This window comes from Rattus rattus, chromosome 2 (assembly GCF_011064425.1).
Source record: "Rattus rattus isolate New Zealand chromosome 2, Rrattus_CSIRO_v1, whole genome shotgun sequence".
Taxonomy (NCBI): Eukaryota; Metazoa; Chordata; class Mammalia; order Rodentia; family Muridae; genus Rattus; species Rattus rattus.
This window is the reverse complement of record NC_046155.1, coordinates 70,394,047-70,536,992: the sequence shown is the minus strand read 5'-3', so window position 1 is coordinate 70,536,992 and position 142,946 is coordinate 70,394,047. Positions and strand designations below refer to the sequence as shown.

The 142,946-nt window shown below is 42.3% G+C and overlaps 7 protein-coding genes and 1 non-coding gene across 10 annotated transcripts; 4 read left to right on the top strand and 4 right to left on the bottom strand.

Annotated features, from left to right (window-relative positions):
• Positions 1-833: 833 nt before the first annotated feature.
• Positions 834-962, top strand: LOC116895026. The gene has a single exon (XR_004387212.1). It is a non-coding gene; the product is annotated as a small nucleolar RNA SNORA17 (small nucleolar RNA).
• Positions 963-4,014: 3,052 nt separating this feature from the next.
• On the bottom strand, positions 4,015-16,850 carry Cuzd1 (CUB and zona pellucida like domains 1). Its single transcript, XM_032892435.1, has 9 exons — positions 16,515-16,850; positions 14,738-14,888; positions 12,606-12,820; positions 11,245-11,395; positions 10,717-10,934; positions 9,456-9,628; positions 6,751-7,142; positions 4,963-5,231; positions 4,015-4,373 (listed from the first exon to the last, which is right to left on the bottom strand). The coding sequence occupies exons 1-9, from the start codon at positions 16,594-16,596 to the stop codon at positions 4,201-4,203; spliced, it is 1,824 nt and encodes a 607-aa protein (XP_032748326.1). The 5' UTR covers positions 16,597-16,850; the 3' UTR covers positions 4,015-4,200.
• Positions 16,851-23,552: 6,702 nt separating this feature from the next.
• LOC116891409 (protein FAM24A-like) lies at positions 23,553-24,899 on the bottom strand. The gene is made up of 2 exons (XM_032892436.1): positions 24,661-24,899; positions 23,553-23,846 (listed from the first exon to the last, which is right to left on the bottom strand). Exons 1-2 carry the CDS (start codon positions 24,792-24,794, stop codon positions 23,621-23,623), a joined length of 360 nt encoding a protein of 119 aa, XP_032748327.1. The 5' UTR covers positions 24,795-24,899; the 3' UTR covers positions 23,553-23,620.
• Positions 24,900-25,635: 736 nt separating this feature from the next.
• LOC116891410 (protein FAM24A) lies at positions 25,636-34,765 on the top strand. Its single transcript, XM_032892437.1, has 5 exons — positions 25,636-25,865; positions 26,998-27,073; positions 30,817-30,975; positions 32,520-32,644; positions 33,455-34,765. Exons 4-5 carry the CDS (start codon positions 32,529-32,531, stop codon positions 33,633-33,635), a joined length of 297 nt encoding a protein of 98 aa, XP_032748328.1. The 5' UTR covers positions 25,636-25,865; positions 26,998-27,073; positions 30,817-30,975; positions 32,520-32,528; the 3' UTR covers positions 33,636-34,765.
• A 7,614-nt stretch (positions 34,766-42,379) lies between these two features.
• On the bottom strand, positions 42,380-60,264 carry C2H10orf88 (chromosome 2 C10orf88 homolog). 2 transcript variants are annotated; one of them, XM_032892433.1, is made up of 7 exons: positions 60,050-60,264; positions 59,263-59,466; positions 58,488-58,560; positions 55,683-55,889; positions 50,503-50,954; positions 47,187-47,327; positions 42,380-44,293 (listed from the first exon to the last, which is right to left on the bottom strand). In XM_032892433.1, exons 1-7 carry the CDS (start codon positions 60,211-60,213, stop codon positions 44,059-44,061), a joined length of 1,476 nt encoding a protein of 491 aa, XP_032748324.1. In that variant the 5' UTR covers positions 60,214-60,264; the 3' UTR covers positions 42,380-44,058. The 2 variants fall into 2 exon arrangements, with proteins under 2 accessions (XP_032748324.1, XP_032748325.1); XM_032892434.1 differs by lacking the exon at positions 47,187-47,327.
• An 8,066-nt stretch (positions 60,265-68,330) lies between these two features.
• On the top strand, positions 68,331-78,794 carry Pstk (phosphoseryl-tRNA kinase). Its single transcript, XM_032892432.1, has 6 exons — positions 68,331-68,595; positions 70,750-71,044; positions 71,279-71,477; positions 74,928-75,003; positions 75,495-75,588; positions 78,573-78,794. The coding sequence occupies exons 1-6, from the start codon at positions 68,380-68,382 to the stop codon at positions 78,770-78,772; spliced, it is 1,080 nt and encodes a 359-aa protein (XP_032748323.1). The 5' UTR covers positions 68,331-68,379; the 3' UTR covers positions 78,773-78,794.
• Positions 78,795-79,564: 770 nt separating this feature from the next.
• Ikzf5 (IKAROS family zinc finger 5) lies at positions 79,565-99,310 on the bottom strand. 2 transcript variants are annotated; one of them, XM_032892430.1, is made up of 4 exons: positions 99,203-99,310; positions 86,869-87,048; positions 84,821-85,003; positions 79,565-83,485 (listed from the first exon to the last, which is right to left on the bottom strand). In XM_032892430.1, exons 2-4 carry the CDS (start codon positions 86,999-87,001, stop codon positions 82,542-82,544), a joined length of 1,260 nt encoding a protein of 419 aa, XP_032748321.1. In that variant the 5' UTR covers positions 87,002-87,048; positions 99,203-99,310; the 3' UTR covers positions 79,565-82,541. The 2 variants fall into 2 exon arrangements, with proteins under 2 accessions (XP_032748321.1, XP_032748322.1); XM_032892431.1 differs by lacking the exon at positions 99,203-99,310 and having other exon boundaries at positions 86,873-86,981.
• A 127-nt stretch (positions 99,311-99,437) lies between these two features.
• Acadsb (acyl-CoA dehydrogenase short/branched chain) lies at positions 99,438-139,558 on the top strand. Its single transcript, XM_032892429.1, has 11 exons — positions 99,438-99,584; positions 116,953-117,112; positions 118,326-118,426; positions 120,813-121,019; positions 122,346-122,516; positions 124,055-124,180; positions 126,602-126,694; positions 129,607-129,696; positions 133,869-134,006; positions 136,293-136,392; positions 137,055-139,558. Exons 1-11 carry the CDS (start codon positions 99,543-99,545, stop codon positions 137,123-137,125), a joined length of 1,299 nt encoding a protein of 432 aa, XP_032748320.1. The 5' UTR covers positions 99,438-99,542; the 3' UTR covers positions 137,126-139,558.
• Positions 139,559-142,946: the final 3,388 nt, after the last annotated feature.

Below are 142,946 nucleotides of genomic sequence, written 5' to 3'. Positions count from 1 at the left end.
CATTTGAACAGGCCTTTTCCAAAGATGAATTTTCATGGTGAAGCATGGACAGGGTGCCCTGGTTGCTAAGAAATTCTCTCTTCATCTTTATTATATTCCCCCAAAGATACAAACTCCTATCAACCATTTTTTTAAGTTGTAGACACAGAGAATCAAATTAACCCAGACAGTACATCTAAACAAGAAAAAGGTAAGGACCAGCACCCAGCCCACTGACTCCCAGCCTAGGACTTTTGATCACATTACTATAACAATTATGACTACACTCTCTACTGAGTCACGATACTTGACAATTTTCTTAGAGTGATATATTCATGCCTGGAGTGTCTCTGAGTATTTATCATGGTGGCCAGAGCAGAACATATAATCAATTCCTGATACTGAGATGGCTGAAAGGCAGGGGCCAGACTAGACAGTTCTGCTGTCTTACGAGCTTAGCGTGAGGCTGGAGTCATGAGTGAGCAGTATAGAGCATCCACTGCTCTTGCGAAGGACCCAGGTTCAACTGCCAGCCCCCACCTGGCAGCTGACAACTCCAGCTCTAGTTCCAGGAGATCCAACGTCCTCTTCTCAGCCTCCTCAGACGCCAGCACACATGTGGTGCACATATGTAGAGGCAGGGAAAACACTCATACACAAGAAGTAAAAATACATCTAAACAATGATCTGCCTATGGCTAGTGGAACTTTTTGGTCTTTTTATGTTATATTAAAAGGAGTTTAGAGTAGTGAGATCTAGGTTGTAAGGATGGACAGAAAGAAGAATCACTACATGAATATTTGGGAAGCCTCTAAAAGATCTGCTGCACTAAGATGTTGAAAAGTAAGCATGGTCCTGTCCCTAGAGGCACTTCAGGTGTGGCTGCTGTCACATGTGCATCAATAGGTGGCAGAGAGAAGAGAGGCTATGTCTACCCTTGTGTTCTGACCTGTGAACATCTGAATGGTCAGTAGCCTAACACTCCTGGTAGAAAGCTGTCCTGAGATGGTCACCAGTCTGGTGCAATGCAGGCCCTGACAGCTCCCAGGATCACGAGCAAGACGAAGACTAGAAGAACTGTGCTTTAAGCTCAAGATAGAAGACCCTTGCACGGGGCCACTCAGGCAGGCCAGGTAAGGAACAAGTCCAAGATGACCGAAGTGCCACAGGACCCAGACAGGAAGCTAGCCTGAGGCGACCACAAGTCTGGTGCCTTGAAGGCCCGGGAGGACTCCTGAGATGACTCCAGACGTGCAGAGACCCAGGTGCTGTGAAAAGGAGTAAGTGATGGAGAAGTGGAAGCAAAGGATGTGGGCACAAGGAAGAGAGGCAGAACTGGAAACTCGAGGGTAGCAAGGATCAGCCTGATGTGAGTAGCTGATAAGGACACCTGGGACCATGGCGGGTCCCATCCTGTGCTGCCACTGGGGGCCACATCTGGGTCTGTGACTCTTCAGCAGCAGGGGTCTTCTATCATCAAAAACTAAGTGGACAGTCTTGGTGTGGGCTGCTGTTTATGGACATGTGGATGTGTGCAGAACTGGCCCCACCCCTCACCTGGACATCACGGGAAAACTGGCCCTGAGGGCATGATAGCAGGAGAGCCGACCCCACCCCTTGCCAGCTGCAATACTCGGGAGTAGCCCCCACATATTCCAGGAGCTTCAGGAAGCCATCACCTGAAAATATGAATGTGGGAGATCTGGGCCTACCATATTTTCTTCCCCACTGGCCCCTGCCCACCTGTGGCAGACAGGAGACCTGGCCCCTGGGTTGTGAGAACAGGAGAGCAGGCCCTGCACCTTGCCTGGCAGCACAGTAGAGCTAGCCTGCACGGAGCCATATTGGATTTGGGCCTAGCCGCTTTTTGACTGCATGGTTCAAGGTGACTCTGGGCTGTTTGGCCACAGAGACTCACCCGTAAGATGACTGCCATAAGTCTTAAGATTGTTGGATAAAGCCTCTCCCATGAATTTACGGCACAGGAGTATAACATTCAAGGGATGCCTCAGCTCGAGCAGATACCAGTTATCTCCTCAGTCTACACCCAGTGTCTCCACCACCTGACCTCATCGCCTGACCTCTTTACCTCCAGCTATTACTGCCTATACCCTCATCTCCCCCCCTCCTTCATATTTCACAAAGGTCACTCCCCCTACCTGAAAGCCTTAAAAGCTGTAACGTTCATCCCAATAAACGAGACCTTGACAACAGAATCTTGCTTGGTCTCCTTCTTCTCTTCACCCCCATTTTGGCCCACAGGTAGAAAGCCTCTTCGGGACCCTGAATAACTGGGTCCCCGCTGGCGGGGACACTAGCCCTTTATGGTGAGGGCGCAGGTGAGCCAGCCCTGAGGGCATGAATATGGGAGAACTGTCCCTGCATCGTGCCTGCCATGCAGTGACACAGATAAGGGAGTGATGACCCCCACCACCATCCCTTGTCAACTATGGCATGCAGGAGAGCTGGTCCCAAGGTCATCAGAGCAAGAGAGCTGGCCCTGTCCCTCACCTGCTGCAGCACAGAAGAGCAAACCCTGAACCTCTCCTGGGCAGCATAATGGAGCTGGCCCTGGACGTGGGAGTTGAGGGTGAGCCAGTCCTGAGGGTGTGAGTGTGGGAAAGCTGCTTTTAGTCTGCTGGACGGTGGTGCAGATGAGGGAGAGAGCCCTCCTCTCCTCCCTCATCCCTCCATATCTATGACAAACAGGAGAGCTGGCCATGTCCCCCACTGACTGCAACACTTGAGAGGGCAGGCTGGCACCTTGCCTGGTCAACAGGGTAGAGCTGTCCTGGTAGCAGGGTTTTGGGCAAGCCAGCCCTGAGGGTATGAGAACAGGAGAGCTGGTGGGCTGACCAGCTCAGATACCTCTCAGGCCCAGATCCAGGACTTTGAACTGACCTACCCTCACATTTACCCCATTGATGAACTGTTGGAGAGCGTGAAGGGGCTGGTCCTGCAGGATCTCCGTGACACAGGGCAACAACAGGGTATCCCAGAGGAGTCCCTGGGAGCTTCCAGTATTGGTAGAGTAGCAGAAGCCAGAGGCTTTGTACCAGACCAACAAGTCACTGCAGTGAACATTTTGAAATCAAAGTGTGGGCAAAAGGGTATACTGTGGGACACACTGTGACACACTACAACAAACCAAGAAAGAAAAATCGTGTTTGTGGGGGATGTTGCAAGAGTGGGGGTGGGGAGTAGGTAGAAGAGGAGGAGGAGAAATTCACAAAGAACCAGGAAAAGGTATTTTAAAAATATATTCAAAGCTTTAAAAACAGTAAATGAGGAATGTCTGCTTTGATTTAGGGCTGGAAATTAGCAAGCCTGTAAGGACTGGGGTGGTGTCTTTTATATCCGTTGTATATCATTGGATTTCCTGAAATGTCTGCTGTGCATGATACACATTTGTAGAAGAAAAATATAACAAAAAAAAATAAAAGAAGCAAATGCCTTTGACAGTCTGAGATCCCTGTTTAGATTTATTTGGATCATGAAAGCATGTGTTGGTTAAGTGGCAAGATGGGATTGTATTTTCTTTTTTCTTTTTGTTTAAAATGATTAGCTTTGGCATGTACAGAGCAGTTTACCTTAGAGTCTTCAATAACATCTGCTCATTCTCGTGGGAAATAGAAGAGGAGTGTTTTTATCTCATAGCTCGGAAACTATTCTGACGGCTCACTTTCCTGTCAGAATCTTCTCAGCAGAACTCCTTTGCGAGCCCCACAGGAGAGAGACTGTGGTCAGCAGGTGCTTCAGTGGCCCGAAGAGCCCACTCCTTCGCTCCAGTTCCAAATTACAACTTTTATCTTTCAGAGGGTGGAATACTTGCCTGTGTTCTTTAGATTTTAGAGGTGGCACACATTTTATTTAGCGCCTAAAAAGGAAGCGGAGATGGATGCGGTGACTCACAGTGGTGTCCCAGCACTGGGGACGCAGACGTAGGATCTCCGTGAATTCAAGGCTGGCCTGTGCTACATAGCAAGTTTCAGGCCGGTCAGAGTTAGAGAGTTACAGAGACTGTCCAAAGCAAAGTGACCAGACATACTATTTATTCATTTCAGCTATCCCATAATGAAACACACTGAGACTGTGATACGAGCATGACGGTACACACACTGCTTTCAGGCCTTTCTGGTATAGTCCTAACCCTCGTAGGCACAGAGAACTGTTTCATCGGCTACCCAGGAGAGGACAAGAGGCCTTTTTTGGGGTCCACAGCTAGTAGACCTGCAGCTTCTGGTATCCGTGATCCTTCCATCGATTTAGAAAATGCCTCACTGTGGCTGTGACCACAATCACCACATTCAGAGCAAGAACCATGAAGGAAAACAGGTGCAGACGGCTGAGAGGCTGCTTCGAAATCTCTGCTTCGTGTGTTTGAGGCAGAAGTCCTGGAATTGGAAATAGTTTCAAGTGTTAGCATTACAAATCTGTGGAAGTCTTCATAATGTCAAGTTATAGCCTATTAATAATACATACTGTGATACTAAGTAAATTAATATGTACTTTCAACTCAATATAGACAGACAATTCTCAAATCTAAATTCATTATGTATTATACAGTGTTTGAAATATTGGGCCATTTAACACTGGACTGCCTTTGAGTTTGTCCTATGCAGCCTCTCAGGTTTCAATGTGCCCAGAAGTAACATAATATTCTCTATTTTGAAAAGATAACTTTTTTCCCAAATTGTCTCTGATGTGGGCACTGGTCGACTTTGTTCCTCATTTAGAAATTAAAATAGATTATTTCTAATTTAATTATCTGCTCAAATACACACACACACACACACACACACACGCACACACATATATGTATATATATATATATGTACACATATATGTATATACACATCTCATGTACATTTTTCTAGGACTTCTGTGTTGAATGCTAAACTGTGCATCTCAGGAACAACAGATTTGAGCCACATTTCACAAGCCATGGCTGTCCGTATTAGGTCATGAATACTACGCTCTTGCCTGAATCTCCATTTGCAAGTCGGTCCCTCTTCAGGCGAATTGGTCCTATAACAGAATCAGTCTTCCATTTGTATGAAGGAATGTCTCGTTTCCTTCTTGAGACACAGCCTTGATTGCAGCGAGATGTGTGGTCACTGGTATCACAGATCAAAATCTTACACTTGAGATACACAGAGCTCAGATGTCTCAAGAATTTAAAGGCATTGAACTGGAATCTCCCGTAGTGCCCAAATATGGGGTACACCTTACAGGTCTCATCTCGACTACACCTGGAACAGAATGTTGGGACAGAACAGAATTTAGCACGGCAGCTCTTCCATATTTAAATGAGGTGACACAAACATGTCCAATGTGTGACTGACTCTAGAGACCTCTCTAGAAAGATGTCAGTGGGTTAGAGTGTTGTGGGGTCGAGCCATGGGGCTGGCTCTGAGAATCATAATAAGGTTCCCGCCCTCAAATCCCTGGTCCTGTGAGCTACCAGAACATAAGCTCCAATGCACTGGGGCTCAAACGCCTCTCCCAGGATGCTCTACATCGATACACAAGTACTGCTGATTGCCCGTCAACTTTAGAGGAAAAAGACCATGGTGCTTTTTTCTTAAAAACAAAAACAAAAACAAAAAAACAAAAAAACCCAAAAACTAAAGCTGCATCTGTTTTCTTGAGAAAATCATGTGCTAAGGGTAGCACACATTCAGGAACTTTCCATGTATTTGCTGAAAATAGCCAAAGTATACAAAAATTGAAACACAAACAGGCCCTTCTACACAAATTATAAGTGGCTTCTCCCCCATTACCATCAAGTATTTTATAGTCACATTTAAAACCTAAGGAATAGGGAAAGTCTATCTAAAAAATTTAACATGGATTATCTGCAGCTAGTACATATATATATATATATATATATATATATATATATATATATATATAGAGAGAGAGAGAGAGAGAGAGAGAGAGAGAGAGAGGAGTGTTTATAAATACGGAACTTGTTTTTATTAAAGTCAGTACCACTGTGGGCTGGAGAGTGTTCAGTCAATACTTGGCACACTATCATGGGAGCCTGAGGTCAGTCCCTAACACTCACATACAAGCACACAAGACTAGCATTCTTGCAGTCCAGGTGTTGTGGAGGCAGAGCCAGGACAACGCCTGATTTTTTTCTGGCTTCCAGCCTACCTGAATCCTCAAGTTCCAGGTTCAGTGAAAGACCCTACCTCAAAAGGTAATGAGAGGATTAGCGGCTGGACCAGTGATTAGAGCACCTCTCATGCAAGTTGAGGACCAGGACTTGGATCCTGTTCAGAACCTACATATAAGGGTACGTGTGGTGGTCCACGTGTAATTTCAGCGTGCAGAAGGTGGAGACAGGGAAAATCCCCAAAGCAAGCTGGCCTTGCTTTGGGAGAACAGCCTTCTAGCAAGTTCTATGTTCAGCTGAGACACAGCCTCAATGAATAAGATGTAGAGTGGAACTCCCAGCATCAACCTCAGGCCTCCACAGATGCTCGCACCCATGCATGCGAATACTCACATATGCCAACATGCAAGTGCACATGTACACATGCACATACACATAAGAAAAAAGAATTAACAGATAAGTCAGAGAGTCTTTGAGGAAGACAACTAATGACAGTCTCTAGCCTTCACATGTGCACATTCACCCCACTCCCTCCCACACACACACACACACACACACACACACACACACACACACACACACACACACACACACCAGGAAAAGGAAAAAATGCTGGTGAATGCAAAGACCCACGCATGAGTGCATACCCGCTGCTGATTAAGTCATAGGTTGGAGGTGCAAAGTCGGATGTAGGAGAGGCTCTGCAAGTGTCCAGAAACACCACCAGGCTTGGATCTGAGGTGTGCAAAGTGGCTTGGACAAAAAGGGTTTGGTTCAAATCTACATAATACGGTGACTCCTGTATAAGGTTTTCAAAGGAGCCGGACTCATAAAGAGCCATGCTGGTGTTGTATTTGCCCAGGACACTTTGATTTTGTATGATGTCGTCTTCGGTTATGTACAGAATCTCCACAGTTGAATTATACTCCATCTCACACGTCACCACAATCTGGAGGTGCTTCCTTCGGGTGATCACGGCAGAAGCTGGAGACTGGGTGAAGGTGATTATGTTCGTATAACTGATAGTGTGGTCCTCTATCTGCAGAATGGGAGAGAATTCAGTTTTTTATGCTTTAATCCATCAATATTGCAGAGTACAGAGAAGGATAAGACTTGTTGGTAGCAACTTAATTTCCTTAAGGCATGAGATAACAGCTTTCATGTCAATATACTCTCGACCTTAAATGTGTTTTACCACAGGGACTGACCAGCAGAAGGAAGTGAAATACAGCTTGTATTAGAAAGACTGAAAGATAGAATTGGGTAGAATTTTCTTTCAATTACATTAATATTATTATGGAAGACAACTTTCCAGCCCTTTTATGACTTTAAACTCACCAGATCCGGCCTGTTGGCACAGGCTCCTAGGCAGGCTAAAGCAGAAAGATCACAAGTTCAAAGCTCACCTGAGCTACTGCTGGGTCTGACATGACCTTAATAAGGACTGAATGACATGGTCCCGTCCCTGGGACAGGGCCAGCAAGCGTGGGCCTCCACAAGTGTCGGCGGCTGCTGTGGGCATAAGGCTTGTTTGTATAAAAATGTCGTCCCTGTTAACTTTAATGGTTCAATGATAATCAGAGATAGCACAAGTCTGGAGGTAAAGGTGTGGCTAACGTCTCAGCAAAATGGTAAACACTGGGACCTTCAGGCCAGCCCTTAAGGCCATAGGAAAAAAAACACAAGTTCAAACATACATAATTTCTCAAAAAATAAGGATGTAGTATGACTTATATGAGGGGCTTCACGAATTTAAAAAAAAAAAAAAAACAAAAGCAACTGTGCTGTGAGCCAACCTGTCAGAAAGATACAAAGGAGATAAAGAGATTTAGGGAGTAGTGATCTCAGGGGACCCCACCCAGCTAAGTTTTTTTGTTTATGCTTTCAAAAGCAGGCAGATTCCTGAGTTCAGGGTCAGCCTGGGACAGAACAGGGTTAGACCCAGGTGTGGTAGAAATGGTAATTTCATGATGGGGTCCTACCCAGTTAGTTTATCCTTTGTGTTTAACAGAGGCAGGCAGATCTCTGAATTTTTTTCATTGTTAAAAGATGTGTTCTGTGCTTGCTGTCTCTTAAGAATTAAGAGAATAGAGTCACAAGATACTGATTCATAGGGTAATCAAAACAGAACCTGGAGTAAATGACTGGATTAATAGGTAAAATAAAAGACCGGGCTTATCATCTGCAAGAGATGAGCTATCTATAAGTTTTGGGTTTGTTTTTTTTTTTTTTTTAGGAAAGAGAGAGAGAGAGAGAGAGAGAGAGAGAGAGAGAGAGAGAGAGAGAGAGAGAGAGAGCGCTGTCTGTAGCCCTCCAGAGAAAGCAGAATATAATCTGAGAATCTGTCTCAACATAGGTTATCAGCTTGGACCCATGATTTGACTTCAAGTCCTTTGTTTTGCTGCATCCAAACAACCCTTCCTTGGAACCCCTCTTCAGGCCAAGACTGGTCCTAGGCAAGCTACACAGTCCAAGGTCAGCCTAGACAACTCAGTGAGATCCTGTTTTGAAATAAAAGGTAAAAAGGAGACTACTGCTCAGTGGCAGAGGGCTTGCCTGGCCTGTGTGAGGCCCTGGGGTTGATAAATAGAAGACTGAACTCCACAACATGGTCCCTCCACAAAGAGGCCTAAGTTAGTGTTGTCTAACCAGGCAGGTCCCCAAATGTATGTAGGTGGAAGCTTGACCTTGGTGGGCCATAGACATCTGAAATAATAAAGCTTTTTTGGAAGAAATAAATGAACAGAAGAAAATGTTTACTTTTTGTCAACTCCTCTGGTCTAGCCTCCATTCTAAATCACAAAGTCGTTTAAGTTTACAGTATGTATATTAAGGCGCTTAAGAGTGTTGACAGTGTTTAAGATCTTAAACGGTATTTCTAAAGCACGCAGACCAAATCATGGACTTACAACTCCTAATATTTAAAACATGCTTTTACTTTATGTCTTTTCAAGGATAACGCGATCTTAAATCCAGCCCAATTTTATCAGATATGGAATGGTGACGTTCTGTACAACTTTTCCCAGTAGGTTTAAGAAACCCTGACCAACCACCAAAGATGTTCCACGTCTCTTTAGTGAGGTTTCGGAGCTCTCTGCCTTCTGTGAAAAGCAGCCATTCTCCAGTTCCCTTGCACATAAAGAAGACAAGGGTGCCTCTGTGTGTGAGTGAATGCGTGCACGGCTATGTTCATGCCTTTGTGTATGAGTGAATTGTGCACAGCTATGAGCGTGCCTCCTCAGTCCAACCATGTGTGCCCGCTGTGGTTCGTGAGAGAAGCGGCACATTTCATACCTGGGCGTCACCGCACCTGTGAGCATTTGACAGACCCCAGCTGTGAGTTTTACGGTACCTTTTTGATTGTACCGCATTCATGCAGAGGGATAGAGAACTCTATGACGTTTGATACCCTCGGTCTGCAAGTCGGGTCGTTTAGCTGCAAATTGCCCTCATTGTAGTTAAGTGACTGTAGGTATGACTTGCTGATGATGACTCTCATCTTGTCGGAAGCACAACTTAAAGATGCTATCAAGAAAGAGGGGGAAAGAATGATCACATCTGGGCCAGCTGGGAACTTTGCATTTTTAAAACTTCCATGTGCGGACTATTATTCTCTGAAAATTTAACCTGCTGGAATCGTTGCCAGACACCTTTAATTCTAGCAGCTAGGAGGTAAAGGTACCTGGATCTCTGTGAATCCTAGGTCTACATAGTGAGTTCCAGGGTAGCCGAGGCTACATAGTATCAAAAAAGGAAACAACGATAACAGCAGCAGACAACCTGAACCCTCTGTGCTGAGAAGACAGCTGTCAGTGAGAGAAATTTCTGCTCAAGCGTGAGGGCCTGAGTTAGAATCCCAGCACACCCATAAAAAGCCAAATATGGCTGTATATGTGCCTGTAACCCAAGCGCTGTTGGGAACTGAGGCAGGAGGATCACTAGGGTTTGCTGGCTTCCAGATTAAGACCCTGTTTCGGGAACAAGGCAGAAAGAGCAAGAGCAGGAGCAGGACATTCAATGTCCTCTGACCTCTATACACACACACACACACACACACACACCAATGCATGCCCACTCTCATACACAATAACTAAATATCCAAACTCACAGTACCTTGAATGGAAGTATTAGGTGGAAGACTGACACAGCCTCGTAATTGGGTGAGCTTTTCACAATGCTCACTGCTACCTTGTTTAGCGCTATAATCTATACATCTGATGTTAGATCCATTACCTTCCCCCTTCATCCCTAAGCCCCTCCCAAGTACCCCCTCCCACTCTTCCCATGTCTCCACTTCTAAATTCATAGCCTCTTCTTACCCAATCATTACTGTTACTTTTCTTTAAAATTATGTCATTACCGAAGACGTTAAACCAACCAGATCTTGGGTTCTACAGAAATCATTTTCAGATTAATGGAGTCATTCACTTCCTCCTGCGGTAAGCAAGGCACAGGGCGGATTCTCAAGCCTCCAGGTTAGCTATATTCCCAAGTATATGTGACAGGTTGGCAAACAAGGCTAGCCACACTCAGGCTAAGAATTAAGGAGGAGGCTCTGTGTAAGTAATAACCGGAAAGCTCAAAAGAGCTGAGGGTTGTGAAAGGTGACCTACTAGTGTTGACCTCTTGTATGTAGGTTGAAGCGTAGGAAGCAGAGAAGCCTCTGTAGGAATTGGCATAATCTGTAGACAGCACAACAGTCATGGCATCAGAGGAAGACTCAAAGGTAGGTGTCCCACGGCCGCAGACCTGTTTGAGCAAGCCCGATGTGGTGGAGGGGCCATCGTAGACTGCGATGAAGTCAAATCTGCAGTATTCATCCATTTCTAGGCTAAGAAAGACAGCCTCTGGTGTAAAAGCCTTTCAAACGGATCCATTGTTTTTAATCATTCCTTCTAAAGTCATGAAGGATTTTTCCTTACAATGACATCTCAGATTTATCAGGACAAACCTGGAACTTCATCAGTCCCTTCGTGGTACCTCAGAATGACCAGAAAAATAGTCAACAGCACTGTTAAGTGTGTTTCTTTCTACAGTGGTTCTCGGAAAAGTACCTACATGTATGAGCATGGTTTTTTGTTTTCTCCCCAGGTTGGCCCCCCAATTGCCAAGGGGTCACTACAGTAGACCACAATACTTACAAGAGCTCTGTAAAATTCAAGTTTATCTTATAGCCTTTCTCCACTTGTATGTGCCACACACAGTATGCCAACTCAGGGTGCGGCCTTGGATAATTGGGGCTGCTGAAGGATCCTTCCAATGTTTGCAGGTAACCGCCGCAGTTTGGAATAGCTGGAGAGACACAAAGACAGTTGGATTTTTCTGTGATGTATGGAGTTTAACATGTCCTCCCTGAGTGTCACACCACCCCTGTCTTCTCTATGGGTCACATTGGAGGTCTTCTTCTCTTAGCATCAGACCTTTTGCCCTTGGGACACCTGAGAGCACAGCTCTGCCCTGCTGTCAAATCATAATAAAGTGACTGAACTGGCTAGAGAGGCCCTCCACCACCGGGACTGAGCTGCAGAAAGTAGCCACGCTCTTAGGGCTGGTGCTAAAGGATCCTTACCTACCATCACTGTCCAAGATCACTGGCTATCACCAGAGGAGCTGTTGTTCTACACTGCCCTTTCTTAACATGTCTGCTAGGGCTTCAGTATAGAGTCCTCCACTACTCTCTCCTCAGGCTAATATTCAAAGTTCACCTCAGATGCAACCTTTCTCTATCCTTCCCTGCTATTGTACATACTGTAGAGGGCAACATGACAGAGAAAACAGAGAAGCAAACTGAAGAAACCTATGGGTATAAAATAGTTTAGGTTGGCTGGCACACAGGACCCATGTTAAGTAGGGTCTCCATGTCAGGTGTGAGGAGGTAGCCTGGATCCAGCTCTGGAAGAGCTTGATGTCTCTACTTTGTTGATTTTGTAGCACAAGATATCAGTGTTAAGATCAGCTCTTCTAGAAAACCAGAGTGAAGTTCTCCTTATGAACCTGCTGGCTCAAGTCCACGGCATTCTAGCTGAGAGGAAACTGGGATTGGGGGCCAACTACATAGAATTGTGTAGCACCTGACTGCCCCCCAAACTGGCTCAGTCTCACCCACATTTGCCTGGTTGTCAGAATCACCCCCCCACCCCCCAGAACTTGATAAGCACAAAGGCTCAAGAGCCTCAACCCACATCTAATGAAGGCAGCAGGTTACAAAACAGGCTAAACAGAGTCCTTTGGGCTCAGACACAGTGCTTGTCAACCTGTGGCTGTGTGGTGAGCTTTGGGACTGGTTAGAGGAGGAAGAGCATCAGGAGCTTCCCCAGAACCAAAGAATCAGATTTCAAAGGTGACTGAACCCGTGACTCTTCTGTGCACGGCCCTGGAGAATAGCCTTTTCACCAGCTAATGCTGTAAGGGAACAGACTCGAGAACACCATGTCCCCATCAGGAGCTGGTGTAACCAGTGCTCACAGAGGGCAGGGGAAAGGGTTTGTCGTGGACAACTTACTGATACCAGAGGAAAAGAAATAGTAGAAGATAAAGACACTCCTTTGGACCATTGTCCAGTCAGTGACTATCTGAAACGTCAGTGAATTGGCTGATGACTCAAACACAGGCACGAAGTCATTTCTGCTGCAGGCCTCCCCTAGCAGAGGCCCACTGGTGGAGTGTCCATCAAACACCTTAATGCTTTCATTTTCACACCGGCTGTCTGGATCCAACCTGGGAACAGAACACACCTGTGATTGGAGAAGAGCCACCAGCGAAGTGGCTTTTAAAAGGCGTTGTTCCCTGTTCATATTAGCACAGCAGTTTATTAAGTGGGAGCAATCTGGTTCATTTAAATCAGTCGTGAGCTCCATCCCTCTTCAAGATCAATCAAACCACAACCTTAATGGGCTCAGTGAACTAACTCGCAGCACTTGATACTTAGTAAATGAACAGAAATAGGCCTAGAATCCAAAGCTATATTCCTCCCCCTCCTCCTCTTCTTCCTCCTCCTCTTCCTCCTCCTCTCCCTCCTCTTCCCCCCATCGCCCCTGTTCCCTGAGACTGCATGGTGACTAATTAGTATAGATCTTTCTAATTTAGAATCCAGCCTCACTGATATTTGGTATCCAAGCTTGCTGATAAAGCAACTCCTCCTCCATGGCCACCCTCCCATGGACATCCCCCAGCTGCCTCTTCCTCCCCACCATATGCTCATTCTGGAGGACGGTCCAATGCCCTGCACTGAACAGGGCAGCCCGGGATTTCTATTTTCTGTGCACACCGTCAGACTCTTTCGAAATGTCCGTAGAGGATCTGTGTCCAAGATGGCTTTGAGAACCTGAACTCCCTTCCACCTTAAGCAGTTCCCTGACATTTAGCTTTGGACCAGGGACTTAGCCGTGCTTGACCTCAGGTCCCTCTTCTGTACAAGGTTTTGAATTTGGCCATCTTAGTGTGATGCACCTTTCATGGGCTTCATACACAAGATGTCACCCCAACAAATAAATGACTTCTTTCTACAGAGTTTTGCTCTTACTACAATCCTGCGCTCGCTCGCTCGCTCTCTCTCCCTCCACATATATGTGTGTGTGTGTGTGTGTGTGTGTGTGTGTGTGTGTATATATGTGTATATATGTGTGTGTGTATATATGTGTGTGTATATATATATGTGTATATGTATATGTGTATATATGTATATATATATGGAAGGGAATGTAGGTTTCTAGTGTTCCAGGAAGTCAGTGAGTTGCTGTCTTTGCCTTTCACTGAAGGTCAGTCAATTCCAGCTTCTGCATTATAGAGCCCTGGTTCTCCAAGTTCTTGGCAGCTGGAACACTGGCAAGATCAGAGTCACTTGAGAGTGTTTCTTATGCAGATTTCAGGCTCCACTATCTTATTTAAATTAGTATAGACCCCGACTGGGCCAGCAAGTGCACTTTGGTGAACCCACTAGGTAAATCGGGCAGCGACTGAGAACCACAGATTTAAAGAACGGGAGTCCTGGAGCAAGCATGCTGTGATCCCATTGCCTTCTTTAATCTATTACTAGTGGCCTCCGTCCAGAAAGTGGCTTCTCTGAACTTTCTTATCTACTGAATTAGGTCGCGCCTGAGGCAGCTAGGGCAGATCTTATGAAGTCCCGAAGCTTTGTAGTACAGAGTCTCAGATCTTAGCGTGGCATGGTTAAGACATCATAAATACATGTATAAATGTATGCAGTTTTTAAAATAAAACTTCAAAAACTGTCAAGGCTAGGCCCCATCCTCCAAGACTCCAATCTAACTGCCTAGGAAACTTCCATGATGGCTCTAATATAGACCAGAATTTGGAGTCAGAGTTTAAGATTTTAAGACCTATAGTCTAGTAATCAATAGCTGGGTACCAACCTTGATCGGTGTGAACACTTCTTGATGAACCTCCATAAGCTATCAAACTTCCTTTGTCTGTAGCTCTAACAATGGCCTGTGTGACCCAGATTTTTGCATGCCAGACTTTGGTGATGACCAGTGGCCATAACTGTTTTATCATTATGGGGATCGCATCAGCCTACGGAAGCAGCTGAGTTCCCTCTGCAGAGAGCTCTTCTCCTACCCCAACATGGCAAGAGTCAGCTAGCTCCCTCCTGGAGAAACTGAAGCCTCTACTTACTGGATGTGGGAGAAGATGATTCTGATGCTCCTGTTTTCAGGTCTCTCTATGGTCCAAGTGCAGTTCTCATCAGCATTGAGATTTAGGATCAGAGCCTTGTGGGTCTCTCCCAGATTGGACCCTCCCAGACTGGCCGTGCATCTTGGTCTGCCTGGTAGATAGCATAGTTGGCACTGAGGAAAGGAGCAGTCCCTGACTCCCAGCAGGCACTAGGACTCAACCTCCCACAGGAAGGGGAAGTAATTGACCAACATATAATGGACTCCACAATTTTTTGTGTGCTTTTATGTGATTATAGCTTTCTCTCCCTTAGGGTGTTGATGTATTTTGTTTTCTAGGTTTTTAGGACTTCATTGTTGTATTGGGCTTGGGGGTTGTTGTGAGAAAGAACTTAAAGTGGGGTGGATAGGGAGGAGAAGAGGTTCTGGGAGGACTTGGAGGAAGGGAAGAATATGATCAAAATAGGTCAGCTGGGCAGTGGCGGCACTCACCTTTGATTCCAGCACTCAGGAGGCAGAGGCAGGCAGATCTTTGTGAGCTCCAGGCCAGCCTGGTCTACAGAGGAGTTACAGGACAACCAGGGCTACACATGGAAACTATGACTCAAAAAAAGATGTTTTAAGTAATAAAAAAAAAAGCATTGGACAAAAAGGATGGGCCCAGCGAGATGGCTCAGTGGGTAAAGGTATTCGTCGCCAAGGCTGACGACCCATATCCAGTCCACAGAACCCACCCGGGAGGAGGAGAAAGCCAACTACAGGAAGTGATCCTTGACCTTCATGAGTACTGTAATATGTGAGTACACGCGTGCTTGAGAACACACAATAAATAAATGTAAAAAGAAAAAATTAAAGACCTGGAACCCAATAAAAAATGGGGAAAGGAAGATGTGGAGACATACATTAGTGAGTGCAGCATTTGGAAGGCTGAGGGAGGAGGCTCCTGTACAGAAAGGCCAGCCAAAGATTTGTAGAAAGACCCTGATTCTCTTCTCTCCTCTCCTCTCTTTCTCTCTCCCTCCCTTTCTCCCCCTCGCTGTCTGTCTGTCTGTCTGTCTGTCTGTCTGTCTGTCTGTCTCTGTCTTTGTCCAGCAAGGACAAGAACAGACACATTTTCCAAAATAGACCAATAAAACCCCTGTGTACTTAGAAACAAGCCTTCATAAGTTCTCTTTCACCCATGACTGATGAAGGAACTGTCTATCTATCTTTACCTAACAATAACTAGGTCTGTATTCATCAGGAAAAGAAAGCAAAGAGAACAGAAGAGGTGGCACAGTCCCAGGGACATCTTTATTAAAACCTTCTGCAAATTCAACTGTCTTTTCCTTTTCTCCTCTCTTTTTTATTTTAAAGAAGTTCTGTGCATAGTTCTAGACATAAACACTATCATATTTTAAAACCTTAGGCATTTTCCTTCTTAACAGAGACCCATTTCTTGTAGATGTAATCTTTTATAGCTTAACAGATTATTTCTCTGCCATTGATTTGCCCTTTTAAAAAAAAATCAGCAACTGAAACTTACTTTTAAAAAAATTAGGCCAGTTTCTAGTCATGTAGGTATATAGCTTTAGGATTATTTTCCTAAGATATGCATTAAAAGCAAAATTGTGTGTCCCCCTTTTTAATTTCAGTGACCATGGCCATATGGACCTTAATGAAATGACTATTAATTAAGTCCAGAGAGCACAAGGGTGAGTTATTCTCTGTGTTAAGAGCAGTGGCGGACATGGAAGCCTTTTTTGTTTGAGTCAAAGAATCTGGTTCAATTTTCTTACCTTCAGCTGCTGTAGAATTGAGCTGTGCCCTACAGGAGACAGCTAAAATGGCCCAAATGAACAGCCTTCCAGTGACCTCCATCTCGGCAGGGTGCCTCAGAGCCCTCAGGCTTTTTATAGTTTTCTGAGTTTTGTCGGCTTCCTGGTGTCTAGGGAAACGTGTCGGTTTGGCCACACACAAGGGTGGTGCTGGTGAGAGCTCCACAGCTGTGGAGCTGTATCCTGGCCAGCAGTTCCTGGTACAGCACTCACCCTTCCAGGTCGCTCCTCAAAGGGCTATGGGCCAGCCAGCCCAATTCTGCACAGAGCTCAGCAGCTACATAGAGCTCCTATCACCTTGAAACTGCTCTAAACTTGAGCCTTGACCCTGTCTGTGCAGATTCTGAATGAAGGAGCACTGCTCCAGGATTCGAAGCTCAGGAAGCCAAGGGGTAGCAAATCTTGGACCCATCTGGGCCCTCAGATGCCTACAGGAGGCTGACCCAAGGGGTAGGGGAAAGACAAGCGATGTGGAAGAAAAGACAATGTAGATCAGGCCTCCCTGCAACCCTGCGAGGATTCTCGACCCCTGTCTCTCTGAAGAGGCAAACATGGATGGAATTGATTCCCTCAGAGATAGTAGTCCTGGTGTCCAACATGAGGCTAAGGAGAAGAGTGTGCATGTGAAAGGGACTGCCCATTCATTCATTCTTTCACTTATTTACTCATTAAATAAAGTTAGTTGTCATTGCTCACTGTCCTAGGATGCTGGAATACAGAGTACAAGACTCATAGACTGAACTCTTATGAAACCTTCGATCTAAGTGAGGGAAAACAGATAATGAATTAATCACAATTCATATAGGGGCAAGGGTGCTGAGTGTGCTACAGGAAGATTAGATAGAATATGGCAGCCTTGGGTGGGAAAGGATGCAAATTAGGACAAAGGAAAGGCATCTCGAGAAAATGAAATGGAAGCAAATACAAAAAGAGGGAAACAATTGTGTATCTTATTTGAGGAACTTTGTTTAAGATAAAAGTGTGTGTGTGTGTGTGTGTGTGTGTGTATGTGTGTGTGTGTGTGTGTAAAGGCCCTTGGTACAGGAACTTCTATAAACTGACTATGTGTGAAGGAGAGGGAAGGGGAAAGGGAGACCAACTGTTCAGGCAACAGTTGATGGAGACAGACCTGTGTGGCAGACAGAAACTCAGTCTTGTTCTAATTTCATGGAACTTTTCAGTGATTGGCCAGTTCTAGGTATAGTGGTTACAATGAGAATGGTTCCATAGACTCATGTAATTGAATTCTCGGTCCCCAGCTGATAGGACTGTTTAGGAAGGATTATGAGATGTGGCCTTGTTAGAGGAAGTGTGCTTTCTGCCCCATGCTTGTGGATCAGATGTAAACAGCTATGGCTTCATTGCCTTGCCTGGCTGCCTGCTGGCAGCCATGTTCCCCACCATGATGGTCACTGACTCATCCTCTAAAATGGTAAGCCCCAAGCTTCTGTAGGTTACCTTGGTCATGGTGTCATACCTAGCAGCAGAAAAGTAACCAAGACACTAGGAATCACCCAGAAGTTCTTTGAAGGTCAAGATGAGGCAAGATCACCTAGAATGGTAACCACTCTTCCATGTTGATCCCAATTCTCTGAAACCCAGGCTTCCTCATTCATCCCTGGACTATGACTTGGGAAGGGTATCCTCAACTGTGCCCCTAGGGTATCCATTCCTGTTGAGCCTTGGATCAGGGGTTAGTCCCACTCCCTAGGTTGCAGCAACAATGTGACCCCAATGGTACTGGAGTGGTTTTCACTAGGAGCTTGGAAACCCTCCAGATCCTACACAACTCTCCTGGATTCCTATCTACACAAGGACCCGCAGATGAAGCAGGGACATAGTATTGATGTTGAGTAGTGGGTGGGATACTTGTGTGTGGATCCTTCAAATTACTAAGAAGTATTCAAAATCAGCTACGTTTGTAGATGATGGTTTTGGGCCTTACCTCAATCACTCCTCCTTCCCAGGACTAGCATCTCCTCACTCCCCTGTCCCTGGTCATGTGACAGCTTTGTAGTCACCCTGGGAAGGGGCATGGTAGACACGAAGAATACCTGGGGCCCAGGTAGGTGAGAAGCCTGCTTTGTGACATTGCCATGAGTCATGGTTTCTTTGGGGTCGGGAGGACCTTCTCTCACTGAGCCATCTGGTCCCTACACAAGTATCACTCTGAATAAAAGTAACTGATGGCTGGGAGAGGTCATGGGGTTTCCCAAAGTGAAGTTGAAATGCAATCTGGATCAAAGGTTCTAAAAGCCCTATGCATGCTCTGACCTACTGCCTAACATGAAAGTCCTCAAAATACCTTGTCCCACCTGCCTCATGTCCCTTCTAATACCCAAACTAGACCTAGTTCCTTGGGTAAGGACATGCTGCCACAGGCCTCTCCATATCAGCTGGAGATTCTTTTACCTTGAGAATCCTGGGACAGTGCCCACTGGGGAACCCAGCATGGAGGTGGACTGAGTGTTAGCATATGAGAGCAGGCATGCAAGATGGTTTCTGAAGAGCAACAGGGTCCCCAGCTGTAGCCCCCCAACATGTTGTCCACCTCTAGGAAGCAGCTGCTCCCTGCATTTGTTTTTCCACTTTAATTCCCTTTAGTAGGCAACAGTCTGTCACTAGATAATGGCTCTTTATATTAACTATATCTGTGGGGGTCACAGGTCTAGCTAAGGAGAGGAAATTCGTGGCCATTAAGGGAGAGACATCTGTCCTATGAAAGGGCTACAGATGCCTCAGTACAAAGAAGAGAAAGAAGAGAAAGGTGTGTCCTGTGGCCTGGGGGGTAACAAAGGGAACCTGGGCTTTGGTCTTAGGTTACAGATTTTTGGTATAGTTGATTTTATCTGCCGAATCGGCGCTGGTCAGTATAAGTGATCTGCTTCTGACCAGATGTGCAATCTGAGTGGTTGGCAGTGGGGAAATCTGCTAACACACATTAATATATATATATATGTTATTTATATATGTTATTTATATATGTATATATTATATTATTGGCTAAAACTCACTGTGTAGTTGCTAATGACCCGGAGCGTGGGATCCTCCCCCCCCAGCTCCCAGGTTGGATTATAGGTAGGCCGGCCTCCTTATGCTCCATGTTCCCTTTCTTTAGAAGCCACCAAGGTCTGTCCAATCTTAAATGTCAGCCAGTGTAAACCAAGAGATAGGCCACCAGGATGCACCCACTCTCTCCCAGTGAGTGACAAGCTGGATTGAGGAGGAACAAGCTCTCAAAAGAACCACTGCCATTACTCCAGCTTCCCACACTTAACTGCTGCTCCAGTTGGAAGTGCCCTGAAGTTGACTTACCTTTTCCATCTGGGACTGGAAGAGTGCAGGGATCTTATATTTTGTACTCTTTTTCCTACTTTTACTAAAATCATATTACGTGCCTGCTTGCCTAAATCTCATAGTAGGAAATATGTCAGGTGTGGCATGTTTGCAAATGCAGTTGCATGACAACAGTTTCAGCTGTGGGAGCACTGTCAACCCGAATAATGCATCTCTGACATTCCAGCGTACAGATGGTGCTGCTTTTCCTTGTATGCATGTCTGTTTTGCTTTTTCTATACCATATTTGTCCTGAAATACAACTTCGGTAAAAAATACATATATCTGAGAAAGGGATGGAGGGCAGAGAAGGAAATGGCTCTGATGTCTATAGCAATAAACTACTCTGGTCCTGGCCATTCAAGCAGCCAACCCAGGCATAACGGGACAATGGGTTCTGGATGCGGAGGCTGACTGCCTTAATTGTTCTTTGAGAAATCTTAGCCAACTCATGATGATTAAGTTGTACCAGGAAATATTCGAAGCAGGAAATTTTTGAAGCAGAAATACATTTGAGAAACCTGAAGTTTTAGTAGTTAAGAAAATTGAAGACCCCAAGAAACAAGAAAACTAGGCCTGGGTCACTAAACACAGGGATGTCCATAAAAAATACAAGGGACAAGAAAGAGGAATAAATAGCTGGGTCTACTGAACTAATGAGCAGTGGTGAGAACCCCCACGAGGGGAGATCTCTAATAATAGAGAATTTGATTCAGAAATATTATTGGGGAAAATAGGAAGATATATGTATAATAAAAAAGATAAAAGGCCCGGGATAGTGAAAACTATCCTCAACAATAAAAGAACTTCTGGGGGAAATCACCATCCCTGACCTCAAGCAGTATTACAGAGCAATAGTGATAAACAGTGTACGGTATTGGTACAGAGACAGGCAGGTAGATAAATGGAATAGGATTGCAGACCCAGAAATGAACCCACACACTTATGGTCACTTGATCTTTGACAAAGGAGCTAAAACCATCCAATAAAAAAAAGATAGCATTTTCAACAAATGGTGCTGATTCAACTGGAGGTCAACATGTAGAAGAATGCAAATGGATTCATTTTATTGCCTTGTACAAAGCTTAAGTCCAAGTGGAACAAGGACTTCCACCTCAAACCAGATACATTCAAACTAATAGAAGAAAAAGTGGGGAAGAGTCTCGAACACATGGGCACTGGGAAATTTTTCCTGAAGAAAACACCAATGGCTTATGCTCTAAGATCAAGAATCGACAAACAGGACATCATAAAACTGCTAAGTTTCTGCAAGGCAAAAGATACTGTCATTAGGACAAAATAGCAACCAACAGATTGGGAAAAGATCTTTACCAATCCTACATCTGAGAGAGGGTTATTACCCAAAATATACAAAGAACTCAAGAAGTTAGACTCCAGAGAGTCAAATAACCCTATTAAAAAATGGGGTACAGAGCTAAACAAAGAATTCTCAGCTGAGGAATATCGAATGGCTGAGAAGTACCTAAAGAAATGCTCAACATCCTTAGTCATCAGGGAAATGCAAATCAAAACAACCCTGAGATTCCACCTCACAACAATCAAAATGGCTAAGATCAAAAACTCAGGTGACAGCAGGTGCTGGCGAGGATGTGGAGAAAGAGGAACATTCCTCCATTGTTGATGGGATTGCAAACTGGTACAACCACTCTGGAAATCAGTCTAGAGGTTCCTCAGAAAATTGGACATTCCACTACCTGGGGACCCAGTTATACTTCTCCTGGGCATATATCCAAAAGATGCTCCAACATACAACAAAGACACATGCTCCACTATGTTCATAGCAGCCTTATTTATAATAGCCAGAAGCTGGAAAGAACCCAGATGGCCTTCAACAGAAGAATGGATACAGAAAATGTGTTACATCTACACAATGGAGTACTACTCAGCTATCAAAAACAATGACTTCATGAAATTCATAGGCAAACCTAGATCTAGAAAATATCATCCTGAGTGAGGTAACTCAGTCACAGAAAAACACACATGGTATGCACTCCCTGATAAGTGGATATTAGCCCAAAAGCTTGAATTACCCAAGATACAATCCACAGACCAAAAGAAGCTCAAGAAGGATGAGCAAAATGCGGATGCTGCAATCTTTCTTAAAAGAGGGAACAAAAATATTCATAGGAGGGGATATGGAGACAAAGTTTGGAGCAGAGACTGAAGGAATGGCCATTCAGAGCCTGCCCCATGTGGGTATACAGCATATATATATATTTACAGCTAAGAAGTGCATGCTGACAGGAGCCGGATATAAATGTCTCCTGAGGCACAACCAGAGCATGTCAAATACAGAGGCAAATGCTAGGAGCAAACCATTGAACTAAGAATAGGACTCCCATTGGAAGAATTAGAGAAAGGATTGAAAGAGCTGAAGGGGCTTGCAATCCCATAAGAGCAACAATGCCAACCAACCAGGGCTCCCAGGGACTAAACCACTACCCAAAGACTATACATGGACTGACCTGTAGCTCCAGCTGCATACGTAGCAGGAGATGGCCTTGTTGGGCACCAATGGAAGGAGAATTCCTTGGTCCTGTCAAGGCTGAACCCTCCAGTGTAGGGTAATGTTGGGGTGGGCAGGAAGGGGAGGTGGATGGGGAGGGGAACACCCTTATAAAAGAAGGGGAGCAGGATGGGATAGGAAGCTTATGTCCGGGAAACCAGGAAAGGGAATAACATTTGAAATGTAAATTTTAAAATCCAATAAAAGAAAAAAAGATAAAAGGTTGAATTTGGACCCCAGGAGAGGGCACTGGGTTAGTGAATTGACCTTCCTGGAAAGACTGGAACGTTACTGATTTGACGCCCTGGCATTGTCTGCCTAAGGAAAACTAGGGTACAAGTTCTAACAGATAGAATTCAGGCTTGTGAAGGAACCCTGAGGGAAGCTGCAAGAGGAACTAATATTACAAATGGAAAAGAGCTTGAAAAGCATTGTACAAATAGATATTTGGATGAGCTTAATAAAGAGATTCTGCAAATTGAGGCAAGTTAAAAACATTAACACTACCCTACCTGTTCAGCATCTTTCTGTTCTTAGGCTGATGCTGAACTGCATGTCTACGCCCAGATGACTTATGATTTGGAAGCTTTCCTGAGAGTTAAAAGTTAATGTATAACTTGCTTTAGCAGACACTGAACTGTGACTTTGTATGTGTATTGTGATTTCTGGTGACATACTTTTTTCAGGAAACATAATGGGCTTGAGGAAAATAATGAAAGGGCTTTTGATTATAAATTATTGTATAACAAGGAAGTGTGCAACCAATAAAAGATGGAGGTGAACTGAGACAGGAAAAAGAAAGAGAAAAACCTGAGAGAAAAAGAAAAATCTGAAGGAGAGAAATGCTGCAAGCTGTCTGAGCATAGCTTCAGAACTGCAGTGGTGGTCTGTCAGCTTGCACCTGCAGTTTTGCCCAAGACTGACTTGGTGCCCATGCAACCCTCCCATTCTCGAGAACTTGAGTGACTGAGTTTGGTCCTTGGCTGGAATACACGTAGTAGTATAATAAATATAATTAAGAAACACAAGAGAGGCAGAGATTGTTTTCATTATTGTACATTTATACAAAAGTACATAAATACCATGTTAGATAGTACACGACATTTATAACACAATAGAAATTGTGTAAGTTGAGTAAGAAAATATTGTACTAAGAAATTGAAATACTGATGGTGAAGATTTCCTTTTATCCGCCAGTGTCGTGTCAGAGTCCTTCCTTTGTGTTACAAAGGCAAGGTGTCAGGGAGTTAGCGCCTTCATACGTGCCACATGCACTGAAACACTGGAGGGGCTGGCAGTTCTCAAGACCAATTGTGCTGCCGTGGAAGGGACGGCAAGTGTCAGCATTGAGGCTGTTGACCCGGATGATCTGATCCTGGGTGGTCTTGCACGGATCAGAACAGAGTTGATCGTCTAACTCCTTTCCAGTTCTTAAGAAAAGACACGCAAAACAAGTTTAGAGTTTTCCTTCCCACTGAGCTTCTTACAACGATGAGGGCTATGTGAGAAAGTCCAGGGTGGGAGCCCATCATACATGTGACACCAGCCTTGGGTTAAAGCTCTCTGCTCCTTTCCCATTTTTTTCTCTCCTACAGTTGCTATGCATGTGAGACCAGGACACCATTATAAGTGAAGGAGAATGAATTGTACCCCAGTGGCTGCTACAGGCCCAGGAGGTGTGGAGATGATGGAGAAGGCCCAGCAGTTGGCTGGGCTCAGCTCTGGCCCCTACAATCTAAGTCCCTAGTAAGGGACACCATCTCTTGTCTGACCTACATCCCTGTCAGCCGTCCTCCATGGACTCTATTCTCATGGCCCACTTCACTCTTCCCAGTGAGTGTGGGAACAGGTGAGCTTCCCAGTGAGCAGAGAAGAGCTCACTCTGGCCAAGCTCTGTGTGAGTAGGAGACAGCCCATTCCCAAGGCATCCTCTGGCTTCTCCAGTCTACGTATAGTACTGAGTACAGAAAGGATGTCCGGCATCCTGATAAGTAACTGAAGGTTCACTCCCGTGTCTAAGTGACAGAAAAGTGATGCTGGCACCCATGCTGTCCAGGCTGAGAGCAGTTGACTTAGGGGCTCACAACCCCAAGCTAGGAGAACCCTCAAACTTCTGTGTCCACTTGCCCTCACTCTCAAACCTGACAGTGGCTCTTGACTTTCCCCTACAAAGGCAGTAAGAAGTGACCCAGCTCCAGCAGAGGGCCCCAGTGCCCCATGAGAGGGGTTATTGTTCATTCTTACCCACATGGATTCAGAGCCCTGGCTATTTTGGAGTAAAGACAGAGCACAACTCCTGTCAGTAGAAACATGGCTGCCAGGATCCCACTACCAATGATGATCATGATTATCGTCCGGAGGTCAAAAGAACTAAACATACCTGGGCGGAGAAGCAGAGAAGCAGTGAATGTGGCGTCCCTCCCACACACCCATAGCAGCCTCCACGTACTCCCCTCAGTAAGAGGGAGACGAACCTCAAACACAGACACCTGCAAACCAGACGGACTCTTTCTGGGGAGGTCTTACCTGGCCCAAGGTAGGTTAGAAGGGAAATTTTCAAATGTATAATTCACAGGCAATGAAAGCTAAAGGGCAGTCTGAAGACAGAAGGAGAGGCAGTGGAGGAGACACACGGGCAGGAGTTAAGAGACGCTCGGTAATAGATGGGCCTACCCTGGAACTAGCAGTTGCTTCCTGCACACTCACCTGGGCCTCCTGAATTCTGCTCATATTCAGAGTCACCCGTCTCTGCCCCCTGAGCGTGAGCTTCAAAGGCCTCATTAAAGAATGACCACTTCTAAGCCAGAACTCCAGTCTGAGAAGCTGGAAGAGCCATTGTGTAATTGCAGTGTGTTCTGGGCAGCAGGGTTGGGGGTGGAAATTCGAGTATTGAAAACCGTCCCTTTTTTTCTTTTCTTTTAAGACCCGAATCTTCAACATTTCTCATTTGGAATAATTAACTTCCTCAAACTTACCTCTGACACTCTCAGAGGGAAAGTGAGTGGGGGGTGACGGAGATGTTCTGGCCACCAAAGCCCACTTACTGCTTTCTGATTCTTCACTGCTGGGTGGAAGCCAATACTAATACAATTAGACAGCAATTAGATGAACAAAATAAACCTTAAGAAACAATGCCAATCATGGATTAACTCCCTAGGAGTTACTGGTCAGGGAGGCCCCAGAAACACCAAAAAAAAAAAAACAAAAACCCAAGGAATTCTAATGTTCTTTGCTGTCCATCGTAACTAGATGATAAGACCTTCTTGCTGAAGACACCATACTTTGGTGGCAAAACAGAGAAATCGATGTCGCAGTGATCAGGAAAGTTTCTCCTGATGATTAGCTTTCATAGGGACACAACGTGTTGTACAAACTCATAGGGGAAACGAGAGATCAGAGGTCTTCCTCAGTGCTGGACCCTGTGTGCTACAACACTAACCTGCCCAGCAGTATGTACCTTGGGTAGTATGTATGAGGCAATAGTAGCATTACTGTTTGGGGCGTAGGGTGGGGGTAACCCATTACTTTCTGACTGAATCTGAGGCTTGCTCCACAAGAGGGAATCCATGTCTGATAATATAATCCTGGTTTAAAAAAAAACTTGACTGAGGAAGTCTATCTAGGCTTTAGGAGGGAACCCATACTCTTACTTTGCTAAATGGTTATGTTAAGCTGCCTTTTAATATTCATATTTATACCCATAGGTCAATGCTGGCCTCCACTCCGGCCAGAGTAGGTTCTTTCTGCAGTGGGCAATAGTTAATGGCTACACTCATAACTGTTTAGAGTGCTAAGAATAAGTGACTTGAGTGGTAAGGCATAGATGGGACAAATATTATCAACTTTAGATCCTAAGGCTCAGGAAACATTGTGGAAAGGAAGCGGAAAGAAAATAAGAGTCAGAGGATGTGGCACGAAGACCACTGTGTGATGCTGTCTTGTGGCCATGGTTTCATGGCAGCTGTGATAATCTACATAAGACGGAGCCAATTAAAATCTCAGCATTTACAGGGTAGGGCCTCCTGAGGCCCGTACCTGGAGAACAGCTATTGGGGGTTTCTGGGAAAAGAGACACACTTGTCTTTGGGACATGACCACTACAAGCTTGCCCAAGCCATGGTGGATGGCTCCACACCTATGTGCACATAGGTGTCGCTTATTGAACTCAGTAGATTATAAAAGAAAAGACGACAAGAAGGTAGGAAAGAGATGTGAGGGGGATTTCTGGGTATGGGAGATGAAAGGCAGAGGGGTAGAATATGATCAAGATACGTAGTATTCATATGTAACATATGTGACATTTTAAAAGGATTTAAAATGTTACTCAAGACAGAAAGAAAATTGAAATTATTGAGGTCTAAGTTTGAAGAGCTTACTTTCAGAAGGGCGGCCTGCTGGAATGGACAGCCATTGTTAGCTCTTACATCTCGCCTAGTCTGGGACACATGCTGTGTGACATCAACTCTCTAGATACCAGCTTTCTTTCACAGAGTTCTGAATTCCGTTCCATGCTCAAACAAGCCTCATCACAACTTGCCCAAACATATCTGAATATGTGTAACTCCTAATTTCCCTTTTTAGACTCTATTTCTCCCAGAGAAACTTAGAATTTGACTGCTAATCAAAAGTAAAATTGGACTTTAAAAAAAGACGTAAGGTGAGAAAGCCAATGTCTTAGAATGTTCATTTATCTAAAAAGCCAATAATAGAAAACTGACTAGACTTTGTATTTTAGCTACCCAAATATGGGGTCATGCAAGAGAACTCAATCATAAACCCATTGGCGTCATATCATCCTTTATGGTTAAGATAAAAAGATCCCAAAGAACTGACACACGTAAGACACATGCTTTAATCATATTTCTCTGTCCTCAAGGTATTCCAATCCAGAGAAGCCAATGCAACAGGTTAGTCCTTGCTGCTCTGGGAAAAACCTGAGGCCAAGAATAGCAGTGACTATGTCAACCTTTTCAGGCCTAAAAAACTCCACATTCACAAGAGTCAGGAAGTGGGATCAGCTTAGATGTTCGTCCACTGATGATGGAATAATGAAAATACAGTACACATGCAGTAGTTCTCAGCTGCAAAGGAAGATGAAATAAAATGTGCAAGAGAATAGATGGAATTGGAAAAGCACTGGTGATATAGCCGAGGCCCAGAAAGATCAACTGCATTTCTCTCTCATATCTGGATCCTAGCTTGATATATTAAGATCTGTGTGTTTCATTTCAAGTACATATGTCCCGGTAGTCAGAAAGGGCCCAGGAGAGAGGAGAGAAGCATCTGAATGGAGGGGAGTAATGGTAGAACACATGATATTAAAATAGGGGGAAGGATATTGAGAGTTAAAGGCAGGGATTGGGGGGGGCAGGTGAATGAGGGAGAACAGAGGATGAGGGGTTGGTTAATGAAAACTAAGGCCACATCAAAGTTCTTGTAGAAACCCACTATGTCGTTAATTTTTAAAATGTAATTTTAGAGGAGCTAGGGAGTTAAGAGCACTTGTTGCTCTTGTGTTTGCAGAGGACCCAGGTTCTACTCCCAGCACCCACACGGCAGCTCACAACCATCTATATCTCCAGTCCCAGAGAAACCTATGCCCTCCTCAAACCTACATGGGCATCAGGAATACATACATACATGCAGGCGAAACACTAACACAAAATAACTCTAAAATATTAAATATGTAACATTTTAAGGAAGTACAAAGTTGAAACATATGTAGCACGGGTAGACAGTGCTACTCCCAGAAAACATAGCTTATTAAATGAAAAGTCTTAATGCCATGCATGGAATACTCAAAGAGAAACACTGTTGGTTGGGCACCATAATTGGATTGTAAGCCTCTATAGCTAAAGATACCACAGGCTTTACTTTCAGAACATAGAGAAACCAAGTTGGAACTGACAGGAAAACTTTTTTTCCCCTAATGGCTACCTTGCAAGGGCCTGAAGGTGCTTTGTAGGCCTCATGGGTAGAAAAGAGATCAATGAACCCTGAATACTATAATACTAACCTGCCAGGCCCCATGTAGCCACTTGAGCAATAGTGGCATGACCATTATGGGGAGAGGACAGAGGTAACCAACTGCTTTCTGATTGGAGTTGAGGTGTACTCCACAAGAAGAAATCTGTGCCTGGAACTGTAAGCCTGAGGAAAACAAAAACCTTGCCTGCTGTCCTAGTTTTCTCTTCTTTTGTTGTGACAAAACACTGACCAAAAGCAACTTAAGAGAGAAAAATATTTACTTAGCTTACAGGTTTGTAACCTATTACCAAAGGATACTGAGGAAGGAACTTAAGACAGAAACATGGAGGCAGGAACCGAAGCAGAGACCATGGAAGAACACTGCTTACTGGCTTACTCCCCATGGATCACTCCACTTTTTATAAAACTCAGACCACCTGCCCAGAGGTGGCAGAGTCCACAGTGGGATGGGACCTCCCATATCAATCATCTATCAAGTAAGCGCCCTCCCCACGCTTGTCTACAGGCCAATCTGATAAAGGCATTTTCTCAACTGGATGTTCCCTCTTCTCAGATGACTCCAGCTTGTTGACAAAAATAAGACTGAAGGGAAAGTTGAGTGACAATTATTCCTAGTGTATAAGCTGATGCCCTGATCACTCCATGGTGTGATTCAGGGGAAGAAGGTTTTTATTGTAAATAAGAGAGAAAACAAGCAGAGGCATCTGGAAGGGGGGAGTTGAGGATAGGGGAGGAGGTGAGAAGAGCTAGGATGCTAGCGTGAACTTCAAAGTATGTAACAGGTACTTGTGACAATGAGGGGTTCTTGAGGCCAGGATGTGCTTAGGTATGGTAACAGGCCCCATAGATAGTCATCTGACCCTTCTGCCTTTTGAAATTTGGAGGGAAAGGAGTTCCCTTTGAACCTGACACCTTGATTCCCAAATGCTATGGCTTTCGGATAACTGACATATTCCTGGGAGTCTAAAGGCCATGCATATGTATAAAGTCGTGTGCCTAAGTAGGGTTATAAACACTCCTAGAAAAGTGTGAGCTAGCCCTAAGCTACTGGAGGATGTTGGAGGCCCTTCCTTTGGAAGAAGGGGCTGAGACATGGTTCTCTGCTGCAGGCATGACCCAAAGGTACACTGAGCCTCTCAGCAAAGACTGGGAGATTTTGTTGTTGTTCCAAGAATTTAAGAAAACCTTTGTCTAACTATTAACCACCTCTGGGCAAATCAGTGTCCACATACAACAAAGGACACAGCTGTTAGAGAATCAGCTGGGCAAGTCACTAAAGAAACTACATAATCCAACAGCAGCAACGGCAGTCCTGGGAACACAGAAGATGCCATGTTGTACCACTTAAAATATCTGCTTTTCAGGCTGGGAGGTGGTGGCACATGCTTTTAATCCCAGTGCTCAGGAGGCAGAGGCAGTTCGAGGCCAGCCTCAAACTGGTCTATGGAGTGAGTTCCAGAGTGAATTCCAGGACAGCTAGGGCTACACAGAGAAATCTTGTCTTGAAAAATCAAAAAGAAGTAAACAAACAAATAATCTAGTTTTCAAAACTGACTATAAATCTTTGAAAAGTAGAATCCAAAAAAAAAAAAAAAAAAAGAACTATCAATCAAGATGTTATTTGAAAAGAACAAGTAAGACTTTGGCCCTACTTTGAAAAAGATTTAATTTGGCCATTTAAAAATTATGTTCAAAGAAAGCCACATCTAAAGAACTACGAGAAAATATGTATCATAAAGAATACTTATAAAAAGAGAACTATAATGAAAAGCCAGGTAGAAGTTATGGAGTTGGGACCTATCATAACACTAAGCAGAACTTGATAGTCAATTTGAGCATGCAGGAGAAAGAATCCGCTAACTGGAAGATGGGCCAACTGCAGGTATCCAGACAAAGGGTAGAAGTAAGTCCAGGGCTTTCTGTTTGTTCCAATTGTGGGAAGAGCTTGGGCCATTCCCATGCTCACATCAAGAATCTGAATGAACTGAGAATCAGCAACTCTACAGAAGACAGCTATAGACTACAGTCAGGGCCAACAGCCCTTCCCTAACGCGCACGGACAGCTGAGTTTACCAGCAGCAGAAACCCTCCAAGAGCCGGCAACATGTAAGAGTTCCAGAGAGACATTATCATATTTTCTGGGGCTAGGTGATGGTTAGCTAAAGCGTTTGAACTCCTGGATGTCCAGTCTGAAAGTGGGAAAGATGTATACTCTTCGCCATTGTATGTCAGAAGTACATAACTTTAACTTCACAGGGCTGACAGTAAAAAGATTGCCTCAAGTCTTGATACTGTTTTAGTTATTTTATGTTATATGCATGATATAGATAGATAGATAGATATAGATAGATAGATATAGATATATGGAGAGAGAATTTCCTTAAATGCATTTTCTTAATCTTTTCCTTTCAGCTGAGATGTGTAATTGGGTGTCTATTGCTAGGTGACAAGTGTAACATCAGGCTCAAAACTTGTCTCAGGTAACTTGATCCCTCTGGAAACTGAACCTTCTCACCAAAGAAATAACTTCTGTTCCTGGGAAGAAATCTGCATCTGAACAAAGCCGAGAAGGTAAGTAGCCTAGTAGGGGGTGTGGAGCTTTTTCTGAGGTCACCTTAGGTTAAAATTAGTAAATAAATAAATAAATAAATAAGGCTGGAGAGATGGCTCGGCAGGTTAAGAGCACTGGCCGTTCTTCCAGAGGTTGTGAGTTCAAATCCCAACAACCACATGGTGGCTCACAACCATCTGTAATGAGATCTGATGCCCTCTTCTGGCCTGCAGGCATACATGCAGGGAGAACATTGCATACATAATAAATAAATAAATCCTTTAAAAATAAATAAATAGTTCCTGGAAAAGAAGTCAAGGGGAAAAAATCATACAGCACAAATCTGTCTAAAATAGGTGTCCTCTCTAACTGTCATTTGTTCAACCATGTAGGGTGAGACTCTGCCAGTGTCACTGAAAGTGGGCTTGAATCTTGGTAGTGAAGAGATTTACATTGTTTCACTGTACAGCTGAAACACTGCCAATCATGTAAGGATGTTCAAACACCGCGATCCACCATTGTCTTTGGAAATAATTGAAAGTTAACCAGTTTTTGATCAACAGACTCTCAAATGGTGGACTTTAAGTGGTCCAAAATAGTATTTGTATTTCTTGGAACACAAATGTCCAAATGGAATTTGGAATTCTGAGGAGGTGGGGCTGTGGGTTGATGTCACACAGGCTGGCTTGGTGCTAGCATCCCTGGTAGACCTCAGACCTCCAACAGTGAGGCCCATCGGCCCATATCTTAACTGATCTAACAGGTGTGTTTATTGGGATCCTTCTTTCTCAAATCACAGGGGTGTGTGTGTGTATGTGTGTGTGTGTGTGTGTGTTTAAATAATTATCCTTAATTTAATGCTGGACAGATGACTTGGTTTTGTAGTCATATTGTTTTCTGTCCTCTCTGGGCTTGCTGTTTCCTGGCTTCAGATGCTAGACTAAGCCTATTGCTTAGTCCAGAAGAGGATTCTGTGGGAGGATTAAGGTTTAGCAGGGAGGCACATAGCCTGCTAGAAGACAGACTGAGCCATAAGAGACTCCTGAGAACACTGGTTCATGGTCTGTGCAAGCCTCTGTCGCAGCCTTGGCAAGGGGTTGGCTAGAAGCGTTCAAATCTTTTAAATACTGAGAGCAAAACTTAGTTTGTCTGTTTTCCGCCCCCCCCCCCCAAAAGCACCACTTTCAAAATAGAGTTGTGGACCTTCTAAGCAGTTTTGGGCAATAACATTTTGAAGAGCCATTCCCTGAATCCATAAAGGTCTAACCCAACGTACTTGATTCTCTGTGCGCACACTTCATAAGGCTTGTGGAGAGGCCCCAGAGCAGGTTTGTTTGTTCTTCAAGGGCCTCTCACTGCCTGATAAATGGATTTTACAATCAAGTCCCTTTTCAACCACAAACACACCCTCCTACTTACCTGAGGTCAGCTCGGGCCACCCTGAAGAATTCCATAAATCTATACGTTAGGTCCTTTCTTTTTCACTGAAGAAATTTGGGGGAGGGGATGGCCAAGTGGCTCTTTGGGAGTGAAGCCACTTGAACTGTTTGAACTTCTTTGCCAGATGTGAGAGATGTTCGACTTGAGGACGAAAGTTATGATTGGTATCGCTAGCACTTTGCTGATAGCTGCAATTGTACTGATAACTGTCGTCTTCTGTCTTTACCTGAAAATATCCAAGGCCCTGAAGTGAGTAGTGGGGGTCTGAGGGGACAACACTGGGGCCCTCTGCTGGAGCTGGGTCACTTCTTACTGCCTTGGTAGGGGAAAGTCAAGAGCCACTGTCAGGTTTGAGAGTGAGGGCAAGTGGACACAGAAGTTTGGGGGTTCTCCTAGCTTGGGGTTGTGAGCCCCTAAGTCAACTGCTCTCAGCCTGGACAGCATAGGTGCCAGCATCACTTTTCTGTCACTTAGACACGGGAGTGAACCTTCAGTTACTTATCAGGATGCCGGACATCCTTTCTGTACTCAGTACTATACGTAGACTGGAGAAGCCAGAGGATGCCTTGGGAATGGGCTGTCTCCTACTCACACAGAGCTTGGCCAGAGTGAGCTCTTCTCTGCTCACTGGGAAGCTCACCTGTTCCCACACTCACTGGGAAGAGTGAAGTGGGCCAAGAGAATAGAGTCCATGGAGGACGGCTGACAGGGATGTAGGTCAGACAAGAGATGGTGTCCCTTACTAGGGACTTAGATTGTAGGGGCTAGAGCTGAGCCCAGCCAACTGCTGGGCCTTCTCCATCATCTCCACACCTCCTGGGCCTGTAGCAGCCACTGGGGTACAATTCACTCTCCTTCACTTGTAATGGTGTCCTGGTCTCACACGCATAGCAACTGTAGGAGAGGAAAAGATGGGAAAGGAGCAGAGAGCTTTAACCCAAGGCTGGTGTCACATGTATGATGGGCTCCCACCCTGGACTTTCTCACATAGCCCTCATCGTTGTAAGAAGCTCAGTGGGAAGGAAAACTGTAAGCTTGTTTTGTGTGTCTTTTCTTAAGATGCGCAAGGGAAATTGAAAGCTGTATGGATCCAACCAAGGCGGCCTCTGAGAAGATGATCCGGGGCAAGCCCATCATTGCTGATCCTTGTCGTCCCCTCCAGTGTTGTGACAACTGTAGCCTCTTTAAGGATGTTGGCGCCATGCCACCTTGCTTTTGTGGCACAAATGAGGGACTCTGACATGGCAATGGTGGACACAAAAATCTTCACAATCAGTATTCCCTTCTTAGTAGAATGCTTTATTTTTCAAGTCAATTTCTGAAATGTTTATATTCTTAATTACTCTCTAATATGGTCTTTATGTACTTTAAGCACACAATAATCAAAATGCTCCTGTACCTTTAATTGGTGATGGCAATGGTTATGAATGTCCTTTATTGTAAATTTTTTTCTCACTTGGAGACTTGAGGCAACTAGCCTGTCACCGGATGCCACACTCACTCCAGTGGAGTCTGTGTGACCTGAAGCTCTTGTGTTTCGTTTCTATCCAGAACAGAGGCAGGTGCCTGGAATGGCTTGGCCTCCTGGAGGTCCTGGCCGTCTCCCTACAGAAAGATGATGACTAGGGTCTATGCTTGCGGTGGAGGTACCTTCTGTGTTCTAGCCTTGGTGATCTTAGCAACTTTAAGCCTGTCAACAATATCTGATTTTAAGAATATAGCAGTGTGGGAAGGTCATGTACCTTTAGATGTCTCAGGAACTGAAAGTTCAGAGACGGAAACGTCTTACACCATCATGATCCTGATGAACTCAACGGCTGCGATGAATTCAACTTCTGCACCCATTAGTTCCCAGCAAATAGGAGAGAAATTAATTGCAGCTGTTAAGAACATGACTGTTCCAGAAAAGCCTTTTCCCCCTTTTGGGAAAGTTTTGTTTAGCATGATTCAGAATAATAGTGACTCTTTTGGAAAGATCATGGATAAGTTCCAACAAGTTGAAAAAACTTATCAGGAGTTAACTAGAAGGAAAAGAAAAATTAATATCGAACAAGAAATGAAAGAAATTATAGAATGGTTACAAAAGTTTCCATATTATTCTGAGGGCCATAAATATAAAGTTTAAACTTTATTAAAACAAAGGTAAATGTTGAATGCATACCTGGTGCCCACAAGTCTGGCAGTATAACTGCAGTTTTCTAAACTATTGTTTGCAGTTGAGAATTGTTTCCTAGACTATATGTTCTGCTTTCCTCCTTACAAGGGACATTGGTGGGGTGATGAATAAGAGCTGGATGACTGCCAATTATGATGTACCTGTTCTAACTGCTTAAATCTATGCCAAGAAGTAAAGCTTTTCACAGCAGCACACACCTCGAGTTTGTGTCTGTCTGTCGCGACGAATCCGTTCTCTACCTGAAATCCAAGCCTTGGTCACTCTGCTGACACACTCCCCTGGGTGGTCTGCGGCAACCGGACTATGCTGCAGTGTAAGCAAAGGGGACATGTAAGCAGTTTTAAAGACAGGACGTTATTTTGCTAAATGTCTAAAATAATTTTAAAAGTTAGGTTCAAGACTGAAACTTCCTGTGCCCAAAGAGACAACAACGCCTCTAAGTGAGATGACTTTTTCCAAGCTAAATTCTTTCTGAATTCTGTTCCATGCTGCTCCTGGGTTTTTTGTTTGTTTGTTTGTTTTCATTCTTTTTTGCTTCCTTCCTTTTTCTTTTTCATTTTTACTGTATAGTACTTAAATTTAACTGAAGATTTTTTTTCCATACAATAAATTCTGATTTTAGCCCCATTTCCCCCAACTCCTCCCAGAGCCTCCCCACCTCTCCACACACCCAAGTCCATATCCTTTCTTGCTTTCCTACATTAGAAAACAAAGGGGTATCTAAAGAGGAAAAAAAATAACAGACAAACCTGAATAGGACAAACCGAGCAAATGAACAGAGAAACAGAGTAAAAGAAAACACACACACAAGAAACACAGACACAGAGAAAACACATTAGAAAACGTGGAAGTCCCCTAAATACTACATTAGAAAGCATAATGTATAAGCAAAGACCTGTAGTGTAAGAAAAAGAAAAAAGAGAGATCCCAGACAAAGCATTGTGAGAGCTAACAAAAAGCCCTCCAAAAATACCACCGAGTTCAGTTTGTGTTGGCCATCTACTTTTGGGCATGGGACCGGGTCTTAAGAGTGGTTTGTACATACAGCGAGACACTTTCGAGAAAACAAATTTTTCACTTGCAAATTAAGTGGTTATCAACTGGAGACAGCTTCTCAGTCAGGAATGTGGGCTGTGTTCACTTGCATTTAAATGCTGAGACCCCAAACCTATGCAGGCCCTTTGCCTGCCGCCAGTCTCTGAGTTCCTGTGTGCATCGACTCTGCTGTGTATAGAAGGTATCGTTTACTCAGTGTCCTCCACCTCTCTGGCTCTTAGAATATTCCTGCCCCTTTCTGTAGGTTTCCCTGAGCCACATATGAGGGGAAGGAATAGCTTGATCCTACTCAGGATCAAGAAGTCCAGGGTTTCTCCATCTCTGGGAAGTGCTCACAGAGGCCGGAAGAGGATGGTGGATCTCTTAAAGCTGGAGTTACAGTTGGGAGCTACCTGGCATGGGTACTGGAAACCAAACTTCTGTAATCTAGAAGTGTAGCAAGCACTCGTAACTACTGAGCCATGGTTCCATTTATTAAATATTAAAAGTAGCACCATTAAAAAAATTCTTACCAGAAAGTATATAGTAACAGGAACTAAAACACTCGAGGGTTTGGTGAGTCTGATTTCCAAGGATCAGGTTGACTAATCTGTTGCCAAGTTGCCAAATTCAAGTCCATTCTGGTAACTTTTCTCAGTGCTGAAACCAATTCCTGATAGTAATACAGGGAAGGAAGGTTTGTTCTGCCTTCACAGTTTCAGGATAGTGTTCTGGGATGATTCAGTGGCAGGAGCATGAGGCAGCTGGTGACACAACAATGTCCTTAGTCAGGAAGCCAGAGAGAGGGATGCTGGTCCCCAGCTTGCTTTCCCCTTTGTATTCAGGCTAGGACCAATGGCAGCCACACACATGTAGGGTTGGTGTTCCCACCTTGACCCAGGTAATTCCCTCCCAGGTACATCCAAAGGTTTGACTCCTAGATGATTCTAGATCCTGTTGACAACCAGTATTAATCATCACAGGGTGTTAAGAATTATAGGAAGATCCATTGCTCGGGGCTGCACAGGTCCTAACAAACCAGACTAAACAAGAATGGAGTGAGTGTATTAGTAAGAGGTCTCTAGAGGAATAGAACCTATAGAATGAATATGGTCCAACTAGTCTAACAATGGCTATCTACCAATGGAAGGTCCAAGAATCCAGTAATTGCTCAGTCCATGAGGCTGGATGTCGTCAGTATATACCAGAATCCCAAAGAAGCAGGCTCTAACGCCAGTGAAGGAATGGACTTGCCAGTGAGAGAGAGAGCAAGCAGGCGACGAGCAAACATCCTTTATGTCTGCTGCTCCCAGATAGTGTGGCTCGGATTAAAAGTGGGTCTTCCCACTTTAAACGACTTAAGAAAAAATTCCCAGAAGCTGTAGCCAGCTGCTTAAGTTTAAGTCAATTTCAAGTGAAGTCAAGATGACAACCGAGAACATTCATCACGAGTTCCCTCCTCCTCAACTTAACACACAATTACATCTCCTTATGCCGTCCTTAAATCCCAAATGAAAACAATAACCAGGCCATAACTGTACCTTACCTGACATAACCACCCCAGGTACAGTCACAAATGCCTTATCTATTTAGCCAGTTCGTGATTACGCTTGGCATGGTATAACTATCCCTCATGCAACTGTGAACACGTAAGCTTGAGACTAGGTGGCACGGTCCACTGAGGTACTGGAACTTAAAGAATTACAACCACTGATATCCCCTTAATTGATGTTACATTACATGATAAACACATTGAAGAAAGAAAACAAATATTTGTACAAACATGCATAACAATGTATGACAGAAACTCATGCCAATTATAAGTCACTTGTGCAACTGATCATGCAGCCGTGGCTAGTTTTTCTAAGTATCTTCCTCTACTGCTCCATCTGCCTTTCCTCCACCTTTAAGCAAATACCTTATCAGGTCTTGACGCTTTTTCTTAGAATGACCCAACCTTCATTCCTGAAGGGTCTGTGTCCTTTGTCATCCTACCTGCATTAGGCTGTTGTGGTTTCCCACTAACTTTAACCACAGGGCATGGTAGTAACCAAGAGAAACCCTCAAGGACCTCTTGTGCTCCAAACATAATCTTCTTTATCTCAATTGTGAAGAAGCAATTTGAATCAATCACCCCTCCTAGAAAAGTTATTCCTTTCTTAGCCTGTTGTCTTAAGGGCATCAGAGGCCCAAGGAGAAGTCTGAGGTTCCAGTTCAATGGAATGTTTATTGTGGCTCCTGGCAGGAGTGCTACCTGATCTGAGACCAAAACTTCCAGCCAGCAAAACTAAAGGTAGTCACAGGAAAAGGAGGCAAAATGTTTCCTAGTGGATTACTAGGAGTGACAGTGAATGGAACTATTGCCTTTCTCGCCCCTTAATTCCTGAACCTGGCTGTGGGAGAAACTGTTCCTTACATTGAATGCTGATTCAAAGCATATACTGCTTTCTAGAGAACCCTGCCCTAGTCCCCCATGCTGCTGCCACCTAATTAGTGCTGTAACTGTGTCTTCAAAAAGCCATTCTATCTATCAGGGCAGCTGCTTCAGGATGGTGGGGAATGTGGTAAGACCAGTGGACTCCTTGATTATGGGCCCACTGTCACACTTCTCTGGCTGTGAAGTGAATCCCTTGGTCAGAAGCAATATTGTGCAAATACGGTGGGTAAGGTATCCTGTAAGTCCATGGAATGGTAGTTTGGGCAGAAGCATTACGTGCAGGAAAGGCAACTTCATAAACAGAACAAATAACAGTAAGGAGGAAGTGGTCCAGTGTAGTCAACCTGCCAGACAGCTGCTTAGCTATCCCAGGGAATAGTGCCACATCTAGGACTCAGTGTTAGTCTCTGCTCTTGGCAGATCCGGCACCCAGCAGCAGCAGCAGCCGTTGCCAAGGTTAGCCTTGGTGAGTGGAAATCCACGTTGTCGAGCCCATACATAACCTCCATCTCTGCCATCATGGTCACTCTGTCCACGTGCCCACTGGGCAATAACAGAGATAGGTGGGTCAAAAGAGGTTGACTGTCACAGAGCAGGTCATCTTATTTGATTACTGAACTCCTCCTCTGCCGAAGTCACCCTGTGATGAACATTTACACAGGACACAGTATCATTGTATCCTTCGTCCATTTGGATAGATATATCCACATACTTCTTCCCCAGATGTCTTACAAAATTTCCAGTCATGCTCTTTCTAAGTCTCTGACCATCATATAAAATAAATTTATACATACATATAATATATACATATATATATATACTATAATTTATACATATATATAATAAAATAAAAATTATATAAAAATAAAATATAAATAAATATATAAATATATTATATATAAAATGACATATATAACTTATTAGAACAGCTTACAGGCTGAAGTCCAGCTAGTCCACAATGGCTGTCTATCAGTGGAAGGTCCAGGAATCCAGTAGTTGTTCAGTTTACAAGGCTAGATGATTCAGCTGGTCTTCAGTATGTACCAGAATCCCAAAGTAGTAGACTGTAATGACAGTGACAGAATGGACTTGCCATTCACTGAGAGTGAGAACAAACAGGCAAGAGAGCAAGCTTCCTTCTTCCATGTCCTTCATACAGGCTGCCACTAGAAAGTGTGCCCCAGATTAAAGGTAGATCCTCTCACCTCAAAAGATTAGGATTAAATGTGTACCTTCCCACCCCAAACGATTCAAATTAAAAGTGGGTTTTTTCCTCTTCCAAGGATTTAATTAAGAAAAAACCCTCACAGGTGTACCCACCTACTTGGTTTTTAGCTAATTCCAGATGAAGTCAAAGTTGACAACCAAGAACAGCCACCATGGTGACAGACTATGTGCTACACGATAAGCCTGGACTTAGAAACCAACCAGTTTTCCAAAACACTGGGCGTGCACAGCATCCAGTCCCCACGGCTACTATTCACCTGAGCGACAAAGAGCAGCGAGTTCTGTTTTAGTTCCATATGAACTCGCTTTGAGATAGCCTATCTAGTTTTTATTCCTTAATTGTGCTTTTATTGACCTTGTGATGGAAAAGTTCTGCTCATCAGTGACTCTCGCTCCCAGACTGCTAATAAAAACATCAATTCCATCTTGAAACGAAATTTGCTATGATTTTGTTTTGTGACTGGAGATCATTCCTTAGGATACCTCATAGGTTCTAGGCCTTCTGCTCTCAGCGCAGAGAAGTCATAGTTACTGTCCTCAAGGTCAACAAAAGAAGCAAGCAAGCCTTGGCCAGGCATTACGGTACAAGTCTGTAATCCTAGCACTCAGGAGGCAGCGGAGACCATAGGATCAGAAGTTCAAGGCCAGCCGTGACTACATAAAACAATATATAAAATAAACCCTTGAGAACAACCTCCATGTAGTGGTGCAAGTGCTGGAGGAGACACAGCTCTGGCGCCTGCAGCAGCGCCTCCCCGCTTGGGTAAAGCCGTTCAGATAAAGGCGAATTCTGGCTTTGCAGCTGAAAAGAATTTCAGGTTAAGCCAGTATAAAGTAGAGTTGTAGTTTATCAGAGACAGTGTAAGAATAGGGCTAATAGAGAGGAGCTCAGATCTCAGCCAAAATGTGACTGTGGGATTCTTACAGGAGAAGTATCCCTCATGTCTTTCTGAAAGCCATATATAGAATTTTGTTGACTTCCAAGGCTATTATCTTGAAAGGGTTGTTAAATGTAAATGCAGTCACCAAATACTCCTGGGGTATGCTGGACAGGATTACAACTGTAGCACACTAGATGGGATAGCTTCACTGTGAACAAAAGTAGGGAGTTCCCTGAAAATACCCAAGAGAATATTAAGGACATAAGGTCATGTATGCTATCTTAACCTTTTTTTTTTTTTTTTTTTTTTTTTTTTTGATGGTGGAGCATTGATAAAGGGTCTCACTGGGTATTCAGGACTGATTGGCCTAGAATTTGCTATGTAGATCAGGCTAGCCTCCAACTCAACTGATAGCCTTGCAGGATTAAAAGTGGGCACCACCATGTCCAACTTGTTTGTTTTGTTTTTCGAGGTAGAGTTTCTCTGTGTAGCCCTGGCTGTCCTGGAACTGACTCTGTAGACCAGGCTGTCCTCAAATTCAGAGATCCACCTGCCTCTGCCTAAAAGGAGATTAAAAGTGTGCTACCACTTACAGCTAAACTTATTTATGTGTCTTTTTAAATGTAAAAGTGCTCCGTCTGCATGTATACCTATATGCCTGAAGAGAGCATCAGATCCCTTTATAGGTGGCCATGAGCCACCATGTGGCTGCTGGGAATTGAATTCAAAACCTCTGGAAGAGTAGCCAGTGTTCTTAGCTGCTGAACCATCACACCCAGCTTTTTAGCATTCTTTTTTGGAAATATTTCTATATAAAAGAAAGGATTGCCTGTATGTAAGCAACCTTCAGAACAAATGTTAGTAAACATTCTTGATTTTCAGGTGGAAAGACACCACAACCACACTTTAAAGGTTCCACTCACTCTGCATAATCTTCTCTTGTTATTTTATCTGCAATCATGCATACCACTGAGGTAGCTCCAGACATGGTAGGAGCAGGCCATGTGTTCTACATCTCAGGCCAAGTATAGCAGGGGTGAGACTGAGAAACACCCACAAACTACAGTACTTTTAGTGAAGTAAAACACAAGTGCCTGAGGAAAACACCCAGGGTTGACCTCTGGCTTACACACACACACACATACACTCACACACTCACATACACACACACACACACACACACACACACACTCACACACACACACACACACACACACACACACACACACTCACACACACACACACACACACACTCGCACACACATACACACACACACACACTCCACACACACACACACACACACACTCTTTACACACACACACACTCACACACACACACACTCACACACACTCACACACACACCTTCACACACATTCACTCACACACACAGACACCACACAGAGACACTCACACACACACACACTACACACACACACACACACTCACACACACACACACTCACACACACACACATACTCACACACACACACACACACACACACACACACACACACACACACACCCTGAAATGCAGACAAACATCCAATTCATCTCATAGTGCATTTCCTTGAGCACCTCTTGTTCTACAATACTCTTGCTCTACAAGAGATTCATGTCCAGAGGATTGGTTCAGGAAAGAAAGTTATGGCTGGAAAACACCAAGCTAAGTAAGATTCAGGCTTCAAAGAGGCATAAGCAAGACATGGAGGAGGGGAAAGATCCTTACTGTGAGCAGAGAGTAGCTGGGAGCAAGAGAAGCATCCTTCCTGTGAAGACATTTAAACGTCTTCCAGGTCATCAGAGATAGATGGGGAGAACAGAGGCAGTGAGGAGCTGCTGGTGGCCAAGTCCAGGGAGGTCTGAGAAGCCCTGAGAGCTCTAACCAGTGTAAACATTCTTTGCAGCACCAGAGGAAGAAGTCAGATGAGAAAGAAAGGGAGGTTTTCTTACAGACAGAAGTAGATGCGACAGGGAGTGGACACTGCTCCAGCCCTTATGCCCAGGCTCTTCTTGGTGGTCCTATTTTGAATTATTTTTGACTAGGGCCACTTGACAAGGAATATTTCCTTTCTTCGTTACATCAGGGCGCACAGCACAAGGTCAAGCCTGGTGTCCACAATTAAAAGGTTTTCAACACAAAGCTGACGTTTACAGACCCCATATCAAGCTGCTGTCTGAGTCTGGAGACTCTGCTTCCGGCCACTTTAAAAAAAACCAAGATGCAGACAAAGGAAATGGGTTTGTTTATCGTCTTTGTCAGAATTGGGGAGTGTGGGGGTGGGGAGGTGTTCCGTTCTCCCCCTTTTCCTATAGCAGTGATACAATCTACACAAAAGATAAAACAAGCTGGGAGACAAGCATAGGTGTGTGCATAGACTTAACTGTGAAGCAGCTTGTCAGACTGTGAGCCATCTTTCCCGGCAGGAGGCTGTCCTTCAGGCTATTCCCACCCTGACACAGGATTTCCCAGAGGGGCCATGTTACTCTATGAGAGACACTGTATGGTTTATCAACTGTGTTTCCATTTTTTACACTTCTTGCTTTTCTGTAAGTTCTTCCCATTGGCCCCATTCTGCTCCCTGCTCAGTCCCCATGTCACAAGGATCAGAGATGAGAACACAGAGATTGGCTGTGGAGGTGAGGCTGGAAAGGTGTGTCAGGCAGAAATAAATACAGTTTCGAGGCCTTCACTTAGGGGTACGATCCCATCCTGCAGATCTAGGGAGCCCCATTTGATGATTTATGAAGCCAGAGGGCAGTACTGAGTCAAGGAGGGCATTCTGTAAGTTAGGGAGGAACCACAACTACCAAAAGCTGCACCACCAAGGACTGGAGCCATGCGTGAGTGGATCTCTCCTCATTGCAGGAAATGACATCTTACATCTGCATGTGGTTTAACTATCCTAACCTTGGCCCACCAAAGATAGCCAAAGTGTAGTGTGTCCTATATGCTGTGTCACCTTGAATATGTGATCAAAATCAACAGTTTGTCAAAACAATGGACAAGTATAAATTATCCCCCTTTTAAAAAAAAGAAACAACTTAATCAACTTAGCTGAAGAGTTCTATTCACTTACAGGTGGTCTTCAGAGCAATCCCTTTAGGCACAGCTGTATCACCAACACGCATGTAACAGGGAAGTTCTGAAGACAGTCTGCTGGGGACTGCAGTCCCCTGGGTTCATATATCTTAACGCTCATTTTAGATTCCCAGAATGTCACACATTATAAATGCTAGAAAGGCCTCTGCAAGAAGAACCTGTCAGTTCCAAAAGAGAATCTCCTTCCATTTTACCTACAGCACCAAGCCTGACATGCTAAGACTGAGAATGAACACTCTCCAGCTGCAGGGCAAGGAACGAGCAGCACTAACCCCGCCGTGTGTAGCTGAGCGTAAACTGTCTCGACAGCCTGAGCGCGGCACACTTCCATCTCAGACCAACAACAGGAAATGTAAACTGGTAATCTGAAAGAAAGAGTCTAAATATACAACTTTCCAAAAATAATTAGAAAAAAATTGAATATCTTAGCATTACTTTTCATACTCCTGAGACTATATTTTACAGGTATCTGAATAAATAAAAAATTCACTTCAAACACACGTAATATACAATACAAACTAACAAACTGTTAGAAGTCCTTAAACATCTGAAACAGTTGAGCAACAAGTACACATTTTTGTAAGAGTGAGAAATCTTGCAAGCAGAGTAACTAGAGACCAGGTCAGGACAGCTGCTGGCACAGACCTCAATCTACAGGAACAAGCGCAATGCAAACGAGCACTGAGGTCACTTCCTGGAAGACAACGGCCTTCAAAGGACACTGAAGACGATTTTCATAACCTTTTTGGATTCTGGCTTTGTAATAAATATGTAATAAATATCTGTAATAAGTGTATGTGCACAGCTTATCTCTCTCCGTTGGAAAGTCTCTCTCTGGAGTCATAGTGTCTTAGAGGCATGCCTGGGGACGGAGAGTTGGGGCTTCGCAGCAGGTCCACTAACAAAGCCATTTTAGCGTCTATGTGTTCCTGGAGCTGATAGATCCTCTCATCAATGTGGTTCATAAGCTTCTTTTCCATGAGTTCCATGTTTTTAGAAAGAATCTTTTCCAAGTAGGAGCAAACAGGCTGTTCTTCCAACCTAAAAATAAAATTGAAAGTGTATCAGTTTTCTTATGTGATGACAGAAACCATGAGGCAGCCAGATGGCAGCCAAGATAACCATTGACTTGGTCTCTACAGCTCTACCCATCTCCTCAGGGCCACTTCCCGCTCTAAAGCCTACACCAGTGGCCACCATCCTGAATGCACAACACGCTCCTTAACTGCTTTTGTCTAGCTGGACAACTGAAAACCATGTAAAGCAAGACAACTCCTCCACAAGCAGGCTGAAGGGTGGCCCTGTGGCTGCAGTGGTTTCTAGTGTGCAAGAAGCCTTCTATTTGGTCCCTAGCACTGCAAAAGACCAGGCTTAGGGGCAGAGGAGACAGCTCTGTCACTAAATTATGTGCCTTGCAAGCATGAAGACCCAAGTAGAGTCTCATAATCTACATTAAAACTAAAAGCTGGGGTTAGGGAGACGGCTCAGTTGAGAAAGCCATTGCCATACAAGTCTGAGGACCTGGCACTCCATGAAAAACCTGATGCCACAGCTTGTATCTGTGACCCCTGGGATGAGGAGGCAAAGAGATGAAGCCTGACACTGGCTGGCTTAACCTGGCCAAGTTAGGGCTCCAGGCTCAGTAGGAAGCCCTGTCTCTTACAGCCAAGGTGGGACATGACTGAAGAAGTCACCCGAAAGTCACCTCTCCGGAGCTCCACCCACATGTGCACACCTCATGCACACACAAACACACACCTCATAAATTCATGGAGACATCCCAGGTGTGGTAGTGTGAACTTAAAATGCCAGCGTTGGGTAGGTACAGACAAGAGACAAGAGGATCTCAGAGGCTCGCTAGCCAGCCAGTCAGGTTTGATCAGAGGGCTCTGGGCCAGTGAAAGACCCTATCTCAAAAGGCAATGATGATGAATTCTGAAAAACACCACCTGAGGCTGTCCTTTGGCTTCCTTCCGAATACTGACCATGCTTCACATGTAAGCACACACAAACACAAGGTATGGCACACATCTAATCCCAGCACTTGGGAAAAGAACCAAAAAGATCAAAAGTTCATGGTCAATTGCATAGATGACTGAAGGCTTGCCTGGGTGTGGCAGTTTGAATGAGAATGGACCCCCCTCATAGAGTCACACTTTGATCCCCAGCGTTTGGGAAGAATTAGAAGGTGTGGCCTTGTTGGAGGAGGTGTGTCACTGGGGTGGGCTTTGAAGTTTCAAAAGTCCATGCCATTCCCAGTTAGCTCACTCTCTGTTCAGTGCGTATAGATCAATTGTAAGATCTCAGCTAGCCTGCCTGCCTGCTGCCATGCTCCCACCGTGATGTCATAGTTATAACCTCTGGAACCATGAGTTCCCAAATTAAATGGCTTTTTGTTGTTGTATTTTATAAATTGACTGGGCTATGGTGTTTTATCATGGCAATAAAAAGTAACTAAGACACTGGACTACGTGAGAATATCTCAAAAACAAACAAACAAAACCCCCAAAGCTTTTAGGAAAGAGCTGTTAAATTCAGTGAACACCAGGACAGTGAGCCTCACAGTGGGGCCTACAAGCCTGGCATCTCTCCAGTAGGGACTCAATGAGGTCCACGGTATTTTTATATGGTATCTGACTCGTTCATCCTTATGCTCTTGCGGACACACAGTGGCATTTTTCCACCTGTACATGAAGTGCAATGCCACTGCTTGCATTCACTACTGTAATAAGTCACAGAACTAGCACTGACTCTCCCTCCCTAGAACGCCCTAAGGTAGCAGACTCAGTGAATGAATGTGCACTTCCGACACTACCTCTGTCTGCTCTCGGTGTTCTTACAGTTTAAGGAACACAGAGAAAATTGTAGCCAAAAGCTACACACACACACACACACACACACACACACACGTACATGGATTAAAACATAATTTTCACTTAAGTTTTTGCTTATTTTCATACTTATGTTAATATATGATAGTTTCATTTCCTAACTATGAAATAACACCAAAGCTCATATTACCAAATATATAGAGAACCCTGTGCCATTTTATTATGTATTTATCCTTGCAAAACACCAGTCAAGATGTCAGCCTCCCTCTTCTAACTCTTATTACTATGCTCTCTCCCATCTGTTATGTGGCTGCATGAGTCTGTGTCTCACTGTAACTCAGCCATCTGGGTGGTTGTTTTTTACAATTGCTAATTACCACTCCCCAGTGTGGACCAACAGTTCTTGAATCATCCCTTACAAAATAGAACAATTATAATAAAGCTTCTATGAAATGAACAATTATACACTGCATTTCATATGGCCATAAAATTTCTTTCTCTAGGATAAATGCCTAGCGGTATGTGTGCCAGGTCATATGATAATGTGCATCTAAGTAGTTCAACTTGCCAAAATATTTTGGGTGACTGTACCTATGATTTGAGCAGCAAACTGTGAGAGATCTAGTTCTCCATGTCCTTGTGAGCATCTTTAAATTCTAGTCATTCCAAGAAACACACGATGTCCCTCTGTGGTTTTAATAAGCATTTCCCTGGCAACACTGAGGCCAGTGCTGGCCACCTTAGTGTTCATCTGCTTCTGTTATAGCCTCCTCCTGGTGAAAGGATTCCTTGTCTACCGGGTTTACTTAGTATTGTTTTAAATGCTACATTGTGCCATTTCTTCATGTTAGGAACAAGCCATTTCTTAGATCTGTGACGTATAAATATCTTCTTCCAGGTTATATTAAGATCATCTTCCAAGTCGGGCATTTTGTTGGAGTCCACACATAGCTTTTTGTTTTGTTGATCATGTTTTTGACAGTTTTTCCTAAGTCCCCGGATGTTTCTCTTATATAATTAGAACGTTTCTGTTTACTTTTGGGAGCATGGCCATCTGTGTATTTTCATAGAAGTGTGAGGTTTAGGTCATGGTTTATTTTTACCTGTGGAGAACACACTGGCTCAGCACCACCTTACAAGTCTTCCTCAGCTGAGCTGCCAAGCCTCCTCTGTGCTTCTGGCCATCCACCTGTGGGTCCCACTCCCTGCTAGTACCACAACTGACGCTACCACTGTGCCATGTCCTAAAAGGGAGAAACGATTTCTCTTGCTTTATTCTTTTCAACTTGTTTTTATAGTTATCTTTCTACTTTATAGAGCTTTCTAAGTTTTAAAATCATCTCCGTATTTATTAAAAAAGTCTTGATGGCTCTCAATAGAAGTACATCAAGCACATATATCAATCAGGGGAGGACTGCTGCTTTTACTAAGTAACAACATAACATGTCTCACCATTATTTTAGACTTTTCTAAAAATTCTCCTATTAATATTTTATAATTTTCAGTTCATAGATCCCATATTTTGTCAGATATGTATGATTATTTTATAGATATTTGAAGCCATTTAGAATCTAGTTGGGGACCAAGGGTAACAAACAGCAGCTTCATAAAATGAGAAGTCTTTTTCCACTTTGATTTTCTGGACTGTGTAGAAAATGGTGTTCTCTAAATGTCTGGCAGAATTCTGCAGTGGAACTATCTAGACCAGGTCTTTTCTTTGCATGCACATTCTTACTTGGCTTTCCATCACTGTGATGATATCTGAGGTTAAATTTCCGCTTTACTTGACTCCTGGTTCAGAGTTTTCAGTCCACATTCTGCTGTGGACCTGAGGTTAGGCAGAACATACATGGGAGAGGCCAGGGCAAAGTGGTTCACCTCATGGTGACCAGATAATAGAGAAGAAGAAACAGGGAAGGGCCTGAGATGGGACGTTGTCCAAACCATGCCCCAGTGACCTATTTCCTCCACCTCGGCCCCTTCATATCATCTCTAAAAACTGGTGGTAAAGTACAACTCCATCAGTCTGAGTGCCTTCCTGATCCAATTACCACAGAATGACTAGATCCACTAAGCCAGCAGTTCTCACACATTATATACTCACATATCAGATTTAATACTATGATTCATCATAGTAGTAAAATTAGTTATAAAGTAGCAACAAAATAACTTTATGGTTGGGGTTCACCATAACATGAAGTATTAAAGGGTTGCAGCATTAGGAAAGTTGAGAACCACTGCACTAAGAGGAAATTAAACCTTCAACATGGGGGACAACACATCCAAACTGCAACACCCTCCCATTACAAATTGAGCATTTGTAGTGCTATAAGGTCATTCCATTATGTACTTCCAGTCGTGTTCTGTAGCTTGTGTTTTTGAAAAGTCAATCCACTTCCTCGAAGTTATTAAATGTGTAGGCATGCACTTACTCACAGCCCCTTACTGGCTAAAGATGCCCAAGGCTGAGCAGTGATATTCCCCACTGAAAATCACACTGGTGCGTTAATTTTCTCCCTTATTTGCTAATTTTAATAGAAGCTTACCAACTCTAATGACACTGCCAAAGAATCATCTTTTTATTTCATTTCTTTATTATTTTCCTATTCATATGAACCTCTTCCTCTGACTTCCCGGATGTTTCTTTATTATTTTCCTATTCATATGAACCTCTTCCTCTGACTTCCCAGATGCTGGCACTGCAGGTTTGTGCCACGACTGGGCTTTTAAGTCAGTCTTTAATGTGTTAGGACTACTTGGAGCATCTATTCATGTTTAAATTAAATTTTCTTTTTAGTATTGTATGAGTATTTTGAATGTAAACGTATGTTCCATGTGTGTGCCTGGTGCCTACAGAGGTCATGAGAGGGCACTGAACTACTGGGATGAGAGTTCCAGGCTAGTTAGAGTTATAAGTTATGTGGGTGCTGGGAATTAAACCAACACATGTTCTTTCCTACTGAGTCATCTCTCCAGCTCATATGTCATTCTTTTGGGGTAGTAGTTTTGTGTCACTGTCCTCATAGCTATTTTCACTAAAACAACAGATGATTCTAGAGACCCTTGTCATCGCTTCTTTAACTACAACCCACAAACTCTCGTCTCTGAATTGTCACTCAGCTATATGTATTTACAATACCTCTGTTGAGACCTCTCTTGTGTCTGATGTGCATGCTGTATGCATGTGCACATGCCCATGTGGATGCACACCTGTATGTACACATGAGCTATAGAACAGGAGGCTGACATCCAGTGTCTACCTCTATCACTCTATCATATTTATTGAGACAGAATCTTTCATAGAACTGAGAGCTCATTGATTTAGTGTGATTTGCTGGCCAGTAATCCCCACGGGTACTCCTACCTGTGTCTCCTCAGGACCAGGGTTATAGGTACACACCACCAAACTCAGACTGTATGGTTTTAAAAAAACAAAAAAAACCCAAAAAACCATGGGTGCTATGGTTTGAAACTCAGGTCCTTATCCTTGCACAGCAAGCACTTTACCAACTGAGCATCCCTCCAACTCCTAGACTTCTTGAAACAGATAAACCGGTGCTTAATCATCAAGTATTTAGAAATTTTCTTATTGTCTTTCCTTGGCTGTTAAGTGATTTCTTATCTATCTTTATGGTTAGAGAAAATACCTTTTATGATTTCAGTCCTCAAATTTGGTGAGGCTGCTTTATGACTTGAGATACAATATATTTCTGTGAATCTTCCACAGACGTGAAAAAGCTATTCTGCTACTGTCGACAGAACCTCGTATAAGTGCTGATGTAATCATGTTGGTTGGTGATGTTTACTTCTAAACTGATAAAAGTGCCATTTTCAGATGTAAACTTTAAACTAAGAGACTAGACAGCAGAGTAAAATGGTTAATGTGAACTATGACCAGAGGCCTGTATTTTGACTAAACACTATTTTACAAACTACATCTGTGAAAAGGATTAGGAATATGCTATTCGGCAACATCTTAATCAAACAGATGCTGCAAAGATAATGCATTGAGACCAGAAGATAGGCGGTTCTGCATTATAAATAATTCCCATCCCACGAGATTTTTACTGTAAAAATAACCTGGAACAACACTAGCTATAAAGGCAATCTCTTACAGTGACATGCAAAACAAACCTAATTAAAATTATACATTCTCATGGTTCCTCCAAATTCATGCACACAGCTTTCTACTGCAACCATTAGCTGATCGCTAACGACTGAAACCATTCAACACCAACTCCAGACACTTCTTTCAAAGCAGTCCATTCTTTCTATTCCTAGTAAGTAAAGTCAACAATGAGCTGTAAATGCTGAAAACAGCTCACCCAGGCAGTGCACCTGAGGCAAATCTACTTCCCTTCATCTGACTCTCCCATCTACCAAATCTCAACTATATTTGATTTAAAATAGAATACTTACGGAACACCGACCGTGCCCTCTCGGGGCTTGGAGACGTTTTCTTGCCACCTGGCATTATGTCCCACACGGAGGTGGTTGACCTGACTACATAAATTCTGGAGAAAAGGCAGCAACTCAGAGTTGGGCACACTTGAGCTGCCACTTGCCTTCTTTGGTAAGAAAGAAGACACTGCGTTTTTAAGATCACTTTCAAGGGAATGGTTTTGTGGCATAAGGTGACACTCATTGTGGTTTGTGGTATTTCCTTCTCCGGACAGTTGTGTGCTTTTATCAATAAGAGCCTTTAAATTTTCAGTGATGGCTGAAGGTGTCAATCCAGTTCTAAAAGGAAAAGGTGTAGAGGATGCCTTGTCTACGACTCCTGAAGACGGTGAAGACTGCAGCGCCATCAGATGCTTGTGTCCTGCAGTTCCCAACACCGACTGAAGCTGATCCCCGATGGGAAGACAATTCTGAACAAGGAAAATAAGAAAATGTCAAAGAATGAAGGCTAACCTCTGCAACGGTTGCTACAAGTCAGGCACGGGGCGTTTCCACAAAGAGGCCTGTTACTGCTCAGTGCCACTGAGAGGATACCAAGGGAAAGGTTTCTGCCCAAGGAAACCAGCCAGTTAGTGGCACGGTTCGAACATACACCTGAACTTTTTTAAAACAATTACTTATTTATGTATTTTATCTGCATGAGTACTCTGTCTGTCTGTCTGTCTACAGGTGAAAAGAGGATATCAGATCCCATTATAGTAATGGTCGTGAACTGCCATGTGGTTGCTGGGAATAGAACTCAGGACAGCTAGTGCTCCTAACATCTGAGCCATCTCTCCAGTCCAACCTAAACTTCTTTTAATCATTTCACTATAGCTTTTCTAAGGAACAAACTAAAATATACACTACTATGATGGTAAAATACACTAGCAGACTGCAATGTTTTCACTGCTAAAGGCTTTCTTATGGCAGTATAACATTAATTAGTTACAACAGTTGATCACTTTCTTTTAGATTTATTTAATTTTCATTTTTATGTATATGTGTCTATGCCTGGGCATATGTGTATGCACCAGGTACGTGCAGGTGTCCACAAGGGCAAGGAAAGGGTATCATCCTCTGGAACTGGAGTTATTACCACTTGAGAACCACCTGATGTTAATGCTGGAAATAGGACTTGCTACAAGAGCACCAAGTACTCTTAACTGCTGAGCCATCTCTCTAGCCCCAGTTAATCTTCCCAAAATTCAGCCTATAATTTTAAAATATATAATAAACTATTTTATATATAATAAACCATTATATATACATATATACACACTATATATTTTAATATAAACTATTCAATTTACCTTGTCATATCTTTTGCGGTGAGTTTTCACGTCGGTTACATAGTGGACAGTTACAGTATAGAGTAGGAGTTCTACAGGTACATTTGTGACATTTCTGATGAGTGAAATGACCTTGGCTGGTTTGCTTTAATCGTTTTTAGGATAATGATTACATTCTAGAGTCACAGCTAAACTTACTGTAAGAGGATGTTGGCTTATCCTAAGGAGACGCCTGCACTACCTCCCTATTACGCCTTTCAGTTTTTCCAATAAGAAAAATAAAACACCTCTAGTCCAATAAACACTACCAGACAAATGGTTTAATTTTAACTTCAAAACATAGCTTCCAACAATTGGCTTTTTTTTTTAAAACCAAGGACTATTATCTCCCACATGGCTGGTCAACAGCTTTTGGGAAAACGGTCCAAAAAGTAACGAAGATTAGCTGTAAAAACTATGTTCATATGTTCATCTAAATGTTCTGCGTATTATCTCAAGCCTAGGCCAGAGCTGCAAGCCATTCATCCCCTCTGTGCTATGTTCCATTTCAAGTGTAAGAAATATGTCATTGAGCAAACCAAATTACATTCCCTGACCTCATGGAGCCTACATGATACACAAGCAAGGTGAGACCCGAGGGAGGGAGGGAATAAATCACAGGATGAAGGCGATGGTAAATATGTTGGGGGAAACCAATGAGGAAAGGAGGACAATGGCCAGGGAAGTAGAGGTTGGCTGAGGTGTCTGTACTGGACAGACGCCACCTAACTACTGAATTTCACTTTTCAAAAAAGCTCCTTCTAGAGAAATATCACCGTTGTTAATTGATCCTGTTCTACTGAACGTCAGTTTTGAATAAACCTGAACAACTCACTCCTGGAAGCACTGAAAGAAGTATCCATATGATAAAACCAAACCAGCATATATGCACACATACACAAGGGCCATATACACACACACACACAGGGCCATACGCACACACACATACACACAGGGCCACGCACACATACACACAGGGAAAGGGCCATAACGCACACATACACAAGGGTCATATACGCACACATACACACGGGGCCATATACGCACACATACACACGGGGCCATATACGTACACATACACACAGGGCCACAAGGAAACATAAGACAACTCTCTGCTTGCCACTTTACTCCCACTTTAGTGAAAGAAACAGTAACTGACAAATATATAACTAAGTGACCAGAAGGGTGCAAATAAAACTATGATAAAGATTAGGAGGGATGTATACTATTAACCGAGTGACAGAAAAGGTCTCATTAAGGATATAACGATAAAGGTGAAATTAGAGTAGTAAGAACACTAAGAAAATAGATACAGTGGACAGTGGTGGGACCTGCCTTTAATCCCAGCACTCAGGCAGAAGCAGATAGATCTGAGTTCAAGGCCAGCCTGGTCTACAGAGTGAGTACCCAGTATAGTCAAGGCTATAGAGAAACCCTGTCTGGGGGGTTGGGGGGAAGAGACCAAAAACAAATAACAAAATCCCTCCCACACACACACAACAACAACAAAAAACCAAACAAAGAGAACAGACACAGTAATATCACAAGAGGGGAGTTCCAGTCAAAGAAAATAACTGAATACAAAGGCCCTGAGGTAGCAACCTGTTTGCTTTAGTATGTGAGGACTAGAAACTTCCAAATGTCAACAAGGGACCCCAGGCTCTGTGGCCAAGTAGAGGAAGGAAGGAAGGAAGGAAGGAAGGAAGGAAGGAAGGAAGGAAGGAAGGAAGGAAGGAAGGAAGGAAGGAAGGAAGGGAGAGAGGGAGGGAGGGAGGGAGGAAGGACAAGATACATAAATATCTACATGCAAACTGAATGAGAAGACAAGTAGTCAGGGCTTTACACATGACGCTTAGCTTCCTTTGGAGCTCATTCTGCATGGATGTAAAGGTGCGCTATGGTTGAGCAGGAGGACCAAGCAGGAGCCTAAGTTACCTAAGTGAGACAACGCTGGACAGGAAGTAAACCAGAGACTGCCATTTGTTTTAAAATGCTTTTGCGGATTCCAAAATCTTCAGTTTTTCTGGTTGTCTTACTTCTGCCCATACTCCAAGACTGCCCTGACCCCAGCAGTGAAACCATACAGTGCTTACAGGTTTTTTCAGTACTTAGCTTAAATTTCCACATCAACTGTGGTCTTTATTTTACAGTGGTGTCACGTAAACTTTGTGAAGAGACCTTCATTATAAATATTGGATGACTTTAGTCTCACTTCAGTGAAGCCGAAGGAGGCAGAACTACTGAGTAACAAGACTCACCTGGCATCAAAACCTCCCTCTGATGGCACCTGTCAGTTGGTCACACTGGTGCCTTGTTCTTCTGCCCACTTCCTCTCCCCACAGTGTGTCAGATGCAGGTACTTCCCAAGGGTCTTTCTCTCTAGCTCCAGCTCTGTTCAGTTCCTACTGTGGGTACACCTCCCCCGAGACTCCCTTCTAGCCAGCTAGCTCCTTCCCTCCTGATCCTACCTGCAAATGCTCTAATGTCCTAAATCTTATAGTCCCTAAATTAGACTCCCTTTACCAAGTGTCCTCATCCCTTTGGTTCCATTTATATGTCTGGTAACGTCATCCTCAAAACCTCAATTTCTCCTGTGACTTACTCTCTCCTTCAATAGCAGTATCAACTGTCTAGTCCCAATGGCTCTGTGCTTCCTGGCTTATTAATCTCAGAGCCCAGTGTCCTGTTACAGCACCTAGTGTAAACAATATCACCTCTCATGGGTGAAGGAAATCAGACAGCTGGTCTCTCTGTCGTGGTCTCTATAAAATAGGCCAAAAGCATTTACATACTTAAAACAGCATAAAAGCTCTCTACGATCTAGTACAAATCTTTAAATCTCTCCTGTCTGTTCGAATCCTTTCGTTCTTAGCTAGATCCTACTCCTTCTGGCAGAGGATTGTACCCATAACTTGAATTTCTCTAAAATAACCTCCCTCTCGATGGGCGTGACTGATGTACCTTTCTCTTTCATAACCCAAATGAAATGCAACTTATGTCAGTACACCCTTTTTTTTTTCTTGGTAGTTCTCTGGGTAGCCCTGGCTGTCCTGGAACTTGCTCTGTAGATGAGGCTGGCCTCAAACTCGACCTGCCTCTGCTTCCTGAGTGCTGAGATTAAAGTCTTTGGCCAATATACCTTTCTTAATTTCATCATTTGCCACATATAATGCTGAAATATAGGCTACATAATAACTGGTCACCTTTATGCCCTCAAAAGGGAGCAGGCCAGAGTCTTGTTCACTGCTAAATGAATGCCTAAAGTGAACTGAGGAAGAACTGAAGATATGCAGTCAGAACATTTTGTAAAAGGGCAAGTCTACAAAATGCAACTTTTATAAAAATAAGAATAAATGACAGTTAAGTCAGTGGTAGAAATTAATAAAAAACCATACATGTATGTATACTATATTGCTGTATTAAAGGCCAGCATTAGAAAAAAATTTTTTGTTCTTTTGGTTTTTTTGAGGATGGGTGCAAACATGTACATGTGTACACAGGCATGCATGTGTGTGTGTGTGTGTGTGTGTGTGTGTGTGTGTGTGTGTGTGTGTGTGTGTGTGTGTGTGTGTGTGTGTTTGGGATCAAGGGAGAGCTGAAGTCAGAGAATTACCTCAAGTTCTCACCTTCCCCCTCTTTGGGACAAGGTATATACCCTACCAACTGGGTTGTGAACTTCAAGGGATTCTCATGCCTTTACCTCCCATCTTTTTGTAGGAAAACTGGGATTACAGACATGTTTAATAATACTTCCTGCTTTTGCATAGGCTCTGGGAATCCGAACTCAGGTTTACCCAAAATTGCATTTTAGAATTTATCTCCACTTGCCTGCTGCTGGAACCTAATCATATCCATCAGCTGCTGAGCTCCAGGGGACAACTTGGACCCCATGGACTCCATTATGGTTTGGATATTGTCGAGGTCTATCCGTGATCCCAGAGCAGGAGAGCTTGGTGAAGGCTTTGCAGACCTTGGTCTCAAGTGCACCACAACTTTACTGATGAGCACACACTGCTCTTCACCGAAGGACAACAACTGTCATGAAACAAAAACATTCCAAGAAATGACAATGGTATTACAAACAACTATCACTTAGGAAGACTTCTTAGTATTACCAAAGCAACACAGGGCATTCAAGAGTCTATAAACTAACTTCAAATGCATTTAAAGTTTTCTTTATAGTAGTCAAAGTTAGAAAATAAACTCCAATGTATCATAAGGCAAACACCAACTATTTAAATAAAGAAATCCTTTCCAAGTCATAAGACATAAAAAAAAATATCAAAGTTTTGTTTACTTGGTTTAAAGAATTAAAAGTAACCACACCTGGCTGGGGGCATAGCTCAGTGGTAGAGCACTTGACTAGCATGTTCGAGGCCCCAGGTTTGCAACCTCCATATGACCAGGGGAGAAGAAGAAACCTAAGAACCCTAGATCCTAGCGTACCTCAGGTGGCTTTAATATTATTTAATATAAAATACAACTGCCTATACAAGGTTTATCTCAATCCTAACCATAATCCAGTCTTCTATAGGTCAGAAAGGAAGGGTTGTGATGCCAGAACTGCTTAATATGTAATAGCTGGTGGTTTACATAAAAATCGGAGGTCAGGGTGACTTTCTAACTGCTGAAGGACACTCAGTGGTGTAAGGCTCTCCTGGCTTTTTTCACCACAGATTTCCCATTTTTGCCCATTTTTATTTGTTGTGTCTTTCCATTATCTTTGAGGAACTGAGAGAACGGTGACTCACACATGCTGCTCAGTGCTCACCACTAAGCCACATCCCATTGCTCTGGCAGTTAGGCTACACATGTGCCTGGACCCAGACATTTCACACGTGGTATAAAGGGAATAGTTTTAAACCAGACACACATAAATTTAAATTTGAGTTCTGCCATTTTGTAACCTGTGCAATCCTGGGCAAATACTAACATTGACCCCGAGGACAGCAAGATGACTTTGAATAGAGATTTGTGTGCCAAAAGAGCCACTGTGTATCACTAAGTAATGCTGTAAATTCTCGATTAGGAACATTTACACAAGCTTTCCTATATGGGAGAGGGGCTCCCTGGCTGAAAGCTCCTTTCATACTTCCAAAGAATAGTTACAAAAATTATTTACTTTGAAAGACACATAGACTCCAGTCACAAAGACACAGGTCAGAAAAACTCGGCCTCTATAAACTCAAGAGTGGTACCAAAAAAATTGTGACAGTCCTCACCGGTTAAGGAAACACTCATTAAGTTTACATTCTAAACTTGTTTTTAACCTCCCTTCTTTTATCTATGTATTTTCACTTTTTAGTGTCTTCAGGCAGAATCTTGATAGGTAGCTATGGCTGCCCAGAGTTTACTACGTAGAGCAGGCCTCAAACGTTCCTGAGTGCTGAGGTATGTGTGTTACTGTACTGGGTCCTGCTGTCCCCTTTATATTTTACAGTTCCAGGACCCTTTTTCATCATTGACTACAGCATCTTTTTGTTGCTTTTTTGAAACAGGGTCTCTATGTAGCCCTACTTGTTTTAGAACTCACTACACAATCAGGCTAGCTTTGAACTGATAGAGAGAGACCCACCTGCCTCTGCCTTTGCCTCCTGACTACTGGAATTAAAGGTTTGTGCCAGGGTGATCAGAGACTACAGTATATATTCTATATTATATGTAAGCAGTAGATCTGATTGTCACCTGTCTTATCCCACTGAGACAGATGCAACACACGGGCTGCCACTTCAGTTATCAACAGGTACTAAAACATATGCTAGACGAACTAAGTCACTGTATTTAAATACCTTTACAAGCTATTTGTTTACTCCGCTTCAACAGACATCCACATAACCAGTTTTGTGAACTGAGCTCTTCAATAAAAATCATTTTTTTTTCTTATTTTAAAAGTAAGTCTTGGGCTGGAGAGATGGCTCAGCCGTTAAAGGCTAGGCTCACAACCAAATATATAAAAGTAAGTCTTACTGTCCTCTGTGGTAATAAACACATGATTCTAGATATTAAAAAACAAACAAGAATTTGGTTTCGAAGGTCCATTGATTTTCCTCATGAATTAGGTCCAGTTAAGCAAGCTGGCACTGGCAAAAGCAGGACTTGGCAACAGAACTTAATTAGTACTTATAACATCCGTCCCTTGAGTATTCCAACTCGGAGCCTACTCCTCAACTCTGACCACATCACCAATACCTATTTCAAGAGCATCCTTCTGGCTAAAGACAACAGTCTGGATTCCTCAGGAATTTCTGCTCTTCGTTTGACCTTTTCCTCCATTCTTTAGACACAGGGCCGATTTCTCGTCTGCCTTTTGGGGTCCTATAGTTTTATAGAAAGACTTTTAAAATGTCCATAGCTGAGCTTTACAAGGCTTCAAAAAATAGTACTGCTATATTAGCAAAACGTTTCCTGTAACTAATATAAATTACCACACTTTAAAGAAAATTTCAGTATTTAAGGGATTGATGAGTTTTTAGAAAATTATACCTTTACAAGCTAACTAAGCATTTCTGCACTAAAAACCTAGGGACCAAGTTGGACTAATTGTACTGCCAAACCAAGAGAAAATAAATGTGCATAGAACAAAAACAAAAATAAACTGATTAACTTTAAATCTTCTATTTAGTGATGACTTACCTTTATTTTACAGGCATGTGTGGGAGACTCCAATTTTAGGTATTTTTTGTACAATAAGATCTTTTCATGTTCACTAAAATAAAAGAATTCATTTTTAACAGCCATTGATTATAAGCATTAACATACACTTAGGAAGGAATGACTCAGGGATTCCCTTTTCCTGACCAGGCACAGGGAGTAAGAGGTTCCTGACTGTGCTGCACGGGTTGGAGGAGCAGTATCTACCGTGTGGGAAAACTGAACAGGGCAGCACATGGCATACGTTAAAGCTCTGTAAACACCACTGTTATTTCCAACATGTGTAGGACATAGAGTCTGCATTAGATTAAAGATAGATCTGGGCAGAACCCTGTAAGAGACTAGGGGGAAAAAATCACAAATGGTCCATCTTGTAATAGGTTGATTAATAGGCTGGTGTGACAGTCTTAGTTTGATATACCATTAGGAGCTTTCTAGAAGGGAATAGATTCAGTTTCAGAATGTCTAATGGTCATAAAACAGATCCTGCTGAGTTACGTGAGAGAAACAAGAATACTCAACCTGGACTTCATTCAAATAAAACTCTTCCACTATTTACCACTTCCAGCTAATTAGCCCTAAATTTCCATATTTATAAGCTTGCTCATCTACCCTGTCGTTTGAGGACTTCATGGTCTAACTCTGACTGCTGGCATGTTTTAACTTCTCTCCCCTAACGACTCCTGTCAATGTTAGAAAATCCACAAACATCAGACACTGATTCATTTGAACACTTTCACCTAGACAAGTCACAAACCTGTTATCCTGGACAGTGCAGACATTCTTGCCTCGACTGGTTCCACAATACTCCTCTCCTAAGTATACTTCCATGTTTCTTGCTGAACTCAGAATGCCAACTGAAAGGATTTCTTCACCCCCATTAGGCCCACACTTCAGGTAAATGAAGCAGGGGTTTTCATCTCGGGGACTCAAGCTGCTTTTCAGACTCACCAGATCCGGGCTGAGAAGGAAAAAAAAAAAAAATCACACAGAGAACTTTTCTGAGTAGAACCATAACCCATTGATCCCTTAAATTCACTTCTACTTGCCATGAGGATCAAGAACCTTCCGCAACACCCACAGATACTTCCCATAGAATTCATAAGGAACAGAGAGAGGCTGGAGGCACAGGGCATTCATTCCCTTCCACCTTTCCAAGACCGTGGGCAGTCTATTCAAATCTCTAATTCATTCGCAGTCAATTAAAAGCATTTACTGAATGTAAAATTAACGATGTATCTTTATCAAAGGGAACAAGATGCCGTGGTTCTTGTTCCCTTCCTGTCCCCGCAAACAGAAGACTGGGGGGGGGGGCGAGGAGAATTGTAACAGGAGCCTGTTGGAGGGGTCCCGCCTGACTCTGGGATCCTAAATACGATTTTCCCTGCCTCTCTGTCCCAGCGCACACCACTGACCCGCAGCCTCGCCCACCTCCAAGCACCGCCGCCCTCCGCCCACCCCCGCGGCTCCCTCGCCGGTCTCGGCTCCCGTCCTGCTCCCAGCCGTCAGCAGCGTGACTGTCACCCGGCCCCGGCCCGGCGTACCCCTGAGCTGGCGGCGCCAGCAGCTGCTCGAAGTCCAAGTCTTGGGCACGTGGCCCAGTCCGGGTAAGAAATAGACTTTGGGTCAGCGTCCCGCACGCCGCATCCCAGGACGAGGTTAGCGTCGGTCCGCGGTCCAGTCCCGCATCTTCGATCGCGGTCTCCATTCTGTCTCCTCCAGCCCAGGCGGTGTAGGAACTTCTCTCCCGGAGCTTGCGTTTCCTTCAGTGCCCAGTGGAGGTGAAGGTTCAGCACAACTTCCGGTTCTTTTTTTTTCTTTCCTTTCCCGGGGACCAACCACCACATATGCGCATGCGTATTCGTCTCACTTCCAGAAGTTTGTTCAAAATCTTCGCGGGAGAAGATCCAGGACTTGACTTGTGCGCTGAATTCCTCCGCTCCTGGAGCAGGTGCCGTGCGCATGCGTGGCACTGTGCGCGCGGAAACGAAGAGTTTTCTTTACACGTTGGCAAATTAGCGACGCTTTGGGGTCGGACTGGGCGGTTTGGGGGACTCTGAAGGTAGTCTCAAAGCAGATCTCAAAGCAGTGGTCTCCTTGGTTCAAGCACTTGTAAGACCAGCTCCCAATCTGAGGACCTCGGAAGACGACTACAGGGGCTCTTCCTGCGCCAGCCTGTGGAGTAAAGGCCGCACGGGCTGCCTTTGAAGCTGTGTGACCACGGCTGATCGTGTTTGTTGTTCCACTCTTCAGGCCACCTCCGTGGGCTGTGGAGTGGAGTGCGGCTTTTAGCACTGCAGAATACTGCTGAGTTGCAGAACCCACTAAGACTCGGCTTCTGGGCCTCAGGAACGTGGAGCGTGCTTGCACGTCCTAAATTGCAGAGTTCTCAGGGTTAAAAATGTCCGGGGGGGGGGGGGCTCAAAGCCTAAAGTTTAAGGTTTTTCACTCATAACTCTGACAAGAACTGGAAATGGGCCTCGGTCTTTGCAGAAGTAGATTGTACCATCAAGCTTTCTGTGGTGACAAGTGGGACTTGAAACTTTATACTCATAGGAAAGAAAGCTAGGTATCAGCTGCCCCCAGTTATCTTCCTAAAGTGGGTTGTGTAGATAATTTAAGCATATTTTGAGATGAGGGAAGAAATATGCTTATAGAAATGTGGAGTACCTGAAATTCAAATCTGTGCCTTACATATAATCTCGGAGTTTTGTTCACCCATAACCTAGTTTTGTCCCAGAATTTTTCATCACCAGAAAAAAGTTTTGCTTTAATTTTCATTTTAGTCTGTATGTGTACCCTTGTTCAAAAATGTGTTTATGTCAACTGACAAGAAAAAGATGAACGTATTCTATATAAACAGCGTATAGTGAGTTTATCAACTTTGAAAGAGAAATCAGAGACTCAATATAAACAAAATCAAGAAACAGTAACCTTTAATTTTTAAAGATATATATATAAATATATATATAGAGTGCATAGCCAATTGAGTCTTTATTCCAGGTATAGCCTCTTGAGTGTCCAGAACATGGGATTTTAAGAGACCTTAAGGGTTGAGGCATCTCACTTGGCTGCTGCATCGGACGGAGCATTGCAGAGTAAGCAGTTGTTAGCCAGCCGCCATAAAGGGTTCTGGACAAACAGGCAGCTAAAGAGAGCAGCTGGAGGAGGTTCCACACAAACCAGCAGTTTCAACAAAGGCTAAGATAAGTTATCTAGGACATCCTGACCTTTGGTACCTAAAGCAGAGTTGAGTAATTAATTTTCCATGAGATTCTCCATATAGGTGTCAGCTATATATCAGGTAGACCTGAAACCGGCCTTGGCAAGAATGCAAGATGGAGGAACCTTTGCACTGTCTTGCCTTGTTACTTTGTATTTTGAGCTCCTCTGGTTATGAATTAGGTTAATAGGTGTAGACAGACCAAAGGGAAGTTCACTAACTTGCAGTTTTATGTGCAAGAGTAACAGTACCCCATAGGTTTTTATTTCCTTAAATAAGGCTGATGACTCAGAAAACAAAGGCACCTACCATAAAAGACTCCAGCCAATAAAGCACCATTCTCCATCCTCTCAAAAGCTCTTCTCTTCATCTCTGTGCGTCATGTGTTGAGGCGTTAGCTTCATCTAAACTGTTCTGGGAGTTTCTCTACCAAGACCGTAAACCTGTTCTCATCACCACCATGTCCCGGCTCTGCTTCTCTCCCTTCTAGTGGCTGATGCTGATGACTGAACCAACATGACCTTTACACCTTAGCATTCCAAAGCTTGGTTCACTCTGATCCTACCTTCCCTCCACTCTCCTCTCCGTAGAATACTATTTCTTTTCAATAGTTCTGGAGGAAAATAAAAAACTACCATTCACAACGAAGCTCACATCCGTGCTATAGAATGATACTGATTCCTCTGCTACAATGTACTTTTTGAAGCGTTATAATTCCCTTGTCATCCCAGGCCTAGCCAGTTTCCATAGTTGTTTTCCCTACCGGCTGCATGCTTGCCGGCATAGGAATCATTCTGCACTTGTGAAGAACAGTTCTATTGTGTGAATTAATAAGTTGGTGAGAGGTGTCAGCTATATCATAAAAAGATTTACAGCAAAGCAAAAATCATGAGCATTAAGGTTCTTTCCAAAGCCTGCATGGCTATAGTTCAAAGCTGACCTCAATCTCAACATGCAAGGAATTGCAAAGGATTTCTTTTTGTTGTTTTTTGTTTTGTTTTGTTTTGAAATAGTTAAGAATATTTGTTAGTTACACGCCTTTAGTCCTAGCACTTGGAGGCAGGCAGATCTCCGTGAGTTTGAAGCCAGCCTAGCCTATATAGTTTTAATACAGCCAGAGCTACATGGTAAAACCCTGTCTGAAGAAAGAAAAAGGAAAAGAAAAGAAAGAAAAATATGTTAGAAACCTCTCATCAACAACTAATAAGAACTCGGTATGCTATCTAGGAGAAGACCTCACATCTGTTCTGAGTGGGATATATGCCTGCAGCCCAGCTATTTAAGACACAGGTGGAAGGATCACAAGTCCACAAATTAGTGACTAAACTGAGCAACAGACTTGGGAAGAAAGAAAAGATTATCCATTTTTAGAATATGAATCAACACATATTAAAGGTATGCTTTAGAAGAGGGATTTTAATTTTTTTTCTTGAGCCCTTTAATTTGGTAACGCAACTACTGTCTTAATTTAAGTAGTGACTTCTTAGTGGATAAATACATCTACATATTACCCAGGAATATACTTCCCAGCAAGGAGGTTTTAGGAAATTGATTTCCCTCTGGGCTAGGACCAGGTAACTGTACCTCCCCTCCTTCCTTCCCTCGATGCTCACAAGTTCAGTTGGTTACCTACAGGGATTGGTATAATGGGGTGTAAATGGGGTGGAGAGAATGGGAAATCAAATGATGTTTTGTCAATCCCTCTATAAAAACCAGCAAAAATGGGGAAGCAATTCAGATATCTGAATTCAGCATCTTCACCATGTATAGGAGAGACAAACTCAACAACCCAAGCTGGAACTTTCTTCAGGCAATACATATTATATTAATCTATCATGTTAAATGTTCACTTTGGAAAAAAATCACTATTTCAGTCTTTGGAGGGACAAAAGGAAATCTCTAAGTATACCACCCACAATGTTAAAAATACAAGGAGCTTGCCATTTAAATAAGTAGAAAAATGGGACCCCTCAAGACAATAAAGGCTCCGGAAATGGCTCAGCTGTTAAGAGCACTCCCTACTCTGGAAAAGGTGCAAAGGGGTAGAGGTGGGCAGCTCACAACAGCCTGTAACTCCAGCTTCAGGGGACTGCTGTGAGAAAGGTAAGTACAATAAGAAAAAGCACAAAGCGAAAGAAACCAGACAAAATGCAGCAGGCATTTCACAAAAAAGAGTCTATGTAGCCAAGAAAAACCCTGAAAAATACAGTACGTGTCAGTAGTGCTTAGAGAAATGCAAAGAAAGCCCTGCACTGGAGGATAGTATTTGATGGTACTATACAGATAAAGTATCAAGACAACATGTCTTGCATTTCTCTGAAATAGTAACAGTAGTTAAGGGTCATATAATTGTTTTGAAAAATTTTTCTTTAGAAGATTAACATTACATATATATATAGTTATATAGATAAACGCACACACACACACACACACACACACACACATTAAGATGCTTTTGATAGTGGCTGCTGCATACACACAAGTGGGAGCATGTGCTTACTGCAGTATCTTTCATGATAACCCCCCCAATACAATGGATAAAGTGTGCTCGATGAAACAGTAGTCAAATTGAGTGAATTGTATCAGTGTGCCATTGGAGGGATAATCCCTTGTGTAACATATAGACACATCACCTGTCAATAAAAGCTGATGTCCTGTTAGCAAAAGGCAGGAAATAGAAGGTGCGAGTTCCCATAGAGAGGTTGGAACCTGGAATGAGTCAGAGGTGGGCAGATTAGCCATCCAGACTCGGAGGACGTTGGATGTATGAAGCTGAGGAGAGGTAACCAGCCATGTGGCAGACATAGGATAGTTTGAACAGGTTACATAAGTTACAAGCCCTACTTTAAGGTCATACACATTGTATATTAATAAGCCTCTGAGTTATTATTCAGGAGCTGGGGCACGGATGGGAAAGCCAGCAGTTACATATTATTCTATGGGAGTCCTAGTTAGGATTATTGCTGCTGTGATGAAACACCATTACCAAAGCAACTTTGGGAAGGAAAATGATTTATTTGGCTTACTATTGATTGGAGGTGATAATAGGTGTTTCAGTAGAGAGAGAAACTCATCATGCTACTAAACCGTTCTTTTCCAAAGGAACAGCGGGGTTCAGCCTTCTCGGAAAAGACCAATGGGCGGCTAGCTAACTAGGGTCATTTTATTTAAACACACAAGGTCACCTGGAGCGAGGAAAGGTTCCAACTATCTAAGTTGTCCTCAATTTAGGTGAGAGCTGACGACCCACACACATCTCAGTCCTTTTTGATAATCAAAAGTGAGATCTCCCAAGTTTGCCAAGAGTGTCTTAAGAGCAAGGTCTGTGCAGCTGCAAGCTCCCACAGGGCACCACGTGCAGACTCTTTGAGAGACACCATTTCTTCAAGGTTCAAACATTCTCTCAGCCTCTACTGTTTAACCCAAACATAGCAAAGGCTTGGCTGAAACATTTCACTCAAAGCCAGGCACAAAGGCTTTAACATACATTTTACTTAAAACCACACACCGAGGCTTTACAAATCACTACATCTCCACCCTTTCTGTTTCTATGCAGATTTGTTAGGGATTACAATTAGGTTGGAGATTATGAAGTGGTGCGGTAAATATGGCCTTTTCTCTAGTTGTCTAACAGTTTTATGCAAATAAAATCAGAATACATTTCAAATACCACAACAGCTTACCCTTCAAAATTTCTTGAAGGAAGTTGGGACAGGAACTCAAACAGGGCAAGAACCTGGAGACAGGAGCTAATGCAGAGACCTTGGGGGAGTGCTGCTTCTTAAAGAACCAAGGCCTTCATCCATCACTAATCAGGAAGATGCCCCATACAGCTGCCTATGGCCAGATTTTATGGCGGCATTTTCTTCACTGAAGTTTGCTCCTCTCAAATGGCTGGTTTACATAAAGCTATACAGCACAATGGGTGGCTGACACTTGCAAGCTAATATAAAGTTATGTTCCTAAAGCTTCCAGATAGCATAATGCTTCTTGGCTTTGTAAACTTGAAGAATTTCAGGAGTGTAGCTCCAAGAGTGGGATGAGTGTGGGGTGGAGAGGATGCTCCCTGCTCTGGAAGAATAGCCATGGTGATGCTAGTGCATGTGCTGTTATCCTGGACACCCAGATGTGTCCAGACCGAGACACATTTCAAACTTTAGAGGATATCTGGGGCAGTAGTTTCATTTACAGTATTAGGAACCATTAGAGCCCAGGAATGAAAGATGGCTGTGACTGTTAATATTGCCAACCTAGAATGATCCAGTACCACTGATGTGATGTGTGTCTGCGCATGTCTGTAAGTTTCTTTTTGCTTGTTTATGTGAGGAACTTTCTAAATTGGGATGACTAAGGTGAGAAGACTCCAAATGTGAGAAACCTGTGGATTGGGGTCCCGGACTGAATTGAAAGCAGGGAGCAATTGGAACACCAGCATTCTTCTTTCTCTGCTTCCGGTGGATACAATGTGGCAATCTGCATGGTATTTCCGCTGACATGACTTTCCTGCTATATTTCACTGTACCCTTGAACACCAAGGCAAAAGAAATGCTTAAATTGCTTTTGGTGGGTAATGAGAAACATAACTAATATGGTGGCTGACAATGGAAATATATCTTGAAGAGAAAATGGATAGAGCTGGCAAATTGAGGGTAAAGAAGAGACAAAAACCAAGGGAAACAGGTTAACTGGGTAGACAGTGCTTTTTTTTTTTTTTTAATTACTTTAATGGAAAAGAGGAGAGCAAACTACATGGGTTTTTTTTTTTTTGAAGTAATGAAATAGATCTGGGATCAATAAATGTTTAAATCTGTAATAGTTGCAAGTAGACTGATCCTGAGTAATTTCTAGACATTACTGCTAGTTGATGGAATTACTGAGCACATGTAAAGCCTTGGGTTTTGCTATCACTTCAGAATAAATCTACAGGGTATGCAACCGGAAAGGGAACCTCACTGTGAACTGAAAGCTGTGTGGGGAAACACAGTGCATGTTTATGGTTCAAGCACTTGACAGGCGTGTCCAGCTGCACAAGTGCATACAGAGTGCAAAGGAAGACCTTCCCTGTCTATTGCCTTGAGATGGGGTTTCACACAGCACCAACTCTCAGAGTTCGCCCGTCTCCATCCTAAAATGTTGGGTTACAGGCACAAGCATCTCTGCCATTCACACCTTCGGACATAGTGCTGGGTGAGGGTGTTAGAGGAAGAAAATGGCAGGGATAAGTAAATTCATATTGCATTGTATCAGGATTTTTAAAGAATTAGTTGCATATATATATATAAAATCTCCTCCCCCAAATAGCCATGATTTTGTTGCCTGAGAAAACAAGGAAATTTGTGTGGGTATAGAGAAGGATGAAGGAGGGGTTGGGGATTTAGTTCAGTGGTAGAGCGCTTGCCTAGCAAGTGCAAGGCCCTGGGTTCGGTCCCCAGCTCCGAAAAAAAAAAAAAAAAAAAAGGGAAGGATGAAGGATAAAAGCAAATGGTTTAGGATATGACCTTGGGCCAAATGGCAAAAATGTGAAAGAAAGTGCTTTTCCTCCTCAACCAAAAGACAGAGAACGTGTGTGCACTTTATACTCATACATTAAACCAGACCTAGCTTCCAGTTACCATTTGGGTTTTGCTTGTTTACTTTTCTTGTTTTGGCTTCGGCTTTTGAGAAAAGGTCTCACTTACACTGTAGCTCTGATTGGTCTGGTATTCTCTTTGTAGACCAAGCTGGCCTTGAACTTACCATGACTCTCCCAACTGTACCTCCAGAGGCGTGCACCACCCTGCTTATATCAGTTGTAGTTCACTTCAGCACACATTGACTCTGCTCTTGAGTGTTGACCAGTTTGAACACCTCTCTTACGAATAAAAAGTACCATTAAAGGTAGTCAAAGAATCCAAGCTTATTTTTCGTATAGCACACGCATCCACAAATGTTTGTTTGGTAATTCTCCGAGGTCTATTTGTTCGTTTGCTTATTTGTTTTTTAGGAAGGGTAAGGAGTTTGAGACAGGCTTGCCTTAAACTCTTGCTCCTCCTGTGAACCTGGTGTGTGCAGCTCCTTCCTAGTGCTGGGACTATACCCCAACTCCCAGCTCGCGGATACTTTTTTTTTTTTTTAATCTATTTATAGTCCGACTTTTCTGCCGGCATGCATTGGGGATAAGGATGTGCATTTTCTGTCCTTATTTCTTCCCACTAGCTGCCGCCTGGCGGCACCGAGACTCAGTAAGGAATATTCAACCCCTGCATCCTTCAAGCCCAGAAATAGAGAGAAATATGCTGCCCTCGTTTCGCCTCCTGCTGTTTGATTTCCCGCATTTTACTTTTCAAAGCCTTTCTTAAGTAATTTCTAAGGTGGGGTAGGGAAGATGATTATATCTGGAGTAAATCAAACTCTGGAGCCCTTAAAGAGTGTTCAGAAAGTACAAAGAGAAGCGCCAAGGACACCTGGCCTAGGGTACTAGGGTCCGGGACAGCTGACACTAGTCATTCACAAGGTCCAAAAGGCCACCTGAGTAGCAGCCTGGACCAAGGCATTTTCCCTGGACTCACATCCTCGTTTGTCCTCTGCAGTGTCGCCAGAGGGCGCGGCACGGTGCTGGGGTACTGCGCCTGCGCACCGGGCGCAAAGGTTCCTGGAGACCGCATCAAGGGCATGAGAACCGCAGCAGGTTATGGGGCTACTCACAGCGACGGGCGGCCTAAGCTGGGACTGTGCGTCCTCTGCGGCTTGCCGGCGGCCGGAAAGTCGACTTTTGCTCGTGCTCTGGCTCTGCGGCTGCAGCGGGAGCGGGGTTGGGCCGTAGCCGTCGTCTCCTATGACGATGTGCTGCCTCTTGCGCTCCCGGACGGCGCGGGTACACAGCCTCGGGTCAGCATCGGGTGGGGGCGGACGTGTTTGCAGGCTCTGCACAGGCAGTGGGGTTGTGGGTGGTTGATAGCGAGCCATTCTGGATCCTGGCCAAGCAGTGCCTGTGTGGGAGGGGGAGCCTCACAGAAGCCGGAAGCCGGGAGAATTGGTTAGCTTCTCTCTGTAGACCTGTGTTTCGGAATAATATGGTGCTGAGGTCAGGGCCATTGCTTTGTAGAGGTGTTTATGCCAAGTTTGTTACGTTCACATATTACATACTTTATGCAGTGGAGCTTTAAGATAAGGCCTAGCTATGTTGCCTGAGTTAGTCTCAATCTCCAGGGCTCAATGCTCACCCTGACCTCTCCCCCTACAAGAGCCCAATGGCAGAGTAAAATTTTAAGGTGTACATGGTGAACATCCTAGGCAGATACCTCCTGGTAATAATCCCTTCTCCATAGAGTCTAGGTCCTAGACAAAGGGAGGGATCTTAAAAAAATAAAAAAAAGGTTAAAACCGGATTTTGTAGGACTGGTGCTCTACCATTTTGGAACTCCCCATGAGAATAAAAAGTACAAGTGATAAATAGCAAAATTGCTAGGTCCCTCCAGGAAAGTTTTACCAAATGAAGGCCTGGTCTGCCACTAGTATTGGAAAACGTGATTCTTTCTTGTTTGACAGCCAGATGGAGTAATAACTTTGAATTGTATGTGCCAAGTCTATATTTCTTAATCCCTTCATTAACACCCGGTGAGGTGCACCCATTACAGAAGTACATGGAAGCCGGCCACATGGCAATAGAGTCCAGCCTCCAGTTGCATACTTATTCTAAAGCTAATGTCTTCTGAAACCTTAAATCGTTACATTTGATGGTTAGTGCTTGGGTGTAGAAAAGTTACATGAGTTAAAAGGTAAATCGGATGACTACATTTTCTAAGTATAGAAGAAGTGCAGATACACAAAGATAACTATAAACAAAGACTCAATGTGCTTGGCATGTGGGAGACTTGTATTTTTCTTCACCAGAATATACCGCTTCAGTTTTGGTTATGAGAACAAATAAAGCAGTATTGTAATTGGGGGTTACCCGTATGGTAGTATTCTCATCACTTTGGAGAAAGATGAAGGTGATTGATGCGGACTGTTTTCCCACGCCCTTTTATTACTGTACGGTGTATTTATTTCCCCACTCTACCCCCTCAGGTCTTATTTGGTCAGTGTGATTAGAAAATCTCCGCCCTTTAGGAGGTGGCACACATTTCCTTCTCTGGGTTCACCTGGTGTAGTTTTTTGGAGACAGGGCAGGAGCAGGGCTCCTCGCCTGTTCTGTATCTCCTCCAGCCTCGACCGCAGAACCACTCTCCTGTCCATCATCTTAGTTCCTTCCTCCTGTCTCTGCCATCGTCCCCAATCTCACAATCCAGTTGTTGGTCTGAGGTCTTGTAATCTTGACCAAAGGACCTTAAAGTGGACTTTCCTTATTACTGGTATCCCTTTTCATTTCAAGGACAAACCAACATTGTCTTAGCTTAGGCTGTAATCCAGCAGGATAGTGATTGTGGTTCCTTTGGTCTCCTATATAGTAAAGGGTTTTCATTCTCATCTATTCACGCATTCATTCATGCATCCATTGTTCATTTATTCATTTAAAATACATTTCTAGAACACCTGTAAGGTGTCAGTCAGCCTCTCTGCTGGAGGCACGTGGTCTGGCAGGGAGAACATGAAGGTGCACAGAAGTACCTGCCGGATACAGCCCTGCTAGAGTGTGGGCAATGGACAGATCAGAGTGGATTGCTTCTGACCCAGCTTCACACAGCTCTGGGGGCTTGGGGAATATTCCAGAGAGAAAGGGTGCAGGAACTATAAAGACAGGAAGGTATGAGAGACAAGGTGTGGGATGAGAACTGCACATGCTTCAGTTTTGTGACCTGAAATTTTAAATAGGAAGAGGATGGCAGTAAAACAAGACGATCAGCCTACTGGCTAAAATTCTGGCTGGGTGTCGCATCCTAACACTTGTAAGGCAGGGGCAGGTGGATCTCTGTGAGTTCAAGGCCAGCCTGGTCTACAAAGTGAGTTCAGAACAGCTAGGGCTTTTACACAGAGAAACCCTGTCTGAAAAAAAAAAAAAAAAGCCTAATATAAATTGCAATTCTTTTTTGTTTTTTGTAGCCATCCCAGTGGAAAATGTTCCGACAAGAACTGTTAAAGCACCTGGAATGCTTCTTGGTAGCGGTCATCACTGGGGCTCAGATGTCTGCCCCATCCAACAGGACTGAGGCCGTGTGGGAAGATTTTATAACCTGCTTAAAAAGGCAGGATTTGATGATCTTTTCTGAAGCGCTAGAGGCCCAGCCTTGCCATCTCTTGGCAAAACCTGCTGTTTCTAGACCTTTGTTTTTGGTGTTAGATGACAACTTTTATTACCAAAGTATGAGATATGAAGTCTACCAACTGGCTCGGAAATGTAATTAGAACATTTTTTCTTACATGTGGAAGCATCGATTCACGCATACCAAAAATCACAGCTGCCTTTAGTGAGATTTTAAATTGGATTAGGCTTATATGGATTTAGTTTTTAAAGTGGGTATTCAGTATTGCAAGTGGGAGTTTCTCCTGAATCATCTGGGACTAGTGTGTATTTATTTCACATTTCTGGAGAGACAGACTGGTAATTTGGTAACTTTAAAACTGTTTTCAGATTCACTAGGCTTTTGCCAGATCTTTTTAGATTGTCCCATGGAAACATGTTTGAAGAAGAATCGTGAGAGACCCCAGCCACTGCCAGATGAGACCATTCAGCTCATGGAGAGAAAGATAGAAAAACCCAACCCTGAGAAAAATGCCTGGGAACACAACAGCCTCGTAATTCAGAGTTCAGCCTGTTCTTCGGAAGCCAGGTATTCTGCTCCAAGCCCTTTCGATGCTCTCCTGTTAGGTACTCTGGGAAACATATGCTTAACTGTTTGGGGTTCACTGCTCTCCCACAGGCTTGGGGAATCGTGTGGTGGAGCAAACTAAACCAAGGAAGTTGTTTGTCCAGGGTCACCAAACTTTTAGCGGCTAAGATTTGAATCCAAGTTTCTTTATAAATGTCTTCTTTTAACTGTTCAAACTATAACGTCTCAGGCTGGGGAGATAACTCAGTGGGTAAAGGGCTTGCTGCACTGGACCTGAAGCTCAGATATGTGAAGTTGGTCATAGCTACTCACATCTACAATTCCAGCACTGGGTGGATGTGGTGCCTGCCCATGACAGTTGTCTACTGAGAGACCCTGACTTTTGGTATTCTTGTTAAAGATGCTACTAAATGAGATGTGGCGTGTTTTTATACAGATCTATGAGCTCAGTGGTCAAGCACCTGTGTAACTTGTGCAAAGCCACAGCATGAAACCCAACACTCTTCCAAAGTCTTAAATTGTAATTGAACTAATATTGGGTTCTGATTTGTTCTAGAGCTCTCTATAGTCATCCTGCCCGTGTGTGTGTGTGTGTGTGTGTGTGTGTGTGTGTGTGTGTGTGAAACTTTCCATTGGGGATAGATCTGTAGAATTTTGGAGCAGTACATTTTTGTTAGAAATTTCATGAATGATGAAAATGTTCTCTGTCCTGTCCAGTATGGGAGCAGCTAGTCCTGAGTGTTGGTGAACACTTAAATGTATCTAATGCAAGAGATAGGTGAGCTGATAGTTAATTTAATATGGCCTCATATGGCTACAGACCGTGCTGTTAAACATTGTAGATCTTAGATACATTGTGCACATTTCTTTAGTTTAATTTTTAAGCTTGATTTGTCTTTTATATAATCATATCATTTCCTCACTTCTCTTTACCTCCTCTTATTCCCCCCCACACACATTCCTTTCCAAATCCATGGCTTCTTTATTATCGTCTTATACATACTTACATATAATGCATTTATGTACATATAGTATATGACTTACTGAGTCTGTTGAACATTGCTTGTGTATATGTGATTTCAGGGCTCACAACTTAGAATTGGATAAGCAATCAGGGGCCTCCCAAGGGAAGACTAATTCTCTCCTTCTCAGTAGTCATTAGTTGCCTATAGTTCTTTGTCTAGGGAGGGGTCCCCTGAGAATTCCCCTTCTAGTCAGCCTGTCTGTTGGTGCTGTCACAGTTCACGTCTTATTTAGACAGCCAGATTGTTAGTAATCGTGACTACGGCTTCTATGTCATTGCTAGGAGACAGGATCTCACAGCACATTTTCTGGCTTACTGGCTCCTACGATTCTGTCTTCTGCAATGTTCTCTGAACCTCGAGTACAGGAATTGTGTTACAGATGTAACCACTAGGCTGGGCATCCCATGGTCACTTGTTTTCTGCATTTTGGCCACGTGCAATGGTCTCAATTGGCTGCAAAGAGAAATGGCTTTGAGGAGAGGTGAGCGCTGCTCTTCCCTATGGGTATAAGTATTTAGAATGCTGTTGGGAAGTAGTGCTGATTTACTGTCGTGGTAGTAGTGGGCTCTCTTCTATGGCCCATGGCCTCACTAACCCCAGATAGTCAGAAAGTTTTCCAGTACCTGGCCTGTTTTCTTTCAGTTAAGTGGGCCTTAAGTCCAAATAGACAGCTGTTGGTTACTGCCAAGAAATGGTTGCCGGCAACTATTGTTACTTTAGAGATATTGTGTCATGCTGGTTTTAAGCTTATTTTAAAAAATTCATTCTTTGGAAGTCTCTAGACAGATTTCTCAGTACAGATTCTATATAGTTTATAGATTTCACATACCCACAATAAAATGGAATTAGCACTTAAGTTGCTATTGTCTATACAATTCATAAAATAAGTCACTGGTGAGGTTTCCAGTTTTCCAAAAGAGAGTCTTAGTATGTAGCCCACCCAGGGCCTCCAAATCTATGTTTCTTTTTCAGTTTCCCAAATACTATGATTGATTGTAGATAGATGAGTGCCATCAGGCCCAAATAAGGTGTCTAGTTTTGTCATAAAATCTTGAAACTGAACGGGTACATCACCAATGGATGGCTGTTCTTTCTGGAGCTCATATAAATCCCTCTCCCCCATTAGGCAGTAAGTGGCCAATTGAGGTACTTTTAAAATGGTGTCAGTTGATCTGAAGACACCAGTGAGATGTGGGGTAGCAGACTGTGGGTTTCTGTCATCACTGACAGCCCTTACTGTAATCTACAGTCCCAGGTCTTACAAACGTAGTCAAGTGACTTGGACATATGCAGATAGTCACAGGGCAACCAAATTGAGGTAGTGCCAAGACTGGAGTCCTGTAATGCAAACCGAGAGGTAAATCTGCAACTATAACTTTTAGCACATGACATATTGGCCGTGTTTCTGGACACAATGCCATTCGGTCCTTACCACTCTCTAAGGGTAAAAATTGCATGAAACTTCCATTGTATGCTGGGATAGCTGAGGCGTAGGTAAATCAAGTAACATGCCTAGGATGTAAATGGCAGAACCAAGGGACCTGGTGCCATCATATTCTAGAGCCTGGCCGTCTCCACATAAGAAAGATCAAGGTGGAGGTGTTACATTGTAGAGTCATTAACTTGTAACTTCTGCTCTGATCCGTCTACTCTAAGTAAAGCCCAGAGTCTGCTCCTGATTTGCATATTCTAATAACCACCCTGCCGTCATCCATCCCAAATGAGCCTCCCATGCTGTGTGAGCACCAGGGTCTTGCTTCCAGGCCTGGTGTCTGATGTCGTTCCCCTTACCTGGCTCAGCCATCTAAGGTGGATGGATGGCAGAATCTGGCTACCCAGTCTCAGAGCCATCTCTCTATTGTCTCCATTCAGCCACTTACCAGTGTCCAGGCTTACGTTCTTGCTCAGTGGCCTTCCTGTTGCACTGCATTCCATTTTCAGGACTGGGGTGGAGGGCACCTTGTTATCCCCCAGATTGGCAGTTTCAGTTTCAGCTTTACAGTGTCTACATGAGATGCTGAGTGTGCACATTTACTGAATGAACGAATTCTGCCCAAACTCTCTAGGGACCCTGGGCTGGTGAAGGAATTTGTTAATCCTTATCTGGTAAATAAAAAGCAGCCAGAAGTAAACACGCTCTTTCTTTAGGGACTACAATAGAGTTTGAAAAGCCTGCAGTGCAGGGGAAGAAACTGCTTATTGGTACATCTTAGGAAGTTAGCCTCTTACGATGGCTTGTAATTGGTTTTGAGCTTCACTTAACATTTTACAAATGGAAGATGGCTTCCAGCTCACTCACTTTATCACCCTTCAATAGGGACCTTGGAGGACAGCAGTTTTGCTATCTGGAGTTCAACCTAGTATTATTATTGCAGGTTCTTGAAAAATGAAAGGTTTCTTATTCTTTATCTCACTTTCTCTGTAGCCTGGAGGTGACTGATTTGTTGCTTACTGCTTTGGAAAATCCCATAAAATGTGTTGAGGATAATACGGAACAAAAGGTAAATATTCCAGTTAGACTTGGCTTCCAAATGAAAAGGAGTAACCTTCTTGCAGGGAGACTTTTTGAGCTGATGATAGCAAGAGAAGAGGGGAAAATGGTCCATTAGCGGAATAGCACTGCAGCAGCCTTCGGTTTCTGACACACCGGCAGGGAGCTGCCAAGGGCCTGTGCTGCCTGGCGGAAGCCCCGTGGTCAGTGTTCAGAAACGTTGAAGCCTTATGTTCGGGACTTCAGATGGACCAAGGTAGAAGTGCTTATACCATTCAAGCACAGAAACAACTACATATAGGCTGGAGGAAGTTTTAATTCCTAGCAAGCCAGCTTTTGCAGTCACCAGCACACACTTTACAACTGGACCTGACCCATTTGGATCTTCTGTGAGATAAAACAGAAAACCACCATTGCTTTTCTTTTGGTCCCTTCAAATGTGTCTGCACTTTGGTCGTTCCTTTATAAACTGTTCCTAGTAACACTGTCTATGTTACACAGGAAACTGACAGAATAATCTGTTCTACTAACATCCTTCATAAAGCTGATGAGACCCTCCGAAGAATCATCTCTCAGACGATGAGGGAAGCCAAAGGTACGCTGACTTGGTTCTGGGCTGTTTAGCGTCTGGGGTGCTCTCTCTCTTGATGCTGCCATTTCCCTGACACCAGGAAGATTTATTCTATCAGCGTTTGTATCATATTTCAGTTTCACATTTGCTGTTTGGCTACATAGCTAGACCATCCTCTAAAACTGCGTCCCTTTTACTCGTTCTTACCCAGTGGCCTCTTTCCTTCACGAGACCTTTTCTTAGGTGCCAAGGAATGAATAGGACGCAGAACATTCTAGTGTAGAGACAGACAAAAGGCTAATTATATGAATACATGTCAGTCCCTTGAAGTCAGAGTGCTAGGCTTATTTCTTGAGAGGGTCCTGAAGAGGTTATTTAATGGTTAAGGGCAGTCCAGGGTCAGGGGTCAGACTAGTATGGGATCAGAACAGTCACTGTATTATAAATATGAATAATACTTAAAAGTAAGGAATCATATTACTTATTACATATTAGATATGTGACTAACTATAGTTTTTTCAATACTTTCTTTAGGTCTTGAACATTTAACTCCTTGCTATGTTTAAAATTTGTTTTAAAAAGACAGCAGCACATTAACTCCTTTGATGTACTAAATGTTTCATACTCACTTTTTACAGTCATGTACAGCGGGTGTAATTTATAAATAGGAAATGGATTCACAGTGAATCAAGTAACTTTGCCAAGGCTGAACAGCTACTAAATTTGGGGGTAACCTGGGGTGAAGGTGATTCTGATCCAGTCTGTTGCTGTGCCCCTCTACCTTTATTGTCACCTTCATAAAAGCTGGAGACACTGAAAACCAGTGTTAACCATACCGTGTTTCTCAGATTCTCTGTATCCATGAGCATAGGCCGTGAACTGTGTGTAATGTACTGGATAAATTCGGGCACATGTGGAAACAAGCCTCAGAAACACATCCCCGTATTCAATGGAATGTTTCATTTTCTCATTTTAGAAAAATGCCCATCGCCACCCATTAATGAATTACAGTCCAAAATTCCTAAGAGGGTCAGAACAGAAATGGCACTGTAATTAGAACAAAGAAGAAATTATTCTAGTTTTTTCTCAGCCACGTCTCTCGTCATTCTGTCTTGTGCCCAAATCATTCACCGCCCACCTATTGGGAAAATAGAGGCTTTTCTGGAGGGACTGATACTGGGTTCTAAATGTGTGCTTGAGTAAAACAGAAACATTCAGTTTCTTTGCCGTCAAGAAAGTGAGGTGGCGGCCCACAGAAGGTATACAACATTTGCAAATGTCTCATGAACATACATACATTTACTGAGATCTTTACCACTCAGTAACACAGGTAACCCAATTTAATGGATAAATTTCCAAATAGACATTTTCCCCCAAGGGAGATAGAGAGATGGCCAGTATTCAAATGAAAACATGTTTAAAATTTAATGAACAGCAAAATACGAATCAAAACCATGGGAGATATTGCTTCCCAGCCATTAGAATGAGCAGAATGAGGGGTCCAAGTCTTGTTGAGGGTGTGGCACCCTTTACTGGTGGAAACATGAAATGATGCGTGCGCTCTGGAAAGTCGGGTGGTTCTTCAAGTGGACTTACTGTGTGACCCTGCTGCTCTGCTCCATGGTGACAGAACCGAGAAGAAAGTATAATGTTGATACAGAGCTGTTTATAACAGGACTATTCATAATAGCCAAAAGGTGGAAACAACCCAACTGTCCATCACCTGAGAGATAAATGGGTAAATACGATAAAATGAAAGGTTTTTGAAGTAGCTATAAGTAAGACTAGAACACTCACACAGGATAGAACATGGGGAACCGTGCAAACATCTAAACTGAAAGAGCATATGAACATCCTGAACTGGGAAATCAGGGCAGGGCAGGACAGGGGTGGTGGGTTGGGGTAGGGAAGTGGGGTTGAGAAGGATGACTGTTGGGGGATCCAGGTTTTGATTTTAAGTTATGAAAAACGTTCTAAAATTGACTGTGGTGATGACTGCACATATGTGAATAATCTAAAAACATACATTTTTTTCTTGAGACGGGGTGTAAGTAGCTCTGGCTATCTTAGAACTCTTGTAGACCAGACTGGCACGAACTCACAAAGCCACCTGCCTCTGCCTTCCCAGTGCTGGGGTTAAAAGCATGTGCCATCATGCGAGCTAAACCATTGTATTGTTAATGGATACATTTATGGTGAGTTATATCTCAATAAAGCTAATTTCAGATGCCCAGTAACACTGTCCATATGGCCATGCCTGGTAGAACACTTCTGTCATCATAGAAAGTTGCTTGGGACAACTGTTCAAATGTATTATTTATCAGCTTCAAAAAAAAAAAAAAAAACAAGTTGTCAGTTTATTTTTCAAAGCAGAAGATAGTAAATTAGGTACCTTGGCTCAAAAAATAACCTCCTGTGGCAGGCCTTTAATCCTGGCACTTGAGAGGCAGAAGCATGCCATCTATGTGAGTTTACGGTCAGCTTGGCCTACATAGTGAATTTTAGGCCAGACAGTGCTACATAATGAGAATATGTAAAAACATCCTTCTAGGGATATGGAGAGACGGGTCAGTAGTTAAGAGCACTTGCTATTCTTGCAGAAGACCTATGTTCAAGTCCCAGCACTGACATAGTGGCTCACAACCATCTCTAGCTCCAGTAATGGGGGATCTTATGCCTTCTTCTGGCCCCTTTAAGCAGTAGGTGCTCAGACACATACAGGAAAAGTATTCAAATACATGATATAAAAATAAAATCTTTAAGATACATATTCTTCCAGGTTTATCTTTTTCTACTCAAACACTTCAGAGAAATTCTAATCCTAACTCCCTATGGCTATTATTTTAGATGACTCTTCTGATGACAACAGTGTGACTTCTTACCTATACACTTTATAAATGCCTCCTGATTGTTTATTGGAGAAACTGGCCTGTTTGATGGGATCAAATGCCTGATGGCAGCAGGCAGTCCAGACTGACTTACAGGAATGTTAATGTGTTTTATTTTAGATGAACAAATACCTCCTACTAACCTGAAGCGTCTAGCAGAAGAACTTAACAAGCTCAAAGCAGATGTGTTAGAAGATCTAAGACAAGGAGACAGAAAATACCTGTGCTTTCAGCAAACCACCGACTTACCAGATGTTATTTCTTCTTTTTGTAAGGAGAGAGATACCATTGTGCAGAAGTATTTTTCAAAGCAACATTAAACTTTCTGAATTTCTAGTAAAATGTCTGATTTGGGTAAACTTTTACAAATAATTTTGTATGGCTAGGTATTTTCTAGACCAATACTGTGACACACACACAAAGACCACACACACACACACACACACACACACACACACACACACACACACACACACACACACACACACACACACACACCAATCCAAAATGTCTATTCTAAAAGTCCTTTTTTCATGCCAGAATTTACTTCAGTGAGCTACTTGTCGATTGACATAGATAACTGAGTATCGAGGCAGCCTTCCTTGTTGATGTGCCATACCAGGATACTGCAGCCTAAACTGATTTGAACAATCACTTGAAGAATCACCTGAATAATTTGAAGGAATGTATTAGTTCTCAGCATACAAGAATGCCAAAATACCTGACAGAAAACTACTGAGAGAAGGAGGGATTTATTTGGGCTCACGGTTTCAGGAGGTGTGCATGGGGTAGAGAAGGCATGGCCACTGGGCATGGCTTTGTACAGAGTGGAAGAATCTTGTGGTTGATGTTTCTCCAAATGTGGATAATGAAGCAGAGAGCTCTAGACCAGAATCAGAGGCAGATAAAATCTTCAAGGACGCCAAAGAGGCAGCACATTCCCAAGGTTCCACAACCTTCTGAAACAACGGTGCCAATTGTTCCAGTGCTCAAACTGAAAAGCCTCTGGCGCACATCTGTCATTCAGACCATAGCAATTAGAAGTGAGTCTTAGATCTACAGAGCTCTTTTGTTTTAAACTTACAATAACTCTACAAGGGATTCTTAAATTCGAACTAGCCAACCATAAAATCTTTTATTGATATCTTTACTGTAAATTACATAAAAATCAATTTGATTCTAGTTTTAAAAAACAAAAAACAGAAGTCATTAGAAAGTGTTATTTTTATTCATACATTACAAAAGCAAAGCATTATTCACAATAGGAACTACATACTATAGTTACTTCAGCACTGGATTGCTTTCTTGATCCCTAAACAATATAATGTATCTTACAACTGTAATGCAAGACTTACACCTCGCATAGGTGTAAAACATGTTCCCTACATCCAGGTATCAACAGAAACAAGTTCTAGAAAGCAAATACCTACCCCCTAAGACTAACAAAAATGTCTTTAGCAGGGAACTTAATTTTTTTTTCTAACAATTCTTCATTTGGTAAGGTTTTTTTTTTTTTTTCTTTTTCAGTAACATTCCCTTTGTCAAACATCTGCAGATGAACAGCAAACCCATTTCTAAAATGAAACCACTGAAACTACCCGATGGGAAAAAAATCTCAAAACACAAGTCTCGTCTTCACTTGAATGTCAAGAATTGTAGCTACACACAACATTAGTAAAATCTGAAATAAAATTATTCTGTTAATCTCTTCACAGTTTAAAAAAATAGTAGTGGAGATAAATTACCAACTTTAAAAATCTAAACTCATGTTCACTGAACAAAAATAAATTTAGTTTCAGAACATTGCCTGTTAATGGCAAAGTACTATAAATAGTGCATGTTAAACTTTTCTCAACTCATTTCTATAAAACATTTGGTTAAAAATAAAATGAGGAACATATTTAGTATTTAAGGAAAGAATCCAACATCTTTCCTAGTACAGAATTTAACTCAGAATATTTAAGCAAAATCCTAAATCTTTAAAAGTACAATTTCAAAAGTTCCTAAGGTAGATTTGCTTCAAAATTTTAGTGCATTCCGAAGTACTTGTAGCTTCACGCATCGACACCTTTGGAAGACCAACTGTGCTCTTATGTTATTGGAAAATTAGGATTTCTTTCCTTCTAGTCTGTAACTATGAAAAGTCTTTTCCATAGTTAAAATGAAATTTACCTTCAAAACATTCATCCTTAGTTGTTAGGAAAAACAAAATGCACGTGTCACTGTTTGGCCCAGAATGTAGGTGATACAACTGGCTGGAAGGAGAGCCCTTTCAGGGTCTGTGGCCTTTGAGACACGTCTTGCACTCTTCCTGCCTCTGTTTCCCAAGCAGCTGGGACTAGAGGTGTGCAGCAGTGCTCTGGGCTTCTTCCTGTCTCAGGAAGCTTTCACTGTCTATTTGGGAGTATTGCTTTTAGTTGAATCAAAGTTTGAAAACAGCAAAGTTTCCAAACACCCACCTGTTTCTTTCTGGCAGCTGATAAGCACAACAGTCAAGTTATGTATTTGGAAAGTGTTGTGCTAAAACGAATCTTGTGAATGATTTAAGCATCAGACCAAAATCACTAGAAAGTTAGGATCAGAAGAGAAAGTGTCTTTGGGGCTGCGCTTTAACAGTGCAGTCAGGATGAGCCAAGACTGGCTATGTAAGCACAGGCACCCTCTGAATGGCTTTCTAGCATAGGGAGGGAAGGAGGGCACAGATCCATTAACAGGGCACTTGGGACTTAATGGGTAGACACTCTCAGTATTTCCCTCTTAATTACTGTAAGAGGTGATTTTTGGTTAATAATGATTGACAGGGTATTTCTTTAAGAAGCCAATTGGGAAAGTTTTCAAGATATTAACCAAATAAAAATGAAAAATTTGCAAAGTACACAGAAACCAATAGTAACTGACAATGTTTTATTGTTTTGCCAGGCTCTCTTCAAAGTAAGCTACTTATTACACGATACAAAAATAGTGGCTTCCTATATAAAATGAACCACTCTAATTATAGGTAAATTAAATGTCACATTTCAATGTGCTTCATAATAACTTTCACTCTTTATCCTTTCCCACGGTGGTGATTATCCCACCGTCTCTGTCATGAAGACTCACAGGGGGACTTCTGTGGCCTGCTCTGCTCTGGGCATGCTCTCGTTACTGTACTGTTTCTTCACTAGTACATTTTTCTGGGTCTCTACATCGCCCCTTCTTGGAAATTATGGGCGATAAATGTACAGAAGGCAGACAAGGAAACCTTGGAGACTGTTTTGAAGCATCTTACTAAGATGGATGCGTTCTCCTTCCTCTTTGGTCATCGAAGACTAGGAAGAATAAAGTAATCAGTGTGGCTGTCAATCTTACCTGACACCAGTGAGTGCAGAATTTGAATGAAGGATTCAGATGGAAAAAGGCATCTAGCACTCTAGTATATTTACCTGTGGCTTTAAAAGAATACTCAAAATACATAAATATATATAAATGAAACACAAACATGTTTACACATAAAATGAACAGATATCTCAAATACTGAACACAATTTTCAACTTAGCCCAAATTTCAAGTTCCAAGACTTGCATTTTTATAATTTAAATTTGAAAAGAATTGTTTTATACTTGCCCTTGAAGAGATTTATTACACTGAAATAACTACTGGTTTTGGTTATAATAAAACTAACTCAAGTTAAGTTATGTGAATTAAAAGCAAACTTAAAGGCAGTTTGTCTATAAACACTGAAATGTTACAAAAGATTGCATGAGAAGTTTATTGTGCCATTTTGAACTATGGCAGGAAGAATGTTTCGCTGTAATGTACACACTAAAGCATCAAGAGTCAGGATTACCCTGGAGTCCTCAGGACAAGTGTAGGAAGTCTCAGAAGGCTAAAGGAAAAGACAACAATGCACCTAACTATCTAATGCATAAATAACCCTGAACAGACTTTTATGAAAAGTTAACAAAACCTTTTCTCACTATCAAACTTCTATTTTATGAATAAAATGTATAAATTTTAAATTAGCATATACCTTATTAGGGATGATCAAACTAAAGACCAAACTACAAACTCCCCAAAGGCCAAACCAAGTGAGATCAATGCTGACTATGTTCAGTGCTGGTTATGCTGCCCTCTTGCAAAATGACAGGCAAAATCATACTTGTTTTTACATTTGCATCCACATATATTACACTGAAAGGGGTTCTCATACCCATGGCATCCCATGTGAATAGTGTAAAGGATATTGTCTGCAAAGTACATATCACAGTGCTGGCAGTGGTGCAGAAGCTGAGGATCCTGGACTGGCAGGGTTGGAGCTGGAGTGCTTGGCTGGCTGTTTCCTATGCTGGGGGTACTGGTGTGGGCACTTGGTTCACTGCTGGGCCCTGCCACTGGACTGTAGTTCCTCTGGCTGTGCGACGGCCGAGGGTCTGGACTTGTGGGGGAGGAGCTCTGAGGAATACTTGCTGACACAGCAGAGACTACTGCTTGGGCAGAGGGCTGCTGGATCATGAAAGGCTTTTCATCAGGGCAGGGATCTACATCAGGGGAGGCAGGGTTTTGGTTTTCTGGTGGCAAGCTGGACAACTGTCCTGCTAAAGTAGAGAGCTGATTCAAAGGGTTGTCAACCATGAGTTCTTGGGGGTCCCTTGGCAGGCCACCAGTTGGTGTGGTTTTTGCCATGGTTTCGTAGGAGTCGGTCTGAATATTTGGAATTTCATGGGTAAAATCGTTAAGGTAGTCTGGTTTCTGGACCACCATGGAAGGCGGACTTAAGTTGATTAGTGCTCTTCTGCTATACCCAAGATTGCTTGTTTTCTTTTGTAAAACTCCCCACATTTTCTTGCTGCTTAAGGAAGACCTGGTACCTTTAATTGGTACCATTTTATGTTTGCGCCTTCGATGGTGGGACAGGTTGCTTCGGTCACTGCAGCGGAAGGAACACAATTCACATTTGTATGGTTTTTCCCCAGTGTGAGAGCGCATGTGGGCTTCCAGATGGCGCTCATAAGCAGATGCAAACGGACATAAGTGACATCGATGAGGCTTCTCGCCTGTTTGAGAGAGACATGGAAGAAACTGCAAGAGCAGCTCACTTATAGGACTTTTTATGTTTGTCCACTGGATGTGAGAACTTAAAAAATAAAATGCTTTACAGAAATGCAACCTTGTATATTAGGTTTGTAAGATCTGTAAAGAAGCCTAAGAACTGAAAAAAAAAAACCTTAAGAATTCATTAGCAACTATATATATATACACACACATATATGATATATACATATATGTGATATATATATATATATATATATTGATATATTTACAATCTATTTAGTATGAAAACCATTACAGCTTACAACTTCAACTGGTACTTGGGGAAAAAATAAAAATATTATTTCCCACATAATTAAAAGATGTAAAGATTTTATCAGCCAGGGAGTGACAGCACACACCTTTAATCCCAGCAGTTGGGAAGCAGAGGCAAGTGGATCTCTGTGAGTTCAAGGCCAGCCAGGGCTACACACAGAAACCCTGTCTCAAACCACCACCACCCCAAAATATCATTAATCAACAGTATGTTTCAAAGTATATGTTCACAGATCTATCTATCCATAAATACTTTTTTTTCCTCAAGGGAAAGAAACCCACCCCTATCCTGCTAAAAAAAGTTCAAAATCAAAATGAACTCCTGGTCCAAATATGAAATTGCCAGGCCAGACTTCTGCTCCACTTTGCTATTCTTCTGGTTCAGAAGGACCAATCTTAGTTAAAGCTCAAACTCTCTAAATATGTAAACTGTCATTTAGAATGTAAGACTGAGAGTCAGTCGCTTGACAAGGACAGAGCAGCTACCATGTTCCAGATTTCACGCTAGCTCTAGGGGGTACAGAGGTGACCTCTGGATGTCCTCAGGAAGCTTGCAGGCCAACCACGATGTAATAAAGCACAGACTGGCAAGGAACACATGGAAAAGATACCTGGGCTTGGCTGAGGGCAAGGCTTTGGAAGGTTTCTCCAAAGAATGGCTATAAGGGAGACATGGGTTTAGCTAGTACACTCTCCAACTGTATAGGAGCCTTAAATTTCCTATAATTTAAATGTTTTTGTGAAGAAAAAGATAAAACATTAACTGTAGTAATAACCTCTCGAACCTGACAGCAGAAAGATAAAGATTATGTAAATCACACAGAAAAATGGGTAGGTAGGAGGATCAAGCTCTCCAAAGAGTCAATTTCCAGTATTTGTATTCCTTTAAGCCACTGCTTTGTTTTTTGTTTTTGTTTTTTTTTAAAAAAGGAGTTACTACCCAACAAACTTTCAGGAACCTCATTTGGAACAGTCAAAACTATGTGGCCTTGAAGTCCATGGCTCCCCTCCGGGCTCTCTGTTACCTGTGTGGATCCTGATGTGCTCGATGAGCCGGGCCGTCCCTTTACTGGCATAGTTGCAGTACCGGCACTTGAGCTTCCCATCGAAGGTCCTTTCAAACCCGTCTACTAACATTCCTGAGTTTTCATCCAAGGAAACTTCAACAGATGGGTGATCAAGTCCGTTTTGATCGCCATCTGTTCCAGCTATAAACAAAAGCAAAAGAAATCATGCACCTCAGAATCAATTCAGTTCAGCATTTTAGACTCAAGTGGTTGAAGACCTTCTACAAACTGAGTTTCCTTCCAAAGGGTTTAATTCATAAAACAATCCAGATTTAAACTGGGACAATGTTTTATAAGAAAGTAGAATTATACTCTAAGAACCTTTAAAGAGGACCTCAAATTATTTACATATAAAAATTTACCATCTCTCACATGCTTTTGAAGCAAACAGGTAAGGTAGAGAGGAATAAAGAGACTCTTCAGGTATGAGATCACAGTCACACATAGGTGTAGTCATGACTACAGCTTTAATTAGCACTTGTTATAGTTCTAAGACAATAACTCAACTTCTTTTTGTCTAAAAACAATTATTAGATATTCTGTTATAGTCAATTATTTGTGTTTTAGATTCTGAGTTACATTTAGGATCTGAAAATTCTAATGGATCACATCAAGGAAACAAGGTATCTGACAGCTCTGAATGTAAGGGCTATATGGATTTCAAAACTAAAATGTTTGCGTGTGTGTTTGCTTTTTGGCTGAGCATGTGGACTTTGTAGAAGCAGCAGCAGCAGGTACAGGTACTCATGATTAGGGACCACACACATTCGGAGCTGCACCCTGGCCTCCTGAATCCTAGTCCTAGCTCTATTCACCTTAGTATAAGGGGCAAGATTTGTATTCCTTTTTCTTCATGGGTACAGGATGTCAGCTCGATGCCAGGAGGCATAGTCCTCACATGCTCAGTTCAAACCCTATTCCTTTCCTTCTGCCCTTCACCAGAAATAACTTTACTGGCCTGGGAAGTCCAACAGATTGATCCAAATGGAACCAAGTAGAGAGATCAGGCTTGCGGTCTCCCTTTCTCCCACTCCTTAAGACCCTAATGCTCAACATTTTGATAAACCAAATCAACTGGTGCTTACCTTTCTAACAAAACTCTGGGGGTGGGGGGCCAGTTCTTGCATCTTCGTGGTACAAAACCTAGGTCAGAGGTCAGCAAATGTTTTCTCTAGGGCCAAGGCAGTACATACTTAGTTGGGTGGATTGTCTCTATCACAACTCCCAACTCTGCTGCTGTACCATAAAAGCAGCTGTTGAAAATAAGCAAGCTGGATGGTGAATGTCCTTCATTGTACAGCCCTTGCCAAATGTATAAAATAGATGTTGACTGCCAGTAGGACAAACAAGTTACAAATATGTAAAGAAAGCTTGCAGGTGTTCCAATAAAATTTTATTTATGAACAATGAAATTTAAATTTCATATAATTTGTACATGTTATTACATTCTTTTTATATAATTTTCAATAATTTCTAGTTGTGCAAAGCAATTTCCAGACTGCAAGTTACAGGAAAGCAGTTAGATAAGGCCCATGGGGGGTACTCAGCTGATCCTAAGCAAGGTTAAGAACAGTGTATGAGAGCCACAAACTAGAGAAACCTTATCTCTAGCAGACCACCAAATGTTTGCTCCATCTAATTTAGTTTCTCTTCTTTCAGTTAAAGAAACCCCTAGTTGAGGTTCAGGTCTAATCCATGTTCCCTGATGGACAAATTCCCTGGGTTCCTTGAACTGACTATCTGCTAACAACACGAAGGACAGACAGACACACAGACAAGGGATTTAGATGCCCTAGCCTCCCAACAAGACTGTAACAGTTCTGTAGACTGCATTAAATCATAGCAGAAGTGTGCACATTAAAAAGGAGGGAGAAAATGCCTTGTATCTTTCTAGGGAAAGAATGATCTACACGAGTGGATAGTAATGGTCACAGAATGGAAAGCTATACAGGAGCATTAACACATTTACCAACGTGAACTTTTCAGTAGTATTAAAATAAGTCTACCTCCCTGAAGAGTCTCTGCTTCTTTGTCCCCACTAACTGATCCCGAAATCATGTTCACATGATGCGTCTGCTGTGTCAGGTATTCCTGGAAATCTTTGACGAAGTCCAAAGGCTCTGGCTTCTTTTCACCCATCTTGGTGCTTTCTTTCTTTCTCTCTTTAAGTTGAAAGTCTGTTATATCTAGGGAACAAGGAAATAAAAAACCCAGAAATAATTTTAACAAGAAAACAATACAAAATTTAAAACATATAGACAAAAAAGATTTTGTATAAAACATTGCATAAAGCAACAGAAAAATAAAAGCTGTCTTTACATACTTTATGCTCTATTTAGAAAGTTAAAGATATATAGAGAACAGTGAGAAACAGATTTAATAAATAAACTGAGTTTGTAGAGAATGGAAACAAATTACCAAGGCAGAAAAAAAAGAAAACTTTACTTATAACAGCCAAATATTGACAGTTACCCAAATGTCCCTCGAATAGGACCATATATCCATTGGTCGTAGCATGATCACACACACAGTGGGCTATAACAGTGAAAATAAGCAAACTTCAGCTGCATGCAGCAACACACATGTAGCTCACAATCATAATCCTGAGCACTGGATAGAAGCAGACAACGGTTGTTAGTGTATGATACTACTGAAGACCAGAAACTAACCCCAGTGCCACAAATGAACAGAGTGTAGGTTCTAGGTTGCTAGGGCAGATAGAGCCTAGCACTGGCAGGGACATAAAAGGAGCTTCTGAATGCTGACAGCCTCATTTCTTCACATCAGTGCTGAGTTCATGACCAGAGTCACCACTCTGACCATCCAATAGACCACGCTTTAAGATTTATAAGCTTTTCTACATCCATGCTACATATCAAGGAAAAGCCAAGCAATAAAGAACTGCATAATCTTTGCATGCCTACTGCAAGCCATTAGAGATGAAAATAACTCATTACATAATTTGAGTTTAGGAAAAAAAAGTTTCCAGAACCTATGTACACATAACTGAAAGTGTACGCAGATTCAGCTTCAAACAACGTCAAGTAAGTTTTTAGTCATTACACTGATTCATCCTCCTGTCAGCATATGAGTGAGAGCAGTTGACGTGCGTTCTCAACAGCGCTTGGCTTTTCCGCTGTGGCGTTTTGGAGGGTATGTGGCATTGTCACACCGATTCTGATTCATATGCACCAATGATATTGAAGTTGCCTGTGACTGGCTACTTATACTCTTTTGAGTAATGACTGTTTGCCCATATAGATTATCCTTTCTAATAGCTAAGAATGCTTCCTAATATTCTAAATATAAAGGCTTCATTATATGTATGCATTTTAAGTTATCTTCTCTTCATAATTTTCTTTTTTTGGATTGTTTATTTTTTTTAAATAGGATTTGAGAGATAATACATACCCTAGAATGTATTAGAACATTAAAGCTATGACAGTGCAGAGGTAAGATTCTTTTCTGAAAACAAGTGGTGGCATAGCTAATGTAAAATCACAACATTACCAACACGAAATGATAACCAAAAGAAAATGAGGCTAGACCAAAACCAGAGCTCACTTGGATAAGATTTTCATCCACATCTTAAATTAAAAATTAATTTATAAAATGTAATCATAGGGATATCTGAATACAAGAAATGTATGCTTTAGGCTTTGTCTCCAAGTCTTCTGCTGAACATTATTAAGGTATTTTTAATTAAAAATAAATTTATACAATAGTCTGATTAGAATTTCCCCTCCAACTCCACAACTGTCCACTCACCCAAATTACATCCTTTCTTTCTCTCTTGTTAGAATATAAACAAGCATCTAAAAAATTATAATAAAATAAAAAGTAATTAACAAGAAAAAGAGTCCAAAAAAGCACAATAAACACATGTATATGCAGACACACGTGTTCACACATAGAGACATCCCATAAAACACAAGGCTGGAATCCATAATATATGTGTAAAAGATCTGTAAGGAAATTTAAAAATTAATAAAATAAAAATAATGTCCAAACAAAACTTTATGAGATAAAGAACTTCCAAAACTGTCTTTGGGTTCATCTGTACTGACCATCTAGCCTGTCCTTAGGCACTGTCTGCATACACATGAGACTCATACCCATGGCCTGTCCTTAGGCACTGTCTGCATACCCATGGCCTGCATACCCATGGCCTGTCCTTAGGCACTGTGCATACCCATGGCCTGTCCTTAGGCACTGTCTGCATACCCATGAGACTGTTTGTCAGTTGGAGACAGCTTCTGGGTTAGGAACTGGGGCTTATGTCCACTTCCTTTCTGAGTGCTGGGACTCTATCTGGCCGCAGTCTTTATAAACAAAAGTGGATTTTATTTTACTTTTTTTCTAATTAAAATATAACTACACTCTCCCTCCACCCCCCACTCCTTCTCTTTCTAACTCCTCTCATGTTCCCAAATCCATTTAGTGTTGCTCAACGTAGATAATTTTAGGGCTCATAATTTGATGATGGATAATCAATTAAGGGGTGCATTCCTAAGGGATATTACTTTTCACTCTCTCAGTAGTCATTAGTTTTCTGCAGTTCTTTATCTAGGGATGGATCTCATGAGAATTACACCTTCTACATTAACATTGGTGCTGTCATCGTTCAGGACTTCTGTAGAGAGCCATGTGGTTGAGATATCATGAATGTAGCTTCGCTTTCATATCTAGGAGGCACAATCTCATAGTACATTTCTTGGCCCACTGGCTTTTATTTCTCTGCCCTCTCTCTGTGAAGGGCCCTGAGCCTTGGGTACGGAAACTCTGTTGGAGATGTATCCACAAGGGTTGGGAACCCTGATCACTTGTTTTCTGCATTTTTCATCACTTTTGGTTTTCTGTAATGGTCTTGATCAGCTGAAAGAGAAACTTCTTTGAGGAGTGGTGAGAGATACATTTACCTGTGGGTATGAGGATAAGAATTTAGAATGCTGTGGGAAAGTTATGCTTGTTTATTTAAGTAGTAGTAGTAGTAGTAGTAGTAGTAGTAGTAGTAGTAGTAGTAATAGTTTCTCTTCTAAGATCCACAGCCTCAGTGCCCCCATGTAGTTGGGTAGGTTTTCAGTACCAGGCATGATTTCCTTCCTTCTGAGTGAACCTTGAATCCAATTAGATAGCTGCTGGTTACTGTCAAGAAATGGTTGTCACTACTGAACCTTTCCCGGTATCATTCCATGTTGGCTATTGTTGGAGTTCATAGGTATCACAGCTGGGTAGGACTACTAATTGTTTCCTGCCTTGGCAGACTGCATAGACCTGCCAGGTTCTAGGAAAGCTAGTCTTTAGGTCAGATCCAGCTTGATTCCTAGTCCTCTATGGAAGTGCATGGTGTCTGTAGCAATCAGGACTTACTTCTAATCTCTAGGAGGTAACCAAATATGACAGCAACAGCCCATACTGTTTGAAGAGTCTCTTGGACTCTGCTGGCCAACAACTCAGAGGGAGCTTTCTTATGCCTCGTCCTGGAATTTGTGTTAGTCGATGGCTCTTCCAGGGAGCATGATTACCCCAAATGGCAAAACTATACACACACACACACACACACACACACACACACACACACACACACACACACACTTTCTCTCTCTCTCCTTCCCTCCCTCTCTCATATGTAATTTTAGGTAAATATAAAATAACATGACTCTTGTGGCTTTAAAAAATTTTAGATTCATTTTTATTTTAGATATATAAGTGATTTTCCTGCATGTATGCATATACACCATATATATGTCTGGTGCCCACAAGGTCAGAAGGTGACCATAGAAAGGAGTTTTATGTAGTTGTGAGCCACTATATGGGTGTTAGAAACTAAATGGTGTGGGTCCTCTGCAAGAATAATAAGTACTCTTAACTTCTGAGCCATCTCTCCAGTTTCCTGAAAACAAATTTTTAATGTAATCCAATTTACCCATTTTTCCCTTTTATATTTATAACTGTCTGTGTCTTATTTAGAATAACCATGCCTCTATCTTACTTCACTATAGACCTTAATATTTCCTTGAAAAACATTTTTTCACCTTTCATATTTTATCCAAACTTTTGTTTTTTAGCTGATGTAAAACAAGAGTCAAAAAATGATTTTAACAAGAAAATATCCAATTGTCCCAGTTATATGCATTTAACATATGAACTTTCCCAATACGCTGCCCCAGGATTGCCTTTTTGAATTAGGTAGTTACATTCACAGTTTATCTCTGAATCCTCTATTCTATTCCACTAAGCCTGTCTGTTCTTACAGCCAAATTTATTCTCAACAAGTCTTTGATATCATGGTAATATGACTCTGTCAGGTTTGTTTCTCTTCTCCAAGAATCCCTGAACTCTTGGTTTACTTTTATTTGTGTGTATGTACACACCGTGTTTGTGTTATGCCCACTGGGTCCAAAGGAGGACATCAGTTCCCCTGTAACCGGAGTTACAAGTGGCTGGGAGCCACAGGTCTTCTGAAATAGTGGCATCCATTCACTGCCTGCCCAGTTTAAATGGCAGAGGTTAACGGATGAGGGACTTTCATAAAAGCACATTTCTCAACTTGCAAAAGCCTCACCACTCTAAAAGAAGCAAACCTTGTACACTTCAACTGGAACCCTAGTGGACCTACACCAGCCTTTGACTGTGTTCCATTACAGATCTCTATCCTTTATATCAATGCAGTGACACCCTCAGGCAGTGACAGATACAAGGCTGACATTCCCCTAATACTTACTGATCCCAAGCTGATATATTTTACTTTTGTTTACTATTTATTATCTTCTTCTCTCCTTTAATCTTAATCTGTTCTTTACTTGAAGATGTTTCACCAAATAAGGACATACAGGTGGCTGAACTTTGAGTAAATGTAATCTTCTGAGTTCTTTCCTTCCTACTTAAAAGCTATCTAGAAAATTTGAAAAGTTGTTATTACTAATCTTTTTTTTTTTGCTGTTTTCTAGAAAGTTCCATTCTATAAAAGAACTGAATATTTTGCTTTTATGTCCACCTCACTAGCTTTAGACTCTGAACAGAATGGGATTTCTCTTAGCTTTAAAAGAGTGAACTCCCATTTTATAAACTAAGACAACAATACAAAATTGCAGTTCTCTTTCAAGCTTTATATTAATCATATATAAAAATATACATTCATGGTAATCTCTGAGACAATGCTAACTATTTTGGGAACAATTATTTTTACAGTGAAATAATAAAATTGTATCTTGGTCTTGGATTCAAAGTTGTTCCCCTTACCAGTCCATCAGCTTGGTTAGAAAATATAATTAGCATCAATTTCTCCTTAGATTAGTGAGGTAAGCAGCAGCCTCCTTAGCTCTCTTAATTCACATATTCCAGTTTGCAACTTTCTAAGTCCATCTGCAATTTTCCAGATTTGTCCTTTCTTATCTTTTTATTTTAAAGATTTATTTATTATATTTACATGAGCACACTATCGCTGTCCTCAGACACACCAGAAGAGGGCATCAGATCTTATTACAGATGGTTGTGAGCCACCATGTGGTTGCTGGGAATTGAACTCAGGGCCTCTGGAAGAGCAGTCAGTGCTCTTAACCACTGAACCATCTCTCCAGCCCCTGCCCTTTCTAATCTTATTAGGTCACTTCTTTAAATCACTTGCCTTAGTCTTAATTTAGCTTTCCCAACCTTATTATCAATATTTTTCTCATCTTACCATATTAACTAGTTGTGCCATACTATTTGTTTAATTATAGTTAATACTACTAATTATTTGTTCTATCAAATTTGCTCTTTAGTTAGAAAACAGGAGCTAGTCAGCCAATGAAAAAGATGATCACTAAACAGATCCACAGGCCTTGCTTACCTGTAACTCAGTACTCAGGAGGTGAGGGCAGTAGAATTATTCTAAGGCCAGCCTCTGTTACACAGTGAGTTTGAGGACCCTGTTCCAAAATTTTAAAATAAGGAAGAAAGAAAAAGAGAAAAAAGAGAGAAAGAAACCTGTTTTTTAATAAAAAACAAAAACAAAACCCCAGGGCCTAAGAGTACAGAGGGACTGTTAGGACTGTTAGGAATACAGAAGTAGAAAAGAGAGGTAAGGCCGACAAAGTGGGGGTAATAACAGAAGGGAGGAAAATGATCAAAGTATATCATATGCATGTACAGGAATGTCATAACTAAGTCCACTTTGTACAATTAAAATATACTAATTTTCAAAAAATCATATCCAGGATAGTTTTTTTTTCATTATAAGGGCAATGAGGCTCTATCAATTTTCTGTGTTCTGATTATAAAAAGCATAACACATAAGGGCTGGAGAGACAGCTCAGTCAGTAATGAGGCATCCAAGTGTTAGGATCTGTTCAAATTCTAGTGTCCATATAAAAGGATAGGCATGTCAGAATGCACCTATTACCTTAGCATTGGGGAGGTGGAGACAGGAGGATTCCTGGAGCTTGCAGGTTAAATTCCATCTCAAAAAATAAGGTGGACAGAGATGGAGCAAGACACCTGATGCTGTCGCCTTCTAGCTTCCACATATGTGTACATGTGCATCCACACATAACACATGCATACATACACATATGTAAACACACAAATACAAAAAGCTATAATTAAGAAAAAAATCCCAGAGGTTGGGGATTTAGCTCAGTGGTAGAGCGCTTGCCTAGCAAACGCAAGGCCCTGGATCCAGTCCCCAGCTCCGAAAAAAAAGAAAAAGAAAAAAAAGAAAAAGAAAAAAAATCCCAGTTTTTACATTGCAATTCAGAGTTTCTTCTTGCCAATCAATTTATATGCAAAGTGATCCATGTTCCCCAAAATGAATGTACTTTAATGGGCCTCAATGAGCAAAACAATCTTACCAAACCTTAGAGAGCTTAGCCATGCTGTGATACAACGCCTGACAATGAAACAAAAACGTAGGACTTGCCATAAGCAAGCAGAAGAAAATGGTATTTTTACACCTCTAACTAAAGTTTAAGGACAGAAATGAGCCCAATTACAGAGCACAGCTGACATATTTTGACAGCCTTAGCTATTCACATTGTCACAGTACAAGTTTCACTGTGTTCTCTGCCATAAAGTGTATGCTGCTATCAATTATGCATGATGAATTAAAGAAAAAGAGAATGCCAATAAGTAACTGAAAATGCTGCAGACATGAAGGCTAGCTTCTGAATTAGGATTCAAGCACACTTACATGGTTTAATCTACACATCTGTCTATGATTTAAAACTTCAGTGACCTTTCGTCTCTAAGCATCTTTGTGCCCATTAGACCTGTATTATGTTACATTTATCTGTGGGCAACAGGCATGATAGCCAGCTGTTCACACAGCAGACAATGGAACAGACTTGTGTAAATGATAGGTGCCTAAGTATAAGCTGAGTCTTTGGCTCAAACCCCAGGTTCTTCCATCTCAGGTCAATACCTCTAAGCATGATATATGGAAAAACAATAATTCTAAAGCTAAAAAGAGCCCCTGCTATAAAAAGAGAATATAGCTTTGCTGTCCACACCATCCTGGTAACAAGAACTCCATATATAATCAGCTATCTGAGGATGTTGTTCAGTATTGACAAATTTTAAAACCCCTACACACATAATATGAATGATATATACATGGATTCAACCAAATGTGAATGGGAAACATTTAATTTTTTTTAAATACATCCTAAACAGTTTAGATTCACTTCCCTTGGCATCTGCTAAGCAATTCAGAACCAGAACGACTTATGCTGTATCAAGTATCTGAAGAAGAAAGAGAATGTGAGTGTGTGCCTATAATCCCAGCACTCAGTGGCCACAACAAGAGAATTCAAGGAGTTCAAGACCAGTCTGAAGGATACATATAACTGCCATGTAAAAAAGAAAAAATGTGTATAGAAGGATGTATAAAAGTTACATGCAAATTCTATTGCATTTTACGTAAGACATTGAATATCCTCAGATTTGAGTATATACAAGGGATCCTACATCAATCCCCCAGGAATATAGAGGGACAGCTAACTGTATGTACACGGGAAAATCGGGGAAGTATAATCTTTCAAAATGGTATCTGTTAAGTTTCAAAATCTGGACAAATGGCTGAGGCGCCTCTTAACACATCAAAGTGGACCTTGCCACCAGGTTCTCCCAGCAGTTCTCCTGTAATAGTCCCTACCTGTTACATGGCCCACCTGGCTTGCTTGCATATACCGTGAACATTCCAGCCCAGGGTGGCTGGGCTGTCTTCCCTATATAAGCCAATCATTTTGGTCACCTGCCCTTTCTGTACCTTTGGCTTCCTGGCTGCTGCACCTGTTTCCCTTTCTTCTCTCTCCCTTGCCCACTCCCCTCATGGCTCAGGGTCATGACCACTCTGGACTCTTCCAGATGTCTCTGCCTCTGGCTATGCCCCCCCCCCACATATCTAGAATAAACTTTCTTCTCCAACATACCTAGGAGCAGTCATGTCCTTTACTTTTTTTTTTTCTCTCGGAGCTGAGAACCGAACCCAGGGTCTTGCGATTGCTAGGCAAGTGCTCTACCACTGAGCTAAATCCCCAACCCCTTTACTTTCATTTTTATTTCTTTTTTTCATTCAGTATCTTTCTAACTGGCTGTGAACTCAACACCTTGAATTTGTTAAACAAAAAATGTAAAATATCATCAGAAAAACATATTTAAGCATTCCTAATATTATTATAGATTTTGATACTACATTGCAAACCAGATCTACTCTATGCTAACTGATGTTGCTCCAAATAAAGATTTCTATGTTGCAATTCTAACCTCCAATATGGTATCTGTTGTAAGGGCAGAGTCATGAGAATAGGATTATAATAGTTTTCTTTCTGTTTTCTGCACTATGAGTATATAACCAGAAACCAGATCCTGTGTCTACTACAACTTGAACTCAACTTCCTAGCCTCCAACCTTAATGAATTCTTCTTTAAATCACCTAGCCTGCACTAGTTGGTTATTGTCAACCTGACACAAATTCAGGCATATCCAAGAAGAAACTTTTGCTGGCTTGGAACTCACTATGTAGACTAGGATGATCTCGACCTCAGATCCACCAGCCACCTGAGTGCTGGAATTGAAAGCTTGCACCACAGTGGAGGAGAAGAACTCTTATTTGAGAAAATGCTTCTGTAAGGTTAGTCTTCAGACAAGCCTGTGGACCACCGCCTTGATCAATGGTAGATAGGACAGAGCAGCTCACTGTGGGAGGGAGGTGTCATCCCTAGGCAGGTGGGTCTGGGTGGTATAAAGAGTAGGCTGAGCAAACCATGAGAAGCAAGCCAATAAGTACTAAGAAAAAGTCTTGGCTTCTACACCACAGTTCCTGCCCTGCCCTGCCCTGCCCTGACATTCTTTAGTGGTGGAATGTTAATGGAAATATAGGATAAAATGAACTATATCCTCCCTAAATAACCTTTAGTCATTATGATTTGCTTGTTTGTTTGTTTGTTTGTTTGAGACAGGATCTTTCTACATAGCCCTGGCTGTCCTGAAACTCACTATGTACACCAGGCTGGCCTCAAACTCAAAGGTCCTCCTGCCTCTCTGCCTCTGCCTCCCTAGTGCTGGTATTAAAAATGTACACCACCATACAAGCTAGTATGGTGTTTTATCAAAGCAGTACAAGTCCTAAGTAAGACACAGTCCATTCAATTTGTTATCAGAGTATGAACTAAGATATTTATCTACTTCATCAACTAAAGAAGAGAATGCTTCCAAACCTTATGATTATAAGACATATTGCCCAAGCTAGTAGAGGGAATATATCTAAGAATTAATATTCCATTTATCCTGTGTGTGTGTGTACATATACAATCAAACTCCTTTTAGTCAGGAGATAGGTGGTAAGATGCAAACCGGAAGTACAACTATGAAACGGAATATACAAATCAAAGGGTCTTCTTTCCGCCATCATGTCTGACTTGGCTTCTTACCATGTTTTCCCTCAAGACTTTCAAAATTAAGAAATTTCTGACCAAAAAACAAAATCGTTTTATTCCCCCAAGGGATTCGGATGAAAACTAATGACAAAACCATGTACACCATGTTTAAATTGGAGTTTGATTAGCTTTTATCTGCTCACATGAACTAACTGGTTTCAGCAATAAAATATGTAGAACCTTTAAAAAAAAAAAACAAAAGCAAAGGTGCTAGGGAGATGACTCATACTTAGGGCACTGGCTGCTCCTGCAAAGGACCCTGGAAGAATTCCCAGCACCCACACAAGACGTTTACAGCCGTCTCTAACTTAAGCTCCACGGGATCAGATGCCTTCTTCAGGTCTCCATGCACACCATGCTTACACACGATACACAGGCATGTACGTAGATAAAACGCCCATTTCATATTGTTTACTTCATTCATATGAAGTAAACAAATCAAGAATCTCTTTAATATTCCCTCTCCACTAAAGGAGAATTCAAAGAACAGTACAGTGTATTACATTTATTTAGCCTTGCTTTAAAAGAAATGTTTAAACTGAAGGGTTACTAAACGATAAGGAAAATACTTAGCCCAACTTTTTAAGTGACAATTGAACCCAGAAGTTAGGCAGGCCTAATAAAGTTGTTTATGGTTCAACAGCTGTGCTTACTTCTATTACCTATTGATTATGGTCATGGAAAGATTTACTCTCCATGTAAAGAAGTCTGATAAAAGAGACTTAGTTCATACAGAGTAACACTAACCTTCAAAAAGAATTAGAACACAACTCCTGAGTTCCTGTCTGCTAAAGACTCTGAATGCATAAACACTGATAAGGCTCTTCTGAGAAACCAGAACACAGAAGAGGGAAAACAGAAAAGGAACCACAACAGAAGAAATCCAAACAAGAATGATACAATCTAGCCTGCTCACCCCAAATTAGTTCTACTGTTTTCTTTCCACGGCAACATTGCTGAAATGTTAAATAACTGAACTTTAACTTTACTCTGGAGACACCACAGGACTCCCAAAAGGCCATGGAGGAAATTTCAACTAAAATTCAAATGCCACAAGAAGTCTGCAAAGGAAGGTACACAAGTGAAAATGTTGCTGGGGACTACAGGTTTAATAACAAGTTAATAAAATGACTTGTGTTACACTATTGTTAGCTTGAAAAAAAAAAAAAAAACTAAACCAACAGAGAAAAAAAAAAAGGCAAGAGCAAGCTTGGTGGCCCACAATTACATCCTAGCCACTTGTGTTACTATCATGTTGCCACTGGTGATTTACTTTTAACAAAAAACTTAAATGTCATTCCATATTTAATATGTTAATTTCAAGAGATGGCAGACTTAATATTGCTGAATAAGTCCGTTGCATATAAAACTACATTAGTCCTATACCAGGGAAATATATGTAACAACCACCAGAGCTCAACAACGGCATATCAGATCCCCCATCTTCATTATCTTATAGTACAACAGTTACGGTTTCCTGGGAAACATGGGACCATTACAGGAAGAGAACTTCAAACATCCCAGTTCACTGCAAGGAACTTCCAAGAAAACATTCCTCCTCAGCTGTGCTCAGGACAACAGAAGCTCAAGACAAAATCTTAAAGTAGTCCAGATATTTTAAGCAGCTGTTTCCATTTTGTGTCTTCTAAATGTAATTTCCCTGGATCTCACAACTTCAGAAGTCTCTACGTCCTTTCTCACTTGTCAATCCTCTGTCCCGTTCTGACTAGCACATAAAGGAGTCATTAAATGGGCCATGCGGTTACTGGCAGCTACAACTGACTATACTTAGGATCTACAGTTAGACTCGGAGCACTTGGACGCTTAGCTGAGGAGCCACACTGAGCCTTCAAGAGCACTCCCGACAGTCGATCCGGGGGACGTTAAGTCTTAATGGGTGGGAAGAGCTCTTGGCTGTAACATCCTCCCCAACCTCACCTGTTCCCAACGTTGGAAAGTACAGACTGTAGAAGCCTGTTCATAAGAGAAAAACTCGAGGGTTTAGAAACTCCTTCCCAACAGCAGCCCGGGACGGGCGTCGAAGTAACACCCTCTCCAGGATACACTGGGGTTGTTGGGGTCGACTCCTGACTTTGGCACCCTGAGAACGCACTACACAGGGGGAGCTCCCGGTGATCGCCACCTGTCAAAGCAGGAGACAGCTCCCCACCCTGAGCTCCGAGCTCCCGCCCGACAGCGCCGACTCGCGAGCCTCCGGGCGGCGGACCCAGACATCTACAAGCTCAAGAAAGTACCGAGTCACCACGCTGCCAGCCCACGGGGCACGCAGGACCCTCCTCTGTGGCCAAGGCTAAGGCGGTGTTAGCCGGCCGGCAATGAAGCCGGCACTTTACCTTCCGCCATTCCGTCAACGTGCCATGCGTAACCGTAGCGCCGCCGTAGAAGCTGATATCCCATTACTCACCTCCTGACAACTGCACCGAGGAATCCCCACAGCCTTGTTCGTCGCCGCCACCGCCTCAGCGTTCGTCAGCGTCGCAGCTGTAGCCGCCATATTTGTTGTGTCTCCGCTCCCTTCCCGCCCGCCCCACGCCTTGCCCAAGTCTCGCGTGAGCGAGCTGTAGGGAGCAAGGAGAGAATTATGTCTCTCCTGGGGTTCCGTAGTGGGCGGGGAGTCTAGGGGGTGTGTGAGGGGCGGATACTCAGAGTGGGCAGGGCCCGAGCTTGCCCCGCCCCGGGTGTGTAGCACAAGCTGTTTGTGGAAAGCCTAGCAAGCTTAAGAAGTCACTCTACCTGAAACCAGGATGGCGGTGTCTGCCTTCCAGCTGTGGCGTGCGGGCGGGCTGGTGAGTAGGTTCGAAGCGACAATCTTGGGAGGTCTGGGGCCACGCTGATTCCTGGCTACGTCATTTTCTCCTAGTGGGCTGGGGAAGGTGGAGGGTAGGGTTGCGGGGAGCTATGGGGCTGGTCTTTACAGACCTTTTTACCGTTGGGACACCGCCATCTAGACTTCCTTCAGAATCCTAACTCATGCCACATTTCCCCGGATGATTATTGCTTTTTTTAATGGTTAAAATCTAGGCCTACTCGTTGAGCCTAATGACACCTTCAGTAGCCTGACTTGAAGGGACCTCGTATTCCTGGGACTTAACCATTCAGGGAAAGAATTTCTTAGGATTTATCTCACTGCTGGCTCAGGTCCCTCCCTTGGAGGGATCCACCTTAGACTCTGAGGAGCCCAAGAGCTCATTCTAGTACCCCTTCCTCAAACTTGATCTGAGGCAAGCCTCTTGTCTCACCAGGAGTTTTCTGGTTTCCCCTTGGTCTCTTGGACCTTCTGGGCTTGGAATTAGGACACAAGCACAGTGCAGAAGACAGAATAGCAGAAGACACTCTTACCAGTCAGCATGGGCAACGGCCAAAAGAACCATTGTGCCAACCTACAGTTTTAGCTGAACTTTATGCTGAAATAGACAGCTTTCTTGGAGGGTGTTTCCCTATTTAGGAGATTGACAGATCCGTTTGACTAACTTTTAAGTGAAAGGGCAAATGGATATCTTTGCCATGGTGGCAAGTAGCTGGAAAACTCCAGCTAGATAGTAATCCCTAATTTTCCTTGGGCAGATGTCAAATCTCAAGTCAGATAAGACTCAGATCTGAATTTTGAATCTTATTTTGGCGAGAGATCAAAGTCCTGCGGTACTCATTCCTGACTTTACAAGCTGCCACTGAGGAGAAGTAGCTTGTAAACGGCGCAGGAGCCCGTACCTCTTTGCCTCCTCACATTGTAGATAATTAACGTTAATTTGATTGTTTTACAACCTTGGGATGTTTAGGAGATTAATAAAAGTTATGTTAGTGTTTTGTCACAAAGGATTAGAAATTGGTTCTCATGATTATTATTTAATACTGTTTGGTAAGTGTTGCTTAATGATGATGTAGCAGACTTATGTGGGCCTTTCAGTTTGGTCCACTGTTTGTTTTTCTAGCCTATAAGGTCTTGGTGCTTTTCCAGCTTCCAGTCTCTCATACTTTTCATGAACCTCTTAACAAGTAGGAGTTTAATCTTGAGATGTAGAGATTCCATACAAAGGATTAGGTAACTTTGACAAAAGCTGTTCCTTCATGGTTGGAGATACTGCCGAAGTATTTTGCTTAGATTTGTGTGTTATAGTATTTGCATTGGCTTTGGATCTCTTTTACACAAATTAGTATATTTTACTGAATTTTGCCTGTAGCATGGTGGTTAGTAAAGTAACTTCTAGTGCCAAGCTGTTTGGATATAGAGCCCAAGCTCTGTGGTATAACCTTAACCAGTCTCATAAACTCTTTGAGTCTCGTTTTCTGATGTGTGAAATGGGGCAGGGGAAGGATAGTGCCTATCTATAGGGTTGTTGTGAGGACTAAATGAGTTCATATGCTCATGGAGGGCACTTAAAGAACATAACGCCTAGTCAGCTTTCAGGAAATATCTTTACTCTCATTCATGAGGCACTGTGTGCTATAGCAGATGCAATATAGACTAAAGTACATATGTTAAAGAAGGTTATCCTTATGATTTAGAACTGCATCTGCCTAACCACGTGTCAATTAGCAGTAGAAAAAATCTAAAGAAGTCCACAGTATACCATTAAGCCCAAAAGAGAGAGCGATGACAGGGGGTCATCGTTGGACACAGGTTTTAGAATCTAGGAGGAAAACACTGCTGCTGAAACCACACAGGGAATGACACTATTTTAAAGAATTTGGAAGTTTAGCCTTCAGAATCATGTAGAGCTAGTGAAGGCTGAGATCCTCAGAGGCTCTTAATCACAGTGAAAATATATAGACTGCAAGGATAAAAAAGCAGAAGGAGTCAGGTAAGTAACAAATACCTGTAAACCCCCACTCTAGCGACAGAAGCAGGAAGGTCAAGAGTTGTAGGCCAGCCTGGGCTATGTGGTAAGACCCTGTGGTGGTAAGGTACCCGGTGGAGGAGGTGCAGAAGAGCTGGCCCCACCTGCATAGGAGGTGATGCCCTCCACCCCCTTGCCCCTCACCCCTGAGGTAGTCTGAGGCCTCGAAGTTATGAGAGCTGGTGAGCTGGCCCTGCTCCTCACCAGCCGCAGCACTCGAGAGAAAGGGTGCCTTACACCTCGACTGGGCTACACAGTATAGCTGGTTCTGATGGTGACTGGGACAATATTTTATATATGTGATTTTCATTCTTTCTATGAACCCTCTGAAGTCAGTGTAAGTGGTTTCAGTTGCAAATGAAGAATTCAAAAGCAACACCCAATGCCTCCAGCCATCACAACATTCAGGTACTAGTGAGATGCTCTATCCGCCTTTGCTTCCGGTCTTTTACATTCTTGCAGATGGATTAGAACTGCTGCGTATAAGTTCTGGACTCGAGATGCTTAAGTTTGAATTCTATTACCTCTTAGCCCTGATAACTTTAGAAAATGATTTACATCCTCTCCTTCCATTTCCTTTTCTGCAAAGGGGGAGAAGAATAATTTGTTATATATTAGATATTATATACTTAGAACAGATTCTTGCATGCAGTAAAGACTTAGCAAATACTAGCTATCAATACAGGCAAAGTTCATCACCCATAAAACTGAAAGGAAGGGATAGGGTGTCTTTGTATAAAGTATGTGGGCGAGTTTTAACATTTACAACAGGATCGTTGACACTGATGAAATCTGTTTTTAATTGGGAAATGGGGCTTGTATGTTTTTAAAGTAAATATTAGGACATTAGAAAACAGTATTGCTACTGTTGAAGAAATAGTATGGGCAGACATGGTTCTAGGAGATGAATCGTGAACTGACCATCCGAAGAAGGGATGGCTTGGGTTTAGGTAAAGCAACAGAAGGGTGGAGAGTAAAGGACAAGGAGATGTGTAAATAAAAGTATAAAGACTCTCCTTGATTAAAAAGAATATAAGAGAGAGGTAGGGGAGAGCCTTGGAGGAGAAAGGAGAGGGGAAACAGTGGTAGGTAGGGGTGTACAAATGGATGAATAGATAGATAGATAGATAGATAGATAGATAGATAGATAGATAGATAGATAGATAGACAGACAGACAGACAGACAGACAGACAGATAAGAAGAGCTAGTATGATAATTTTACAGAGAGAATGATTTCCAATGGCACAGCTGTATCATGTTAAGGATTTTTGACTTCTCCAATCTAGGAAATTTCCCCACTATAGAGATTAATCACAGATTTATTCTGTCCTTTCCTATGTGTCTGTTGCCCAAAGGATTACCCATAGTCCCAACTAACAATGGGTTTGTAGAAAACATTTCATCAGTATGAAAATGACAAGGTGTTTTGCAGATGCAAAGACATCTATCTGTTTCTCACTCTTTTCTCTCCGATTCCAAAGCCTCTCATCATAAAAATCCACTCTGTCAACTATAAACTTCTCTCAGGATCTGCTGTCTTGGACCTACATTGCCTGGATTTCTTTGCTAAGGGTTAGACTAGGGTTTCTCACTAATGCCATTTAGAGTCAGTCCATTCTTTATTGTAGGGAACTGTCCTCTGAGTTATGAAATATTTAGAGTTGCCTGTGCCATCATAAGATACCAAGGTTATAGGTTTTAGCTATTAAAAATATCTCCAGAGATTACAAATATCCCGGGGGCAAAGTCAACCATTGGAAAACCACTAGTATTAAACTGTATCATGCTATCAGGTTGAGAAAAGGTGATTTTTTTCCTAATAATAACCTTGTAGATATTAAGATAAAACCAACCTCTTGCTCCAAAGAAAATAAGACGATAATTTATTCTGACCCAAATATGAGCGACTATAGCCTTCAAGATGGATCCAAGTTGTTCTGAGTTCCATATTGCACTGTGGAAGAGGTTACATGAACTTTTATAGCCACAAAAGAAAGTCTTAAATAAGTATATTTCACCATTATATTGGTGAAGACATCAGGTAAGTGAGTTGCAGCAGACTTGGGACATCTTTGCTATAAGTTTCAAATACAACATTCTTTCCCTTATGATTGGTGGAAACCATAAAATGGTCCGGAAAGTTTAACAGTGCACTCCAAAAGTTTGGTTTGCTTAGTCATCTTTTGGAACAGTCGCTGTTATTCTCCTAGAAGATTAAGGCATTGTTAGAGACTCCTAGAAGCTAAAACACAGAGCCAGAGACCCGTGGAAGACAGAGGCTCAGTTTCAGTAGCTTTGAAGAAGAGCCAAGAACAGAAGCCACTGTTATGGAGAAAGCAAGTGGAGTGGAGAGACCGGATTCTGATCTGGGGCATGGGGATATGCAGGAATTGAGGGAAAATTGAAAATGAGTCAGGAGATATTTTAATCAGATCTTGAAGAAACTTGAAGTGATTAGTCTGGGTTTAATGAGAATTTAGTAAAAGATCTCTGTAGAAGCGTAGAATCCCTTAGCTATTGGAAATACAGAAAGCAGCATTGTACTTAGTATGCAGTAACTTCCTGTTATCTTAGGACGGCTATGCCCTAAGGCCCTGAAGTATTGCACACTCGGTATTCTGTGAGTTCTTTGTTTTTCTTCAGTATCTACTGTAGGAAGCTCACCTTTTTCACTAGCAGAAAGCACCTGTGGTTTGAATAAGACTAGCTCCCATCGGCTCATCGATTCGAATGTTTATTCACGAGGAAGTGGCAATTTTTTTGCAAGGATTAGGAGCTGTGGCCTTGTTGGAGGAAGTGTGTCACTTGGGGTGGACTTTGAGGTTTTCCAAAGCCCAAGCCAGGACCATTGGCTCTCTCCCTGCTGCCTGCGGATCCTGATCGATGTAGACCTCAGCTCCTTCTCCAGCACCATGTCTGCCTGGGTGCAGCCATGCTTCCCGCCATGATAAAAATAATCTAAACTTCTGGAACTTTAACAAGCCCCAGTTAAAACCCTTGTTTTGTAAGAGTTGCTGTGGTCACGGTGTCTCTTCCCAGCAATAGAACACTGACTACGACAACTAATGCTTGTGCTTCAGCTTGAGGGAAATTGTTGTGCCTCTGCCAACCACACAGAGCCTCAGTAAGGTGTGGGAGGAAATAAGACCGCTGTGATGTGATCATCCGTCTCTGCATTTGTGTGGTTTGGTTTGTACTCGGTTTGTTGTTTTGTTTGGGGTTTGGTTAGACGTACACACACACACACACACACACACACACACACACACAAATAATTTTAATTAAAAAAAATGGAGTTCCATATATTCTTTATCCAGTTCCCCACACACACATTACTTACTAACTGTAGTACAGTATCATATTCAGGAAATTGGCATTAATGTGATACACCAAGTGTTTCAGATAGTCAGTTTGCCTATGTACATGTGCATAGCTCTGTGCAGTTTCATCACACTCTTATTTGTGTCTGCACTACTAGCTATAAAGATAATTCCAGCAATACAGAGGTCTTTGTTGTCCTCTTATAATCACATTACACTCACTCCCTTCCCCGGCCCTTAACTGCTACCAACAACTACTCTCTTTTCCAGCTGCATTATTTTATGTCTGCAGTGTTGAATAAATGGAATCATTTAGTAACAAAGTCACATGGGGACTGAATAATATTCTCTTGTAAGAAATGGGTAAAATATTTCTTCTACCCTTCTACAATTATTCAGTGGCTAGGCCTGAGAATAGAATTGGGAAAGATGGATTAATGATTAATAGTGGTGAGAAGTTTATTTTGTATAAATAGCAAGTATGTGGCTGGTTAGGGAATAGCTTTAAAGGTTTGAATAATAGCTTTTCCAAACAGAATTTCATGGTTTTTTTACCTTCCATGATTTTAGCTTCCTGCAGGTAACCATGTTCTGAAAAAAATTAAATGGGACATTCCAGAAGTAATCAACTCTTCGTTTTTAATTGCACGTTATTCTGAGTGACATAATACTCTGTCCACTCCAGAACATGAGTTACTCATCCGTCCAGCTAGCTATATGAATGAAGTATATGCCACCCATTTGACTTTTTCATTATAGAGCCCATGCTTGGACAGACCCAGGTTTTACTTAATAGTAGCCCTGAAGCACAGGAATAGTCATATGAAGGAGGAGCTAGGGCATGACATATAGAAAGACAGATTGATTTTGGTGCTGTATGAAAGTGAGTTCCAAACTGTGCGCAAATATAGCAATCAAAAGTGGAAGCAATTCATATCTCTTTGTTGTGAAGAGTCAGTTACCCGTGGTTCATTTCTGCTGTGGTAAGGACCTGTCTTAGCCCCAGCATTTATAGAATGAGGTTTTCCTCCTCTTTGAGACAGTCTCACTACGGAGCCCTGGCTGGCCTGAAACTTGCCATGCCAACCAGGCTACCCTGAACTCACCTTAATACCAACCTTCAAGTGTTGGTATTAAGTACACGCACTACTAACCTGGCCTGTTTTATTTTATTTTAAGCTGAAAACATCTAGAATTCAGCAAGCCAAGTTTTCTAGGAGATTCCTTTGCCCAACAAAAACTAGCAACCTCTTGAAAATGTGACTACCATTAATCTGCTCTTCTATGGAGGCCCCGAAGGAAAGAGAAAGCCCACTGACATTTATTTATGCAAACATCATCATTATAGCCAGACATAGTGGTATATATCTGTAATTCCAGTACTTGAGAGACAAAGGCAGGAGGATTGCTGTGAGTTTAAGACCGGTCTGGTTTACATAGTAAGTTTCAGGCCAGCCAAAGCTAGTTAGTGATAGATAGCCTATCTCAAAATTTTAAAAACTAAAATAAAAATACCTTTTTTATTTTAAAAATTATTGTTATGAATGTGTGATGCTTGTGTGGGCATGGCCATGCATGTGGAAGTCTTTCCTCCCATCTTTCTGTAGGTTCTGGGAATCAAATTCAGGATGATGGACATATGCAGTAAGCACCTCTATCCACTGAGCCATCTTGCCAGTCTCCAACTTTTTTTTATAAGTGGTCATTTCCTCCCTAAAAATCCGTTTAAATTTCCTACAGAAACTTATTTGTGTTTTCAGAGGTCAGTTTTCTCCTTCTGTGGTGTGGGTCCCAGCAATCAAGCTGGGACTTTGCATTGTGTATGTTCCTTTAGCAACTGAGCCATCTCTCTTGTCACCATTTGTGTTTTCTATGGAAGTCATGTCTACTTCCCTCTTTTTATCCAAGTTAGGAATGCTGTCGTCCCCACCCCTCCGCCCCTACACCTTATCCTAGGGAGAAGGATTGATTCCCAGACTTTCCACTGGATATCTGATATGCCTGTGTGTGTGTGTGTGTGTGTGTGTGTGTGTGTGTGTGTGTGTGTGTGAGAGAGAGAGAGAGAGAGAGAGAGAGAGAGAGAGAGAGAGAGAGAATGTTCAAAGGCACAACTGCTGGCTCATTGATGTCACTATATTTTATTTCAGACATTCTGATAGTGTGGTCTGTGGGTAAAAAATGACAGAGGAAACAGCAGGCATAGGGGGGATAGTGGCTGAGTGGATATAGCATTGTTTTTGCTAACGACAGGCCAGAGTGTTCAGACATCCCTTGATAAGGAGTAGAGGAGGACCTTGTTTGAATATCAAAGGTGATCACATATTAAGTTGGATTCTGACTGAACTGGCTTAGCAGAGTGCTTTTGCTACAACTGGATTTTGCAAGGAATCATACACATGACTCTAAGAATAAGTGTGAAAGCCTAACTTAAGATTTAGCCAGAAATGACAAAACCCCACAAATGTTAGGCCAGGCTTCCTATCATTTGACCTTATATCATTTGGATATAAGGAAGCCTCATTTGCCTGTAAGCCCCTCAAGTGACATGGATGTGCTCAAGTGGTGTGAAGCAAAAGGAGCTTCCCTCTCCGCCCTCTGAATGCTTTCTAATTGAGCCTTCTGAATAGACAGTAAAGAGATTAACAACAGGAGAGGCGTACAAGTTTCTTACAGACAAGAGGGAGTCAGGAAAGTGAGAAGCCAGTAACGCAGGTTTCAAGGGCTGATACTTTGAGAAGACGGTTACCTCAGCCCCGTCTTAGGGGAGCCAGGTATGTGAAAAGTGTTATTATAAAGGAAAAGAGCTGCAGAGGCCACAGTGAGCAGAAACACCGCTCAGATGCATCCAGGCCTGATAGCAATCTCCATCTCAGGAGCTTTCCCTCGCTTCATGTCGGAACGTCATTGACATAACAAGGAACCCTTGTTTACCAAATATTGTTCTTCTTTACATTAGCATAGCCAAATGCGTGGCTTCTCTGGGCTGCACTGGACAATGAATATCTTGAGCCATACATTAAATCCACTAAATCCCGGGTGCCAGCCTGTGACCTGCAGTTACAAAAGCATACATTTATTTTGTATGACATTATACTATGATGATGTCATCTGCAAAGTTTATGTTCAAGAACTATCCTATGAAGTTCCAAAAAGTATTCCAAAACATTTGTAATGACACTGGAGAAATAGTCAATGGTTGAGAGCCCCTCTGCTCTCAACTGGGACCTGGATTCAGTCTCTAGCCACCGTGTTTGATGGTTTACAACCACCTATACTTCTATTCCCAGGGAGCCTGATGCTTCCGCTTCTTTGGGCTCCTATACTTCCTTGCACAGATCTACACCCAGGCACAGACATTATACATAATTTAAAAATAAAAATGAACCTTAAATGCACACATACACATAGATCTCATATTTTAAGTAAGTACTTGATTTTGGTATTGGGCTCCATTCAGAGTCATTTTGGGGTTCATGTGTCTCTTGGGCCATAAGTTGAATAGCATCGTTTAGATAAACACAGTGTTTCCCTATAAACCAAACATGTCCTATATGACTGCTTTTAGCTTTAAAAAATAGAGCAGCAAATTGCATGCTTTGTGTTAGATGATACACATATTGATGTCGCCAGAAAGCTTTCAAGTGCTCTACCCTCTATAAATCAGTAGTAAGTTACAAGTTACTGAGTCTTTTTAACTCCTTTCCCCAGGAGTAGCTAACCTTGCTGTTAAGACAAAGAACAAAAAGCAGCTTTTGCCAAAACCAAAAAATCAAAACACTTTTAGGCTATTGAGTAGCCTCAGTCAGAGGTGTCACCTAGAGCAAAGCTGTCAGGACCTCCAAATTAGTGGTGGTTTTATAGTCAGCTAAAAGCATTTGAAGCTAGAGAGCTTATTTGGACTCCCCTCAGTTATCTCTTCCTCCCCGGGGAGAATCAAGTGGGAGATGATTGAAATTTTAGAAGAGAACAATAGTCTCCCTCATCTGTAAGGTGTATCTTCCAAAATGCTCAATGGACACCTGAAACTGTGGGTAAGACCAAAGCCTATAATACCCTTCCTGTATCCTAAGGACCTGCCACACTTGTCACGCTGCACCCATCGCTTTTGTAGCTTGAGGCGCTGCAGTAAAACAAGGCTGGAGTTCTTTTAACTTCTGCACAGTTTCATGGATCGTTTGTTTTTATTGTAGATCCTTAGCGATCTCAACATATGTTTGGTTTTGTTTTTCTCTCCTTATTAAGGTAAGAAATACTTTTCATTTAAAGGAAATACTGCTCCCTCTGGCATAGCCAAACAACCCGACTGCCTTCTTTCAAACTTTGGGGACATTACTAAACGTTTGAACATTAGCGTGGCTGTAATGCACATTGTAATGAAAAGGTGTCAGGAGCTATTTGTGCTCCCCGAGAGGCTGGCTATGGAAGCGAGGTTGTCTTCACCCCCCAGGTCTGTAACAGGGAGAGGGAAGAACAGCCCCAAAGCAAACACCTTCTGCCCTTGAGAACAGCTAGAAGATAAGCCATTTTCTACCCAGTTTACTGTTGATTGTGCTATAATATAATAATGCGTCCAGTGAGAATAGGGAGAAGGTCAGTGGTGCAGAAGCTCACGCATGGAGAGAAGGTGGAGATTCTCTCTATGGAGGGCTCCAGCTGACTGCCCCACCTTCCCCCGTTGATTTCTGATGGATGCTTGTAAACACTTTATTTGACGCTATCTAACTGGCTCTTGTTTTTTCACTTGGAAATCTTACCCAGAGGATATTCTGCTTTGCCCAAGACTCTCTGGAATTCCAGCTGACTGCTTGAAGGGACTCCCTGGTTGGTTGTTAGGTGTTTATAAGCCACGTGATTTGATGACATTACTTTTTGTTTGATGACGTTACGTTTTTCTCAGTTGGGCTCCTCCAACTGTGAATGCCCAGTTTGATAATGTTTTGCCACCCGTCTCCTTATCTGGTACTCAATATTTATTCTGGAACCTTTCGTTCACTGTATACTTAATAAATCACTCATTCAAAAGCAAAAGAACCGTGTTTATAGATTATTCTCCTGCTGAGTCATTGCTCTCTGATCTCCAGGAGAAAGGAGCCAGGTAGAGGGAGGGAAGTCAGTGACTGGTAAATGTTTCCAGACTAAACCAGTTTATTTAGTTTAATTATATGTAGCCTTAAGAAATCCAAGAAGCCCTTAAATGATATCTTGAATGCGTAAAACCTTCTTTCAGCCTTTTGTATCACATTAAGACGTTTCAACAGGTGATGGAGAGATGACCCGGCAGTTGAGAGCACTTACTGCAGAGGACCAGAGTTCTGTTCCCAGGGCCCAGTCACCTGGAATTTCAAGGATCTGACTCCCCTTTCTGGCTGACATGGGATCCTATAAGCACGTGGTACAAATATACTCATAGGCTCACACATACATAAATAAATACAATTTTAGAAAAGAAGTTTTAACATTAAAATTGTTATCAAGTATTCTTAATGAAAGAGAAAAAAGTAATGGAACTGACACAGACCCTTTACTAAGATTTATTTTCAAAGAAATAAACATCAACATACACACATATGTGTCTGTCCTGTCCTCACAGATAGTAACTCCAGAGCTGATATATATGCTTCAGTCCATTTCTTTAAATATTTAGCACAGATGTGCTTTAAAGTTTATGTAGGCATAATGTTTTTATACACGATATAAAGTTTGCCCTTGTGTTATTCAAATGCTGATTCCTCTGCCTTCATATCTTGTTTCAATCCGGAAACAGCTTTGTAATGTCTATACCAAGAATCTCCTGTCTCAGGTTTGTGCAAGCAGTCTTACCATTTATTCTCTGCCTTGTCAATAAATGCTAATCACCCAGTGGCTGGGCAGAACAGAGCGGGAAGTTTACCAACTAGAGGAAGGAGAGAGGGGAAAGAGGGAGATTCAGATCATTGAGGAGGGTGGAGGATTTGGAGCCATAAAGAAGCCATAAGGAAGGAGTCAGGAGAGAGATCATGGAAATATGCCTGAAGCCCAAAGAGCCACATCAATAGTAATATGAAAGTAATAAATAGTAATATGAAAGTATCAGAGGATGGAGCTAGGAAGTAGCCAGATTAGCATAGAAAGTAAAGCTAGATCATTTAATTGCTCAGCTATTGAGGTAAAGTTTTAAATAAATCTTGGTTTCTCTGAGCAGTTATTGAGGACTAATGTAAGGTAAAGAAATACAGTTGCTGGGTTAATTCATTGTTTACATTTATATTAAAATAATATAAATTTATGTACAATAAATGCTGTCATGCTCAACTTATATTTTTGCAAGTAGTATTTTTTCCTCAGTAGTTTTAAGCCTGGTTTGCCTTAATGGCTATGAAATAATTGCATTGAATCAATATACCACAAAAATTTAACCATTCCCTCATTAATATTTAATTGGGTTTTTACTGTTTTCCTTTGGCTGACTTCACTGTATCATTTGTATGTGTGTACTTGTGCCTATGACTGAAGTAGAATTATTGTGTCTTCCATAAGTATGGCATCTTAGTCTGTTTTGTAATACTCTAACAGAATACCAGGGAGTGGGCAGTTTTTAAAGAGTAGAAGTTTATTCTCTTACAAACATCTGGTTAGTCCAAAAGCAACACACCAACAGGTTAGATTGCCTTGCGTGGGCTTCCTTGCTGAGGCTTGCTGAGGACGGCTTTGACTTCCCATGACTAGCTTAAGGGGATCGAGTGGAATGCTGTGGAAAGCCTCTTTTGCAAGGGTAGTATGGTTTTGCTATAAAATGCTCCAAGAATACTTGGTCTCCACCTAGTGATGTGTTTTGGGAGGTTGTAGATCATTTGAGAGTTGGAAGCTGATTGGAAGAAGTGGGTCTTTGGGGGTAGTCTTGAAGTGTGGAGGCTTGCCTGTTTCCTGTCCTCTCTCTTTCTTGTTTTCTGAGCTATCAAAATGTAAGCCGTTTCATGTTTCTGTTACCATCCCCACAAGCCACTTCTGCTAGCATGCCAGCGCTGTGGAAAGTATCTCTGGTGAGGCAAACAAAACAAATCTTTTCTGTTGCTTCTTGACAGATGTTTGGTAACAGTGAGAAAAGTAACTAGTAAATGGATTTAATTCCATTCACAAGAGGGGAGCCTTTTGGCCTTATCACCTCTAAGGGACCCCACATCTTAATACCACCATATAGCTATTAAGTTTTAATGCCTTGCATTTGGAAAATGCTCACTCAAGGAAACAGGGTGAGAGGTAGCGAAAAGTAGCTTTCACAACTGTCCTATCAGGCGTTCCAGGCAGAGGTTTGTGAAGAAAGGAAAGTTGCCCTTGATCTAGGAAAAGAAAAGCTACATTCTTCCCAGTATAAAATGTGTTTTGTTTTCTGTTTGTTATTGTAGTTTTAGAAGAAGATATTGGCAAGAATGTTTCCAGTATCACAATAGCTATGTTTTCAAAGATCAACAATGGGATCTCAGCTAGTTAATGAGTGTTGTAAAATCAGGAGAGAGACCTGAAGGGAAAATAGACTTGTTGATAGGCTTGAACATCTGGTGACATGCTACAACAAATTTATGAGAAAAACTGGGGCAGAGACTAGGACTGTGGTCATATACAGATAACTCAAGACAATGAGGTACTGAGTGGTGACTCAAAGCAGATGCACAGCATTCATTGTGTGGGAGTGGGAATTCACTGGATATGAGAAGAGGTCATGACCAGAGTGTCACTTGCATTGGCCTCTAGCCTGAAATCTCCTAAGCTCTTGGTAGGTGTTGGGTAAAAAGAATAAATAAATCAATAAATAAGGACGGTTGTCCAGTAGGGCATACTAAGGGTCAAGGGTAGAAACGTGTGCTCACCCTTCTTGTCCTCCCCGCAAGAAGATGGCCCTGTAGCATTTTCAAGTTTCCCCCTTAGCCTAGGAAGGGAGACTGGGAGAGCAGTTTCAGGAGGAAAACAAAGTTACCCCTAATCTAGGAAAGGGGAAAGAAAGAGTGCTCTCCTGGAATGTGTTCTTTGCCTTTCCTGGGCTATAAATGCAGTTAGATGTGAAATACTCCAGGAACATTTAAAATAACACTTCATTATGCTAAAGCATGGTGGAAAGGAGGTCCTAACTAACCCAGTGGCTAAATGTAACAAGAATAGCAATAGATTTGCCAGAACATTCCACAGTCAAGCATTCTTAACTTTTCAGCAGTTTGAGTGCAGCATATGTGGCAGCGTAGTAAAAGTTTATAGACCTTTCCTCCAAATGTTTAAAATGCATAAAATAAAAGATACAGTGTTATAAAGGAAATCAATTATAATGAAACAGTTATAAAATGTCCTAATGTGATTGAGCAGTGTGTGCTTTTTAAATTCAGCTTGGCAGTCATTCTAATAGCCCCTGTAATTTTGCTACAGTGATGAACAAAAATATATTTCAACATACTAGCACTAAATCAATGTGATATGAAAATGGCCGTGATTTCTTTTGGCAGAGTCCCATTTATTGCTAGTATTACCAAAATGTGTTGCCCACATTCGTAATTTTAATGCTGTATTTTTGCTAGAGGTTAATGAAATAAATATGTAATTTCCCAATGCTCCCCAAGTTCATGGACTTGATCCTTCTAGTACATAGTACATCTCTGGTGAACTGAGTGGAAACAGATCATACAGAAGCTAAGGAAAGGATTTGGCAAGGCATAAATAACCATTATCCCACTCAAGTAGCAATTGCTGTTCTGTACAAAAAAAAATGTGATGATGTGGTACAATGGGTTATAACTGCAGAAAATCATTTTGATAGAGTAGACACCAAAACTGCAATGATTGTGGTCAGTGCCGAAACACAGAGGCATTAGAAAAATCAACAGTGAAATCCTGGCTATGCAGTTAAAGGCAAGAGGAGGGAATATTTCCTTTCCTTTATTATCATCTCCCAAGAGGCATAAGTAATCTCTCATGATGCTTTGTCTAGAAATGGATTCCACCCACCGCATTTAGTCTTCATATTTTATGATTAGCATCTTCAGTAGCCTACCCTATGATTGTGTACCATTTGAACTTTCTAAAACTTCATTTGCCTCTGTTATCTCCTCGGAATCTGAAGTAATTGTCGTGGGTTGAGCTGGCGTGTGCTTTTGTCAGTGGCGATATTGAGACTAAGGGGTTTACGCTCGTGTCAGCAGGAAAAATAGGTATTATCGCAAGACCCACTGGCTTCTTAAGTTTCTCAGCAGTGGGCTTTCTTTTAAAGATCAGCGTAGGTACAAAGGTGATATATTGACTAAGAGACAGAAAGAATTCTGTAGTGAGCTTAGTGAAGTAAATAACCTCCCCTAGAAATGAGAAATGTAGGCCAGTGCATTGCAGGCTTTGAAATGGATAGGCAAGTTTCACAGGCAGTTTATGGAGGTACTTGGCCCATTCTTTCATTCTTCGGACTGTATATCGAGGGCACAATCCAAGACTCCATCACCAGCACTGAGCAAAATTGCCCCTGTATTTATTTCTCTTCCACGCCCATATTTCCACTTCTCCCCATCCTTCCTTTGCTCCTGCAACCAGCGGCTACCCCTTACCTCCCTTCAGCTATTAGCAGCATGCCTTCCTGTCTGTAGTCCCTTTGCACTCCTCCTTTCCTGTTCCCTTTTTCTTGTCTGCCTCATCAAGAGGGAAATAATGTTTCCCCATCCTTCCTCCTAGCCAAATGTTCTTGTTACAATTCTGATTTTAATGACAGTGAGGGATATTTGGACAACTTTGCCCTAAACTCTCTGTCTTCTAATTCTGAAAACAACAACCACAACATCAACAACAACAACATCGAGATGAACTAGTAAAAATGGTGACACATATTTTTCTTCCCTGGCCAATGCTTCTGTCACCCAGGGGACTCCAAAGCAGCATATGTTTGCACTTCAGCACACAATTGCAAAGATTCAATGACATATAGCAAAGACTGATGATGCTTTCAAACATGGAAGCTCTATGTCCTCTTCCTGGGCTAGTCAATGGATGAACAAAATATTGAGAAAACGTGTGTCACTATAGTGATACTGTATTTGTTATAGGGTTGGACCACTCCAACAAAGAAGCTCACAGATGGCAAGCGATGGCAGCTAACTGTATTCTTATTGCCATCTCTAATAGTAGTACCACTACTGTATTCTAAGTAGCCATAAGTAGAAATAGTCACAAATATTTATTAAGCTTCAGCTAAATGGTGATATTGTGATAAATCCTTTATATATAGATTGCTTTACTAATCCTCACAAGACTCCAAGAAAATACTTGCATTTTACAGATATAGAAACTAAGATTGTGAGAGATTTTAACTGAGACATTAAAAAAAAATCACCTGTACCACTCTTTCTTAGTCACTGTTCTGTCATTGTGGAGAGACACTATGACCAAGACAACTCTTATAAAAGAAAGCATTGAATTGGGGGCTTGCATACAATTTCAGAGGCTTAGTTCATTGTCATCATGACAGGGAATGTGGTGGATAGCAGGCAGGCAGGCAGGCAGGCAGGCAGTTGTGAGGTTGGAAGGCAGCTAAGAGCTACATCTTGATCTGCAGGCAGAGAGTCTGGACCTCACATGGACTTTTAAAACCTCAAAATCCATCCCCAGTGCCACACTTCCTCTCACAAGGCCACACGTGCTCCAACAAGGCCATAGCTCCTAATCCTTCTAATCAGTTGTACTCTGTGGGGACTAGACATTCAAATATATGAGCTCACCAGGGCCATCCTTATTCAAGCCACCACAGCCTCCCAAAACAGAAAAGTCATTTACCAAAATGACATAGCTGTTACATAGCCAATGTTAGGGTGTAACCCTAGCACCTCCAGACTCCAGCGCTTGTCTCCTTAACCCCTAGACTGCATTGCCTCCCTTCCTTGACCGTGGGTAGTCACAGACAGCAGAAGTGTTGTATTCCTATCCAAGAAGTTAAGCAAATGAGAACCTTATCTAGAGAGTGAGTTCAGTGAAAACCATTGTTTCCTTGTTGGTTAAAAGGTGGCTAGGCCTGGAGATGTGTCTTAGTCTTAAGAATGTGCACTAGGAGATGGGTGTAGGGATATACATTTCTAATCTCAGGAGGCAGAGGTAGGCTCTCTGAGTTTTGAGGCCAGCCTGATCTGCCTAGAGCCAGAACAGCTTGAGCTTTATAGAAAGTCCCTGAAGGAAGGAGGAGAGGAAAGGGAGAGGGCACCACTTTTCTTTTTCAGGGGACCCAAATTCAATTGACACCACCCACACTGGCTGGCTCACCACTGCCTGTAACACCGGTTCCAGGGGGATCTGACACCTCTGGCGTGTGTGGCCCTCATGTGCATGTACCTACACACAGAGTACACACATACACAGAATTAAAAAGAATAAAAGTGAATGTTTAACTAGAGGGTCTGTTTATTGACAATAGCTCATTGCTGGATAAAGGAGTACCATACACTATTCAATGACTTTTCATTGTGTTTAAAAGACAATGAATTTAGTCATGCATGGTGACACACACCTTTAATCCCAGTGCTCGGGAGGCAGAGGCAGGTGGATCTCTGTGAGTTAGAGGCCAGCCTGGTCTACAAAGCAAGCCCAGGACAGCCAGGGCTGTTACAAAAGGAAACCATGTCTCAGAAAAAACTAAATAAAATAAGTGAATTTTAAAATGCAGTACATTTAAGCTCTCTTATTTTAGAATACGGGTATGGGGTATAAGGCTGAGTGATGTGAACTGTTAAACATAGGACCCAGGTTTGGTTCCCAGCACCCATATCATGTGGCTTACAACTACCTAAGTCTCCAGTTCCAGGGGACCCAATGCCCTCTCCCCCGACATTGGTAGGTATGTGGTATAAATAAACTCACACAGATGTAGACACACATACATATAAATAAATAAATAAATAAATAAATAAATAAATAAGAATGAGTGATAAAGTTACTCCCAAGGAAACTAATGTTCCAACCACTCTCTTCTCTGTATATGTCTCTTCTTCAATCGGGGCTGTTCCTAAAGTTAAGAAGAAACTTCCTGACTCACTCGTCTTCTTGGAAAATTCCTCCTCGTGTCCTCAAATCCTCACAACCAGAAGCTGTACTCAGTGTAACAAATAATGCCCTATGTTTTGCACCTCTGCAGACATTTACTGATGAGGATATTATGATGCAGAAGGCAGGTAAGGAAACCTTCAACTTCATCCAATGCCCCTCTGGTCATGTGAAACAAAACAACACAAAACAGCCTGGAAGATATGCTCATGTCTGTGGTGGTCACTCTGTTTGGGGGCTTGCAGGGTATTTCTTTATTTTTGGAACAGGATGTTGCTGTGACAACCCCCTGGGCGGAAGTAACCTTCTTGTCCAAAGTAACCTCCAAAGTAGCTGGGATTTAGAGTCATACAAATGGGAATTTTTTTCCCCACATAATTGTTTGGAAAAAGTCATATAAAACCAACAGCAGAGTAAAAGGCTAGGTTACAAGTTAAGGCTTCCCCATCTCTGTACCTGGATTCTCCAGCTCTTCCCAGAAACGGTTTCATTACCAGTCTGTTCTATAGCCCTGGAGTGAGGACATGACACTAACCATCCTACCTACAGTGTACAGGGAAAGCATCTCTGAAACAAAGGCTTGCCTGCCCAGAGCATTCTTAGTACTGAGGTGGAGAAACCTTCCTATGTGTGGTCATGCAGCTGATAAAAGGTCCGTGTTGGATGGGATGTGCTGGTGTAGAAGAATAAGGAGTAAGTAGGGAGGCAGTAGGCATCTGACATGGTGGTGTATGCCTTTAATCGCAGAACTCCAAAGCCAGGAGCAAGTAGGTCTTTGTGAGTTAAGGCTAGCCTGATCTCATAGTAAGTTCCAGTCTAGCCAGGGCCACACAGTAAAATTCTGTCTCAAAAAAATAGCAAAAAGAATAAGATGGGGAGGAAGGAAGAAGGGAGAAGGTTGAACGTGTGTCCTATGTTGGTTTATAGAAGAAAGCCGATAGGTAGAGCGTCTGGGCAGAGACATACAGAGACATACAGAAACATACATACAGAAGACTCTGAAGAGATGCTTTCAGAAGGTAGACGGAAGTTTAAAATTAGTTTCCTTTGGGGAGATGAACCCTAAATCCACGATAGGAGAATGAGGCTTTCATTTTTCATTTTAGGCCTTCCATGGTATTTATATTTTTGCTTCAAAGGGGATTAGGGGATTGGTTTTTTGTGTATTCATAGAAGGAACTTGTAATTTGTATTTTGAAAAACTAAATATAGTTATGTATTTTAATTTATTGGTTAAAAAAGTTTATCAACAAACTGTTAATGAACTATTTCTTTCTTAACTTAAAAATGTCCACTTTATCTACCTAAACATAAACTTATCAGCAATTCTCTTTCCCACAGTCAAAAAATTTGCACAGGAACAAATTGCTCCTTTGGTTTCAACTATGGATGAAAATTCAAAAATGGAGAAATCAGTGATACAAGGATTATTCCAACAAGGGGTATTTGTTTCTTAATTCTCATTTCGAAACTTTTTGTTACTTAAATTTTTTTTTTTGGTAAATTTTTATACAATATATTTTATCATATTCTTTCCCCTCCTCTACTCCTTTCCTGTCTTCCCCTATCTCTCTCTCTGCCCACCCAATTTCACGTTTTCCCTCTTTCTCTCTTCTCTCTCTCTCTCTCTGTCTCTCTCTCTCCCTCCCTCAAAAAAAAAAAAATCAAAGCAAACAAGACAAAAAGTACACAAAAAACAGTCCATTTTGTGTTGGCCAACTAATTTAAATACATCTTCTATGTTAAAGTATATGCAAACTTTTCAATTTGGGGGTTATAATAATCATAGTGAATTCCTCATTCCTAGTTCTTGGTTAAGACCTTGGTTGATTTTATACAGTTAGAGATTTTTTAACTGGATTGACATTTTAAATTGTCAATGCTTTTAAAGGAGAAGGCCTGTAGCGTCTGGTGGGAAGAAGCATGGGACACTACAGACTAAGCATCCCACAGTACACAGGGAAGCACAACTAAGAACTGACTGACTCCATCAAACATTACAGGTCACTGTGTGGATTCTTGTGTATGTGGCTGTCTTACAGCAGAGCTAATATCTGAAGCTCACATTAACTGGGTTTCCAGCTTTGTGATTCACGCAGTCCTTGTCACATAGCTCTTGTCAACAAGTGTGTCATGTAGAATAGATTAAAGTAGAATTAGTCTGGCTGCGAGTAGGGTATTGTCAGTGTGGGAACTCCAAGGAGAACGTCTTAAAAATCACCATACTGATTCCCAGTGTATCCCTTTTAGGCTCAAAGGGTTTTTGTTTGTTTGCTTTGCTTTTTGTCCTTAATACTAGGTATGTCCCAGAGCCAGTCACTTCTATTCAGCATCGCCTTCCTAAGCCTTGTCTGTCACCTTATTGAAAATAACTTCTGGTACCAAGCCATACAATTTCATTTCTTCTGATTTCTAACTTTTTGTTATCAGTGAAATACTTAGGAAATGGAATCCCATGTAGAGACATATGGGGCCACACAGAAGCCTAGTATGTTAGACAAAGATCTGATGGTTCCTGTCCTAGCCCAGCTCACTGTCATCATTGACAGACCCCATTCCCCTGCCATGCTTCTGTGGGAATCCTTTGGTGGTCTCATGGCTTGAAAACTGTTCTCCTGGGGTAGTCATTCTTGCATTCGGGGCCATGTGCACTCACTGTCCACCTATGTAAACTGCTCTTGCTTATGGTAGCCTAGCTGCCTCCTAACTCCTCAGTCCCAGTGTTAGTCACCTGCCACATATTTCCCATTAAAGAGTGCTGGTGACCTTTATCGGGAGCAGTATTGCTAACAATTGCTCACACTCGGAAATCACTGTCAGTGCCCCTCCCCCACGACCCCGCCCTACAGTTCTCAGCCTTCGTGGTTCCCCCTTCCTGTCAGCTACATCCTCAACCTGAAATACATAGCTATGGCCCTAACTCAGTAGTGCTGTTCTAGGAGAGCCTAGAGAGAAAGGGAACATCACCCTTTCTGATACCAGATGTGGGTCTTGAGCCACTGGTATGTCATGTTCCTTCCCTAAAATAAGAGCAGTACTAAGGACATTTCATGTGTCAGTCTTAGACATTGAAATCAGATGACCACCTAAAGATGTTGGCCAGCATTTAGTGTTGTGTGTCAGCACCTGTGACTTACTGGGTGTGTCACTCTAACACTACCAGGTGTTGTCTGCTAACCATCTTGAACTTTCTAAAGTGGCTCCAAATGGATGGTCACACCGTCATTATCTCTCCTGGAAAGGTCACGTTAGAAGACACTACACCACCCAAAGCTGCATGCATGTACACCGGGAGCTGGTTACTCTCATGCATGTACACCGGGAGCTGGTTACTCTCATGCATTCACTTCTTACATCAGATCAGTGTGCAGGGGCCTGCACTGGGAAAACAAAACAGTTCATGCTTTCCTCATGAGAAAGGTTATCAGAGCATACTTAGATTTCTTTATTCCATTCATTTATGCTTCAAAGCATTTTGTATCTTTCTTTGTTATCTGAGACCCAAAGTGGAAAAAAAAAAAAACTAACATAAATTCATTCTTCTCAAGAAAAGAAAAAAAAAAAAGAAAATCAAACAAGCAACCAAAAATCTAGTGTTTTATAGACTACTGTTTGTAGTAAAATAGCTATATCAAAATATGAATAAACTTTTAAAGTTCAGAGTGTATCTATGGTAGGCTGTGGACATAGCTTGGGTGGTGGTGAAGGGCGTGCCTTGCACAAGGGGCCCCAGGTCATGTATGTGTTTACAGTGTATTTTTACAGTTTACAATCTCCCAGTGTAGAAAGCTTTCCTTACCTGTCTCATCTTTCCTCATCTGTCTTTAGCTGATGGGCATTGAAGTTGAAGCAAAATATGGAGGAACAGAAGCCTCCTTCTTGTGCTCTGTCCTGGTGATAGAGGAACTAGCTAAGGTGGATGCATCCGTGGCTCTCCTGTGTGACATCCAGAACACAATCATTAACAACCTGTTTAGGAAGCACGGGACAGAGGAGCAGAAGGCCACCTATTTGCCAAAGCTGGTTACGGAAACAGTAAGTTGAAATGAGTGGTTGAAATGGATTGGGTCTGAGGCTCCAATTTTCGGGAGAGCAGTAACTACAGTATTGGCTTTAATTATCCGAGACCACAATGCAGCACCATCCATCAACCAAGCAATGCTCAATAAATTAACTGCTACCACAAAAACACATTTCATTTGTCATGTGGAACTTTAGGAAATAATCATCAGACAATTATTTTTTAGCCAGGCATGGCAGTGCATACTTGTAATTCTCGTGGTCAGAGGCTGAGGCAGGAAAACTGCTCATTTGAGACCAGACCAGGCTACATAGCAACTCCCCGGCCAGGCTGGGGTGTATAGTGAGATCCTGTCACAAACAAACAAACAAACAAACAAACAAACAAAAACAGCACTTCTTTGGTTTGTGTTTTATTTGTTTGTTTTGAGACTGGGTTTCTGGCTGTCCTGCAACTCGCTCTGAAGACCAGGCCGTCCTTGAACTCACAGAGATCTGTCTGCCTCTGCCTCCTAACAGCTGGGATTAACAGCTGGGATTAAAGGTGTGCCCCACCGCAGCCCAGCAAAACAACAGTACTTTTATCACAATTCATTTTCCAGTACCTTTATTGAGATCACTTTCTACTCGAATTAACTAAATTTAAGCATGGAGGGTTTTTTGTTTGTTTTTCTGGCTTCAGACTTAGAACAATCTTCCTGCATCTTTGACTTGAGTTCTGAGATGCCTGGAGGCTCTGTTGTGCTTTGGGGAGTCTGAATGCAGGTAGAAGAGGAAATGCCGCACAGTGAGCATGTATCCCGAAATCTGTATTTTATCCTAGATAAACAGTAAGGGTGCTTTTGAGGAAATAATAATTACAATTCTATTTTGTTACATATAGACTATTTTTAAATGCAGGATCTCAGTACATAGCCTTGGCTGGTCTGAACTATGTAGACCAGGCTGGCCTGGAACTCACAGAGATATATGCCTGCCTTTGCTTCCTGGATGCTGGGATTAAAGGCATTCAGCACTGCGCCCAGCCCAAATATAGACTTCTTGGCATAACTAAAGATGTGACTTACAGTCGTCCATTTTTAAAGCTGGGCAGTGCAGTGACTGCTAATCCCAGCCCTTGGAGGGGGGCGGGCAGAGGCAATCTGATTTCTGAGTTCAAGGTCAGCCTGATCTATTACAGAGTGAGTTCCTAAGGCAGCCAGCTCTACACAGAAACTCTGTTATGGAGAGAGAGAGAGAAAAAAAAAAAAAAAGAACCCACAAATGTCTGGGTTTTTTTTTTCTCCTATGCCTTGTTACTATAAAGGATAAATACAATATTTTTTTTTCTCACATCTCTAGTTAGGGAGTTTTTGCCTCTCTGAAGCTGGAGCTGGTAGCGACTCTTTTGCTTTGAAAACAAGAGCTGATAAAAGTGGAAATTACTACGTCATCAATGGATCGAAGATGTGGATCAGCAATGCTGAACATGCAGAGCTCTTCCTGGTTTTCGCAAATGTGGACCCCCCCTCTGTAAGTGTAAAGAAAACTGCTTCCCTCCCTCTGCCCACCTCTTCCATTTCCTTTCTAGGATTCATTCCATGAGAGTTGAATGATCATTTTTCTCACATTTATTCATCTAAAATAACTTGTTGACATAATTATTAATTACACAGAGGACCATTTATTACTTCTCTCCTAATACCCTAATCTTTAATTAGGTAGAACTTTAATTCTTCTGTATAATAATGAAGGATTTAAGTACTTGTAAAATACATTACTTTTAAGAATATTGAAAAATACTTAAGAGTATTTCATTCAGTACTGATGAAGAAAATCATACAGCAAGATGGTAAGCGTGTTTTATTTTGTTTTTTTTGTTTTCTGATTTGTTTGGGAATATAGAATTTAAAGTATGGGGGTCTCATGATCACATGCTTATAAAAATAATTTCAACACTCACCATGGGGTGTGGAAAAGTAGCCCTGGCTGTAGAGCAGGCTAGCCTCAAACTCAACTGAGATCCATCTGCCTCAGCTTCCCAAGTGCTGAGGTGCACTTAAAGGCTGTACCACCATGCATGGCATAAGGTTCTTGTTTAGTAATTGTTGTTCTCCAATTATTCTGGTTCTGTGGTGCACATGTTGCAATTCAGAGTTCTTTGGTGTTTATTGTCCATTTTAGCTTTGTTTTCTTTTTGTACATGTGTGCACATGTGTGTGTTTGTGTAGATGTGGATGCATTTGTGAGGAAACCAGAAGTCAACCTCAGGCACTGCTTCTCACGAACTGGCCACTTTCGTTTTAAAGATTGATTTTCTTTAAATTAAACTTTAGCTATGTGTCTATGTATTTGTCTGTGTGAGGGTATGTACACTGGGTACAAGCTGCCCGTGGAGACCAGAAGAAGATGTCGGATCTGCTGCAGCTGGAGTTAGGTGGTCGTGAGCCACTCGCAGTGGTGTGGAGACCCAAACTCGAATCTTCTGCAAGAGCAGCATGTGCTCTTAACTACTCATTCCTCTCCCAAGCCCCCAGCTCCTTTTGAGGCAAGGCCACTCACTGGGACCTGGGCCTCACTGATAACCTTCACCTGACTAGGGCAGCAAGCCCCAAGGATTCGCCTGTCTGCCTCCCTAGCACTGGAATTACAAGCGCATGCGACTGGGCTCAGCTCTTGCCCAGGTACTTGGGATCAAACAGGCATCCTCAAGAGGCAGGGCAGCACTTTACCAGCCGAGCCATCTCGCCAGCCCTGGGACTTTCTTTTCACTCCTTATGGCTTTTATTTTTATTTTATATGTGTGAGTATTTTGTCTGCATGTACGTTTGTGAACCACGTGCATGTGTGATGCTCGTGGAAGCCAGAAGAGGGAGCTAAATCCCATGAAACTAGAGTTACAGACAGTTATGAGCCACAGTGGGAACCAAACCCTGGTCCTCTGGAAGAGCAGCGAGTACTCTTAACTGCCAAGCCATCTCTGTAACCCCTTAGCTTTCTTACTTTGAACTCCTTATAAACAGGGATTTTAAAGCCAAAGTGATAGTCAAATTTTACCTTTTGTTTTTTAGGGGTACAGAGGCATCACCTGCTTCTTAGTAGACCGAGATACAGAAGGTTTTCAAATAGGGAGACGAGAAAACAAAATGGGGATCAGAGCTTCTTCCACCTGTCAGTTAACATTTGAAAATGTCAAGGTAGGTATTCCAGAATATTCCGGAAAAGCTTAAGGAGACGTCAGCCTTACATAGAACCATCCATAGGAAACACACAAGAGGATTGTCAGAGCAGCAAATGGTGTAAGTGTGCACGGAAGAGTTCTTGGTGGAGCTAGTCAGCAGGAAGTCCTGACCAAGAGCATTTTTCACAAGAGTTGAAGCCCTTTTCTCAACTCTTTTCTATGGAAAACTTCTCTGTGCAACCTCTGACCTGCAAAGCAAATGCCAGATGCTAACAACAACAACAACAATAATAATAATAATATTAACGATAAAATATTGTTATTATTATTAAAATACTTCTGAAACATTTATACTTTATAAGCTTGGCACTTGTGAGCCTACCTCTGCTGGGAGAAGGAATTCTGAGGTTGGTACACCATCTGCCACAAGATGGCGATGTTGCTCAGTAAGAGTGGGAAGCAGCCAGGCTAAGCTCCACAAAACAGGATCTTCCTCAGGATGCTGGAGCTGAGCTGGAGCCTGGCTTGGGCACAGGTGTTCCCCAGCTCCTGGATCTTAGTGGGCAGCTGTGTCTGGAGGTACTGAGGTATCTTGACAGATATCTTTGGGCCTCACTCCTTTCTTCTTCCTACTTGCCCTTACCCCGTCCATTCCTCTGCTTTCCCTGCTAACTATTTTTCTTTTGTTCCTAATATTGATTACTTATTGATTATTGAGGATATTTTGCTGTATGTATATGGTTTTACATGTGTAGGGTGTGTGTGTGTGTGTGTGTGTGTGTGTGTGTGTACGCCTGCGTGGGAGCCATATATGTGCCCAGTGCCCTTGGAGACCAGAAAAGAGTCTGGGATCCCCTGGAACTGGAATCACAAATGACTGTGAGTATCCATGTGGGTGCTGGGATGAGAATATGTGTCCCCAGATCCCTTGGAGACCAGTATTAACCTTATATACATTAAAGAAGTCTGGGATCCCCTAGTATTAACCTTATACTGGAATTACAAATGACTGTCTAGTATTCCATTATGGAAGTGCTAGCCACGAGAATCCTGGGTCCATTATGGAAGCCACTTTGAGCCATCCCCCACTTCTAGATCCTCATTATTAGCCACTGAGCCATCCCTCCACTTCTAGTATTAACCTTATACATTATAAGGAAGTATTATAGCCACTGAGCCATGAGCCATCCCTCCACTTCTAGTATTAACCTTATACATTATAAGGAAGTATTATAGCCACTGAGCCATCCCTCCACTTCTAGTATTAACCTTATACATTATAAGGAAGTATTATAGCCACTGAGCCATCCCTCCACTTCTAGTATTAACCTTATACATTATAAGGAAGTATTATAGCCACTGAGCCATCCCTCCACTTCTAGTATTAACCTTATACATTATAAGGAAGTATTATAGCCACTGAGCCATCCCCCCACTTCTAGTATTAACCTTATACATTATAAGGAAGTATTCTAGCCACTGAGCCATCCCCCCACTTCTAGTATTAACCTTATACATTATAAGGAAGTATTATAGCTTATTTCTCCTTCCTTCTCTCCGACTTACTGGAAGGGAGAGTGCACAATCACATGCACACGCCCGTGTACACACATACACACACTTACACTTCAGTAGACTTTTCTGAAAATGAATAATCTCAACAGAAGAGCAGTTTATTACTCTTGCTTTTGAAAATACTTCATGTTTTTGTAGTTTCTAATGAATTATCTCCACATGATTAACATACAAATAAGAATTGGGGGTAGCTTGTTACTCACATTTGTTATTGACAAATTATTTAAAATTCTCTTTTTCTACATGTATTCATTCATTATATAGATTTGCTTAGGCTCGGGAGAATGCAAGAGTGAGTAACACAAACTTGGGAGAATAGCGAGGAGACACACAGAGGGCAGCAGGCAATCAAACTGGAGGGTTTGGCTGGTTTGTTTTTCTTAATTGTTTTAGATTTATTTATTTTATCTTCTGTGTATGAGTGTTTTGCCTGAATGCGTGTATATGTACCACCTATATGCCTGTTGCCTGCAAAAGTTAGAAGAGGATGCCAGACCCCTGAAACTGGAGATAAGGATGGTTGGGACCAATCATGCAGAGTGCTAGGATCTGAACCAGGATCCTTTGGAAAAACAAGTGCTTTTAACCACTGAGTCATTTCTGCAGCTTTTCTCATTGAAGTTTACTCAATACCACAATAGAGTTAGGTCACACAAATTGAGGACTATATATGTATATGTGTGTATGTATATATATATGTATATACATATACATACATATATATACACATATATATGTATATGTGTGTATATATACATATGTGTGTATAATGTGTGTGTGTAATTACATGTTATGTATATTTAAAATCAAAACAAATGATGTAAATCTAAGTCTGAAAGTAAATGTACATTTGTATTTCCAGGTTCCAGAAACCAGTGTTTTGGGGAAAATTGGGCACGGTTATAAGTATGCCATAGGAAGTCTTAACGAAGGTAGAATTGGAATTGCTGCCCAGGTGAGTCACGTCTTAGCTCTTTCACATATTGAGCCAATTAAGATAAAAATGAAAGAAAAATGATTGCAGTAAGACAATTAATTATTGGGAGGCTTTTGAACACAAGGTGGCAGCCTGTCCTTGCACGAGGGAAGAGAATGGCTTCAGAATATCTCCCCAAACTCTACTTTGGTCAATTATGTAAGTGCCCAGAAGACCAAACAATGGCTTAGTAAGAGCTGTCTTCTGCTTTGAGAACATTAAAGTATTATCTAATACCTAGACCAGTAACGTCCAAATATATTACATATTAAATAATGGTATCTGGTTTTTAGTTAATTTTTCAAAGCCTGTTAGGACTGGTTAAAATTAAGAACACTCATTCTATTATATAGGTATGTATATTCATTATGTAAGCATCCATATATTAATATATGTTCTATTATATAAGGATCCATCCATATGTATGTATATATATACACACATATATTCTATTATATATGGTTCTATACATATATATACATACATATAACCCTAATTTCAACCCTTAATATATATTATATCATATCATACACATATGTGTGTGTGTGTGTGTGTGTGTAATTCTTATTGCTCCCTTTCCACTCTTTCTCTTATCTCCTTCCCATCCTCAGCAACACCACACCCCCTTCATCCTACCAGATTGTATTTTGTAATTATTGGCTGTTTAGTGATCCATTTCCAGGGCCGCTGTGTGAGCGTTGGAGCCTGGTGGAGTCAACTGAAGGCAATGACTTACCCCTAACCCAAAATCTGTTGGTAGCCAGTAGTTCAACATTGAGAGTTGGTGCTCCCTAAACCCTTCCTGAACCAATCAATAGTCAGATATATATTTGTTTTTAATCAGTAGCTAAGATTTACTAACTTAAAGCTTTTAGATTTTGATATAATTATATCTGACAGCTGTTTAGGTAAATGTTGAATAATTTCTCCACATTTTTTTCCTGCTATCCTTTACTACATTAACAAAATTGTCCTCCCTGTCCCCAAGGGCAGAGTTTCTGAGGATTTAATCCAGGACCCCAAACATGCTGAGCATCTGGTCTACCTCTGAACTGTATATACCGTCACCCTAATGAACTATTCTTAGACCAAAGTTCAATTTCGATTGCTAAGGAAGCTGAAAGAGCACTACCACACCCGTACTATTAAAGGTTCTCTTGTTGTATGACTTCACTGGGTACAGCACTAAAGCTCCAATACAGAGCCTTATGGCGTCTAGATGCACGTAATATAGAAGTCCTGGCCGTGAAGCCCACGGCATGTGCTCTGTCCCAATCACTCCACATCGTCTCACAGCCCAGTGAGATGGTAAGCGCATGTGCGCACATGCTGAGTCCCAGTGGTCGCTTGCAGAGGAAACCAGGAACAGGAATGGTAAACTGGAGACACTGTTCTCCAAACCCTGCAGTTAAAGAGAATTTACTTCTTTACTGTTTAAAATGGAAGCATTCTACCAAGATAGAAATGCATGTTTTCATTCGCTGTGGATAATTTCAATGTCTAAGTCAGTGGTGTTGGCACGTGCCTGTGATCCCAGACACTTGAGGCAGAAGGGTTAAGAGGTTGAAGATAAACATAGCAAGTTCAAAGCCAGTGTGTGCACATAGCAAAACCTACCTAAAAAACCAAAGCAGGGGCTGGAAGGATAACTCAGCAGTCAAGAGCACGGGCTGCTCTTCTGGAGAACCCAGGTTTGATTCCCAGCACCCACATGCTGGCTCACAACCAGCTGTAACTCCAGTCTCAGGAGACTCAGTGCTCTCTTTTGTCCTCTGAAGGTCCTGCACGCACATATTACACAGACATACATGCAGACAAAACACTCAAACATACTAGAAAATAGTGAAAAGAAAAGATTTAAGAACCAAAATCAACCTTCATGTTAATAGAGGCTTAGATGCTAGAAGGTGACATCATCTATAACCACCAAAACTTGCTGCCTCATTTTAACTTGGGGTTTGTGGGGGCATTGTCCCCTTAATTTTGGATATAATCTTCTGTTCTCCAGAGAATACTAAATAAAGGCTAAAAGAAAATGTGAATGAACACTAATGAAATATTGATGTTTGTGAGCATTTCCCCCCAAAGCTTTAACTATTGATTTTTTTCTTTTTCTTTTTTTAAACCTACATAGTTTGACATAATTAGATAGTGATTTACTAGCTACCTAATGCTGAAGTTTAAAAACCATTTTTAAGCTCAGATCGTTCAATAGTTATAGAAATTGGTCAGCAATGAGACAGTTCAGCTAAAATTGCTACCCCATTTTGACTTGATCTTCAAGTGTGGGAATTAGTGTTTTTACCAGATTCTCTCAGCAGTTGTCTGAATCTCAGTTAAGTCACCCAAGGAGGTTTTTGAAACATCGATGCTTAGGCCGCACTCCCTCATCCCCCTTCCTCCCACTCAGTGGTAGACTGCTTGTCTAGCATGGTTGGAGCATCCCCTCTGTACTCCAGAAAGCAAAACAGACAAAGCAAAGAAGTGACTTTCCATATTTGACTCTGCGGACTGGAGACAGAGTCTGTAGTCTTTAGTCCATTCCAGGCTATGCTACAGCTTGCTTTGTGCCTGGAGAATGAGAGCTTAGTGCAGAGGACCTCTGAGCAGTGCTGCAGCCAGAATTTGCTAGAATCAAATGCACTTACTCCTGCATATATGAAAGGAGTCCACACTGTCTCCACGTGAGCAGATAGAGTGTGTAGAGGTCTGTAGTGAATACCCAGTGCACCTCTGGGCTCTCCTCCTCGCTCCACCTCCCCCACCCTCAGCCTGTCCTGGTTCAGTCCCCTGTGGAAAAGGAATGTGCCACTTGGGTAACTAAAGGCATAAACTTGTAGCATATTACATTTTGATCTTTTGATTTCTCTCTCTCTCTTTTCTTAAAACAGATGCTAGGACTGGCCCAAGGATGTTTTGACTACACTATTCCATACATAAAAGAAAGGATGCAGTTCGGCAAACGAATATTTGATTTTCAGGTTTATATAATTAAACTCTTTCTGTTATCTTAGACTTTTCCCCTTCCCGTGTTGAAAACCCTGGAGGGAGTCCTCTAAGGATATTTTATTGGGAGGAGAAATAGGTCTTGTGGGATAGGCTTGTGGCCATCCTAATCTTTTCTAAGGGTAGAACCACAGTCCTTGAGGCCAGCTGTCTTGTGTTTGGGATGCCTTGGTAGGCACTGGAGAGATGTCCTCTCACTACCTCAGAAGTCCAGCATCTCCCGGGTTCACACCTCACTAGTCTGTGTGCAGGTTCGTATGACTTTATCTGAAATGCCTGGCCCTAGAAATATCCCAGGCTGCACATGTTTGCAGTTTGGGATATTTTTGTGGACATGGTAAGATAGCCTGGAGATGTGGGGTAAATCTAATCAAACTTCATTTATATCCCTTATATGCCCTATATGTAGCTCTGAGGCAGTTTTATACAATACTTTTAATGATTTTATATATGAACCAAAATGTCCTGGGCTGAGCTTTCTACTGTGGCACCATCTTGAAAAGCTTTAGATTGTGGAGCATTTTGGATTTCAGATTTCAGACTAGGAATGCTTACCCAGTAGTAGCCATAGCTTCGGCTGTCATCTTCATCCTACACAAGAAAACTGCGGCACAAAGAGGGTGGGCTCCCAAAGTCATCAGGTCAGTTTGCTGTTTGTCCATTTCAGTATACTAGAGTACTGTGTCAAAGCCAGCTTCCAGCAAGACGGGCAAAGAGTGACAGGTTAAGAGGGGCTTTTGATTTTCCCTGTAAACTAGGGATTAGGGTTTCTTTATATATGCACAGGTCAGATAAACCACTGATCATAGCAACAGTTGCATTTTCAGAGACTATTGGGGCATCTGATTATTTTTTTTAGTCAGATATTTAATATTAAGAAATTTGGTCATGCCAGGCATGGTGGTATATTCCTTTAATCCCAGCCCTCAGGAGGCAGAGGCAGGTGGATCTCTGTGAGTTCGAGGCCAGCCTGGTCTACATAGTAAGTTCAAAAACAGTCAGAGCTACATAAAGAAACCCTTTTTCAAAACAAACAAACAAGCAAAAAAAAAAAAAAAAGGTATGGAGGACAAAAGGCAATTTGATCATTAACTGCATAAAGCTTTGGTGAGAGTCAGTAGGGTTACATCTCACCATCCCTCACCAAAATGACTTGGTTTTCACCTGGGTGTGTCGGTGACATCCCTGTCACCTCTAGACTTCAGAGCTTTAAGGACGGGCCTAGGTAGTTCATCCTTACAACTCTGTCTTTACTCAGCATAGACTCGAGCTGTCCTCCCTGCAGTACCTTCTGTTTACAGTACACTCTGCGGACCTGTGTCTAACCATCCTGAGTTGGTTTTTTGTTTTGTTTTGCCTTGTTTTCTTTTTTCAAGGCAAGAGGCCAGAGTCACACCACTGTTACCTTTCTGCCTTCCATGGCAGTTCATGTGGTCTTTGAATAAACAGTTGTTACACCACCATGACAAGTTTAATTGACATGAAGGTATTTTATTTTTTTTTAAAAAAAAGATTAGAGTCTCTGAATTCTGCACAAAAATCCATCAGAAGCTATGTATTAATGATATTGGCATAAAACAGGCAAATTGACTAATAGGCAAAGACAGAAAGGCCAGAAACAGACACATGCACGTTTGCACACTGATACATGGTGGAAACAACCCCGTAGGCCACAAAGTGAGACTACTTTCCCCGTGTGGAAAAAATGAAATTATCTTTGCTTCATACAGCAGATAGAATTCAGATACAACAAAGAAACCATGTAAAAAAACAAGTTTAAATTTTTAGAAGGAAGTAGGAGACTGTGCTTATAATATTAAGGTAAGAAGGGATTTCATATGTGAAACATAAAAAAGACTAACTAGTCATAAAGGAAAAAAATTAGTAAATTCTCAGGACCAGCCTTGGCTACATGGCAAGTAAGAAGCCAGCCAGCAGTCAGGACAATATATCAAGAAACCATCTCAAAAAAGAAGGAAGGAAGGAAGGAAGGACGGAAGCAAGGAAGGAAGAAAGGAGAAAGAAAGAAAGAAAGAAAGAAAGAAAGAAAGAAAGAAAGAAAGAAAGAAAGAGGACAAAGGAAAGGGAAAAAAGAAAGAAGAAAAGAAAAGCAGAGAATTTGTCTACCAAATTTGTTTTCCTCAAAAAAAAAGGTGTCCTAAGTGGGCTGGGCTGGGGGTAGCCTGGTGGTAGCATGCCCGCCGAGAATGTGGCCTAAGGCCCTGAGTTCAGTGCCCACAACACAAGAAGAGACGGCATAGGTGAAAGGCGCATCCTAGCAGGGGGATACTTGCTCTGCATATGCTTGCAGATACTCCATTATTGTGCTGCCTCAGAACTTACATATCTATGATAACTTTTATGTACATCAAAATAGTGTCAATACTGAACATCCCAGAGAGAGAAGAATGTATCAGATATTTACAAATCGCCCCCCTGCCAAGTTTTCACTCCTTTGGTTTTGGAAAAGCTTTTCATTAGTGGGGTTATGAGATAATTGCTTTAATTGAGACTGAGCCTTCATCACGTAGTACTGAAATAATTTAATTGACTACTATTGTTAGACTCAGATCATGAAGTCAAGGAATTCTGGCTATAGTGTTCAATGTTGTGCCTCCCATGGCTCAACACAGAATTGGCATAAATAAATGTTTAGTGGTGGACAGGTTAGACCTGAGAAACATCCCAGTCTGCAGTAAACACTGAGGCTATATTTCTAGAGACTGGGTTTTAGAGGTTTACTTTTGCTTTCTGTTTTCATTAACTTATTTATTCACTTTATGTCCTGATCACAGCCCCCTCCCTTCTCTCCTCCCAGTACAACACTCCCACCACCCTTCTCCCTTTCCTGCCTCCCCTTCTCCTCAGAGAAGAGGAGCTCCCCTCATCCGCCCATACCAATCTGCCCTGGCACATCAAGATCTAGTGTATCCTTTCCCACTGAGGCCACACAAGGCAGCCAAGCTAGGGGCAAGGGCTCCAAAGGCAGGCTACAGAGTCAGAGACAGCCCCCACTCTCAATGTCGGGGGACCCACATGAAGATGAAGCTGCATATCTGCTACATACATGTAGGGGACCTAAGTCTCCTCCATGCACACGCTTTGGTTGGTGGCTCAGTCTCTGTGCCCCCATTTCTTAAAGATAGGGTCTCAGTGTGTAGCCCAGGCTGAACGTGAACTGGCAGAAGTCCTTCTTGTTTTTGACTCCAATTCTGGAATTACAAGTGTGCCCCGCCATGCCTGGACTAAAGCTCAGCAAACTGTCTGTCACCACCACAGCTGGCATTCATGTTCTCACTGACACGCTCTCTTCACTGGCAGGCGCTTAGTCACACCTCATCGCTGAATAAAATTCCAGGGTGGCAGTAATTTTCTAATATGCTTTTAAAAGTTATTCTTCAAAATTTGAATAAATGGGGGCTGGGGACATGGTTGAGATCTTGCTGGACAAGCTTGGAGACCTGAGCTCCCAGCAAAGCTGAATGAAACTAGTATTGCAGAGGGGGAGCAGGGCATCGCACTCCACAGGCTTCCTAGCCAGCAGCCACAGGGTAAGCACCAGGTTTGGTGAGATGCCTGTCTCCAGGACTGAAGGAGAGAACCACAGAGGAAGGTAACATGCAGCTGCTGTCTATTGAACGTGAAGGAGTAGACTCACATTAATGAAGTTATGAAGGGAGAAAATGGGTGCTTCAAATGCCCTTTCATTATTTTATAGCAGCAACTTTGGTTGTGTTGAGGTCATGTTCGAAAATCAAAATTTTCTTAATTCAATCAAGCAAAGAATATTTGAAAGTTTTGTTCTATTGGGATTAGTATGAACCCAATTTTGATCATAAACAGTTGAAAATCATTACTAAATTTGAGAGTCAAAGTTTTAAAACCTGACTTTTTATGGTGCTATTTAAAGTCCTACCTAACTATGAAGGATTACGTGAGTTTTGAAATTTTTCAATAAAGAATCCATAATCCCTGTAGCATGTTATTATTTCACTTTAGATTGCAGATTTAGGGTCTTTAAAGGATTGGATTTAGATTTCTTTGGGGCTGTATTTTGAGTCAGTGGGCATTGTGTCTCTTACTTGCAGTTAGAGGTAAACTGAGTTTTGCAAATTGTCACTTTCTAACGTGGGTCTGAATGTTCCAGGGGCTCCAACACCAAGTGGCTCACGTGGCCACCCAGCTGGAAGCTGCACGGTTGCTGACGTACAACGCTGCTAGGCTTGTAGAAGCCGGGAGGCCATTTATAAAAGAAGCATCTATGGCCAAGTATTATGCATCAGAGGTAATCCAGAAGGAGTTATCAGCCTCGTTTTATATATATAAGTGAGGTTATTAGTCTTTCACTTGGGAATACTGATTAAGCTTGGGTTATCCTCCGAAAAAGAGAATGTGCACTTTCCACTTCCTGCAGTAAAGGAGTAAGGGTAGAGCTGCCGTGGGAAGATGTGTTACTTCTGTGGTGTCTCAGTGTTTTCATGAATGGCCAGGTCAGGGTGAAGCATACCACAAGTCCATAGCGGCCTCCTCTGAGTGATGGCTTCAAGCCATGGTTTCAAGTTGGGGTGCAATGAGTTGCCATGGAGAATATGTTCATGACAGGACCATATGAGACTTAAAGCACCAAGAAGATATGATCAACATGTGTGACATCTTCTACACAGATATATCCATTCTCTGCATACACATGGAACTCTCGCAGGAGAGTTGACCCATGTTATGGGGCAGGTGTCTCCCAGTCTTGACACTGCATCTAATATTTGATTTAGGAGGATCCAACCTTTTGACATTCTCCAGATGGGATGAGCTGTTTTCACAGGTTTCCTGTGGTACAATAGCCCATGGGCTTCAGGTTGGATACACCAACAAATACTCATTTAACCCTCACAGCTCCTAACATGGAAGATGGCCATGAACTGGGATCAGTGTAAGAAGAAGAAACTGGAAGGGCAGTTTGACTATTTTATTGGTGCCTCAGGATGTCCAGAGAAAGCCTAAATCCCAGTCAGTCAGTCTGTCTGTCTGTCTGTCTGTCTGTCTGTCTGTCTCTCTCTCTCTCTCTCTCTCTCTGCGTGTGTGTGTGTGTCTTTCTTGCAGTTTTTGTCTCTCTGTCTCTCTCTCCCTCCCTCCCCCTCTCTCTTTCTCTGCCACCTATCTGTCTAGGCTACATTATTTCTTAGCCAAACTCCCAGGCCACTCAGCTACTTTCATGGTCCCTATTGCTGTCTCCAGTCCATTCTTGCTGTCTTTTTGGTGGCCATGATGTGGCCCTTGGAACTCTTCAGTGACTTCTCACAGTAAATGGGACAATATTCATATTAGCTTCTCACAATGCTACAGCAAGCCAACTCCCCAAATGTCGTGCTTTGAAATACACAGTTTTATCAGCTGCACTTTGGGAGGTCAGAAGTCTGAAATTGACTTTACAGATATTAAATAAAGAAGTTCATAGAACAGGCTTTCTGGAGGCTCCAGGAATTACCTTCCAGCTCCCAAGGGCTGTTCATACCCTTGACTCATGTCCCTTTGTCCATCTTCATGGCCAACAATATAACCAAAGGTCTGTGTCCTCCCTTCCTTCCTTCCTTCCTTCCTTCCCTCCATCCCTTCTTCCCTCCCTCCCCACTCTCTATCTCCTTCCCTTTCTCCCTCCCTCCTTCCCTTCCTCCTTCCCTCCCTCTTGCCCTCTCTCTTCCTCCCTTTCTCTCTCCTTCTCTCTCTCCCTCCTACCTTCCCTCCCTCCCCCCTCTCTCTCCTTCCCTCCCTCCCCCCTCTCTCTCCCTCTCTCCCTCACTCTCCATCTTGTTGCTGTGGTTAGCTTGCCTTCAGTGACTAGCTCTCCAGCATCCTTCCTCCTTTATAAGCATTGATTGATTGTTGGGATTTCATGCTCCATCCTAATGATCCAGGATAATTTTCTTATCTCAAGTCCTTAGCTGAGTCCCAGCTGCAAAGCCCTCTGTTGTCAGGTAAGATAGCACATTCAGTTTCTGGAAATTAGGCTCTCTCTGGACATCCTTGAGGGAGCCATTCCTATAGTCGAACTGCTTGCCCTCCTCCCAGGGCCCACTCTTTCCGTGTCTTTCTCCCTCTGACCCCACTCTCTCTGGTCCCTGAGGCCAATGGGCCCGGCTCTATTTGGAGTCCCTTTAACATGTTGTGATATTCCTCAGCTTGTAAGACCCCTGCCCGGTGCTGGAGGTCTCAGCCAAGCTGTTTCCTCACAACGGTTTTCCTGACAAGCCCTTCTGTTCTCTGCAGCTTATAAAATCAGTGTCAAGGGGTTTAATGTCTGTCTCTAATGACCACAGGACTGAAGGGGTAGTGTCTGTCTCCCTAACCTCAGTAAATATTTGCTAATAAATGATGCCCTTGGGCAAGCATATGCATAGGAAGGAGTCTGGTTTCTTTTTCAAAAAAAAAAAAAAAAGTTCTGTGATTTCATGGAGAATTTAGAGAAATAACTGCTGCCCTTCCACTTGCTAACAGTGAAGTTGTGCTCCTAAAAATGTCACTCCAGGGCTCGCCTTGCCCAAGTTCTCATCTCTAGCCTGCTCTTTGCCTTCGGTAGGTCGCTGGGCTGACAACAAGCAAGTGCATCGAGTGGATGGGAGGGGTCGGCTACACCAAAGATTACCCTGTGGAGAAATTCTTCCGCGATGCGAAGATCGGTGAGCAGACTTTCTATGTTCTCTTGTTTTATTTGCCACTGTGGGTATTTGGGCTATTGTGTTTGTCGATTTTATATTACTGGTACTTAGGTAAAAGCATTTTAATCTCTACAGAATGTTTATTGACTTTTCTTTGTGGCTGGATTTCTTCCTTCTTCCTATCAGAAAAAAAATGAATTTATATTTCTAAAAACATCAAATTGACTCTTAAAATGCCTCAGTAGACCTTTTAAGAGAACTGCGACAAAATGTGCTGTCTTCATTTTCCTGTTACTGAAGTTGTTGGTATTTACCATTCCTGGAGTCTAATACTGTTCTTGAAGTATGGTTCTAATTTCAGAAGGCAGCTGCCTAATCACGCCTGAGTGCTCCAGTCCTCCACCAGCAGCGTGGAGAGCAAACGGCAGTCCCGAAAGCTGCCAGGTCCTTAGAAGCAGCTGGGCTTGCTCACTGATGCTCTGAGAGCCAAGTCCTCAACTGTTCAAAGCTGGCTTTAGTGAGCCGCAGAGCAAATGGAAACCGGTTACCTGGTCGGAATCACTTTGGAAACGGAATCCTGTAACTCAGAGCAAATGCAGGGTTGTCTTTTGCACTTGTCTCTGTGTGGCTCTCCTTAACTCTGGTTACATTCCTAATTGTCCTGTTTCTCCCTTTTGTTTAAGGTACAATATATGAAGGAGCTTCCAACATCCAGCTGAACACCATTGCAAAGCACATCGATGCAGAGTACTGACGTCTGCGGCATGGGTCCCCTGGTGTCACTGGCCCACCATTTGCAACTGTTGTGCCTTATTGAGTGGTGTCTGTAGTGCAGGCCCCTGTGTGAAGCCCCTTGTCCTGGTCTCAGGCTTGGGTTTTGTCCCTGTCCCTTTCCAATCTACTCTAAAAACTGTTTCTAAGAACACATTTATATTTCTCCCCAGTTTCAGAGTTTACAAAAGTTTCACTATACCAGCATTTGGGAAGAAGAAACCGTTTGAAGTATTGGCATCGCTGACAGGAATAGTCACTTTATATTCCTACTAAATCTTTGGACTGTGGTATGAGGAGCGTTTGTTACAGTTGGCAATTTTTATTCAATACTTTAGAGATTCAGTGGTAAGTTGCTAAACAAGGTAGAAACTGTTAAAATTTATTTGGAAAAATCTAGAACTCTTAGTTCTAAATATCAAAGAAATAGTAGAAAAGTAAAAATGTAGCTTGTAGGCCATATAATTGACAACAACAAGAAGTCTAAACTATTATTTTAAACAACAAAAGCAGTATTTTTGGCTGCTGTAATTGAACTATCTGAAAGATATATTATGCAGTGGCTTTTAGCAGCTCATTTTAAAAACATGTCCTCATATTAGTTTTCAGTTATAAAGTTTAAATAATTTGGCCTAATCATCTGAAAATAACTTATCAGATCATGCACTATTTTTCAGTAGTATGATTTATTTCTATATTTTAATTGAGAATTTTTTTTCTCAAACTTGGTTATTGGACTTTATCCTAAATAGTAATTAATTGAGAAATTCAATTTTGGTTTTCAAAATTGATTCTTAAGAGAAATATACCCCCATAAGGAAATAATATCACAATCTCATAAGGAATGGGGAATAGAGACTAGGTACATTTTCAGGCACATTCAGTATAAATATATGTAGTCATTTATACTGGTATATTAAATAATATTATATTTGTGAAGACAAGATTTATGTCTTACAATGTAAATGAAAAACAGACAAACCTAATCAGATATCCGGCTGGTGAAGCCATTGGTCAGTGTTAGGAATTTCCAGTCAGGAGAAGACCCTCTAGTGCAGACCCTGAGTCCTCTGGAGAGAGTAGACAAGCGAGTTTCACATTTCCAGAGGAAACATCACAAGTTAGATGCGAAAAATGCCCCAAGGCTCGTGCAGTTGCTGAAAATAATCATTACTTCTAGGTAGAAAGTATTTTAGTACTTTTGCAAAAGGATAATGTTTATTAAGAAAACTTGACATTTTCTAGGTAATTTTGCTTTGCACGGTCATGTTTATTGAGCTAAATTAATTTCCACAATGCAAATCATAGTTAAATATGCAAGGTTGTGTAAATACAGTTGAGATAAGGATTACATTAAAACAGTAGGAAGAAACAGAACAAATTTAGACCTTGAATCCAAAGAGATAAAGTCTACTTGACTTTCAAATGGGGGAACTGAAGAAAGCCCCTCACCCAGGCTTTCAGAACAGACAGATGGGGAGATAAGAAAGCCAGGGTGGGTGCAGTGCCCTGATGGGCAGATATCTTCCATTTCTGTGCCCATGTGAAGGAGGTAGCCTTACAGACGGGGCAGTGGGAGGCAATGAGTAAACCGAGTCCTTCCTTCCCTCCCTCGAGTTAGAAACCCAGGAAAGGGTGATAAACGCCCTGTCCTAACTCAGCATTAGCAGGGACTGTCCGTTACCTATTTGGACTTGCAATGTGCCCATAGCACTCTAATTCTGTGTGTATATTTTGCACATATTCACAAAGGATAGTTAACATGCATTAATTACTGGTGTAATTAACGTATGAACTCGCCTGCTTCTCTCCGTGAGTCCTTGCATTGTTTCACCAAGGAGGACGTCTGAGGTCTACTCATATTTCTTCTGACTTCCGTGACTTTGTAATCTGTCATGAAACCATGTCTCTCAAGTTTGTGTCTGGTAAGGAACCACACGATGTTTGTTAATTTGAGGACTGAGATGACACAGGGCACAGGAGTTATATGGTATATGCAGGTCAAATTGGTTGCCAAGTTTCCGTTATTAGAAAAAGACTGTACACAACCATAAAAGCAGCTCCATCAATTTAAACTGAAAGACTTAACCAAAGCTGCCCTCTCAGATCATCCATCCAAGGACAAAGACAAGAATTCAGATGGACTGGCTCAGATGCAGTGTTCTTCCCATTACTAAACACAGTCATCGTTCGGCAGATCGTGGATTTTGTCCTTGTTTTATTTTGATTTATTTCAGGTTTACCTGGTAAATAATGAGCATCATAGTAATGTTGTGATTGATCGATCACTTGCTAAAGGCTCTTAGGTCCGAAGATGGCTTTGTGAGATCATTCTGCATCACTGTTATACTGTTTTATAAGAAATACTCCGCAGGGTGCTTATGCTGATCTGTCATAAAGAGAAAGTTCCACTTAATGGTATGTGTGAGATTTTGTTCATTGTTACAAAGTCGGTGTTCTATGGGGAATGAAAAGATAAAGCCCTAAATTAACTGGAGGTTCTTGCTGCTGGAGTAAAAGTAAAGCAAAGTTGACACACATATGAAGAGCGAATACAGTCTTCTTGAAAGGTGTTGTCCACCACACCAATAGCTCTTTTCTCAGACAGGCCAGTTTTGTTCATTTTCAGAGAATAGGCCTTGTCATATAGACCAAGTTTAAATTCATGATTCTAAAAGCCCAGCCCACCCCCACCCCTGAAGGCTCTATTTGATCATGGCAGTGTTGGCAGCTCTCGAGTAGAGGGGCCACTGCTTTCGAGCATATCCTCTCAGCAGATATTACCCCCACATGTGTGTGCTTGTGTGTTAAAGAATTACCTTTTAATTCAGCAATGAACCACAGTTCAGAGCCATAGAAGATTCTAGTTTGTATGTTCCAGATTCCTACATTGGTATAAAATTTTTCACTCAGAAATGTTTTTTGCGGTTGTGATTTCTGAGCTACCATTACAAAAGTGTGTCCCCTTATTTAGGGTGTGTCCACCCTCATTTAGGGTGTGTTCAAATGAGAAGACCAGAGAGATGGGTCAGTGGTTAAAAACATTTTTTGCTCTTGCAAAGGACCCAGATTTGGTTTTCAGCACCCACGGGGTGGCTCACAATCATCGATAACTCCAGCTCCCTGGATCCAGTGCTCTCATCCGCCTTCCACGGGCATCAGGCACTCACATACCTGCAAACAAAACTCATACCCATACAAATAAATAAGTCCTTTTAATGCGATTCTGATGAGGTAAAAGGAATCCTAGATACATGAAGTTGGAAATATCTAAAACAAGAAAAGAAAGTTGGAATATATGGAAAAAGACTGCAGATGCTATAAAAACAAAAAATAGGAATAACTATATTTAACAAAACTGATTTAAAGACAAAACTAATTTTAAAGAATATCTCATAAAAAGGGAGAATTTGCCAGAAAGATCCAACAGCCATGAACTGTATTACCCCTAAAAACATAACTGGGAACTACATAGAGCAAAGCAAATAGAAATAAATGAGGATAATTGACAAAGCTGTAATCGTGGGCATGACTTCAAAATCAACAAGTCAAAGGTGGGAGTTGGGATGCAGACTTGTAATCTTAGCACTGGCAAGCCTGGAAGCAGGAGGATTGCTGTGAGTTTGGGGCCAGCCAAGGTTACATATGAGAGAAAAGGGGACGGGGCAGAAGAAAAGAAAATTCCCAAAAGTCTCTAGTCCAAGAAGCCAGGTGCCTGTTTTAGATTGAGTGAGTGACTGTGACTTGGGCCAAATCCAATGCCCCTTCTGTTGACACTGCCTATTTTATCACAGCCTCTGGGTTAATAGGCTTCTGTGCTGTAAATGGATAGTGAAGAGCATGGTATGGCTTCAAATAAGAATGGGTCTCTATGGGGTTGGGGATTTGGCTCAGTGGTAGAGCACTTGCCTAGCAAGCGCAAGGCCCTGGGTTCGGTCCTCAGCTCCGAAAAAAAAGAAAAAAAAAAAAAAGAATGGGTCTCTATGTTTCTAACAGTGTATAAATAATACCAAATAATACCATGTCCTTAACGTTGACTTCTGCTACAAAGCCTAAAATCATTACCTTAGGCCCTTTAAGGAAAACTTGTCCATTCAATGACTACCTCTCTGTCTTCTTCCTCTGAAGACGTTAGTCAGTCAAACTGTCAGGGTAGAATACCAAAACACAAATAGGTTCTTGTGCCCATTCGTAAAAACTGAATTTCCTGTTGGGTGGTGGTGGTTTACTCCTTTAATCCCAGCACTCGGGAGGCAGAGGGAGGCAGGTCTCTGCCAGTTCAAGGGCAGCCTAGTCTACAAAAAGATTTCCTGACAGCCAAGACTAACAGAGAAACTGTGTCTCAAGAAATAAATAACTGAAATTTCCCAGCTTGGTGTGGTGGCACATGGCTGTAATCAGCACTCAAGAGAATAAGACAGGGATATCATGAATTTGGATCCGATCTGACCTCAACCCCATGTCACAAAACTAACTTCCTAAATTCCTGTGAGTCGCTGCTCTGCAGGTCTGGAAGTGGACCATGGATGCCTTAGGTCCTGTTCCTCAATCCCTGTTCATCTGCTTTTCCTTTTATGGGTGAGTTTAAACTCCTAAGACCTCCTTTTCACCCTCAATTGGTAATCTGTTCTACCTATCCCAGCTACTGTGATTTCAGTGGCCTTCCCGGAAGCCTTGCTCTGTGCTGGAGACCTCCTCCTCTTGACTGGCTTCTCCCTTCAGTGGCCACTTTCATCCTGATGCTGTTCATGTACCCCACATTTCTTAGTGACAGCCCGCACTATCCTCTAGAGCATGGAGGAATGTCTCAGAAGTGCAGGCTGTGGCATGGTACTCCCAGTGTTTCCTAGTCATCCTGAAGGGGGCCCAGCAGGCTTTGGAAATTTGAGTTTAAGTGCCTGCTGGAGAATTGAGGTGGGAAAGACCTGGTGGGAGAGACCTGGTCATCTATCAGGGTAACAATGTAGAGTCACACAAAGCCTTTAGTAAGGGGAGAATGGTCTAGAATGTTTCTTTTCGTGAGTCCTAGAATGTTTCTTTTCATGAGTCCCCCTGGTTGGGAATCTGTTTGTTTAGAAGCCTCCCTGGGAACTTTATCACACTGAAGTTTGAGAAGGGTTCTCAAAACAACTCTTGTCCCAAAGATCCCCTTTTCTGTTTCTATCCCAGTGTCACCCAGCAAGACTCGCTCAGTAAACCCCAGGGCTCCCTGAAACCCTGTCTGCCTAAGGAAGGGAAAGGGGACCTTCTCTACTCTTCTCAGCGTTCGTCACAGAGGCCCTATTTCCGTCCCAAAGCCCTCCTGGGAAGCCATATACTGATTGCTTTCCTAGGTCTGTGCTGCCAAAGCTGTCCAGGTCATCTACTCACCTTACTCCCACCCCCAAACAGGAGGCTCCATGGTGCTTGTTTAGATGGACTTTGCCTTCTTACCAAGAGATCCTGTGAGGAGGAGGATGCTAGGATGTGTCACCGAAGTGTCATGTTTTCTCTTACAGACTTTTTCCCATTTAGAGATGTAAACGAACAAAGTGACCTCAGACAGTATGGTGATGCACCGATGGAGGGCCAGGAGTCAGAGGGTTCATCCAGCCTAGTGGTCAGCCCCAGCACAATCGATACACAACTGCTTTACACAGCAACACTCCAACTTTCCCAGGCACTGGACTTCCCTAAGTGCACAAAAGCTAAACATAAGCTTATTGGTGGGTGCTGTGTTCGTTTTCAGATGTGTTTTATAATGCCTTCCCTGCTGGGGCAAGCAGTCCTGGGAATTCCTCTGGTTGGAATGTATTAATATGAAA

Bases quoted from the DNA above. Each gene is read 5' to 3' on its own strand.
- Cuzd1 (XM_032892435.1), bottom strand. From the start codon at position 16,596: ATGGAGGTCACTGGAAGGCTGTTCATTTGGGCCATTTTAGCTGTCTCC. The intron at 10,935-11,244 runs GTAAGTATTGTG...TGTCTTTCTTAG, and splicing joins TTGAATTTTACAGAGCTCTT to CCTAGAAATGGATGAATACT. The intron at 7,143-9,455 runs GTACCGTAAAAC...CCCATTCTGCAG, and splicing joins AATGCGGTACAATCAAAAAG to ATAGAGGACCACACTATCAG.
- LOC116891409 (XM_032892436.1), bottom strand. From the start codon at position 24,794: ATGTTTAGTTCTTTTGACCTCCGGACGATAATCATGATCATCATTGGT. The intron at 23,847-24,660 runs GTAAGAATGAAC...TCTTTTCTTAAG, and splicing joins AGGGCTCTGAATCCATGTGG to AACTGGAAAGGAGTTAGACG.
- LOC116891410 (XM_032892437.1), top strand. From the start codon at position 32,529: ATGTTCGACTTGAGGACGAAAGTTATGATTGGTATCGCTAGCACTTTG. The intron at 32,645-33,454 runs GTGAGTAGTGGG...TCTTTTCTTAAG, and splicing joins AAAATATCCAAGGCCCTGAA to ATGCGCAAGGGAAATTGAAA.
- C2H10orf88 (XM_032892433.1), bottom strand. From the start codon at position 60,213: ATGGAGACCGCGATCGAAGATGCGGGACTGGACCGCGGACCGACGCTA. The intron at 59,467-60,049 runs GTACGCCGGGCC...TTTCCTTCTCAG, and splicing joins CTGGCGCCGCCAGCTCAGGG to CCCGGATCTGGTGAGTCTGA. The intron at 44,294-47,186 runs GTAAAAATAAAC...TTTTATTTTTAG, and splicing joins AGCCAGTGTGTTCTCCACAG to GTTGGAAGAACAGCCTGTTT.
- Pstk (XM_032892432.1), top strand. From the start codon at position 68,380: ATGAGAACCGCAGCAGGTTATGGGGCTACTCACAGCGACGGGCGGCCT. The intron at 71,478-74,927 runs GTATTCTGCTCC...CTTTCTCTGTAG, and splicing joins GCCTGTTCTTCGGAAGCCAG to CCTGGAGGTGACTGATTTGT. The intron at 75,004-75,494 runs GTAAATATTCCA...TATGTTACACAG, and splicing joins AGGATAATACGGAACAAAAG to GAAACTGACAGAATAATCTG.
- Ikzf5 (XM_032892430.1), bottom strand. From the start codon at position 87,001: ATGGGTGAAAAGAAGCCAGAGCCTTTGGACTTCGTCAAAGATTTCCAG. The intron at 85,004-86,868 runs GTAGACTTATTT...TTTTGTTTATAG, and splicing joins AGCAGAGACTCTTCAGGGAG to CTGGAACAGATGGCGATCAA. The intron at 83,486-84,820 runs GTAACAGAGAGC...TCTCTCAAACAG, and splicing joins GCACATCAGGATCCACACAG to GCGAGAAGCCTCATCGATGT.
- Acadsb (XM_032892429.1), top strand. From the start codon at position 99,543: ATGGCGGTGTCTGCCTTCCAGCTGTGGCGTGCGGGCGGGCTG. The intron at 118,427-120,812 runs GTATTTGTTTCT...ATCTGTCTTTAG, and splicing joins AAGGATTATTCCAACAAGGG to CTGATGGGCATTGAAGTTGA. The intron at 121,020-122,345 runs GTAAGTTGAAAT...TCACATCTCTAG, and splicing joins CAAAGCTGGTTACGGAAACA to TTAGGGAGTTTTTGCCTCTC.